The sequence below is a fragment of the Dipteris shenzhenensis genome, chromosome 25, assembly GCF_047967505.1.
Source record: "Dipteris shenzhenensis isolate YYH24624 ecotype China chromosome 25, Dip_SZ_1.0, whole genome shotgun sequence".
Lineage (NCBI taxonomy): Eukaryota > Viridiplantae > Streptophyta > Polypodiopsida > Gleicheniales > Dipteridaceae > Dipteris > Dipteris shenzhenensis.
Genome location: NC_141620.1, coordinates 8,723,356 through 8,866,504, shown reverse-complemented (window position 1 = coordinate 8,866,504; position 143,149 = coordinate 8,723,356). Strand labels below are relative to the sequence as shown.

The window sequence follows — 143,149 nt, the reverse complement described above, 5'->3', positions numbered from 1 at the left end:
TGTATCCCACATCTCCCATGCTATAATTGCATTCCATCTTGCACTATATTTATTAGAGTAATAGTATCCCACATCTAGGGGTGATGCCCACATATATTTCCATTGGGCATATATCAACATATATTTTGTAAAGTTAGAATTCCATACATACTTATACATATGCCATCCATGTATAAAAAAGCAAAATTCAGACATTGTCTTTTCTATAGTTCCCCTAGTTAGTCCAAGGTATAGATTACTCGAAATCATCCACTAAATTAGTCTTTCTTCTATGGTAACCAGGTTACAATGAACAGCTTGGTATCTAAATAAGTATTGTTTTTAAGGGGCTTCCCAATGGGCTTTAAAATGGTCAAAATGACATTGGGGGATCCCAACGAGTTGTTGCAGTGGTAGGTGCTCCTAAACTGAGGACCATTGTAAATGAGAGTGCTCTCAACGGAAGCAAGAACGGAAGAAGGAGAGAGAGAGACAGAGAGCCACAAGTTTTGGTGGGTGCAGAACCACCCTAATCTTCTTTTTCATTCATTTATATATGTGTTTGAATATTGTACATAACCAGGGTAAAGGCACAATGACCTTTAACCCCCACAACCTCCCACTTAAAGGACAATGTGCCTTTAAGGGAGAACAACCAGTGAGCATACTATCCAATGCCTATCAATAAATGACAATACTCTAACCGCTGACTAGGTAGACTCTTAGTCAGCATATCTGCAGGGTTATGATCTGTATGAACCTTGACAAGCTCTATGCGCTTGTCCTCAAGTATCTCCCTGATGAAATGGTACCTGACCTCAATGTGTTTGGTCTTTGCATGAAAGACCGGATTCCGTGCTAGCTGAATAGCACTCATGGAATCACTATGCAATATCGGTACACCTGTATGAATCCCGAAATCTCCCACTAGCCGATCAAGCCATATAGCCTCCTTGCAACCCTCTGTGGCTGCAACATACTCAGCCTCTGTGGAAGACAAAGCAACACACTTCTGTGCGCGAGACATCCACGACACAGCACCACCTACAAAGGTGAACACATAACCAGAAGTGGATCTCCTACTATCCACATGCCCTGCATAGTCTGAATCTGTGTACCCAAGTACATGCATATCACTATAAGCCTAGGTTCCAGGATCGCGTCTCAGACGACCAAGCCTTGCCACAAGAAGGAAGCAGTGGTGCAAGCGCATATCACTATAAGCCTAGGTTCCAGGATCGCGTCTCAGACGACCAAGCCTTGCCACAAGAAGGAAGCAGAGGGAAAAAGAATGGCATTATCACCTTGCTACAGGGTGGAAGGGAAGATATCCTTGTTCTTTCAACTCACTTGGTTGTCTCCCATCTTCTAAGTCCGCGTTGGGGGTGTGTCTATCGAGGGTCCTTCTTTGTTGCACCATTGTAGCGAGCCGTAATGCCAAGTCTCTTTGCTTCTTTTTGGTGCTGGGGGTGCCTCGAAGTCCTGAATGCTAGAGCAAATGCCTCGCCATTCACTGCTTCCCTTTGGCACTAGGCTCAAAGTGCCTCGGGTTCCTTTTGCCTCAGGTAAGGTGGGAGGGTGGGAAAATGAATTGCCAAGGGAGGTCAAGTACTTTGTGCCTCTCAAAGGCTCTATGGCATCCCACCCACTTAGGGGCCTTACCATTCACAATTCACTGGGTAAGGGTCTAGGGGGGTGCAGGGTTCGATTGAAGGTCTATTTGCGCCTCTCATTTTTGGACAAAAATTCCCTGTTTTTAGTCTTCCTTAATCCTTGAGAGATTATTGTGCTCACCTTGACCCCCTCTATGTGACTATTGGATCTCGGGGGTTGACTCATGCCATTCCTACTAATCGAATGGGTTATCCAAGGGGTTTGCATATGCCCCTAATCCTGAGCCTAATACCCCCATCAATCATGGGTATGCATACTAGCATTTTTTCTCTATGGGGGTGTTTTTCCTCTATGGGATCTGGGTTGGGATTTCTTCCTCTCCATTTTAAGGGGCAAGTGTGTGTGTGTGTGGGGGGGGGGGGGAAACATTACAACACCCCTTTCCATAGTGAAGAGAAAACAATTTAAAGTAGGAATGAGAAATGTTTAATGACAAACTTTAAAATAAATAGAAAATCCACTATGAATGAAGTAGCATCACTAGAGGGTGAACATTTTTTAATGAAAAAAGGAAATGTGAGAAATCGAGCTATGATAAGTCGTTGGCAGTATCATTTTCATTGAAGAGGCGAATCTGCCTACCTACCACCATCCAACAAGAAAAACGTGGTGAAAACCAGTTAAGCCTTAGTTGGGAAGACAGGTGTCATAAACACCCCTCCCTTGTTATGAGAAGACACAATAAAAATACACACTTAACCACCACTGACTTACAAAGCAAGTTGTAAAAATTATGAGTGCAAAGTTGTAGGGAGATATAAATTAGATATAAATTTTTTTGAAGAGAACAATATACATAAGTGTTTAAAAAATTAATAGAGTTAATCATTAAGACAAGAAGGATAAACAAGTTTTCTAAGGGATATTGACAAAAATTGACCATGGCGGTTGAAAATAGAGCATTATAGAGGGAAATCAAAGGTAATAAGGGGGGATCTGAAAGCGGTTGGTTTATTTTAAAAAAAGAAATAATAAATAATAAAATTTGAAAAAATATGGAATTGAAAAAGGGGGGTTGGGTTTGGAAAGAAATCATTAAATGAATGTTATAGAGAGGTGGGGATTTTTAATATGAAAATTGAAGGGGTAGTTTAATTAAAACAAGAGAATATTAAATGGGGGGTTTTAAGAGAGGTAGAAAAAATCAAGGGGGAAAGAGAGGAGGAGAGGGGGGAGGGGGTTGTTTAATTGAAAAGAAAGGATGGTTTGAAGGACGTGTACAGAGGCATGGAGGGCATTGACTGCCTGCATAGAGGCACTGACTGCCTGCACAGAGGCACGGAGGGCATAGACTGAGCTAGCTATTGCAGTGCCTACATAGAGGCATGGAGGGCGTTGACTAGAGACTATAAGGAAGGGTGCTGACTAGTAGAGACAGCCCAGGAAGGGAGGCAACGTGTCAAGGCTAGGCTACATTGAGGATAGTAGGGAACGACAGCCGAGGATGTGAGGGGATTAACAAAGGCTAGTGCATGTAGAAGTTGTAGTAGCAAAGCATAGTAGCTATAGGCGGAGTGTGGGAGAGAAGGGCACACAGCAGCAGCCGCAGTAGTGGACATCAAACTGTAGGTAGGTGCGCAACGTAGATGTATACAGAGTTGCAAGGGGAGTAATGAGTATAGGTGAAGGGTTTGGAGGTGGATAGAGGAGAAAGGTATTTAGGTTTAAATAGGCCTAGAAGGTGGGTAGTCAGGGAGTCGGGGAGAAGATAGGGAGACTAAGGGGTGGGAAAGCGTGAGCACCAAGAGAATAGAACATAGTTTTTGAGAAAGTGAGTAAGGAGGGGAGTTAGGGAGAGTTTGCGTAGTTGGGGACTCTAGTATGGGGAAAGGAGAGTACTTATAGTTTTAAGGGAGTGTAGTTAGGGTAGTGGAGTGTGAATGTAGAGAGCAAATTGGTATGATTAGATGGTTGGGAGATAGGGTAGAGAGAGATAAAGAGGGAGATAGCATAGAAAGAGATAAAGAGGGGTTAGAGAGAGGAATAGCAAGGGTAGAGAGAGAGGGGGTTAGAGAGAGGAAAAAGTAAAGATTTATAAGAAAAAAATTAAGAGAAATTAAGAAAAAATATCTGAGAAAAATAAAAACAAAATAGAGAATAAGAGAACAATTAGAAGAAAATTAGAAACTGGGAGGAAATTTAAGAACTTAGGAGAAAAATTTAAGAGGAAACTAGATACTTAGAACAAATTAGAGAAAGAGAGGAAAATTTAAGCAAAAGAAAACTAGGAAAAAAGGGGGGCAGCGGGGAGAATTTGGCAAAATATTAAAAATTTTAGGGGAGAACTTTAAGAAGAAAATTAGAAAAAGTGGGAAAAATAAAGGAGCGAGTTGGGCAGAAAATAGGAAAACATGGGGGAATTAGGAAAGAGTAGGGAAAATTAGGAGGAAGAAAATAAGGGAACTTAGGGGGAGGGAAAATAGAAACAATTAAGAGAAACCAGTGAAAACTATAGAGGTGGTACAGTGGGACAAATTGGGAGGTTTTAAGGGGGGAAATTTAGGAGAAAGAGAGGGGAGAGAACAATAAAGAGAGAGTGAGAAAAAAATTATAGAGAGAGAGAAAGGGGGAAAGGTAGTTTTAAAGGAATTTCAAACAATATAAAGGGTAGAAAGAATAATTAGTGTGGTCAAGAGGAAAAAATGAAATGTGTGTGTGTGTGTGTGTGTGTGTGTGTGTGTCCCATCCCCCCCTCTCTCTCTCTCTCTCTATCTCTCTCTCTCTCTCTATGTGTTCTCTCTCTCTCTCTACTTCTCTCCCTCTCTCTCTCTCTACTGACCGACAAACACACGCACACACTCTCTCTCTGTCTCTGTCTCTGTCTCTATCTCTCTCTCTCTGGGGGGGTGGTATAATAAGCATAATGAAATAATAATAATAATAATGGTTTTTAATCATGTTTAAGAGAGGGGTGGGAGAGGGGGTTTGAGTTAAAGCATGAGTATAAGGAAAAGGGTGGGGGGGAAAACCCACGTGAAAAGATGAGGAGAAAAGAAAGGACCTGTGAGTCCATTAGTGCAAGAGCAGTGGACACGAAGACCCATAGGTGGTAGGCACAACTCGCGTAGTGAAAAAGTCACCGGTCGTGGTGGAGATTCTGTTGGCGAAAGACGAGAACCAAAGCAAAGAGGCAGGATGCTACAGCAGGCACAGACAGAAAGGATGGCGTGGGTACAAAGCAATAGATCGATGCAAATGGGTCGGGGAGGGATTTTGCAAGATTTTGAAGTGGTAGAAAGTGATGGGAAGGGGGGTATTTAAGGCCAGTCGGTACAAATGGGAGGTGAATAGTCATAGTGTGAGGTCAAGGGTCGGGTAGTTAAAGAGTCCGGGAGAGTCAAGGGGGGGAGGTTTGGTTTCAGGGGTTGGGTTTAGAGAGAATTAAGTAAAAAAGATAGATTAGGAATAACTATTAGTAGAGGGGATGAATAGGTTAAAAAAAGGGGGGAAGGGTGGTCTTTTTGGAGAGGGGGATTTTGTGAGAGAGAAAAGCCGTAACATGGAAGGTGAGAGAGAGAGAGAGAGAGAGAGAGAGAGAGAGAGAGAGAGAGAGAGAAGCGAGAAATTAGGAAAAATAAGGGATATTGCAACAAAACTACAGAGAAAAATATGAAGAAGAAGTAAATCGAGAGCAAGAAAGGATGCAAGAAGAGATAAGGAAAAGAATTAAGAAGTGCTAGATTGTGAAAAATAAAGGGTAAAACAAGGGAGACTAAAAAAGAAAAAGGAGACTAAAAAATATAAAAAGAAGGGTAGAACAAGGTAAAAGAGAAGGGAGACTTAAGAAAGAAAAGTATATATATAAATTGGAATAAAATAGTGAAAAAAGAAAATAAGTGGGGAAAAAAGAAAATATTAAAAAGTAAATTAAAGAGGAAGTAAGGAAAATAAGGAAATAGGGAAAATTTTAAAAGGGGAAGAGGGAAATAAGGGGTGATTGAGGGATTTTTTTTTAAAAGAAATTTAGAAAAAATGAAAATAATAGGTAGGATTAGGAAATAATTAGCGAAATTATGAAATAAAAATTAAAGGAAGAACCAAGGAAAAATAGGGAAGAATAAAAGAAATTAGGAGAAAACTATGAAAATTAAAAAAATTTGCTAGAGTGGGGTGAACTTAGAGGTTTTAGGGGAATTTAGGATAAAGAGGGGGAAAAAGAGAAGAGAGAGAGTGAGGGGAAAAAACTAGAGAGAGGGAGAAAGGCAGTATAAAAGGGTTTTCAAGGGGTAATAAAGGGAAGAGAAGTAATTAGTATGGTCAAAAGGAAAAAGAGGATTGTGTGTGTGTGTGTGTGTGTGTGTGTGTGAGAGAGAGAGAGAGAGAGAGAGAGTGGGGAAAAATAGGCAAAATTTAAGAAAATTTTAGAGAACTATTTAGGGAAAAATTTAAAAGTAAAGAAATTTAGAAATAATGGAAATAATAGGGAGAATTAGGAAATAGTTAGCGGAATTAGGAAAAAATATAGGAAGAACTAGGGGAAAATAGGGGAGAATAGAAAAAATTAGGAGGAAATTATGAAAATTGAAAAAGGTGCTAAAGCGGGGTAAACTGAGAGGTTTTAGGGGAGTTTAGGAGAAAGAGAGGGGAGAAAAGAGTAGAGAGAGAGTGAGCAAAATAATCTAGAGAGAGGGAGAAGGGGGAAAGGTAGTATACAAGGATTTTCAAGGGATTATAAAGGGAAGAAAAGTAATTAGTATGTTCAAGAGGAAAAAAGAGGATAGTAAGTGTGTGTGTGTGTGTATATCCCCCCCCCCCCCTCTCTCTCTCTCTCTCTCTCTCTCTCTCTCTCTCTCTCTCTCTCTCTCTCTCCCTCTCTCTCTCTCTCTACCTTCCCACCACTCAACCTCCCCGCCTGCTCTCTCTTCGTCCTGCCTCTGCTAGCCTCTCCACCTGCTAGCTGCTAGCCTAGCCTTCCATCCGCTAGCCCCCTTCGCCTACTAGCCCCTCCACTGCTGCCTGCTTATAGCTCGCGGTACAGGGGGGTTTTCATCAGCTAACCTAGCCTCAGGCTAAGCTGAACCCCTGGCTCAGCCTGAGGTGTTAGCTCAAATAAAGGGGTCGCTGATTGCACAGGTCTTTTTCAATATGGAGTTCCCAAAAACGAAGCTTTTCCCATCAACTTTAGCCACAGAGAAGCCATCTTATGCTGCCATGGCATCAATGCCTTCCCCCTATGCTCTGACTTTGGCTGAGCAGCCTTCAATGCGAGTTCTCTCTCTCCTTGGCCACAAACTGCATTGCAACACATGGCGCTCCAAATGTGCTCCAAACTTCGAACCTCCACAAACTCCATTTGTGTACCACAATGGATTGGTCACCGGTGCTAGCCTCTCGTGAAGTTCACCCTCCTTAATATATAGTAAGAAGATGCAGAAAATTAGATTGAGGGCACTGGTGCACCCTCAGTGCCCCATTGGGTAGCCTAGAATTTGAGGGTGCTAATTCCGGCACCTAGGCATGCATTGGGTGTGACTGGCAATTGCCAATCAGTGACTCCATGCCAGTCAAATCTAGCTATGTGGCGACTACGTAGGGTGATTGGTGGATGGCTCCACCTGGCACCTACCCCTTACCATCCCCTCCAACATCTCCTCTCTCTCCCATGTCATCACTCTCATGGCCCCTCTCTCTCTCTCTGGTCCACACCTCTTTACTTCACCCCTCCCTTCCTCTCTCTACATCCCTCTGCCTCATCCCTCTCTGCAGAGCTTTGCCCCTCCCTCCCTTCCTCCCTCTTCTTGTCTCGCCCATCTCTCCCTCACCCCTCCCTCTCTCTGCCTTTGTTACCAGCTCATGGACTTGCCTCACTCGCCATGCCATTTGTGCTAGACATCTTCAGCCGTCTATTGTGCTACCTCACCAACAGTCCTCTTGCCATCGACCACCACTGACCTCTCCTTCTCCGTAGCTCTTATCCATAGTCCTTGGGCGTGGAGAGCTGCTGATTGCATTAAATGCACTTTTGTAACATTTTGTCATGGTTTGTGGGTTGCCTGCTATATCATGGGTCTATTGGTGCTTGGTTTCGACACTGGTGGGTCTATTGGTGTATGTTTTCTTGGCTCTTCTACCTACCATGTCTGGCTTTGAAGCTCTAGATCTCAACTCAGTTTTGGATGATGCTAAACTTGACATCACATTCTTCCCCTCATCTCAAATGGATGAAATAATCTTGTGGCATGCACGCACACATGTTGGAGTCCTACTCTCTTCCCCACCATCTCTTCCTAGCTGCCCTTGTGCCCTTGCCGAAATATGCTGAGTCCTCACCCCCGTTTGTCGACATCACCAATACCGCTGGAACTCTGATATGCTTTATTGCATGCACTGTGGATCGTTCTGTGGAGGAACCTATTGACAAAACTATGAATAACCTTTCGAAGGGCATTGGTGTGATGGTTGACTTAAAGGACATTGTGATGGGGTAAAGGTACCCGTGAAACAACCTGTGGGGAACCTTTCAAAGGACACTGCTATGATGATTGACTTGAAGGATGCTGTGAAAGTCGGAAAAAGGTGAAGATACCTATGAAAAACATGCCTGCAGAAACTCATAAAAAGGGCTTTAGTGTTTTCATTGACATGAATACTAGCTTTCTTTAAGCTAGGTCGTTCATATTTGTTAATCGTGGCTATGCAAAGCAAAAAACCCATGAATGGTGGCTATGTTTTTACACAAGATTATGTAAACATATCATTTTGGGGCTGTCCTTGAAGAAGGCATGTAGTTTCTACATTTTTCAAATGTACATCAGAACTTGGCTTATTTTCTGTAGTACCTTCAATTATTTTGTTTTAAAATCTTTTAATATCTTCATTTTGGGGAGAGGGGAGGGAGAGAGAGAGAGAGAGAGAGAGAGAGAGAGAGAGAGAGAGAGACATAGACATACAAAGAGAGAGAGAGAGAGAGATTTCAAAGTCCTTTCTTTAATTTCCAGCAAAAAAGAGAGACATTTATAATTTTGGGGTCTTTTAAAGTTTTTGGTATTTTATATTTTGTTAGCAAAATTTATTTCATAAGTCAAAGGAATGGAATGATAGTTTTTAATTTTATTTTAATAGTTGAGTTTATTGCAAGAACACGAATGGCCATTTATGAGAGTTTTATAGATTTCTTGATGTAGTAGGTTGTCGGATTAGTTAGGATGCTTTTACAAATGTGCCTTCCTCATTTGAATCTCTTTCCCTCACTCAATACAGGGTTAACAGGCTTTTGCAACACCTAATCTTGTAGGACTGCCTCCTAATACCCCCCCCTTGTACACCTTCAGCAAAATACAATAGAGGAAATTACTACAAATGAGGGCTTCAATGAGGATTCAAGAGATCCTGGTCTTACTGATTTAGTAACTAATGTCAACTAGAGTATGGAAGAAACCTTTTCTTTGATCAGAGCTAAAAAATCTCTTGATGTCCAAAATGGAAATACATATCCTAGCAATGCAAGAAAGAGGCACTCTTCAAGACCAACACCTAATGCCTCTATCAGTGGAATAGAATATGGGGTGCCTTCAAGGCCATTAATGATTATGAGTTGCAAATCCCTTTTGGTAAATGGGACAGAACGAGTGATGAGCTACGAGGTTACCTTGGAATGAGAATAGGCAGCTCTATTCCAAAATGGTTGCTATGTAGTCCCAGGTGATATCCTCATCGATATATCAACACAAGCTTTAGGTAGGTTTTTCTTTAATTTATTCTTTAGTTCTTTCTTGTTTCTATCCATCCCTTTACATAAAAGCTAGATTTGCATAAAGGACCGAAAGGCTTGAGAAAGGAGATCGGAGCTCTCCAAACCCCCCTCCCAAATGTGACCAAGATGATGATGACCTGTGCTTCACAAGTGGCCACAAAAGAAGCAACCAAGCAAAGTTTCCATTGTAAAAATAAAATTTGAGGAGACAACTAAGCTATTGATTGGTTTTTTCAGAAATGTGCAGGATTTCCAAACCAAACAGCAAAAGGATATGAGTGAGAAGGTGATATCAGCCTAGCAAGACCTCATTGAAATCACTCCTAAGGAATTTGAAGAAGGGGTACATGTGGCACAAGCACATCTAGAGGTAGAGCAAGAGAGTAATCAAGCATTGTTCCACATAAGTAGTGCAATAGAAAATCTCTCACATTTGCTTCATGTTAAAGATGATGTTTAGGTTTGAGTTTTAGTCTGGCAACCTCTTGTAATGGCCCAAGCTACCAACCAAATTAAGTAATTAGTTTGCAACTTTTTGCTAGCCTTGCCTATTTGGGGGTTGTGGCAATATATTCACTACAAAGCACTTTCAGTTTTTAACCCTTTTTGGTGTTGTAACCCCGTGACACCTTACTATTGCAAATAATATATTCAAAAGTTTTATGGTCAAACTTGTGCCATTGGGTTCTTTTTCTGAGCTATACAAGGGATTTCAATTGCTAAAGTTGCAATAAATTCTTTAAATCAATCTGAGTCACTTGCTGTTAAGGTGTTGTAAATGGGTTCTTAGTTTTGCATGTTAACGCATGATGCGGTTTTGCAATAAATTGTTTAAATCAATTTCATTAACTTGCTTTTTAAGGTGTTATATTTTTTAAATCAATCTCATTGACTCGCAAATAAGGTGCTATAAATTCTTTAAATCACTATCATTGACTTGGTTTTAGGGTGCTACAAATGGGTTCTCATCTTTGCTACTATGCATGAGGCAGTATGTGCATTATGCTTTCAATACTATGCATTATGCATAATCCTTTAGTCATAATGCATTATGCATTATGCATCATGCTTTAGCAACTAGCGTAATGCATAATGCATCATGCTTAGAGATTTATGCATTATGCATTATGCATTATGCTGAAGGCAGGCTGCTTATGCATTGCATAATGCATTATGCTTAGTGATTTAAGCATAATGCACAATGCACCATGCTTAGAGCACTATGCACCATGCATTATGCATTATGTATGGTGCTTCAATCATACTGCATAATGCATCATGCTTAGAGCACAATGCTCTATGCTTTATGCTCAAGGTCGAGCTGCTTATGCATTATGCTCCAAGCAGTTTGCATTATGCATTGTGCTTAAAGCACCGTGCATTATGTATATTGCATGATATCCATTATGCTAGACTAGAAGCTAAATGCAATGCATAGTGCTTTAAGCATAATGCATAATTCATCATGGTTAGAGGTGCATGAGCCTTCTTGACATAACTTACTGCTCCTAATGCATTGGGTTCCAATGCTTCATGCACACAATTTAAAAATATCTTCCAACTAAGCCTCTCCCCTTTCTTGAGCCATTTTATCAAGTCCATACTTGTTGTGTCCTCCAAGGATTGAATACCTTCATCTTGAGTTTCTTGTGGGATGTCCACTGATCTCTCCCTACTTAGATCATCACACAAGGACTATGCTTGAAGAAGGTTGAGCTTGGTGCTAACAGAGTTGGTAGCAGTATTTGTTTCATCCCCCCAAAGTACTTATAATGTATAGTCTTCATCTTCTTTAGCACAAGAATCAACCTTAGTATACTTGATCAAGGTTTCCAAATCCATTTGTGCAAGTAGCGTATATTGTCTAACATTGTCAAGCAACTGTTTTCTGGCTTCTACAACAAAGACATAGCTATCTTTGTTAGTCTTTGGCAAGAAATGAGTCTAAGCAGTCAAAATTCCTTAATGCTAGGCAGAAGGATAGCTGAAAGCTTGTCTTTAGTTACATTCAAGGGACTTGTCATGAACTAGAGAATCTTCCTCAAATGTTGCATTGAGAATTGACACAAGACTCGATTGACTCATCCATACATAGGGAGTCAAGCAAATTAGGAGGCTCTCCTTCAAGGATCATATCAACCCTTTCTTGTCTAAAAAATCTAGGAAGAAAAGGAGGCCTTTTGATGGTTTTTAAAGAAGTATCTTCTACAGAGACTTTGGAAACTACATATCTAAGTGGAGGTTAGTTATGCCCTTCAAAATTCCAACAAAACATCTAATTATCTAATGATGAGCTGGTGCTCAACTATCACATCATAAAGCTACAATATGCAACTTCATATAGATTTGAGAAAAGGAGAAAAGAAAGAATGCACTATGCATTACACTTTGGCAACCACTATTGAAGCAACCAACATAATACATAATACATAGTGCTCTAAGCGTAATGCATTATGCTTGAAGCGGGATGCTTATGCATAATGCAATATGCATTATGCTTTAAGCAGTCTGCATGATGCATTAAGCTTTACACTAAAACCACTCTGCATTTTGCATATTGCATAATGCATAGTACTTTAAGCATAATGCATTATGCTTAGAGCACTATGCATTATGCTCAAAGTGGGCTACTTATGCATCATGCATCGTGCATTAGGCATCAAGCAGTCTACATAATGCATTAAGCATTACACATCATGCTTATAGCACTATGCATTATGCATATTACATAATGCATAGTGCTTTAAGCATAATGCATAATGCATTATCCATTATGATCTAAAGTGGGCTGCTTATGCATTATGCATTATGCTTAAAGCACTCTGGATTATGCAAATTGCATAATGCATTATGCTAGAAGTCGAATGCATCGTGTATAATGCAAAGCACTATGCTTTATGCATAATGCATTATGCATTATGGCTAGGGCATGTAAATGACTATAGATATTGAGGTGAACCCATTTTGAGTGCATCCAATCTAAATGCACCACCATTAAGCCTATTTGCATGTTTTTGTTTCTATCCAACAATCAATGCACATCATGCCATTGGAATGATGCTAGTTGTGTTTTAGATAAGGCCGCTTGGCTAGATACCCTCGAACAACATGTCAGCTCTTGTCACATGGTTGAACACGTGTGTTAATGGTAGGACACATACATGTTTGTGCTTGTTACATGGTTGAATATGTGTGTTAATGCTCAGAGCATGCATGATATTGACTAGCATTCTCATGTTTCAAATGTAAGAGTTTGATGGCACTGTGTTGCCCATGCTCTATAAGTCCTCTTTTACGTCAAACTTTTCCATAGAATGTCATCTTAGTGCTTCTCTCTGTCTCTCCCTCTCTCTCTCTCTCTCTCTCTCTCTCTCTCTCTCTCTCTCTCTCTCTCTCTCTCTCTCTCTCTCTCTCTCTCTCTCTCTCTCTCTCTCTCTTTCTCTATCTCTCTCTCTATCTCTATCTCTCTCTCTCTCTTGCTTGCTTGCTCGCTCATTGCAATATGAGAGGATATGCCTTAAAGTTGGAGAACCTACTGATTTGAGAAAACACATAGACTGTCCAATAGTTAGCCTATTTTAGAAAAGTTATAGAAACAAATGCTCATTTTGGTAGCAAAATGCTATTTGACTCCTTTAAATCCCTTAAAATAAATTCTTCAACAAGGATTGGCCCCTTCAGAAGATATGGCCATAATAACAAATTATAGGGCTACTTATGGTTGTCGGAGAGGGCTGTTTAAAATAGATTCTTCAACAAGGTATAAATACCTTAAACTAGATTCTTCACCAAGGTATAATTCCCTTAAAATGGGTTCACCTCCATAATGCCTAATAGTGTGTCCATAGCTAGCATATTTTAAAAATATTTTAGAAACAAATGCTCATTTTTGTAGCAAAATGCTATTTGTATCGTTTAAATTCCTTTAAATTCATTCTTCAACAAGGAGTGGACCCTTGTGAAGATATGGCCATACAAGACAAATCCCCTTCTTTTACACCCAAAACATCTATTCTAACATATCTACCATACTATAAAAAAAATTTTGCAAGTTCTAGATTCATATATATAATAAAAGGAAATAAATGCGAGATCATGGTTCATATATGTAACATAAAACAAGGAGGAAAGATGGAGATTGATATATATGCCCTAAATCCAAAGTTGAAGATCATCATACAAAGATAGAGAACAAAACATCATTGAAAACATGTTGAAGAGGTGGCGAGAATGAATCTAATATTACAAGTCCATATCTCTTGCCTCATCATGCCCTAAACCATCCATATCTATGTCTTCTATGGTTGCTGCATGTGGGAGACCCCCCTCCCTGCCTTCATTACCACGCAAAGCATTTAAGTCCCCACTCAAGTAGTCCACAAGAGGTTCGTGTGGACTTTCCTGTCAACGTACGTGGGTATTTAACCTAGCGTTTGTAACCACACCTTGCACCATACATGGGTGAATCATTAGTGGCAAGGTCTCCATCCACACCAAATATCATGTTGTGCATGATGCAACATGCAACTATATTTCATGCTACATACTTTGGCGTTGGATGGGATATCTTCTTTAGGAGGTAGCGCCACTTCATTTTGAGACATACAAATGCTCGTACTACCACAATGTGAGATGAAAACATTGTAATCCTTATACTTCAAGGTGGATGGCAACTCATATGGCACTATGAGCCATGGCTTGAGGCCATATCCACCATCAACAATCATGTACTCACATATGTGAAATGTCCCATCGATGAACTACTATCCACCACCACATTTCACACAATGGAAGAGACTAGAACTGTGAAGCACATGGTTGCCTTTGGAGCTCCTTGGCCACCCTGCAAAGTTACCAAGGAATCGCATGTAAAAGTCAACGACTACTTGCAAGGACATGGAGATGTTCTTATCCTTGTTGTGCCACTTAGTACTACACTCATTTGTAGGCACCTCCATCTCAATGTGGGTCACATCCATGGTGCCACATATGTTGGGAAGGCCACGTTGGTGAAAGAAACTCCACTTCACTTGGGCAAGTTCAATTGGGGTTCTTGGCCAATGCAAGTACTAGTCTTGATGGGTCAAGAGGGTTTTGACAATCTTCAAAACCATGGACTTCCCTACCCCAAAGTGCTCACTTATGTCTATGACCCTACTACCTTGCTAGCAATGGCCACTTGCTTCTCAATGGGTAGGAGGCCTCCACTACGGTGACAAGAGACCAGGGAATGGGGCCTTCTTGGAGTTTGACAAAGTACATAGGTCCATGAAAAGGGTAACAGGGAGATGGAAGACCTCATGGAACCTAGCATCATCTACATGTGTAGCCATGACGTACTAATTCCTTCAAACCAATGGTCAAGGTTTGGCATAATATTCAGAGATGGTCTGGATTGCTCTAGCTTGCGTGGCAAGGTCCATGAGGGTGGTCTTTAGTTGGGACTGGATGAAATCATGAAGGAAGGGTGTGTGAAAGTTGGAGGTAGAGAGAGCAACTTGCGTGGACAAGAATAAAAATTGCACAAGGAGTGAGCTCCTAGAATGACATGGGGAGATGGAATATATATGGGAAGCACGAAGGCGGCCCAAATAGGCATATAGTGTGACTACAAGCATTAGTAGGGTGATAAAAAAGCCCTTCACAAGCTGGGTGGAAGGCATGGTGCCTTGGGTGAGCGGGAATGGAAAGAGGGAGTGAAGAGAGAGGAAGAGAGTGAGGGACGAGTGGCAAGAAGGAGTGAAAGAAGGGAGTGGAGGGGAGCAAGAGAGTGACGGAGTGGAGTGGAAGTAAATATTGGAGTAGAGTGGCAAGGAACAAAGGAAAAAGGGAGTGGAAGTGGTTGAAAGAAGGTGGGACTCGAGAGTGGAAGCAAGGAGATAGAGTGGAGTGGAGTGGAGCAGTGGAGGTGATGAAAAGGCCGAAATTCAAGGGCGGGATATAGAAATTCAACATGCTAGAAAATAGGGGGAGAATTGAAAATGGGGGGAGCACTATTAATGATGCTCATAGCGGTGTACAGCCAGTCACAACTTCCATTCCAACTTTGTAGGGTAGCCCCATCATCAAAAAGCTAGTGTGAACTAAAATCCTATTGTTTAAGGTGAACCTGAGCACGAATAGGTTGCCCATCAGCTGCACATAGGCTACACACCATAGTGTGTATGTGCACTAACTCTAGGAGATCGATGTGAATAGAAACACGAGCAAGAAAGCTAGCATGATCATGTCAGAAAGTTGCACCAGTAGTAGCAGTAATCAGCACGATTGACAAGGAAAATGTGGATAGCTCACAAATAAATTGGAAAGGATTAATTAAAAAGGGATAATATGGCCCTTTCAAAGGCCTCTCCCTCCTAATGTAAAAATCACACCATAAAATGTGATCTCAAGGAAAAATACTCCAACAAAAATTGAGCCACATTATTAAAAAAAAAGTGTCAGATGTGAAATCGACATGCTACGAGCAAAAACCTATGAGCAGGTTTATCCGAGCATGTTTTTCAAGAGATTTAAAAAATTGTATTTCTTTAGGAAACATGGTTTTTACACTTTTATTTTCACTAGAACTAGATCCCTTTATCATAAAAATATACAAACTAGTCACTCATTCATTTTTACACAACATAAATTTTCTTATTCATAGACATCCCTTTGTACCCCTGTTATTACCTTAAAAAACTGTTGAAAAATAATTCCTTTAAGAAACATCCCTCATAATCATTCTCAATGTAATAATACTATACATATATAATTACTTATTAACACATTTATATCATATGGCAATATCTTTCTAGTATTTTTATAGCATAAATAACAAGATATTTATGGACATGTTTCTAAAGAAGGTTAAATTACTATGAATAAGTATTAACTTGGGCTTATATATCACTCTCATAAAATACATGTAATATTTTAAACTATATATGCGATATTTCCAAAATATAACCCCATAGATGTGCTCAAATGGGGTGTTCCGATCAATTTGAGTGGCTGAATGACTATATTTGTACATTGGATGTGAAAGTTGTGTCACTTTTAAAAGTGTTGTCCAAGGTAGTTTCGCCTTCAAAGGGTACCTTGGAAGTCCTACTTCAAAGGGGTTTCACTAGCGAAACTACCTGGATGGCTTGCTTCAAAGAGTTTTCTTTGAAGAAACCCTATCATGAAGATAGGTTGAGGGAGGTTTTTCAATGTCACCCCCTATTAAGTAAAAGTTGTAAGAAGGATCATAAGGGAATTTTCATAGAGAAGCCTACTCTATGTGTGGGTTCTTCAAAAGACATCCCATAATGTTCCCATTCCTAAAGATTCACGTAAAGATTTGTGTATAAAATAGGCATTGCTACAATACTTTGCATATTTCTAAGTGAAACTATGTTTTCTTTTGATCTATTTTTGCCATATTTTTGCATAGTTTGAAGCTTTTTTTTTCCTTCGCTCAGATGCTCAGAAGATTTCGCTCAGAAAATGCTCGTCCCCTGAGAAAGTCAGGGGTTAGTGAAAACCCAACTCATGCTTGAGGGGGGCCATTGAAATATGTCAACATTCATAAGGATCTATGAGCTCTCTCTCTCTCTCTCTCTCTGCAACCATACGTGAAGTGGGGATTGTGCAGATTTAGATACCAGACCCAAAAATGGTAGAGGAGCACATGTATTGGCAAGGGAGGAGCCGATGCTATTGTTATCAATCAACTCACTGAATCAATCACACAATTCATGGATATCGAAACTACCAGTTATCCAATATGTACCTAATATACCCAATAATAATATGAAATCATTCCAGAAATCGGGTGGGGTTGTTATCTCTTATCCAAAACCAGCTTCTTAGAATTTCCTTATACCACCCTTTCTTCCCAGAAGTACTATGGTGGTTCTGTTGCTTCATCCCTTCCAACAATCCCAAGGTTTAATATGGATACACACGCACACACACACACACACACACACACACACACACACACACACACACATATATATATATGTATGTATGTAGAGAGAGAGAGAGAGAGAGAGAGACCACATGTGATGATGAGACTTTGATCTTTACAAAAGGTTAAGGCCAATTGTATTTCAGTCCATATAGATAAGACTCTCTTAGACCCTTTTAATAGAGGCCAAGAGTTCCACCCTTGAGGGTTACAATCCACACACTTGTGTACATTCTTCTCCACTCACTTATATGCCAAAATAAAATTTTGCTCCCGAGTAGGATTTACTCAAAATTCCCCCTAGCATTACCTTTGCTTGGCTTGTAGACCTAATTTATTTTGTATTGGATAAAATTTCCCTTGTTTATTTATTTTGTCCCTTTAAAATTAGCATATATAATTATATTGGATCTTTTTTAATTGTTTCTCTCTCTCTCTCTCTCTCTCAACCCATGAGAATGAAAGAACATTAAGGTTTTAAATAATTTTTAGCATTCTAGAAGGATAAATTTGAAGAGGTGCATGTGAGTATGAGTTGGATGGTGGTGGAAGTTAAGGCGCACCATGCCTTGCTTATCATTCCAACTCATCCTTGGCTTGGCTCTCCTTCAACCTTCTACTTATCACCTTCTCCTCGCCTGAGTGTCTTGTGCCATGCATTCTCCGTACTTCCTGCTTCTTTCGATTTCCTTCGACCTCCCTGTGAGCTTATCCATGGCACCTCTGCCTCATTGTTCCAAGCTCATCTCTTTGCTCTACCCTTTTCCTTATTGTGGATCTACCTCTACTTTCTCTCATAACCAACTCGTTGCCTATTTTGCCAAGCATCTCTTTCCCGTCCTGGCTTAAGATATCTGGGTAGTTGGCTCATACACAATTACTTACATGCTCGCATCGCTCCTACCCTGTACGTTGGACCATTCCTTTGGTTGTGTTCTTATGACTGTGGCTGCATCTTCTCACAGTTGCGCTCCTTGTTTGCTTACAACTCATTAATTCCTTCGTGCCCATAGCCCCGTGCACTTTAGTGTGATTGTCTTCCTGCTACTTCACTCCTTTCAGCTATTGGGCTGGCTCCTTCCAACCGTTTTGGTGGCTCTTGCTTTAACTTCTTCCTATGTTGCGCTGCTCTCAACTCCTCCAGTTTCTTCCTTACTCCTAGGCTACGGAGAATACTTTTTGTTAAAACCATTTGGTTTGCATAGATCAGCTAATCATGTGCCTTTGACCTTGATAAACACTGTTTGCTTTGCTTGGATCTGATAATCACGTGCCTCCGAGCCTCTTAACCACCTCATTTTTTCTCGGACTTTGCTGTGTATTCTCTTGTCAAGTGGCTGCGTCTCATTTTCTGCATCGCGATGGTTCTTGTAATCTGTCACTTGTGCTCCCACTTAAGCGATAGAATGATTTTTTAATGACCTTCTTTTGGTTTTTAAGGCCCTTCTTTTGCTTGGCAGTTAGGCTCTTCATGGAGTCGACGTTCTCCATGGCGTCTTCTTCATGCCTCTGACGCATTTTTTGTGGGTTTTACATTAGCTAGATTTGCTCTTGATTAGTCAACCTTAAGGTTGACTAGCTTTAGTTCTTTTACCTTGTTGAGTCAGGTTTATTTACTCTTGTTGCTTTTTTATTTTTAGTTAGTTATGTAATTTTCTAAACTATTTTTTTCCCCCAAATTTTTTTAATTCTCTTGTGAGTGTAACTTTTCCTTTGGTCTTACGTTTTCCTTTATATATATATATATTTTAAAAGCCTTTTTTTCACTTTGATTATTCTTGTATTTTCTTTCTATTAATTATTGTTCTCTTTTTATGTCCCCCTATGACTGGCCCCTTTATTCCCCTAAAAAAATATATATATATATCCCTATAGCCCTCTATAAAATTCTATTATCCCTACCTGGGTATATAATTGACCCAAGTTTAGTTCATTGCTTATATATATTTCTATGTTTATATGTTTATATATATATATTTATAGAAAGTTATTCATCGGTATACATAGTTATAAAACTTTTAGTGGTCTCTTGCTCTGGTTTCATGAGAATTTATTTTCCCTTAAAAATTTACTATGTATAAAATGTCTCTGTATGATTTTTAGGGAGGATGTGGATGACCCCCCTCTCTTTTGGTCTTTCCTTTAGCTTTTTGTAGTTATCTTCTAATTGTTGCTTCATAGCTCGTGAACCCTACCTACTTGGAACTCCCCTTAGTCACCTACTTGCAACTCCCCTTAGAGACCTTGGTTTGTTCCACTGGTTTATTTCTTCTTATTTCCTAAATTTATACGCTTAATTTCTTTATTTTTATTAGGCTCTCTTTATAATTCTCTCTTTTGTTTATGGCATTATAAAAGGCTCTCTTTATAAGACTCACGTGTATATATCTTTTCTTACCTTTGTCTTTAATTCTTTCTATTTTATTAAGATAAATCCTTATTTACATTCCAACTTCCACCTATTTCACACAATTAATTCTCCTTTTAAGCTTTCTTTAATGCTATTATTATTTACTAAATTTTATTGCTTACTTATTTTTTCTCAATCATTTTTTCTTAATTTTACTAATACTTTTTCTATAGTTGTTCCCTTCATTTGATTGTGGTTAATCTTTCAAGGATGGGGATTACCCTCCTTGTAAAATGTTGATAATTTAATTGATTCTCATTCCTAAATTTAAGGGTGTGGACTACCCCCCTCAATTATATTTTTTGTGTGGTGGTTCCCATGGCTGGTTTCAATTTTGCTCCTTTATCTCTATTAATTCGGGTAAATTTTCCTTAGGAGGTTATTCATTTATTTATGAGAATTTGAAAGGTCTATCAATTATGGATATGGAATACCCTTCATGTGACATGTGATGCTACTTTTGCATTATGCTCTTATGGTATTTTCAAAATTTTACTTGTGAATTTAGACGGTTGTCTACATTCCTTGGTAAAGCAATAACACGCCAGGGGATATAGGCATTACTGTCTACCCATTTGAAATGATGATATTCTAATACCTCATTTTTCTTGGATGGTGGCAGGTAAGTAGACCCCGACCTTGGAGCCTGGACTACCTTACGGATTCGATAATTTTTGTACCAATTGTACACATATTTTATGTGCACCCATAAAATGGAAGATTTATTATCCACCCTTATTTGAGCATCGTCTGCCGTGTTGTTAAAAGGTTTTATTTTTTTAAAAACACACACACACATGTATACTTCCCCAACTATGAATTATTCTTTCATTTTACCCCCGTGAAATCCCCCCTTACACTCTCTTTTTAACCACCCCACACCCCAAGCCCACTAAATCATCCCATACCTCCTCTAATTTTGTCTCAATCCATGCACTCATTCACTCCTTCTCCACTTGTGACTTAAACTTCATGTGTGGCTTAATTGTATTTAAATTATCTAAGAATCCATATGGTTGTCTCTATTCCTAGGTAAAGCGATAACAAACTGGGGAAAACATGCATTACTTGTCTACCCAAATGTAACAATGATGTTCTAACACCTAGTTTGTTTGGATGGTGGCATGTAAGTGGACCCCGACCTTGGAACCTAGACTGCCTAAGGATTCGACATCTTTTTTCAAATTATGTTTATCAAACTCAATATTATTAAAAATTCTTAATTTTGATCAAAATTTTTGCAAATACTAGTTGTTGCATTTTTCAACTTAGATGTCTCAAATGTTTTTTCCTTATATGTTTCCCTTTCTTTACTTTTTATCTAATTGATGGAATTAAATTATGGCTCAATTATTGATGGGACTTTTTAATCTAAACACACACACACTCACATACACACACACATAAGGGAGGGGGGGCAATTTTTTACAGGAATGCTTTGCCCCTCTATCAACATCACATAGCTGAATCCTTGAGTAAATTAATCATAGAGCGAAGCCAAGCTATGCCTACGGTGGAGGGAGTCCCATGACCCATCACCTTAGACCTCTATCCCACCGGTCAAACATGCATTGACCTGATGCCATAATGCTATCTCATCGAACTACACATGTTTATACCTAACCGGCTGCCCTAATTAATTACTGTCAGTCAGCTATCCCGTCTCTCGAACGGCCATTGACCATGTGCCACAACGCTATCTTGCCGAGTGGAAACTATTTAGGAAATTTTCAGCATGGCTTTGATTGGCTACTTTTTGGAGTTCTCTCTGCTATGGATGATCTAATCTACTCTGAACTAGATCTAGACCAACCATCAAGCAATGAAAAAGCAGCAAATAATTCATTTTCTTTATTCGTTTTAGGTACTGGGTCAGATGCATCGATGTAGAGGTTCATGTGCATGAAAGAGTGGATTTGTCATTGAGGCTCAAAAGTGTGTGATACTTGCATCGAAATGTGCGCGTGTTGTGATGAGTGTGCAAAGCACAAAAAATTGAGTGTTTTTGAAAGTTGAAGTTTTATTTAGTGAATTAAAGCCATTTAAAGATCTCACCTTTAGACCTAGTGGAGCGGGTCTCTAACTCGACATAGACATGTCATGCTACTCGTCCACTCTATAGCTTAGTGGTAGGGCTTACACGTCATTGTGGGTTTGAATCCTACCCTCTTGAATAATGTGCATTCCTCTTGAATAATGTGCATTCCTCTTAGACACAGCTTAAATAAAACGAGTATTGAATCCATGCTTTACATGGGCAAAGATGCATGACCATCCTCAACCACTCCCCATCTGAAGGTGGATCTTCCCTCAGCCAGCCAGTAGAATGATCGATTCTTAAATTGCTAATCAATTCACCTTGCATATTGGGGGGCTTTTGAAATTTTAGCTAAGTCTTAACCCACGGCTCTGAGACCTTCCATCTCCTCCTTTCATGCCATTAACCTTCCATCTCCTCCTTCCTTCCAAAGTTGAACTTTCATCTCCTCCATTCCATTGATCTTCTGTCTCCTCCTTCCCCCTAAAGCCGCCTCTTGTCTTTCCACCTCCTTTCCACTCAAAGCCTGCCTCTTGTCTTTCCACCTCCTTCCCACTCAAACCCTGCCTCTTGTCTTTCCACCTCCTCCCCTCTCGATGCCTCCATCCAAGAGCTCATTTTTTGTGACACATGGCAAGCTCTTCTCCTCCAAGCTACCACATGTCCTCTCTTTTGTTTTTCTTGTGTCCGTGGTTAATAGGTAAAGATTAAGTAACCCAAACAAATTAATTAATCCATGACAAACATAAGTTCATGAGCCTCCATGGTCCAAAACAAATAGAAACAAAACAAGCGAGTACAAGTAATCGTGAGCACTGCCCTTAGAGGGACGAGTGATTTGGGAAGAGAGAGAGAGAGAGAGAGAGAGAGAGAGAGAGAGAGAGAGAGAGATTGGGACGAGGTGATTTGGGAAGGGGGGAGGAAAGAGGGAGGGTGAGAGAGAGATATGTCTTTCAGAATAGAAAGTGTAAGAGGTGGCCTAAAATAACCGGAGGGACACTTTTTAAGAAGAGTGTAAGTAGAGCATTGCGTGCATGGGAGTGCTAAGAGCACCTTCTAGCGCGAAGTAGTAGGGCTATCCCAGCCTTGCTAGTAGCTTGTTTGTAGGTCTCCATGAGGTTGGATGCTGCTAGACTCAACATTTGATTGCTAGGCCAGCTTTCCCAAAATCTCCATCTCTAGCCCAGCCGTGAGTTGCTGGACTGGACGAACCGGTGTGAAGGTTGCATTGAAGGCACTTTTAAGCTTTGGAAGAAACTGGATATACCAGTTTCTTGGACAGTCCAAACTCTTGAGTAGGTGGAGCCGGTGGACTTCCAGTATTTTATTCAAGGCATCAAGTGCCATCGATAAGAGGGACGCTCAGACCTTAAAACTTAAGGTTGCTCACTCAGCAGCCCCCCTAGCGCCAGCGCTGGCGGGGGGAGGCTCTCTAATAAAGTTGGAGAATAGTATGTCCCCCCATCCCCAAAAGTGGTTTTGCCAGCCTTAAATGAACAAAGTGAATGATATTTAATCATTCATAAGGCCTGCCCAAGATCAAAAAAGTAAACAAAAAGGAATCCACCGAAAATGGTGTGAAGGAGGAGGAGATAAAGGGGGGAGAGAGAGAGAGAGAGAGAGAGAGAGAGAGAGAGAGAGAGAGGGGGGGGTGTGGGAGAAAAGGTGGAGATCATGTGTAAGAAGACTTGAGGAGATAAAGAAGGGAAGAGAGAGAGAGAGAGAGGTGTGAGAGAGAGAGAGAAAGTCAACCACTTTAAAGTGTACATTCAAGTCCAAGGAGCACTTCCAAAAATTCAAGAAATGAGTAATTTGTGCTTTGCCAAAATCTCATAGTTGCTAATAAGGCTACAGACCAAATATTTAAAAGCTTATACAGTATCCACTACATAGTGCAAGCTTAAAACAAAGAGATCTGGCCAGCTATGGCTATGGCGGATTGAGCTCTCAATGGCTGCTGCCCTTGTTGGTTCAAGGAAAGATGAGTCCTTCCACCTCATTATCTCTCGTCCCTTCAGCTTCCGCCGTGCTTTCCACTGCGTATGTGGTCGTTCCATTTCGCATTCAGATTGTTCCTCCGCGAATCCTGTACAGTTTTTCGCCTACTAATAAATGTTTTGTGCGTCAGGAATCGCTTTGGGCGTTACCAAACTCAACGGCAGCAGCCTTGTCCTTGCAAATTCCGCGCTAAAAAATCCTCGGTACATGTGGGTTGCAGACAAGGTGATGGCATCGTTCAAGAAACAACAGGCGAGCTCTATTTACTTTTGCGTCATCTTATTGCATCTTTTCTGCTTGGAAAGCTTTATTGCAGCGTGTCTATGAGAGCTTCTTGCGAATAATAGAAGAATGGAAACTTCAAGTTACCTTGCATGTTCTTCAGCCACTTTCTCTTTCCTCGCAAATTTTGGTTTTTGATTCAACACTTCCATGTGATGGTCTCACAGTTAACTTCAAATTTAATGTTATCTGAAGGAATCCTTCATGTGCCCGAACGACTTGGAGGTTCACACGCTTTGTTACTATCCAAAGTGCTTAGAAATAGAAACGTGGAAGACCACGACCAAACTTTTCTCACACATACGATGGAGCTTCTTCAAAACTTCTCAAGCATCGAATTTTATTTGCATGGGGATGCACCAGAAGTTTATGCTCGGTTATATAGACAATTGGTTCGCATTCTCATTTATATTACCAGGCTGTTTGAGCCAAATCAGTTTATGTGAGAGAAGGCTTATTTGCTGGAGTACCGATGACCATGTCCTTAACGTCTTCACCAAACCCTTAACTCTACATATGGCTAAAACCATTATGCTAATGCATTTATCCTTCACCTGTCCTATTGCTCCTGGCCACCTTGTATGGGGGCCTGCAGGTGAGTGGATATCCAAAAATGAACCATCAATCCCCATAAAATCCCATCTTTGGACTATTGCTTTGATCCGAACCAAGCAGCTTTTGAAGTCCATCAAGGTATGAACAAACAAGAGGGATTGGTTATCTTTAATTGTAATTTGGGGGGATCTCCGAGGAGCATCAAAACTAGTTTCAGGGTCATCAACCGATGTGCCAGACTCCTCCAAGGTATTATCTGGAAAATTTATGGCAGAGTAAACACGCTTGTTGGGTAATACAATTTCCCCAGCCCCTGTTAAACACTACTTCTATTTCCTACTGCAGATCACGGGAGCAGCACCAATTCTTTCCTCTCAGCCAACCTTGCTGAAGCACAAGAGCTGACAGAGAATTCCAATCAGAAAAACATACGTGAATACTTCATTCTCTTCTCTCTCTAGCTTCAACAAGCCCCATCTCCCTAGATGGATCTAGATGCCACATGTCATCATCATAGGGCCTTCCTAATGCAACATTTCACCCCTCTCTTGGGATGCTTTAATATCCTTTGCCCCTAGGCACCTTCCTTGCATTAGGCCCTTAGCCTTAGATCCACCTAGTCTGGTGCTATCAACCCTCACCTAGGACCTTGACATTAATTCCCTCCCGATCATTTACATGAAGCGCAAACAAATAATTACAAACATAGATCCTTTAAGGGAAATGTCGATTGATTCTTCTGAGGTCATGCTACCTCAGCTAGAGCGTAACATTCCTTCCCTCTTCAGACATTAGCGTCTTCAATGATAAAATTTGGGAACACTCTCCGCAACTGGTATACGGATTCCCAGGTAGCTTCAGATAGAGGCTGACCATGCCATGCAACCAACACCGTGGGTATCTTTCGATTTCAAATTTGCATTGTTCCTCGGTCTAGGATTCTTGTTGGTTTGCGTCTCGCATTATCCTCTATCTCCTGAAACAAAACCATAACTTCGATTAGTGAGTCACCTGTATGTAAAAATTTTTTTAAGCGCGAAACATGAAAAACCGGGTGCACCTTACACCCCTGTGGCAATTCTAATTTATAGGCTAGCTTGCCTATTCTCTTTAGAATTAACCACGGCCCACAGTATCGAGGTGATAACTTAGCACACTCTCCTGAAGTCAACGACTTCGAGTGCGAAGGAACTCTGAAAAAAACTTTTTCTTCTTTCTTAAATACTCTTATAGACCGGTTTTCATTTGCATACACCTTGGCTCTATCCATAGCCTGGCGGATATTAGCTCTCACAAGTGCTAGCATCTCCCGCATCTGAACTACAAAGTTCGTGGCACTAGGCACTTTCTGAGGTACTCCAACTATAGTTGGATTTGCTGGTCTATAACCATAGTTCAGCTCAAACGGACTGAACCCTGTAGAGCAATGTTTTCTATCATTGTAGGCAAACTCTAACAATGGCAACCACTTGTTCCATGTATGTTGCCTCAATGACACATATGCTCTCAGCATATCCTCTAAAGTCTGGTTGACTCACTCCGTCTGACCATCCGTCTCAGGATGATCCCCACTACTCATTCCCAACTCAGTCCTTAGTGTCTCAAATACCGCTGTCCAAAAATGACCGGTAAATCTAACATCTCTGTTTGACACTATGGATCTAGGCAATCCATGCAGACGAAATATATGTCTAATGAACAAATCCGCTACTTGCGGGGCACTAACAGACTCTTTAGTCGGAATGAAGTGAGCCATCTTGGTTAGACGATCAACCACCACAAGGATAGAATCATACCCTCCTTGTGTTGTAGGCAGCCCTACAATAAAGTCCATGGAGATACTCTCCCACTTACTTAGTGGTATTTCCAAGGGCTGCAAAAGTCCGGGTGGCTTCACCCACTCGGCCTTACTTACCTGACACGAGAAACACCGTGTCACATATTCATGAATATGTTTTGTGTGTACAATATACTTTATATAACCGCACATAGTGTGGGCAGGGAGGCGGCGCGCTTCTTTCCCCAAAGAGTTATAAACTGAGGGAACGGGCCCTTCCCCGTGTGCCAAGATTGGAATTGCCGAGATTGAGTATTGCGAATATATAAGAGACTAACATATTACCTAAACTCAATAGGCGTATTTGTATTTCAAGTCGAGCATCCAAATTCTTGTACGCACCAAGTATGTACACCTCCTTCACTTTTTGAAAAGGTGCAAAAAATATATCCGAAATAGAAACAATATTATTCAACAACAAATTATTGGTCTAGCCTTATGAATTACCACATGTAGTGTTGGAATGTAAAACGACATTTTCGAGAATACGTTTATAAATTACTACATGTAGTGTTTGAATGTAAAACACATTTTTGGAAATACGTTTATAATTTGATTTACAAAAGTAAAAATGCCTTAGCTCAAAATCTATTGTATTCAGTTCATCATTTGGAAGTTAATGGCCATTCATTAGAATTGTTATAGTTTGAATACTCATAGGGTCGACAGCCAGCCCCTTTCTAAGTCCATTCGCCTCCCTCCGAACTGTACTTGCAAGTTTCCCCGCAAACAACTCTCCGCGCCTATTAACACTTATTGCCATCCCAAATTGGTGGGAGGCTCCTACCTCACCATGTGTTTCATTAGGGAGGGTATAAAGCGTGGGGAACAATGCAGGAAGTGTATGATACAACATAGAACCTGCTAGGAGAAGCGAGACTACTCTTTTTTATCAACCACAGTGAACTGTGCGATGATGCTTCGTAAAAGCAGCGTAGCACCTAGGAGCTGTAATTGAGTAGGCCCCTGCAGGGATGTATAAAACCTGAGGTCCTGTAAGAGAAAGCCAAGCCACCGAGCCCCAAGTCATAAAAAGTGGGGAATGGGCAAAGTGACTGAAGATCCTGGCTATCCCCATCCAAATCAATCTCGCCTATCTGCAATCCCATAAGCAATGCTGAATAGACTCCGAAGCAGAAAGGCAACGAGGGCAAGTAGGGTCGGCTCCGAATCTGGACCTCCAAAGGTTCACTGCAATCCCTCCATGAATAGAAAGCCAAAAGAAGATAGTGATCTTTCTATTCCTGTGGGATTTCCAGAGCCTCCTCCAGAAGTACCTCTGCTGATCCGCAGTAATACCAAAAGTCTCCCAATGAGGAACTCTGGAGGGTCTCCAGCCTCTACTACTGAGCTGAAATCTCGTGGCATTACTGACCGTGTAACGAAAGAAGGGGATGGTCTTCTCTCGATGCCCCGCGTCAATCCACTCCCACTCTCCGGGGTCCCACTGTAAATACCTGATGGGAACTCCTCCATAGAGCCAGAGTCTCCAAGACCCGGTGGAGAGTAACTGGGGGTCAGGGTCTAAGAACCACTCTGAATCTGATCCCTGCATCAAAAGGCCTACGACCCTGATAGGCTGAAAAGCAGACTCAAGCAAGATATCATCTGTAGATTTGAGCAATCTGCCACCATCCTGGACACTGAAAACCAAAGCATCCTCCTGTGCATCTCGGAAGGCTAAGACCTAAAGTGGAACCCCGCCTCTCGAGAAAGTACCTGCCCAAGTGGAGGAAGTGAGGCATATCATCTGTGTCTATCCAAGCCTCTGGAAGGGCTGTCTCAATCTGCAAGATCCTCCCTGCACTCCCTCTGAGATGTCCTGTCAACCTTGACTTGGTTTCCTCTGGAAGCCTACGGAAAGCTTTCCAAGATCCCAAAGAAGAAGCAGGTCCCCTCTCCCACCTGGCCCACTGCATGTAGAGTGAGGCACCCAGTGGTCTACCACGATCATCTAAAATACTGTCGTTCCACATGATGGGCTGCCTATCAATCTCTTCCCGGAAGGTGATCTGAGGTGTGCTGTGGTGAAGATCCATCTAACACTGCTCATCCAGTCTCCTCCTGAGGAAGGTGTGCACCTCTGTATGCTGCTGATAAGAAAGTCCTTCCACGGTTCCTGTCCTCGCACAAGTCCTCGCACCACTATCTCGCAAAGTAAAGCTGTGCACTGTAAATCTGGATCAATAATATTGAGACCCCCATCCTGTGTAGGGAGGATGAGGGTCTCCCAAGCCACTCTGGCTAAGGCATCTGTTGTGCCATCAAGCCCACTCCAGAGAAAGTTCCTGATCGGTCTTCTGAGCTGAATGATGCAGTCCCTAGAACGGCACCAACATGAACAAATAAACCAGGCAGTGGCCAGGAGGACCTGGTTGACCACCACAACTCTAGAGGCAAGATCCAGCTTGGCTGAGCTCCAAAAGAGAAGCTTCCTTCTGATGCTCTCCAACACGGGAGCAAACTGCTGCGTGGTAGAAATACCCAAGCCGACCTGGCAGCCCAAATACCTGATAGGCACACCCCTCTGAACCCAAGTGAACCCTATGTCAAGCCCCCAAACTGGAGTGTCCTCATCACTGATCCAAAAGCCATTGGATTTATGCCAATTTATCTGCGCCCCTGCCGCCAAGCAAAATAAATCCAATGCTGTCCTGAAAGAAGTCAGTGTCTGTGGAGAGGCATCCAAATAAATCGCTGTGTCATCAGCCAACTCACTGTCAAGCAGCTCCTCTTCTCTTCTGATGGGAAGTCTCAGCCGAAAGATGTCAGCTTGAGATCTAACATAGATGCTCATAGCTTCGGCCACGAATAAAAAAAGGAAAGGAGCAAGGGGGCATCCCTGACGGACTGATCTCGAAATATGAAATCTCTCACCCCTTACCCCACCAATAAGTACCTGGCTATGGGCTGATCTGTACAAAGAGGAAACACCTCTGATCCAAGCATCAGTGAATCCAAAGCGTAGAAGGGTGCCCTCCAAAAAACTCCAATCTACTCTGTCATAAGCTTTTTCAAAATCCAACAGTAGAATGGCAAGATTTTGGCCACTCTGCATGGCCCACTCTGAAGCTTCCCAGAAAGAAAAAATGTTATAAAAAATACTTCTGCCATGCACAAATCCCGTCTGAGTGTCATGAATAAGATCGGGGAGAAGTGGCTGCAATCGGAGGCTGATAGCCTTGGCCAGAATCTTGTAACAAGTCCCCAGAAGTGTGATAGGCCTCCACTGGGACAATAAATTTCTGCTACCTCCTTTTGGGATAAGGTGGATGAGGCCCTCTGTAAGCGACTCAGGCATCTCGCCAGAGTCCCAAATGGCCTGCATGGCTGAAGTAATATAGTCTCCAATCATATCCCAAAATGCAATGAAAAAAGACGGGGTGAGGCCATCTAAACCTGGGCACTTGCCCTTGTGAAGGGCTGAAAGTGCAGTCCTGAACTCTGTGTTGGTGAAAGGTGCGTCAAGTAGAACATGCATATCCGGATTCACCAACACTGGGATACTCTGCCAAATAGCCTGTCTAGCATCCTCTATATCGTGTGTCTCAGGATCAGCAGTAAGGAGGGTGGCATAGAAATCTGAAGCTATGCGTAAGACGTCATCTGGCTCTGTCTGTAAACCCCATGTGAGTCAATAAGCTGAGATACACTCTCTCTACTATGTCTAGGGCCAAGAGTAGAGAAAAAAAGCTTATTGACTCTACCACCCATCTGAATCCAGAAGGACTCCCGTGCATGAAAGGCATACTCTGCTCTCTGATCAAGCAATAACTGCAGATGAGCCCTCGCTGCAGCAAGGCGCTCCTGAATCCAAGCATCTGAAGGCCGTTTCTGCTCTTCCCTCTGCAAAGCTGCTAACTGCTGGCGAACACCAATCTCACGTCTGAGAATATCTCGTCTCCTGGTAGAAGCAACTGAGCAGTAAAAGTCGCTAATACCAGAGAGGGCAGCGGCTAAATGTGATGGATGTGGCTGCCCACCCTGGACATGAGCAAACCATATCCGTAGGGCTGCCTCCGTAAGGTCCTCCTCTGTGTAAAAGGCATCTGGAATCCTGATGCTGGCAGATCGGCCTCTCAAGTGAGGCTCTGAGATAGCCAGAACAACAGGGAAGTGGTCTGAAGTGGAAACCCCCGCAGCAATGCATACCGATCCATCTCTGTCTAGTGCCCAGTCATCTACATAAAATCTGTCAATGCATGCATGAATAGGCATCTGTTGCCTCCTGTTCGACCAAGAGAACAGGAGGGACTATGGCTGAATAAGAAAGGCATCATCACACCAAGTATCTCTGCCACAGAAATGGAAAAGGAAGGCATCCCAAGCTGCTCTCTCCAAAGAGTGAAGTCCGCCTTCTCTACCCCCTTTTTTGTCTGAAGGTAACTCGACCATGTTAAAGTCACCTCCAATCACCCAAGAATCCACAATGGGGGCCCAGGAGAGCAAAGTCTTCCACATAAGGACACGTTCCCCTCTAATGTTGGAGGCATATAGGTTGAGGAAGCCAACCTTACGCCCTCCAATCAAAAGAATAATCCACTGAGCTCTAGAGGGGATAATGACTCCGTGCCCAACAACTAAGGGGAGAATCGAGGTCCACTCTTGCTTTAGGAGGAGGCTCGAGAGAAACTCTTTACGCAAACCGACGAGAAGGCATTAGTTGCCAAAGACAAGCTTGGAAAAGGCAAGCCAAAGGATTCCAAGAAATCAGAGGACGCTGAATGCAAGAAGAAAATGAAGTGCTTTTACTGTGAAAAGCTTGGCCACTCCGCCAAAGAATGCCAAAAGAAGAAGGCGGATCAAAAGCGGAAGAGAGAAGCCAAGAACAAAGAAGAGCCTAAGAATGATTCTGCCAATGTGACGACTGAACAGTTATTTTTACTCAGTGAACATTGTTAAGCATATGCAGTCAGTGAAGGTAAAGAGGGTTGGTATGTTGACAGCGGTGCTTCCAAGCACATGTCCAAGAGAAGGACTTGGTTCAAAACCATGGAAAGTACACACCCGGATTCCAAAGTTTCTGTCAGGGATAGCCGGACATGTTCTGTGAAGGGCATCGGTAGCATTCCTTTCATTACGACGACGGGTGAGGAGAAGGATATCTCTGGAGTACTTTATGTACCCAACCTTTGCAAGTATTTACTGTCTGTAAGTCAGATGGACAAAAACAACATGGCAGTTCTCTTTCAAGATGGCAAGGTCACCGTAACATCCAAAGGCAATGGGCAGCTGGTGGCTCAAGGCGTTGAAGAGAATGGACTGTACCGTCTTAGTGCAATGTTGGTTCATGAAGACAATGGAAAGTCCAAACTTTGGCATGAGCGCTTCGGTCATGTCAGCTATGGAATCTTGGCTGAAATGTCAAAGTCGAAGATGGTGGATGGACTTCCACCAATTACAGGCAAGGATGATGTCTGTAGGGCTTGTCTAGAAGGCAAGTAGCACAGGGATAAGTTCCCACAAGAGGCCTCGTTTCGGGCCAGCAAACCACTTGAGTTGGTTCACGCCGACATTGATGGTCCAATGTCTACAACATCGTGGGCAGGATCCAGGTACTCACTTCTCTTTGTGGATGATTTCAGTAGAATGACCTGGGTATATTGTTTGGCTAAAAAGTCTCAGGCTTTCGAGAAATTCAAAGACTAGAGGCCAGAGTTGAAAAGGAGACAGGGGAGGATGTCATGACATTCCGCACAGACAGGGGGGGAGAATTCACCTCAAGTGAGTTCAACACATTTTGTCGCAAGCATGGAATCAAGCGACAACTCACCACGGCACATACTTCTCAGCAAAACGGGGTAGCCGAGAGGAAGCATAGAACCACCACAGAGACAGGGCTTGCTATGCTCCGAGGGAGGAATCTTTCTAAAGCCTATTGGAGTGAAGCTATCAATACAACCGTACACATTCTCAACCGGACCAAGACGAAGGCCGTCAAGGACAAGAAGAAGCCCTCTGTCACTCATCTTTGCATTTTTGGTTCTAACGCATGGGTGCATGTGCACAAGGAAGACATGAAAAAGCTTGATTCCCGGAGCAGAAAATGTATCTTTGTTGGGTATAGTGAAGAATCCAAGGCCTACCGCCTCTTCGACCCAGTAAAGAAGCAAATCCTTATCAGTCGGGATGTTGTCTTTGTGAGGAGATGATGAGTGAGAGAGAGCAAGAGAGAGTGAGAGCTGGAAGCTGAAAGCTGAGTTGCAATAGAAGAGTGTGTGAGTACAACTCAATGAGAGAGAGATAAGGTTTTGTCATAGTGACAAAACTTTAGTAGTCACTAACCATAGTTAGTGAACTAACTGCGGTTAGGGGAAAAAACCTCTTAAAGAGGGAAAAGTGCCCCTAACTAGCTTATTATATTACATTGGTCGCTGCTGAATTATATCTATAATTCTAACACCCCCCTGCAGTGCCAATGTCATGTACAAGGCTGATCAATCACCAAACGGATATAAGTTCAGGGCACTGCGAAATGCCTCAAACTTTTCACGTGGTAGTGCTTTGGTGAAAATATCTGCAACGTTGTCATGTGTGGACACAAAGATCATACTGATCTCTCCTGCATGCAACTTCTCTCTGACGTAGTGATAGTGAACCTCAATGTGCTTCGTGCGAGCATGAAACACTGGATTCTTTGCCACTGCAATGGCACTGTGACTATCAGTGAGAATTGGAGAAGGACCCTCCAAAGACAAATGAAGATCAGCAAATAGACGTCGCAGCCAGACACATTCAACTATTGCTATGAAAGCTAGCCTGTACTCAGCTTCACATGATGAGGTAGCCACTGTAGATTGTTTCTTGCTCAGCCAGGAAATGCAAGATTTACCCAAAAAGAAACAATTACCACTAGTGGACTGCCTAGTATCATAATCACGAGCCCAATCTGAATCACTGTAGGCATGCATCTGCAAGTCACCCCCCTTGGGAAATAGCAAGCCAAAAGGCTTCGTGCCCTGCAAATAACGGAAGATGCGCTTAACTGCCTGCCAATGCATAGTTTTTGGGCTGTGCATGTACCTGCTCACCTGAGATACTGCAAACTGAATATCAGGTCTAGTGTTGTAGAGATATATGAGGCATCCAACAGCCTGACTGTAAAGTGTGGCATCAACTAATTCTCCTGCATCATGCATTGTGAGTTTCAGCCCCGGCTCCATAGGAGTGGCTATGGGCTTACACTCATGCATGTTAAATCTGTCCGAGCTGAATTTGAAGAAAATATCACATCTCTACTTACTTTGATCTTGCGTGTAGCAGGATTGTAGAGACGGTACCCCTTGCTTTTTGCATTGTATCCAACAAGTATGCATTTGATGGCTTTATCTGACAACTTGTGCCTAAATTCAACTGGCACATGAGCATAAGCAAGGCATCCAAAGACTCGGAAGTGATCCACTGAAGGCTTCCTATCATTCCAGACCTCATAAGGAGTTTTGTTTTTAAAGCTGTAGCCAGAATTTGTGAGGCATGTGTTTGCTTTTCAGCATACATCTGTCCATCTCCATGAGGGTTCTATTTTTCCTCTCAGCTTTGCTATTTTGCTGAGGGGTCAGCCTGACTGTGAGCTGATGCACAATACCCTTGCCTTTCAAAAGAGCATCAAATTCTGCAAACAAGTATTCCCCACCTCTATCTGTGCGCAATGTCTGTATCTTGAGTCCGGTCTCATTTTCAACCATGGCTGAAAAGTGTTTAATCACCGTGAACACTTCAGATTTGTGTTTCAGCCCATAAACCCAAGTAAAATTGGAGTAATCATCAATAAATGTAACGAAGTAGAGATGACCACCCAACGATGGAGTCCTCATGGGACCACAGACATCACTGTGTATAAGCTGCAATTTGCGGACAGCTTTAACTGAACCATCCTTCTTGAAGGGGAATCTATGCATCTTGCCTAAAATGCACCCTTCACAGGCATGTGGAGGAGGTATCTCAAGAGGTGGCAATGCATCAACCATGGAAAACTTCTGAGGTGTCATCAAGCTGTTGTAATGCATGTGGCCATATCGGGCATGCCATAATTCTGCATTCTGCATGGCAGGAGTAGGGGTAGAAACTGCAAGAGCATGGGCTGCTCTTTTCTAAAAAATATCAAGCTGAAAAAGCCCACGCAGCAGAGTACCAGATAACCTTAAGGCATAGTCATCTTCCCTGTCTTGGACAACACATTTGTCATCCTCAAAGATGACGTGAAATCCACCTCTGTTAAGAGTGGACACTGAAAGAAGATTTTTGGTTATGCCAGGCACATATAAGACATCTGAAATTCTGAAAATTGAGCCATCAATGGCAGTGAGCTCAACATCTCCTGTGCCACGTATTGAATATGATGAATTGTTGGCACAAGTGACTTTCTTACCAACGGGACGTGGATGCAAGGAAGTAAAAAGACACTTCCTAGAAGTGATGTGGTTGGATGCACCGCTGTCAAAATACCAAGTGTTCAGTGTTTCATTGACACTGAAAGCAGATGCATCCGTAGAAGAGTCATAACTGCAAGTCCAAAATGCATATGTATCATCACTGCAAGTGGTTGTACTATCCCGAGCATCTGGAACAGCCAACCTAGAATCTGAAATGCAAGATAAAAAGGCATAATCCTGTCCAACAAAGTTGGCTGCAGCATCCCCACTGTCAGATGCATGAGGAGCTGAATCTGAAACAGCCATACCTGAGCTGTTTTTCTTTTCTTTTGCAAGCCTTTTCCTGCATTCTGCTATGTGATGACTTGGCTTTTTGCAGTAGTGACAAAAACCCTTCTTCTTGGGCTTACTTGCATCATTTTTAGCCTTTTAGGAAGGCTGTCCTGACCCACTGGAAGGCTGATTTACTGATGTCTTTGCCTGTCCCTTTGTTTTCGATTTAAACTTTGAGAGCATGGCTTGTTCACCTGCACGTGAAGCCAAATTTTTTGTGGTCTGCTCTTCCTGAAGCAGAAGTCCTATCAACTCATGAAAAGTGAGAGGATTTGCACCCCCCCTCAATGATAAGTTCAGCGAGGTATGAAAGCTGAGATAAGACTTAGGAAGAGAATTTAGAGTGGTTGTAATCATCTCTGAATCAAGAATAATTTCATCTATGTTTAACAATTGCTCTCTGAGATCCTGTAGCTTTGTGAGGTGGACTGACATGGAGTCACCCTCTTCCATATGTGTATTACTCAACTCTCTTTTCAAGAAAGATACCCTTGCATCATTCCGAGCTGCATACATGCTTTCCAAAATATCCCACGCTGCCCTGGAGGTCTTACACGACCGGATATGCAGAATGATAAATCTTTTTACTGAAAGAGAGATGCATGACAAAGCTAAGGCATCCCATGAATCCCATCTCTTCTGCTCTAGAGTAGTGACTGTAGCTGCACCAACAACTTGTCCTGCAGCTGCACCCTGTGCACGACCTCTTCCACCTCTTTGCTGGGGAGGGGTAGCAGGTGCAATATTTGCTGGTCGGATCTCATCCCCATTGACATAATCCCCTAAATTGCGAGAAATCAGAATATTGCGTACCATGAAGCTCCAGAGGGAGTAGTTGGTACCATCCAACTTGTCTTCCTGTGAAAGACCACTGAACTGGAAGTCATTCTGATTTTGATGGGCCATATTTGAGAAAGAGATTGAAGCAAATACAAAACTGAATTCCCTTACTGTGAATGAAATGCACAACTCCCAAAAAAACACAGCTAAGCACGGGCTGTAAATGCAACCCAGATTTCTGTACTTGCACTGTCAGAAATCTGTCCAAGCATAAAAAACTCTCCAGAATTTGCCAAAAGTGCTGCAAAACACTCCAAGAAAGGCCGTATGAACTGAAAACTCTAGAAATTGCTCTCCCAACACAAAAGCCCCAATTTGTGGCTTGAAATTGCAACCAGAAAGGGACAAATTTACTAAAAGCCCCAAATCTGCAATTTCTGAACAAAAGCCCCAAATTTCAGACTAGATCTGCAGATCTGTCTGCAAAAGCCCCAAATCTGTAATGTGTCTGCCAAAGCTCCAAATGTATTTCCAAAAATACAGCCAAACAATGGCTATCTGCAAACAAAGCCTGCCCAAAAAACTAACTGCTCGAGTACCTGCAGAAGTAAAACTCTGCACAGAATGCCCGCAGCAGAAGTGTACGGACAGTGTGCTGACAGTGTGGAACTGTCAGTGTACGGAACTGTCAGGTATGGAATTCGTACGTTGTACGGATGACTGTACGAATGTACGGAGTACGGACGGCGGCGCTGTACGGAGTACGGACGGCGGGAGCTGTACAGAGTACGGACGACGGCGCTGTACGGAGTACGGACGGCGAGGTACGGCGAACGGTGCTGTACGGCGGAGTAGTACGTTGTACGGAAATATAACCTGTACGAAAACAGGTACGGATACTTGTTGTACAGTGTGTACGCGCAGGTACGGTAACAGCAGGTACGTGCGTGTAGTACTTGCTGTACGGAGCGTACGGCTATGAACAGACAGCTCGAGTTGTACGGACGCAACCTTTGACGCAGGTACGATTTGGTACGGCAGGATTCCGTACAGTCGTACGGACTATACGGAGGAGGTAAACTGATGGAGCTGGAGCTTACGGGCTAGGCTGGAGCTGGAGGCGAGAAGCAGAGAGCAGGGTCAACCTGGCTCTGATACCAAATGTGAGGAGATGATGAGTGAGAGAGAGCAAGAGAGAGTGAGAGCTGGAAGCTTGGAAGCTGAAAGTTGAGTTGCAATAGAAGAGTGTGTGAGTACAACTCAATGAGAGAGAGATAAGGTTTTGTCATAGTGACAAAACCTTAGTAGTCACTAACCATAGTTAGTGAACTAACTACGGTTAGGGAGAAAAACCTGCCCCTAACTAGCTTATTATATTACATTGGTCACTGCTGAATTATATCTATAATTCTCACAGTCTTTGCGGAAAAGGAACTTGAACCCCAGGAGGAGCCTCAGATTGAAGAGGAGGACATTGTTCAACCCCCAAACCCACCCCGTCCCAGGTTGACCATCCAAGAGGTGGCAAAATCAGAAGCTGATGTTTCACAAGATACTCAGCAAGAGCAGGATGTTCCAGAAGAAGTTCCCGTTCCTCCTCCCACAGAGAAGCAGAAAAGGTTGCCCCAATGGTACCTACGGACATTGGAAGAGTCTCGAGTCACCACATTACCTGAGAGTAGCAGTTCCGGCTTGCGACGGTCTCAACGTCTTCAAAAGGCCCCATCGGTGAATTTTGCTTTGGTGGCTCAGCTTGATGAGCCAAGGACCTTCGAGGAGCCGAAGGACAATCCAGAATGGCAGGCTGCCATGAAGGCAGAGATGGATAAGAACAATACATGGGACTTAGTGGCTAGGCCCCTGCGACGGAAAGTCATCGGCACTAAGTGGGTATACAAACTTAAATACAAATCAGACGGCAGCTTGGATAAGTATAAAGCAAGGTTAGTGGTGAAAGGTTTTGCTCAAACTGAAGGCATGGATTTTGATGAAACTTTTGCTCCCACAGCCCGCATGGTTACTATCCAGACAGTGATTGCCCTTGCTGCCCAATTCCAGTGGCCTTTTTTTCAAATGGATGTGAAGTCCGCATTCCTTAATGGAACCCTGGAGGAGGAGGTATACGTGGAGCAGCCACCGGGCTTTCAAGATCCAGGGTCCCCATTAAAGGTCTGCAGGTTGAAGAAGGCGTTATACGGGCTGAAACAGGCCCCCAGAGCTTGGTACCAAAGGATTGATATATTCTTTCAGAAGATAGGGCTCAATCGGAGTCCTTTTGAGGCAAACCTTTACTTGTTCATTGAGAAGGGATTGCGATTGGTACTCATCCTCTATGTTGATGTTCTTATCTTGACAAATGATCATGTCAAGAAGATTTCACAGGTTAAGGAGCTACTCATGTCTGAGTTTGAGATGACTGACCTTGGGTTATTACATTACTTCCTTGGGATTGAAGTAAAGCAGGCCAAAGACAGGATCTTCATTTCACAGGAGAAATATTGCAGAGAAATTCTGAAGAGATTTCTGATGGAGAATTGCAGAACAGCATTAACTCCCATGGAGGTCGGGCTCAAGCTAAGTGTTCACGACACATCTCAGCCGGTTGATACTCCCTTGTATCGACGATTGGTAGGAAGTTTGCTTTACCTTACCAATACTCGACCTGATATTTGTTATGCAGTTGGGCTATTATGCCAGTTCTTTGCTTCTCCCAGGAAGAGTCATTGGGATGCAGGTTTACGGGTGCTGAGGTATCTGAAGGGTACTTGCACCTATGGGATCACCTACACCAAAGGCATCGAACTAGGTGGGTTCTGTGAGAGTGATTAGGCAGGTGATGCTGACACGAGAAGATCGACAACAGGATATTGTTTCTTACTTGCATCTGGTGCCATCTCTTGGCTAAATAAGAAGCAACCCACAGTGGCCCTTTCATCTACAGAGGCAGAGTACAGAGCCGCGTGTACAGCAGCTTGTGAGATATTGTGGTTGAGGACCGAGGTGGATTCTGGAGGACATGGATGTGTGTCAGGAGGATGCGACAGTGCTGATGTGCGACAATTAGAGTTGCATAGCTATTGTCAAGAATCCAGTGTACCATGCGCGGACCAAGCACATCGAAGTTCATTACCACTTTGTTCGAGAGCTCATCATCGACGACGTGATCGAGCTTATCTACTGCCCGACCACCGACAACTTGTCCGACCTCTTCACGAAGGCACTCCCTCAAGAACAGATGGAGCACCTCATCAAATGCATGGGGATTGGCCCACAGTTGTGACATTGAGGGGGGATGTTAGAGACTCATTGTGCCCACCTGTGAGCCCCCGTTTTGAGGGGACAAGGGGCAGTGAGAGGTAGGAGGGCTGGGAAAGAGAGACCCAGGCAGACATCATAGGCAACCAGCACACGGGCTGGTTGCTGTCTGCAAACAGCAGAGAAATAGGGGGCCCCTGTGCCTCCCTGGAAGCATCAACAGTCCCATGGACTGGCTGCACAGGGCACCCTTTTATAGGGGCCTGTGGCAGGGCCACCGACCAGGGCCGACCTTGGTCGGATTTCCAGAACATTCTGGTCGGCCACCAGTCAGGGGACCGACCCTGCTGGTCGGCCAATCCAGAGGGCCTGGGCAGTGCCTATAAAAGGCCCACTGCTTCCTTCAATCCAGCATCCAGTGCAGGACAGAAAGCCTCCTTCATAGGCTGTGCTGTGCACTCAGAGCTGGTCCAGTCTGACAGAGAGAGTTCCATCAGTTCTCCTCAGCACTTGGCTGAGTTTTGTATTGCTCCCCTGGAGCCAGTTTTCTGCCCACCATCCGGTGGATGAATATATTCTCTCTCTCTGTTTAAGTTATCTCTGAGTGAGTGTTTATTGCATCTGTGATCAGTTATCTCAGTTGAGTGTCAAGAAGAGCGGGAGGGATCTTGGCTGGAGGTTTGAATGATTCATTCCCTCCTATTTTTCAACACCTTCCGTGTGCTGGTACTGGCAATTCTGTGTAGAGAAGGAGGTAGGGACAGATTTGGAGAAAGGGGGATAGAGGAGCAGAAGGGGGAGAGAGAGAGAGGGGAAGAGGGAGAGGAAGGGTAGGAGAGAGAGAATGAGGTAGGAAGAGAGGGAGAGATTGAGAGGGAGTAGGGAAGAGAGAGAGAGAGTGAGCGTAGGTAGGAAGGAGGAAGGGAGAGCAGATAGGATTAGATGTCACATCAAAAAGTGTATAGTAGTGGGTGGATGGAGACTTATATAGTCCCGCCACATTTTCCACCTAAAGGGCCTCTAACTTAGCCTCTTTTTCCCCTTCATTACAGCCATCCCTTCCCATAGAATTTTGCCCTCAAAATTTCATATGCGGGCTGTTAAATCAGTGCAGCAAACAGCAAATAATAATCAACCCGGTAGGAGATAGGGATTGTCCTGGACAATGCTCTCTGGCTGCCATGAGTTCTCATCCTCAGGGAGTCCCTGCCACTTGATAAGATACTCGGTGTAGACTTTGTTTTGGAGTACGTGATCCTTGAAACCCATGATGCGCTTCGGAACATAGAGAATGTGGCCCTCCTCATCCATAGGTGGTAGCTCAGGAAGGACTTGGACATGCTGTCCGACATGTGGCTTCAGCAAGGACACATGGAAAACATTATGAATCTTGGAGGTCTTGGGTAGCTCTAACTCATACGCCACATCGCCAACTTTGCGGATGATTTTGCAGGGACTGTAATACCTGTGAGCAAGCTTCGTGTTGGTGTTACCCTTCAGCGAGGCATAACGGTTCTTATGGAGGCGTAAGTGTACATAATCCTCTTCTTCAAAAGACAGATACCTCCTGTCTCTCCCACTCTTCCTCACACTCAACTCAGATAACTGATCACAAATGCAATAAACACTCACTCAGAGATAACTTAAACGGAGAGAGAGAAAGAGTATATTCATCATTTCTAACAAGATAAATGTTCGTGAAAATCACTGAGACTGAATCCGCCCATTCATTTTTGATCTATGAGTGAAGTTTCATCCAACGTTGCCTTATTCGCTTTTGAACAAGAATCTTCAAGTTCATGGCTTTATTATCAATAGGAACCTCCTCGCTTGCTTCTCAGATCGAGAAATTCTCTGGTACAAACTTATGCATTGGCAGACAAAGGTATGCCTCCAGCCACCTCCCAGCCATGTCACCAGTGCATTAAACCACTCTCAAAAAGTTCCCCCAAATCACACCCCAAGCATTAATTGCAGCACAATTCTAGGCTTAGGCTCACACATCATTGCGAACATTTAATGTCTGATTGCTCACAAACCAACCACATAATCCACCCATCCCTGACACACATGAAATTTACATAACACCTCGAATACAAGAAGGAAACTACTCCCGTCATCATAACATATGACTTGGGAACAAGCATGAAAAACACTTATCATCTTGAAACCACACATGCACATTGGATACTTGCTCTGGGTACCCCTGGTACATCCACATTGCATTTCTTCATCACTTCCCAGTGTTCCTGCAAAAATATTCACATTACTCACAAAATTTACATTAGTAGAGTTCCAACTTCTTTAAAAACATGGCTTTTCTGTGGTTAACCCCCCATCACAACCTTATGTGTATGTACAAGTATCTACCTTCCCTTATCTATAGAGTGCATCTTTCCACTGTTTTTTTGTCTTATCAACGTAGTGAGGCTATGGTTGGGAGGTAAGTTGCTAGCTCCAACCCTTTTGGGCTGTTTGCAATTGCGTACCGTGGTTTGTTTGGACTCTGGCTTGAAGTTATACCCTACCATGGTCTGATGTTTACTAGACTTGGTTTGGGGATGTGAAGGTAGATCTGTCCTGCTTGGGACAGCCATGGTGTTGGCCATTCATGGGGCACACATAGTCCCTGATATAGGTCAGGATAGCAGCCAATCTATGGATGCGTTAGACATACAATTAGTGGTGCTGATGGCCCATTATGAGGGTAGAAAAGGCTGGTTGGGAGTACAAGACATGACAAAGGCTTTCATTCATTCATCAAGTATGACAAGAGACAAGTGAAGAACAAGCCTTATGTAGGCTACTCACTCACACACTAGCACCTAGTGTATATGGGATAAGTGCTATGATGACACGTGGCACTCACACAAGACTCACACACATAGACTAGTACTAGATCACCTAGTACTACACACCAACACTTCACACCAACACACTCTTTGACTATGATATCTTCAACACCCCCCTTCAGAGCAAAGAGTGTGAAACCCAACACGCAAGAGTAGACTGATCCCCCCTCCACCGAATACTGCAAAGAGCAAGTCCAACTATCCAACACCTCCCTCGTGATAGTGACTTCTCAGTCAGTTGGTGACTGGCAAGGGCAAACCATCACTCGTCATCCCCCCTTACTCTGAACTGGGTGGTCTATACCATCAACCAAAGTAAAACACAATACAATCATTTTTGGAGGACAACCTAGGGCAGAGGATCTCTTATTGACTACAAAGACATTCAATTTAAAGTGACAACTCAAGGCCAAGAACCTTCAACTCAAACATATCAAAATAGAAGTATTCATTCATTTTGTGCATAGCAAGGGCAAAGATTCCATGATCCCAAAGTAGCTACCGCACAAGAGTGTGCACATCTTGATGCGAAGAGGTATATCGGTGCAGAAATAGGCGAGGATGCCCTTGAATGATGTGTCGATGAAGTCCATAGGAGCAGCTATCAAGGGACATCATGTCATGACTCTCAATGTGCCGATCGGAGAGTCACTGAATGCGAAGAAGAGCCTCAAATTTGAGCAATTATGTCCAAAGGAGCAAAATGCCCAAATGAATGTACAAGATAGCAATGAAATTACATGAATTTTGAGAAATCCCCAAATGTCTACATGCAAGAGACTTCAATAGAGCTCAAGGGATGCAAAAAACAGAAATGCCCTAAAATTTGAAAATTAAGGTTTAGAAGAAAATTAGGGTTTTGGGAATTTTAGGGCTTTTAAAATTTTCTTGCAGGAGAGTGTTCTTGCAACACTTAGGAGCCCTCAAATCATAAAAGCCCTAAAAATTTTGGAAGATTTGAGCAGATATTGCAAAAATCAACTTTTAGGGTTTCGAGGCAGTTAGAGTTCCGAAATCTGCATGGAGCAAGTCGTGGACTGGGGTAGAGATGAAGTCAGCACCTCCAAAACATCATGAGCAGCAACAACTCCAAAGCACGAACTGTATGGGCAAGTTGTACGACGGGGAAATCAGAGGGCTGGTCGTATAATCGTACGGCAGATCCTTACGGTGGTGCAGCAGTATTTCGTCCGTGCAGGGTACAATACGGAAGTACGGACAGTTGCGCAAGAGCGTATGGTGGGACATCGTGGCTGTATGGCTGATAGTACGTGGCAGTACAGCGTAGTACGGGCAGATGCAGTGACGACGATTGGTACATATCGTACGGCAGGTCGTACTGTCAATCATACGATTGTACGGCAGAGCGTATGATCAATCGTACATCAGTTCGTACGATTGTACGATTGATCATAAATCTATACGGTTGCTTATGGCGAGGCTTCCGGGCTGATGGAGAGGCTAAGCATATGAGTTGATGTACTTTGTCAGTTCCTGAGGTGAGGCTATGGAGGTTCTAGGTGGGCAGGTAGGAGTGCAAAGGATTGCAAGGGAAGGAGGCGGAACTGAGGCGGCTGTAAGAGAGAAAAGAGCTTGAGCTAGAGTGACGAATTAGGGTTAGGGCAAGGATGACGTGGCAGCTATTGAAGGTAGCTCTGCTACCATGTTAGAAACATGGTGAAGGGAGATAGAGAGAGAGTTAGGGTGTGAGGAAATAATGCTCAAATGAAGACATGACAAAGGCTTTCATTCATTCATCAAGTATGACAAGACAAGTGAAGTACAAGCTTGCCTTATGTAGGCTACTCACTCACACACTGGCACCTAGTGTATATGGGATAAGTCCCATGATGACACGTGGCACTCACACAAGACTCACACATAGACTAGTACTAGATCACCTAGTACTACACACTAACACACTCTTTGACTATGATATCTCCGACATAGATTTGGAGCCTGTGGAGACCTCAGATTTGGCACCAATGGAGCAGCACATGGCTGTCCATGAGGTGGGTTTTTATTGCACTATTTTTTTGTCTTGTTTGTGGACATATCTGTACATGATTCAGTTGCGATATCTTGCTGTCTATTATCCAGATCTGTGCGTTGCTTTCCTCTGCATATTTGCTTTTGGCTTGGCCTAAAAAGCAAGTCCCATTCAAAGTTAAGCATGAAAAAAGTCCATGGACTTGCCTTGTGTTCTTGTCCTCTTCCTCTTTATTTTTGTTTTTTTCAAGGGTGTTGTTCTTGTTCTTATCTTCGTACTTCTTTATGATTTAATATCTATGTACCATGGCTTTCGTTTGTGTACATACTTTCTCTATTGTATTGTGCTTTGAGTTGTTGTTTCCCTGTCTTCTATCCATACACTGTGTTGTAGTACTACACACACCTTCAAGGATGCTAAATCTTTGCTTGCAATGGTTTTATGCATGCCATTTCTCAAGTAGATGTAATCAGGAACACAGGTGTGGTGATTTTATGAGATGGTATTATTATCAGTCTTTCTTATGGAGATAGACACAACTTGATATTGGATGGGATTACCATTGGCATCCATAATTGAAGCTATGCATAGCAACGTTTTTCCTTTAGACATTGCAATCTCACTATGTTGTCAGATTTTATAGAACCAAAGTGGAAGCAAAAGCTTGCTGCAGCTGATGATCATGCAGAGAGGACTCGGCAACGAACTTTGGAGGCAAGTTGCCTATGGTTCTTTTTTGATGGGGATTTTTGGTCATTTTTGTAATTTTAATTGTATCCTTTTTGTCGCAAGGATTGCTGTGAATATTGCAATGTGTACAAAGCGATGCATAGTAATTGGCTGCTAAATGTTTTAGACTTAGTAGACAAGAATAGACAAACTCCATGTGAGAGGGATTTTGTTTCATCTCGATTGGAATTCAAAGATTTAATCACAATATCAACCTAAGGAAGTAAGAAAGGCAATAAGAAGTGCAATCTTCATGCAAGGAAGGCATGGGGTAACGTGTACCTAACATCATGAGCAGTACATAACGTACTATATGTATGGCACCTTTACGGTACTCGTACCAAAACCAAATATCCTACAATCCTAAAAATGTTAAGTTTCAAGACACGATGTATGTGACATGTTCTTGTCACATTCCTCTTTGCTTTAAAAGTTTGTACCTACTTTTTTTTCTTGGGAAAAAACCCGTACATTAGAAAAAACGATACATTCTAGCAATCTAGGTCAGCTATCCAGATCAGTTAAAAAAGACGGCTGGCTGTTATACAACGCGCTTCTTGATATCCCACCTAATTGTCCCAAAAATAGGTGCCAACAACCACGGTGGAGGGCTATACAACGAATGGCTCCTTGATCCATGAGTGTAGAAAGTGCCGGCAAGCCTTGTCTTGTAGAACAATTCCTGCCTTTAGATCCCTCCATTCCTTACTCCCAACTGGCTTGCAGGGTATAGATGACATTGTGCCATATGTTAATGAGGGTGGTTGCAGGTTGAGTCTGTGCCCCCTCATCACTAAATTGCAGTGCACCGCCTCTATCTGTCTTGTAGACCAAGGAGACCATCTTAAATGGGGAAAGCATGTCGTCCCTCTATCTAGGAGGTTGCCTTGTCTCTTGGGGCAGGAGCCCTACCAAATCCTTTGTGCCGTTGGAAAACTCCAAAAGCAATGAGTTATTGTCTCTGGGTCCTTGACATCACAACAATGACATGCCCCATCTACTCTCACATGCTCTAACCACGGCCCTATGGGTAGACCTCCATGAGATCTACCTCAAGCGGAGGCTAGTCTATAGGTGGGACGAAAACCTGGTATGGATCTTATGTGGCATGTGTTGCTCGAGCTAGTGCTGCTCCTGTAGAGAAGTCCAAGTTGACGAATCCAATCGAAGGCATCTACAAATGTTGGTGGTATAGCAGAAGAAAGGCACCTTTGCGACGTGATGTGGGTGTCCAACCCGAGATGGCTAGAGCCACTTGTATGAATTCCATTGCACCTCATGCAAGGTTCTCTTCCATAACTAAATGTGGCGTCGAGAGTGATTTTGCCCATACTTGTATGGTTTGTCAATGGTCTAGCTCCACCCCAAGCGACCAACATCTTGGATCCTCTCCCACTCCATTGACTCCAAGACCCCATCGTCTATCATATCTCTGTCCCCTTGCTCTGACTCCATCTGGATGTTAGAATTAGGGACTGCTGAATAATAGCCCTAATGCATTGGATGTTGGGTGCACGGAGCAATGGAATGGAGATGGAATGCAAGGGAGCAAACAATAAGTTGAGGAAACAAGCATACATGCAAATGGATAATGAGAAAGTACAAGTGGTGGCCAATATAGGCCCCAAGCCAACCACAAGTGTTAACCAATGAAGTCAACCCGAGGGTTGATTAATCCTAACTCACCTACAAGGACATACCAGGGCTTAGTGCTAACAAACCCCCCTCCATGGTATGGCTGAAGTATCCTAGATACATCTCAGGATTTTGGAGCAGTTTCGTGGGGCCTATCTTCACGATGACACACGCAGCTCGAGCGTGACTCACACGAGGGCAATGGGCTCTAGCTCGTCTAGAGAGAGACTGTTTCTAGGCACACTTCCAGGATCCCCCGACAAAGGGGTGGCTCTTTGATACACTAGTGAGAAGACCGATAGCCATGTATGCAGCACCCTTCTAGGGATGTGACTTACCGACAATTGTGTGGTGGAGATTCGAGAGGCTACAGTCTATTGTGGGGTCTAGGATGATATCATATCTACATAGGGTATGGGATGTACCCAGATGGAGATTGCCTAGGCTAGCATTAGAGTCATCTACACGGCTAGCTGAGAGTGTGGACATCAAAGCCTGGTATATGCGCGTGTCTCCAAATGGTTTCGGTCTCGGAGTATTCAAATGGATCGCCTCCCCCCTTTTTAGCATAGTTTGGACTCCCCATCCCTCTAGACCCCACGAGATGAGATCAACCGTATCATATGTTAGACCTACTCCAGTTATACTCATCACGGACTAGGGGAGGGGACTAGGAGTTCCGTACCTAGATTGAGTTCTACAGGGATCACTTCCTGAGGTGTTCGAGGAGGGACTGATCATTAGGCCCCAATATCTGGAGGACAGACAGGTTACCCATGCGTTGAGGATTGCCATAGGAGAGACTTGGGTCTTGTCTCATCATTTGAGGATCACGGCACATGCAACAGACTTGCAGGCTATGCACGCTGGCAGTAGTGGCGATGGAGGTGCACTTCCTATGTAGTTGTTCCCGTCTGATCCACTTCCATGACTAGGTTTGTCTTGGCCTCTTTCGGACGGAGATGTGGCGACACAGAGAGACTCTGCTTCACCAGATCAGACAACAGGAGGGGATAGCAAAACATGACACTGATCAGGCACAGAGACACGTCACTAATTTTTATGCCTTTGAGTCAGCCCTGAACACATTGAAGTAGAGGATGAGGAGATAGCAGACATGAGGGTAGCATGGATCAATGGGCAGAGACGATACAGAGCAACAGAGCAGGCGCCATAGAGGATGACTAGAGCACACACGATAGAGGTCCTAGCCCATCGCTGCTCTACTCAGAGGAGACTGACCGACCCGTGGTGCCACCCTGGATGTCACCCACGTATACAGAGATCTTGGAGACCACACCCCCCGCCACGGCGAGAGGCAGCTCGACAACTATAGATATGCGGCATCTTTGCGTCTTATTGGAGGGATACTACGACTCTTAGATATGTCCTCGGAGCTTTCACACCACGTATTGGAGTCTCTTGAGAGCCTGAGAGAGTGTGTTTTTCGAGTTTTGAGTTTATGAGATCATTAGCTCAGCTTAGCACTTAGCAAGGGACTTAGTGAGCCCTTTGCTTCAGGTCATGGCGGCTGGTATGAGTTATTTTGCCGATTGTACGTGAGGGCTCCGGAAGACGTTAATACAAGTTTTCTCTCTCTCTCTCTCTCTCTCTCTCTCTCTCTCTCTCATCTTTAGGCAATTAATAGTGAGCACATCAGCTTCAGAGGCACCACGGCAATGAATAGCGAGTGTATCGGCTCAGAGGCACGAATATATGAATAGCGAGTGCACCCATGATCACTTAGGGGAGTGGGTGACCTTAGCAGAAGCAAGTGGATGCACTATCATAGGTAGAACATCGTAGACCCAGCTCGGCATTGAAGAAATAGGCAGGAAATGCCTACCACGAGGTCAAGTTTGTTGAAGGCGAGGCCGTTATGGTTTTTTCAGCTCACGAGGAAGGCTTATCCTGCAAATTGCTATTTGTAGCTAGGAGACCATTGAAGCTCGCGATCAGCAAACTGGTGCGATTTTCTGGATATTCGGATTTACAATCTGGAGTGGATTTGATTTTTCTGGTAGCCAAGCTAAATTTAGCATTGAGTTCTGACTTGGAAGATTTTCTTCAAGAAGGTTGAAAGTTGGCATATCTAGCTCATTCCACCTCTTGTTCTAGTCACCTAGCCAGTTGCTTGCATCGAGTTGCGTCTCTTGCAGGTCTACGTTCTACTACACCATTATAAGCCCCTTTGCCAGGCACCTCTATGAGATAAAAGGAGTAGAACATGCCAAGCAACATTTCTCCATCAAATGTAGAGATGGTTTTATCACAGAAGATCTGGGGAGGGGTGAAGAAATTAGCAAATGGGAAGGCCCCAGATTCCCAAGGGCTATTAGCATAGATGCTGAAATGGGGAAGAGACAAGACAAAAAAGATGCCAACCCTGCTAATAAATAGGGCTTTGGAAGAGGGATTCTCCACTAAGTGGCAACCCTATAGAATCATGCAGATCCACGAAGAAGGAGACAATAGGACAGCAAGCGATTATCCTTCAATTATGGTAAGCAGCTTAATGGTAAAACTATATGGTACTATACTGGAGCAGAAAATCAGTAAATGGGCAGAAGAGCATGGGAAAAGAGCACCATCTCAAGCAGGTTTCAGGCCCCAGCTTCAACAATAGACCACCTAGTCACAATACGAGCTGCAATAGAGGGTAAGACAAGAGGAAAGTAAACTTACTGCTGTTTCATAGACTTCAAGAATGCCTTTGACATTGTACCCCGGGAAAAAACTATGGGAAAGGATTGAATAGCTGCAAATGCCAGGGAATCTACACTCAGATTGGATAAGAAGGCTCTTTGCAAGGGACAAAAGAGACATGCAAACACATGTGGATACATTAGACGAATTTTGCCAACAATAAGGGATGAGAGTCAATATTGCCAAGACAAAGGTCGTGGTAATTCGAACATGGAACTAAGCCGCTGTTAGAATTATAGATATCATTCAGCAGTGACCAATGTAATTTAATAAGCTAGTTAGGGGCACTTTTCCCTCTTTGAGAGGTTTTTCCCCCTAACCGCAGTTAGTTCACTAACTATGGTTAGTGACTACTAAGGTTTTGTCCTAGTTAGGGGCACTTTTCCCTCTTTGAGAGGTTTTTCCCCCTAACCGCAGTTAGTTCACTAACTATGGTTAGTGACTACTAAGGTTTTGTCACTAGGACAAAACCTTATCTCTCACTCATTGTGTTGTACTCTTCACACTCTTCTATTGCAACTCGGCTTTCAGCTCTCACTCTCTTGCTCTCTCTCACTCTCCATTCTCTCACATTTGGTATCAGAGCATTAGATCCAGCTCCCTACTTCTTCCCCGTTGAGCTCCAGCTACAACCCATGCTTCGCTGTTGCACCTCGTCCGTACAGTCCGTACCGTACCTGTCGTACCGTACCGTACTTGCGTTGCAGATTTGTGTCGTACGTCGCGTCCGTACAGATCGCCGTGGTTGTCCGTACATCGCGTGCATACAGCTCGCCATCAGACTGTACGGTTCACCGTACAGTTCTGTACCAGCCGTACAGCTCGTCGCCACCAGTCGTACAGCTCGCTGTCTTCGTCCGTACCAGCACGTACGTTCTCCGTACTGTCACCCGTACAGTACTTCCATACTGTCAGCCGTACAGCACTTCCGTACTGTTAGTCGTACAGTACTTTCGTACAGTACTTCAGTACTGGACTTGCTTCTGTACAGCAGGTAGTCCTTTGATTTCGCACAGGAGAAACTCGCAGGTGATCTTTGGCAGGCACATTTTGCAGACAGCCATTGTTTTGCTCAGTTTTTTGGGAGTACATTTGGGGCATTTTGTTTGTTGCAGACACTGCAATCATTTTGTAGTTTTGGAGCTACACTTGGAGCAAACATTGCAGACTTGGCCTGAAATTTGGGGCTTTCTGCTGAAATTGCAAAATTTGGGGCTTTCTGTACTTCTGCCCCTTTCTGGTTGCAATTTCAAGCTCGAAATTTGGGGCTTTCAGTTCTACAGTACAATTTCTTGAAGAAATTTGGGGATTTTGTAATTACACTACAATCTTGCAGTGAAATTTGGGGATTTTGCAGACAGAGCGCAATTCTTGCGACATTTGGGGCTTCTGATCTATTTGCCCCTTTCTGGTTGCAATTTCAGGCCTATTTTGGGGCTTTTGTGTTGGGAGAGCAATTTTTGGAGTTTTCAGTTCATACTGCCTTTCTTGGAGTGTTTTGCAGCACTTTTGGCAGATTCTCGAGAGTTTTTGATGCTTGGACAGATTTCTGACAGTGCAAGTACAGAAATCTGGGTTGCATTTACAGCCAGTGCTTGGCTGTGTTTTTTGGGAGTTGTGCATTTCATTCCCAGTAAGGGAATTCAGTTTTGTATCTGCTTAAATCTCTTTCTCAAATATGGCCCAGCAAAATCAGAATGACTTCCAGTTCGGTGGTCTTTCACAGGAAGACAAGTTGGATGGTACCAACTACTCCCTCTGAAGTTTTATGGTACACAATATTCTGATTTCTCGCAATTTATGGGATTATGTGAATGGGGGTGAGATCCGACCAGCAGGTATGGCACCTAATACCTCTCCTCAGCAAGGAGGTGGAAGAGGTCATGCACAAGGGGCAGCTGCAGAACAAGTTGTTGGTGCAGCTATAGCCACTACTCCAGATCAGAAGAGATGGGATTCACAGGATGCCTTAGCTTTGTCATGCATCTCTCTTTCAGTGAAAAGATTTATCATTCCGCATATCCGGTCGTGTAAGACCTCCAAGGCAGCGTGGGATATTTTAGAAAGCATGTATGCAGCCCGGAATGATGCAAGGGTATCTTTCTTGAAAAGAGAGTTAAAAGCCATTAAGTGCATATTTGTTGGGTACAGTGCAGAAAGCAAGGGGTACCATCTCTACAATCCTGCTACACGCAAGATCATAGTAAGTAGAGATGTGATATTTGCTGAAAATTCAGCTCACACTTAGGCTGAATTTCAAATGCCTTCTTCTTCAGAGGATGTCTTTGAGGGGTTGCTACCCATTGCCTTGGGTTCCCCTGCTGATTTTTCTGATGCAAATCAGAATTTACAGCCACCTCCAGATGCTTTAGTCCCGCCATAGGATGTCTTGCCCCCTCCACAAGCAGTGGAATAGGTGGTGCAGCAAGAAATTACAGACATACATGCAGCAAAAACAGTCCCAAACTGGCTGTTACAGAGTCTTAGGGAGAGTAAAATTGATGCTCTGTTGCCTGGCAGGACTCGCAGTGCAGCAAGGCACATGGAAGGTGCTAATTCAGTGGAATTAGCATATGCAGGTACTCTTCTTGATGAGGAGGAACCTGCCACATTCGAAGAGGCAAAGGACAATGTGCATTGGATGAATGCCATGCACGATGAGTTGCAGTCCATTGCAAAAAATCAGACTTGGGATGTTGTAGACTTGCCACCGGGTAAACATGCCATTGGCACACAATGGGTTTTCAAGGTCAAACGGAAGCTAGATGGCTCCATTGACAGATATAAGGCAAGGCTGGTTGCTAAAGGCTATGCTCAGAAAAAGGGCATAGATTATGAGGAGACATTCGCTCCTACATCCCGGATGACCACCATCCGATCAGTTATTGCAATGGCTGCACATTTTGAGTGGAATGTTCATCAGTTGGACATAAAAACAGCCTTCTTAAATGGGGACTTGCTGGAAGAGGTGTATGTCAAACAACCTCCGGGCTTTGAAATTACAGCAATTGCACTTCAAGTATGCAAGCTGAACAAAGCTTTATATGGGCTGAAACAGGCCCCTCGTGCATGGTATGCCAAGATCCATGCCTTTTTGACCAGCAAGGGGCTGCACAATAGTCCTATTGAGAGCACCCTCTACATCAAGATGGATGGGAGGGAAATTTTAGTCATACTTCTTTATGTCAATGACTTACTGCTCACAGGGTCCAATGAAGACAAAATTGCAGATTTCAAAGCTGATTTGCAGACCAACTTTGACATGTCAGATTTGGGGCTGCTTCACTTTTATTTGGGGATCCAGTTCTCTCATGAGAGACGTGGCACTGTTATGTCTGAGTCCAAGTATGTTTAGAAACTCTTGGACAGATTTAACATGCATGATTGTAAGCCCATAGCCACTCCCATGGAGCCGGGGCTGAAACTCACAATGCATGATGCAGGAGAATTAGTTGATGCCACACTTTACAGTCAGGCTGTTGGATGCCTCATATATCTCTGCAACACTAGACCTGATATTCAGTTTGCAGTATCTCAGGTGAGCAGGTATATGCACAGCCCAAAAACTATGCATTGGCAGGCAGTTAAGCGCATCTTCCGTTATTTGCAGGGCATGAAGTCTTTTGGCTTGCTATTTCCCGGGGGGGTGACTTGCAGATGCATGCCTACAGTGATTCAGATTGGGCTGGTGATTATGATACTAGGCAGTCCACTAGTGGCAATTGTTTCTTTTTGGGTAAATCTTGCATTTCATGGCTGAGCAAGAAACAATCTACAGTGGCTACCTCATCATGTGAAGCTGAGTACAGGGCAGCTTTCACAGCAACAGTTGAATGTGTCTGGCTGCGACGTCTATTTGCTGATCTTCATTTGTCTTTGGAGGGTCCTTCTCCAATTCTCACTGATAGTTAGAGTGCCATTGCAGTGGCAAAGAATCCAGTGTTTCATGCTCGCGCGAAGCACATTGAGGTTCACTATCACTACGTCAGAGAGAAGTTGCATGCAAGAGAGATCAATATGATCTTTGTGTCCACACATGACAACGTTGTAGATATTTTCACCAAAGTACTACCACGCGAAAAGTTTGAGGCATTTCGCAGTGCCCTGAACTTATATCCGTTTGGTGATTGATCAGCCTTGTACATGACATTGGCACTGCAGGGGGGTGTTAGAATTATAGATATAAGTCAGCAGCGACCAATGTAATTTAATAAGCTAGTTAGGGGCACTTTTCACTCTTTAAGAGGTTTTTCCCCCTAACCGCAGTTAGTTCACTAACTATGGTTAGTGACTACTAAGGTTTTGTCACTAGGACAAAACCTTATCTCTCACTCATTGTGTTGTACGCTTCACACTCTTCTATTGCAACTCAGCTTTCAGCTTTCAAGCTTTCAGCTCTCACTCTCTTGCTCTCTCTCACTCTCCATTCTCTCACAACCGCCATGTAGCCTGTTCATACAATTGTACTATTTTGCATCGTAGCCATCTGTATAGCCGTCACCACACAACGCATCCATACATTCGTTGCTTGTACGAACCCACCATACAAATGTGCCGTACACTCCAGCCGACAGTTCGTTCATTGTGCATGATGGGTGTTTGCTTTTGTATTTGCAAGCAAAATTCAATCCATACATTGGGGGCATTTGTATGTTGTGCCTTGCTGGCATTACGGATTCTGGGGCGTAAATAGATTTCAAATAGATATACAGATTTATAGATGTGGCCATTTTTGTACTTTAACTGACTCAGATTAAGTGTGACTTTTGGGGCTTAGATTGAACATTTCCTGAACTTTTGTTTACACAAGAATGGGTCAACAAGGAGGTGGTGCGTTGGTTTTGGCACAGGAGGAGAATTAGGGTGAACCAACTACTCCTTGTGGAGCTTAAATTTGAAGAATTTATGGAGATGTTAATGGGGATGAGCTTCGTCTTGTAGATATTGCACTTGCCACACGTATCAGAGGTGGACGACAAGCTGGTAGGCAACAAATTTTAGGACCTTCAACTTCTACGCAAGATCAGAGGAGGGGTGATTTATGTGATGCTCAGCTATGATTTTTATGCCAATTAAGAGATACATCATTCCTCACATCTATTGATGGACGCAGCGTGCATGGGATATTCTTGAGACCTTATATCAGGCCAATAATGGGGCAAGAGTTGCTTTTCTGTAGAAGGAGCTTGAGAATTTGGAGTTGCAAAGATCCAAGATATTAGGGACCAGCTCCTAAGTATTGATGAAGTCATTATTTAGAAGGAATTGATTTCTAGGACTTTGTCTTCATTGCTAGAGACCTACTTGACTTTTCACACTTCTCTTACTTTGTCGCCCAGAGTTTGAGGAGTCAGTGAGAAGGAGAAACAAATTTGTATCCTTCTGAAATGGTGATTTGCAAGAAGAAGTTTTGTGAGTTAGTGCGAGCACATTGCTTATGCGAAAGTGTGTTTTTGAGGATTTATTTAATTAAAACAATAAATTTACAACCATGTACTGAAAATTTATAACCCCCCCCCCCCCCCCCCCACACACACACACACACACACCATTCACCACACTGTCTTAAATAGAAAATAAATAAAAGAATGGAACACAAAAAAAGTGAGGCTGCATGGGGTGCGAATGAGGATCACCCCCTTCGAGAGCTGAAGACTTGGCATATTTTTGTATTTCAATAATGCTGAATCTTAATACAAAATTATTCCACAATTTAGGATGGAACCTCTATAAATCCTAGGAAAGTATAAAGCTGTAAACCACTTCTTTATGCTTCTTTCATCCTCCTACTAGAAGACAATCACAATCATCTTCCAGTTAGCTAGTCATAAACTTTAACCCAAACTCAAAAACTAGTGTAGAACATTGAGAAGTCTTCCTATATCCCAATAAAAATGTCCCAGCAGCTTCAATCAATGAACAGCAATGAATTCATCAACCATAATGATGCTCGATGGTGCCAAACTCCACAACCATCAACCCAAAGTGACCAGCAGTTGATCTCGCATGAAGTAGTCAATTCTAGAGCAAAAAAACTCCAATCAAAGTTTTGAATGATGATTGATTAGGGCTTGTTCCCGTCAATCGCAATATATCTGGAAGCCATCTTTCACTTTTTTTAAAACAAACTAAAAAAAATAAATTTAAGTATGAACAAAACCTGCAAGAGCAAGCTCAAAGTGGAAATACATCATGCAGTGGATGAGGAAAAACACTCCTCAGAAAGAGGTACAAAACCACCAAGGTTGAGGGTGAAAGTGTCATCTCGACCTTGTAGTAGTCTCAGAGAAGAAGGGAGAGCCCCTACATTCTCTAAAGAAAGCAGCACTCCTAGCGAAAGCTGCCCGATAGGACCCCTGCATGCTTGTCCAAATGGCCATCGGTGTATGTATAGTGTCTGTCCTTATACTGGCCAAAGTATGAGAAGGGTGACCTGGGATCAATCCAATGCCTCTGTGCATCTGGCTCTCCAAATATGCAACGCTACAATACTTGCCAGTGTCTCCCAAGAAGAGTCCATAGAGGCATGCACAACTCTAAAGGGTGAGGAAGGAACATAATCTAGAGAGCATGGCTCGACTAAATGGCGTTGAATTGTTTAAGCCCAAGAGGAGTCATGTCTCTCATAGAAGACATGAGGCCTAAGCAATTGAACCCCAAGTCGTGAAGAAGGGGCGACGAATATAAGTACTGAAAATCTTCCTCTTCTAAATAATACTGGGCTGTCTACAATGCCACAAGCAATGCTGAACAGGCTGCGTGGTCAAAAGAGAACAAGGACAAGTGGGGTCAACCTTGAACTTGAATCTCCACAGGTTAAGTGCAATCCCACCATGAATTTTCTAGAAAGCCAAAAGAATATAGTGATTTTTCTATTTTTAAGGGATTTTCGGAGTCTCTCCAGAAGTAAATCTTAAATCCCTCCCAATTGGGGTGCTGTGGAGGGCCTCCAACCTCTACAACTCAGATGAAATCTTTTGGCATTACTCACAGTGTAACGAAAGAAGGGGAGGCTCTTCTCTTGGTGCCCTTCATCAATCCACTCCCACTCACCGGGATCCCACTGCAAATGCTTTATGGGAACACTCCCATAAAGCCATAGTCTTCGAGCACCCATCGTAACAAGACGTGGTTGAGGGTGCATGAACCACGTTTGAGCCATGCTCCACAAAACCTACAATCCTGATAGGCTGATATTCAACCTCTAGTAAAACATCATCGGTTCATGTAGACAGCTTGCCTCCCACAAGGACATTAAAAACCAAGGCATCCTCATTAGGACCATAGAAAACAATAACCTGTAGAATAATGCCTTCTCTAGTGAAAGCTCCCTTCTAAGTGGAACATGAAATGGACATATTATCTACGTTCATCCAATCCATTGGAATGGCTGCTTCAATCTGCTGAATTCTACCGGCACTCCCTCTGAGATTGCTTCCAAACTGAGTTTTACGGTCCTTTGGAAGCTTTTTGAAAGATTTCCAGGATCCCACAATGGAGGAAGGGCCGCTCTCCCACTGCATGTAGTTAGAGGCACCAAGGGGTCTGTCATGATCATCAAGTATGTTGTCATTCTAGATGATAGGCCACACCTGGATAGTTCAAATCACTTCCCAAACTGCGCTGGCTCCATAGAATCAATGTAAAACTGATTAGCAACTACCTTGGTGTTCTCTGCTTTACACGAACAAAGGCGAATCAAATTTGTGGCACCCTGCCTATGTTTGGCTGCACTCTTCTAGGCTCTGATTGCTCTCATGCAAGATGTTCTCAGCCTGAACTTGTCATCACCAAGGAAAGTGGTGGTCTTGAGCTCTGATACCGTTGTAATAAGCTTTGAAACCCTAAAAACGAATCTTTGATCAGCCTCAAGACCCTTGCAACCAGCCTCGAAACCCTGAAAACGAATCGCTTCTGGTAAAATCGCAGCCACAATCCTCAATTCGCAGGAGGTGAAATCAAATCGCAGCAGCTCATGCCTCGGTAGACACATCTTGGGAGATTCTGGCTAGCATTGCAGCTTGGCATATTTGGAGGGCCAGATGTACGGAGGCGATGGAGGGTTCACAGGTTCACCCTTCCTAGTCTATGGCGAGTATATGGACTGATACTATACACACCCTGATGGCCATCTGTGTGAGCATGCATGGATCCTCTAGAGCAGTTTGGAGAGGATCTCTGTTCTTCTTTGAGTCTTCTTCAAGGTTGAGGTGGCATTTTCAGCCTCCACCTTGGATTTTTGTTAGCCCCTTTTGAGCTGTTTTTTCTCTCATGCATGACATGATGTACTCCCGCATTTGAGCTTGCTCTTGCGGCTTTCATTCATACTTAATGAAGTAATATTTTTGAAAAAAAATAAATAAATAATTGAAGCACAGCTGAAGGCAAATTGTAGTAACTCTAAACGATTTGTTGCAGTCTGGCACCAGAGAAGAATTCGAATTTCGAAAACCCACAGGAACACATGCATGTGATAGCTTCGTCCGATGAGAAATAGGAGAGAATTCTTTCTGGGGATCAAAACGGATTGACAACGGCGGAAGAGGGAGCATACAACAGACACACTAGGGCCAGAAATAAGGGCCGGCCATTCCTAAAGGTTTTTATTTCAGGAAATCAATTGTTTTGTTACAAGATCAAGCTCATGCAGAACACAACGAAGAAGCTAGTGCTTATTTGCAGATACAGTAGAAATTCGTTCTCCAGACTAGTAGAGGCATGAAGAATTCCAATCGTGGAAAATCTTGCTAAAAATAGCAATCTTGAACATGTGCTTCCCTTTGGCACTTTGGGCGTCCAGTTTGCATGCCTTTTTCCCTTAAATGTGGGCATTTTTAGCCTCTCGAATCACCTTCCACAATAAATTACACACCACCAAGCATAATAATGGCTAGCCAATGTATGCATTCTAATTCTTTGGACTAATCCTGGACCCTGGTCCTCTGTGGGCATCCCCACCATGGAAGTAAGCAAACCCACTCAAAAAGATAAAACCTTTGTAGTTGATAGACGTCAACTCACTTTGATTGAATTCAATTCTTTTTTACCAGAGTTAAAATAAAATATTCTCTCTTTATTTGTGGGGATGAATATGACTTTGTGACATGACAGGCACGGCTAGTGCTTGGTGGAGTACATATAGAGTAGATGGATCTGCTACTAAGAAGTGGTAGTATTTCAAGAAGTGATTTTATGAGCAGTTTCTTTTGAAGCAGTTTCATGATGAAGTTAATATTGCTTGGGAGAGTTTACACATGGAACCAAGGGAGACAATTGATGTACATAATCAGAAATTTAGGTGGTGCACCGTTTCCGAAAGGGAGAAAGCCATTTCTGAAACTCTATTTTTGTAGAAAATCCTTGAGCAGGGTTTTAGCCGCACCGTGCTTCATTGCGTCTCCTGAATCATCCCCCATTCCATTTTTGTTTTGGTTGCACGAAATGGCATTTCTGCAACTATGTTGATTTATCTGTTTCACATCAATTGGTATTCGATGACAATCTGTTAAAGAAACGAAATGTATTTTTTTAAAATTACCTATCACTTATGGCTACTAGGACCTAGACACTGATTCTTACAAATAGAACAATTACAAGTATATAATTTCAGGTTTGTGAAATTATGCTTTATGACTGCTTTCAAAGTGCTTGTGTTTTGCACACAAGTAAATAATTTGTGCTGTGCTTTGTGACAGTTTTTTTGATTGCTTTCTAACTGCTTTGTAAATGCTTGTGCTTGTGCTTTGTGACTTCAAGTAAATAAAGTATGCTTATGCTTTGTGATTGCTATCTAACTGCATTGTGACATAGTTATCAAGATAGTCATTTGTGTTTGTTATTTGGGACTTCTTTGTGACTGTAAGTTGTGCTTTATGAATGCTTTGTGATCGAGTAGTAAATGGATGTGGTAATGAACAGCATGCTGTATTTAATGAACCATCCAAAAGTATCGAACAGGACTACCACTCAAGGTACGAGCTTTTGTGAATATTCTACCCAATACAAAGATTCAAGATCTCATGTGCTCGGCATTGGTAGCGGTCCTCATGCATATGTAAGACCTGCCATCCTTTGAGATGGAAAAAGGAGGAGGATAAGAAAAGAGGAGGTTGTACTACCTTGGATTGAAAGAAGGGAATTCCAACCTAAGAAGCCAAGGGGAAAGCAAAAGCCCTACAAAGGTAAGATAAAATTCACTCAAGAGTAGGTTGAGGCCTTTTGTAACGAAAGTAAGTGTTTTAAATGTGGAAAAGAGGGGCATATGGCTGCCTAATGTCCCAACAAGCCCACGAACTTCAAGGAGCAGCAAAAGCCTCAGGAGTTGCCAAAGACTTTGGCGGGAGGAGTCGCTGATGTACTAGGGACCGTGGCCGATGCAGAGCTAGAGAACTTTGCTTATCTTAGGGCAAAGTAAGAGATCAGAATGTTGTGATACTGTTTGATGTAGGAGCTACAGATAATTTTATTTACGAGGACCTAGCCATGTGGCTAAGGATTTAAACATAAGAGTTGGGAAGAGCACTTGATACCAAGCAGATATTTCGAGGAAATTTTGTTCTAGTTATAGCATCAATGGGAAACTCAGGATTCATATCCAGGACTATGTGGATCAATAAGATTTCTATATCTCTCCATTAAAGCATCATGAGGTAGTCTTAGGAATTCCTTGGCTTCATAGAAAGAGATGCAGATGCCCGAGCGGACCCTTGTATTTACCCATAGAAACAAGGAGCACATGATTATTGCCAAAAGAAAAGGGGAGAATAATCCTTTTATTTTAAATGTTTCAGTTTCAAAGTCAACAAAGTCTTGTATTTTTGTGTATAGGATACTTTATTAGAGATAGGAAAAATGATGCAAAAGTTGAATTGAGTCCGTTGGACTTCAGTTTTTGGAATCTTTCTTTTTAGAGACCATTTTAGGAGAATCACCATCTAGAGGATTACACCATCACAATCTTGTACTAGGGAGTAAACCTCTAAACTGGCCTCCTTACAGGATGAGTGCAGCTCAGAGTGAAGAAATTTGACCGAGGTACAAGATTTACTTTCTAAAGGGCCCGTTAGATCCAGTTTGTCACCTTTTTGGTCGCGTGTGCTGCTAGTTTAGAAAAAGGATGGGTCATTTCAAATGTGTGTGGACTAATAGCTTTTAATAAAATGACCATAAAAAACCGTTTCCCCATTCCATCATAGATGATGTGCTGGATAAGTTGGAGGAAGGCTTGGTATTCAACAGAACAGATTTAAAAAGTGGGTATCATCAAATATGAACACATCCCGAGGACATAACTAAAACAGCCTTTTGGACTACCTTTGGATTGTATGAATATATGGTAATGCGCTTGTCAGAGAACAAGGTATGAATCACTCAAACCTCACACAACGGAATAATTCCAGATACCCTTCCCGATCACTCTAGATACCTCACAAAGAGATATAGTAGATAGAAGAGAAGAAAGAGATATAACTCTGTCTTTATTTATACACAGAAGTGGGAACAACAACTCTTAACAGGGCACAAAACTTCCAGCCAAGGTGAGGGGTACAAAACATTAATCCCGGGTGATTACAATGCTGAGGTCTTCTGTAGAACAGTCCACGCTGCCTTGCAAAAGGGCTTCAGTGAATGTTAATATGTGTGGAGAATAGGAGGGGTTTATATAGGTTGGGAACCAGCCCTGATCACCCGACTGGACCTGCTGCTGGAGTGACTGGTCTGTTGGATCCCACCTTCCAGATCTGCCTGCAAACTGACTGGTAAATCCCTGGATTACCCCAGGGTTAGATTGCGGGCATAGGCGGATGCTGCCAGGGCTATAAATAGGCCCTGACAGTCCATGTTCCAGGCTGTTGTGATGACATTTGCCACGCAGAACCTGTTCTGAACCCTTGTGGCAGATCCAGGGTGCTGTCTTGTTGCAGTCAATCCTCCGTACTAATGCAGGTTGCTGCTCAATCCTCCGGTTCAGGTACCCCCCAACCCCCTACAGTCTATTGATCCCTTGTCCTCCTATTTGGGGGCTTATAGGTGGGCCAGCAACTTCTAACAGGCCTTTGGTCTTAGAAATGCTCTAGTTACCTTCAATCGGATGATGGAACAGTTTTTTAGACCCCACCGGCTTTTAATGAGTATCTTTTTCCATGATATTATTCTATCCTGAAAGTTGGAAGAAGAGCATAAAGAACACTTAGCCATAGTGTTTCAGAAGTTACGGAAAAACAAGGACAATCCTCTCAAGGAAGGATATTGTATGAAAGATGATCATTTGTGTGTCACAAAGGATATGAGGATAAAGTTATGGAGAACTATCATGCACCTCCTTATGCGGGTCAAAGAGGAATCACTTCAGCCACTTAAGCATTGGAAATATATTTTTTCTGGCCAAGTATGTGAAAACATATCCATGAGTTTGTAATAGAATGCCTTTTTGTCAAAAGGTGAAATATGTAGACAAAAAACACCTGAACTTTTGATGCATCTTCCAGCGCACTAGGCACCATGGGAAAGCAGGGGAATGATGGTATATCTTTGATTTCCTACGTGTAGAAAAGGGGGTAGAGGCAGATTAGAGAAAGGGGGATAGAAGAGTGGAAGGGAGAGAGAATGAGGGGGAGAAGGAAGGAGAGGGGGTCGGAGAGAGAGAGAGAGAGAGAGAGAGATGTCTTAACGTCCACGGGAGGCCTTGCGGGCCTAATGGGACAACGTACAAAGTACACCAAAAAGGAAGAACTCATACAAGCCTCAATGGGCCGGAGCAAAGGGCACACTAGGGCCCTTGCTGAGTAAATTGATCTGCAAAGCTCAATAGCTCGAGCAAAATGAAATATAAATCAGAAACTTACTGAAGTAGGCTGAGAGCTGGGACTCAGAAACCGAAGCTTGCCACCGTGGTGGCTCGTCTGTGAGCGGCGAAGATATCTCAGATTTGTCGGACTGTCTCACGTTGTGGTGGCGGGGGCGGGCGTGGTCTCCTCAATCTCTGACTTCTTTCTCACCTACTACTACTAATAGAGGGTCAACGTCAAGCTCATCCGTGCCTCCACTTCGTGCTGCACCATTGAGATCTCTTGTCTTGTTTTTTTCCACTGTTTCCCTACATACGAGCTCAAAAATAAGAATAATACTAGCATTAGACTCAGGTATTTTATCTCCATCTTTGCACATTGACATTCACCTTTGCCAGTCTTCTTCTTCTTGGTGGTCTGCCCCAGTTTGTCTGGGGATGTGTTCTTCCTCTTCTTCCGAGCAATCTGTTCCAGTGTCTCATTATCGTCACCTACATTAATAAGGTTTTTTGCGGATTTCGACCTGGTTTGGACCAGCCACCACCTCCTACTGCAAATCTAAGGCTAGGCGCCTGTTGAGAAATTTGGGAGCTTCCTCTGAGCTGGATGACCTGATTTTGTACCTGTTTTCGACCAAAACGGCCAAGTGTACTTGTTTTTTTGTGGGTTGAATATTGATGAGGTCATTACAAACTCACATGTTGTTACCATTACTTTGAACTCCTTGCTGGAGTCTTATCTTTCTTTTCATACTTTTCTCAACCTTTCGATGCGAGGGAATCAGAATCGTCTCACTTTACAAGAGTTGGTAGCACTTTTGTTGCAGTAGCAGCAGCAGACGCGAAAGAATATGGCTTCACATTCTCATAAATGGGAGCATGCTTTTTCAACAAAGAATAAAGACAAAAAAGAAGGTTCAGCCAAGTCATGCCTCTAGGAGTGGTTCTGGACATGCACATGAAAGTGGATGAATATAAAAGGGATGCCTCAAAGCCTTCAAAGAAAGGCAAGTGCCGTTATTGCAAAGAGCCTGGTCATCACATCGGTGAATGCCCTAAGAGGCTTGCAAAAGAGAAGAAGAAAGAGTTTGGTCTGGCAGTCTTAGTCTCAACTCAACATGCATGTTCTGATGTTACATTTGCTGATTTTGTTGACCATGGTTGGCCACTCTTTGCTTGCAACTATGATGTTTCTTGGGAGTCACACAATTTCAGCTTGAATTAGACGGCTGAGACATGGTACTTTGATAACGGTGTTTCCTGCCATATCATCTCACATAAATCTTTCTTTGATAAGTTATTAAGTGCACCGGTTGGCAAGTGAGTTTCTTGTGCCAACGATTCTTCTATCCAATTGAAGGAATTGGAGAACTTGTAGCGTGGATGGTTCTTATGTTTGCCTCCAAGATGTTTTGTATGTCCTTGGGATTAAGAAGAATTTACTTTCTATCTCTTCTTTCTCTCAAAGAGGCTATCGGGTCATCTTTGAGGAGGACAGTTTGTCAAGTCTACAACTGATTCAAATTCATATACAACCGATTCATATTCTTATTAGGGCCTATGACAACGAGTTCGGTTGGACACCCCTGAAGGTTTTTATTATCATGAGAAATTCTGAGTACAACAGTTCTGCAGCACACAGGCTAAACATACCTTAATCATTTTACAAAAGAACTCTTAGGCTCATTCTTTTGGCAATATGCCACTTCTCATAATCCTAACTAGATCTTAGTTACATGCCTCAAAGGGAAAAAATCTGGAGCCTTTAAGTTTTCAGTCAAATCCTCTTGGTACCTGCACCAATTAACTAAAGCGCACAACCATGGCACCCATTATTCATTAGCCTTTGCATGCAAATAATTTTATGTGGACTAATCCTAGTCACTGTGGGCGTCCCCATCAAGCAAACATTTGCACATAACATAGAACAATTTCTCTGGTGGACCGAGGTCCGACCCTCTTGATGATAATTAAGAGGTTTGACGGACAGTTGAGGCGCCTTAATTATGGGCAAGTCTCTCCAACTAAATATGGTGCGTCTCTCCAACCAAAGTTGGCACATCTTGGTCTAAGCGAGTTGGTCTAAGCCAAGTCTTGTTGACCGAAGTTAACGCTCTTTGATCGAAATCAGCTCTGTGGTTCTTTGGTTAATTGTAGTCAACACTCTTGGCATGACCCAAGTCTCCCTAGCCAAGGTTAGGCTTACCTAACTGAGGTTAAGTATCTTTGACTGAAGTCAATAGTTGAGCAATGAAAATAACTCTTTGACATTAATTAAATAAATGGAGGGCTCTATAATTATGATCAAATAAATGGTCAATTGGAACTTTGACTTCGAGTATTTACAACTTGGTGACATCCCCTTGGCTTCTATTCACTTGACCTCAATTGAGAAGCTTCCTTGTAAATATCCAAGAGCTATGGATGATTAAACAACATGTCTTCATCCATCCACTTGGCATCCAATTATGAATAGTTGTCACGGGGGCGTGAAATTCTAGGTACTTTAATGTACTACAAGACCGTGACAACTTTGGTTTTAAAAGTCCAAGCGTGGGCTTAATAATGTGTAATTAAACGTGGCATGGTGCCTAGTACATAAGCGTAATTAATCCCTAGGCCCAAAGGCATTCCAAGGAATTATTTTTTTTTCCCGAAAAAACAGTGCTAATTATATTACTTCGAGAACAAGATACAAGAGGTCAGCTTATAGCTGACGGGCTGCGTTCACAAATCGGACACAGCCCTAAAAGGTAGCAAAATAAACCATCCTCTCACGGAGGTATAAGACGAGTATGAATGAACATCCATCGGGGTGGTGAGTAGTGCCACCGAAGGCCCTGCGTAGTCTGCTCGAAGAAGAGGCCCTGTGTGTCCCAAGCCCGGAGGAAGCGTCTCCGCTTCTCCTGACCGGCCCGGGAGTCTCCCTGAATCTGGTCCCACTGGCCTCTGAGGGTATGAATAATCTCACTCCAAATCTCCGCCATGATCTGGGCAGTCGATAAGGAGGTGCCACCGAGGATCTGCGCGTAGCGCGAGGTCCAGATGTGCCACCCTGTAATGCTGCTAATAATCTCCCAGACTGGCTGCCTCTCCCGAACTCCTGTATCAGCCTCTGCTAGGTGCTGTGGGATACCCTCGAGCGGTCCCCACGTCCCCTGTGTAATAAGGAAAGTGGGGTCCTGCTGGCATGCCTCGAATAAGTGATGAAGACCAGGTGCGGTGCTGCACCAACAGAACGCGCCCCAAGTGATCAATCCTAGCTCTGGTGCTGCGCGAGTAAGAATCCCAAAAGTCCACCTCCACACATCCTGGGCGCGAGTGCAGCTCCACAGGCAGTGTTTTGGTGTCTCCTCATCCGCATGGCAAATCTGGCAACATCCGTCCTGGCCTATCTGCCTCAACCAGCTCCCCACTGGAAGACCTTTGTGGGCAAGAAGCCACAGGAAGTATGAGATCTTCCGCGGCCGCCAGCTCTCCCACAAGGCCTTCCAGAATGCCTGCAAAAAGAACCTGGAAATACCCTGTGCGTACCAGCTGGGTCGCTGGGTGGGGGGGCGGCTCTGCATCCTCCCGAGAACTCGCCTGCCCAAAGTCGTACTGTAGGCGAAGAAGGAGGTCGGCCCCTGTCCTGTCACAATCTCTGGCCACCACCACTCTCCTGGGTCCCAATCAAGCTCTGACAAGGCCCGCCCCTCCCAGAGCCAGAGACGCCAAAGCTGCACCTGGTCCTGCTCGATGCTAGGGTCGGTACGCCAGACCTTCCCCAAGAGGCCTACGACCCGAACCCTCTGCCACAGGAGTAGGGGGTCGATGAGCGCACCCTCTCTCCTGAGTCGTCCATCCCCAGAAACCGCGAAGAAGGAGATAGAGGAGTCATCCATACGTCCTGCGATCACCAGTGGAATGCCACGGGGGGTGAACTGTCCTAGCCAGCGGGTGTCACCAGGCTTGAGGATCTGAGGCTCAGGTGGAACCAACCAAGCAGCTGGGATCGCACCGTCGATCTCCGTGCGTCTCGCCTGGGCTCCACGTGCACCTCCAGCTGCGTCTGCAAGATCAGTCATCTCCAGATGTCTGTACGTATCCCTCCAAACACGAAGGGATCGGGCTGGCCCCCTCATCCAGCCGTCCCACCTGATATGTGACCTCTCCCCCAACTGAAGGCCCTCGGCATCTCTGACCTGACCGTTCCAGATAAGCGGCTGGCGATCGATCTCCTCCTGACAGCTGGGAGGGGACTGAATGAGACTGAGGCGGAGCCGCCTCCAAACCATGAGGAGGCTACGAACGAGTGGGGAGCGGGGCTGAGTGAGCGGGGCGGAGGTGAAGATCCACCTGAGGGACGGTAGCCACTCTCCACCTCGGCGCGGGACACAAGAGCCGACTCCCTGCTGAAGTAACATCTTCCACGTCTCCCCCTGGGGTCAAACCGCGAATGACAAGCTTGCCTAACAAGGCCTGACTCTGAAGCTCTGGATCAATGACCCCCAGGCCACCCTCAGCCTGCGGAAGAATGATTGTCTGCCAAGCAACCCTGGCTCTCGTATCTCTATGACCATCCTCCCCAGACCAAAGGAAGTTCCGAACCAACCTCCTGAGCTGTGCCGCGCTGGATCTCGAGAAGCACCAGCAGGAAGCCACATACCAAGCCGTGGCTAGGAGGACTTGGTTAACTACCAAGGCACGACCTGCAAGAGAGAGCTTAGCAGTGCTCCAGAAAGCCAGCTTCCGTCGGATGGAGTCTAGCACCGGGAGAAACTGCTGAGCTGGCGTGATGTCTAGGCCAACCTGGAAGCCAAGGTATCTAGCTGTCTGTCCACGTGGAATCCATCTGAAACCCAGAAATCGCCCCGCCCCAGGGTCTGTGAGAAAACCAACTGATTTGTTCCAGTTGATTTTCGCACTAGCGGCCGAGCAGAAAACCTCCAGGGCCATCCGCACCCTCTCTAGCATCCTCTCATCGTCCTGGACATAAAGGGCTGTATCATCTGCGTACTCCGAGTCCAAAAGCTCCGTGTCCTCCCGGAGTGGAAGGCGAACACCCCTGAGCCCTGTGGACCTCGCCCGAAGGTAGTAAGTCATGGCCTCGGCGAAGAAGAGAAACAGGTAAGGAGCCAGGGGGCAGCCCTGACGTACTGATCTCTCCAAGCTAAAGCGCTCACCCATCCTGCCTCCAATGATGACTCTGCTAGACGCTGTCCTGTACAAAGCTGAGATACCCTGAATCCAACCTGCCGGGAAACCTAGCCGCTCCAGAGTCCCCTCCAAAAAGGACCAGTCCACGCGATCGTAGGCCTTCTCGAAGTCGAGAAGTAGAATAGCAAGGTGTGATCCGCTGTGCTGAGCCCACTCCGCCGCCTCTGAAAAGGTGAAGACATTATCCAGGATACTGCGATCCTGGACAAAGCCTGTCTGAGTGTCATGGACGAGGTCTGGGAGTAGAGGCCGAACTCTGGCACTGATCATCTTGGCGAGGATTTTGTAGGCAGTGGTAAGGAGAGTGATCGGACGCCACTGGCGAATCTCCTGTCTATCTCCTCCCTTCGGGATGAGGCAAATCAGTCCTGAGGAAAGGCTCTCTGGCATCTGACCGCTGCTGAAAATCCCCTGCAGAGCTGCAAGGAGGGGCTGATGGATCTGGTCCCAGAAGGAGGTGAAGAATGCTCGGGATAGCCCATCCTCACCTGGGCATTTCTGTCCGTCGATAGCCATCAAGGCCTCCAACATCTCATCCGAGGTGAACGGCGCCAACAACGTCGCCTGCATGCTAGGCTGGACCAGGGATGGAATGTGCCTCCACACCTCCTCACGAGCACGACTAGCACGAGGGGCAAGCGGCTCCTGCTGGAAGAGGGTCCTGTAGAAGTCAGTGGCCAACCCCAGGACCTCCCCCGGATCCGTAACGATGTGACCATCCGCTGTCCTGAGACTCCGAAGCTGATCACCTGCAGCTCTCTGGCCATGCGTCCTGAAGAACTCCCTGCACATCCGGTCACCCTTCCGGGCCCAGAAGGAGAGAGAGGCGTGATAGGAAAACTCGGAGCGACGCTGGAGTGTCTCCTCCAGGAGGGCTCTGGCTCGAAGGGCCTGGATCCGAAGCTCCTCCGAGCCCGGGGAAGCCTGCTGGAGTCGCTGAATGGAGGCGAGGTCCCTCCGAAGAGCTCTCTCTCTGCCCCACCAATCCTGTCGAACCTGTAGGGCTGCGAGCTGGCAGATCTGGCTGGACTCCTGCAGAGCCTGCGCGACCGAGTCTACCAGATCCACGCCCTCCCCCCAGTCTCTGTCCCAAAGACTGCAAATGCTGCTGCGCACGTCCACCCTCGAGAAGATGGAGTCGGAAATCCTGCATGATCGGGGGGGGAGGGTCTGGGCTGCCGAATCTAATGATAGGAGCACAGGCGCATGGTCGGAGAGTGTTGTCCCTGGAACTATACCCGCCTGGCCGTCTCTGCTGATGGCTCAATCACTGACATAAAATCTATCAAGCCTCTCCAGGAGTCTGCCTCCTTCCCTGCGGAAGCCCCAAGAGAAGTCCAGGCTCCCGTGCCAACGCCGGAAGGACGGGTCTCTCCAACTGTCCCTCCCTCCTGTCGCGAAGCTGTCGCGAAGATGAAAGAGTCCCAAGCTGACTGCTCTGCCTGAGCCATACCTGTGAACTCCGGACCTCTGCCCTGCTGGTCCTCCAAGGTCTCCAGGTTGTTGAAGTCTCCTCCAACAATCCAGGAATCCATGTCTGGAAGAATCCCTGTAAGTGTCCTCCAGAAGGTGGCTCTGCATCGGAGGTCTGTGGGAGCATAAATGTTGAGGATTCCTATTTTGGATCCCTCCAAATCCAGGCCTACCCAAAGGGCTCGGCCTGGGATCAACGTGCCGTGACCGAAAACTCCCTGGGCTAACTGCTCGCACACGGAGGTACAGACACCCCCACTCCTCCCCTGTGCGCCGATCGAGGGCTCCCAATAAGTGTAGGAACGTCCAGGGAGAACCTTCCCGCAGCTACAGGAATGAGCCGCAGAAAGCTTGTGCTCCTGGAGCAGAAGTACATCCAAACGACCAATCACTGCAGGCTGAAGTTCCTGTCGGAAAATGAGCTTCCTGGGACCACGGGTGCCAGAAGAGTGAAACCCGTTCACATTCCAGGATACGAGGTGTAGGCTCATGGAGAGGGATGGGGGGCTGCGAACAACTGTTTGCTCGCGGTCGAAGTCGAAGAAGAATTAGACAAATCGGAATGGAGGCGCTGCCGCTTATGAGAAGGTTTGGAGGGGGAGACGGGGTCGTCCTGCCCGTTCTTCAACACCTTCAGCAATGGCGAGAGGCCTTTGGTGCCATGAGCAAATGCTTTCTCGAGCCAGCTCGAGATCTCTGAAGTGGTCATCCCGTAGAAGGTTCGGAGTTTCTGATGGGACCAAGCTCTGACATCCTGGGGGAGAGGCCATGATAAGGGAGGTCTGAGGATCACAATCAGTCGGAAGCGTTTGGCGGCGCAACGCCACCGCAGGCGCACATCGCCCTCGGACCACTGAGTCTCGAGAAGCTGCCCACTGGACGGGCCTATCCAGGAGCAAACCTGGGCGTGTGTCTGCTCTCTGAGAGCCTCCCAAACTGAGTCGTCTGTCCAGGTCTCGGTGCCATCGCTGAGGAACGTGAAAGCGAAGCTAGGGCCATCCCTGGGAGCCAAGGCAACAATCTTCCCATCTGCCCCTTTGCGGAGCAGGAAGATACTGATGTCGAGACAAGCCGGGAAGGTCCCAAGGTCGGCCACATCCAGGTAGTCCTAGGGGCCAGATCTGTAAAAGTCTCGAGGAAGCTCTCTCTCCTGGAGCTGAGACCCATCTGAGTCTGCCACTGAGGGGCTAGCGGGAAGGGAAGCCTGCTCCAGTGGTGGTGTAGACTCCGGGTGTCCTGCCAGCGGGGGGGGAGGGGGAGGAGGCTGAGGGATAGGCGACTCGGACTCCACGGAGGCGACTGGCGGAGAAGGTGGAGGAGGTGGAGCGGGGGCTGCACTCGGCTGGGAAGCCGACGGTGCAGCTAACTCTGTAGGAGAGGCGAGGGGGACGGGGGGGGGGATGGGGATGCATCTGGAACTGGGGCTGAGAGGGAGGAGGAGGAGACTGAGGAAGAGGAGGCGGGGGCTGAAGCTGCGGGTCGGGCGAAGGGGGGGGAAACTGGGGAGGGGGCTGGGACGGAGAAGAAAGGGGCGGGGGAGCGGGAGAGAGGGGGATCTGAGGCTGTGGAGGGCGGGCTGCCGTCGAAGAAGAAGCTCTCCCAGGTCCCTGGGGCGGCTGCCTGTCAGGTCTCTGGGTGCTGCTGCAGGAAGGGTAACCTCTGCCTCCTTGCCTTTATCTGAAATCTTCTTGTTCTTTCCTCTTTTCCTTCTAACCTCGGTCCAATCGCCCACTACCTCTGGACCAGACTCCGACTGCCTCGGCTCCTCCTGACGTGGCTGTCCGGGGGGGGCGGGGGCGGGGGCGGAGGGGGCGGGGGCGGGGGGGGTCGAGACGAGCTGGCGAAGCATGGACAAGCAGCCGCCAAGTGCCCAAAGCCGTGGCACCGCAGGCACTGACCTGGCTGTCCGGTGACTATCATGCTCTGGGTGATGCTGCCGGCGCCTGTCACAATCTCGATCACTGCAGGGAGAGTCGCAGGATCCGCCACAGCCACACGGACTCGGGGGGCTCCTGCCGTGGTCACCGCGTCGGCAAAGGTGTCGTGCATAACCCAGCCAAAATGGGAGCCCAAGTCCCTGACAATCGGCCGCAACTCAGCAGCAAGCCCTGGAAAAACTAGTGTCACTGGGTGGCGAGGTATACGGAACCGAACATCGAAATCCGCTGCGCTGAATCCATGGTACCACGGGACTATCATGATAATCTTCCCATCCACCGATGTGGGGGAACCGGCAATCAGGTTGCTCGCAGCTTTCTCATTGGAGAGTTTGAGCCAGAAGATGCCCCTTCCCATAAGGGCCACCTCCTCAATATGGCCATCCTCTAGCAGGAGAGTGGACTGGAGCCAGTCCCTGATGGCTGACCTGGAGGGGGAGTGTCCAATGACTCTACCGTAAACAGAGGTACGAGCAAAGTCAATGGCAACCTCTTGAACACGAGATGATTGTTGCTCTGTCAGGATAACGCGGTAGGCATCTGGAGAGGGAGGGTCCGACTGGGCCTCCGGATCCGGGCGGGGGGCCGCCATACCGCTAAGACTAACTGCAAGCTTCCGATGAGGATCAGGCTGCCACCCGAAAAAGGGGGGACGAAGCGGGAGGTGGAGCCTGGGTGTGAGGCGGGCGAGGCGAAGTGAGGGGGCGGGGGGGTCGGAACGGAGGGCGGGGTGAAGGGTGCGGGGTGCAGGGAATACGGGGGGGCGCGGGAGGGCGGGGGGGCGGGGTTGGAGTGGCGGGGGCGGAGAGGTGAAGCGGGGGGCGGGGAGAGCGGAATGGAGGCGGGGGGCGGGTGAAGCGAGGGGGGGTCGGCGGGTGAGGCGGAGCGGCGAGAGGGGGGGGTGAGGTGAAGTGAGGGGGGGGGTTGGGTGAAGCGAGGTGAGGCGGAGGGGGCGGGGTGGAAGAGAGCGGAGGGGGGGTGAGGGCGGCTGAGACGAGGGAAAGGGGGGGGGAGTGGAGGCGAGGGGGGGAGGCGGCGATGGTGAGGTGAGATGGAGCGGAGGGGCGGGGCGAGAGAGCAGCGAGGGAGCGGGTTGGAGGGGAGCGGATGGCGAGAGAGCAGCGAGGGGGAGCGAGAGCGAGGCGAGGCGAGGGCGCAGCGAGGTGGGCGGCTGGTGAGGGGGCGGGGGGCGAGGGCGGAGGGGGAGAGGGCGGGGGTGGTCGCGGCAAGGGGAGGAGCTAGGGGGGAGGTAGAGCTAACGGCGGGGGGGGGGAGGGGAAGCTCGCAGGAGCGTTGCAAGTTTCTACACTCTGGCTATTCCAAGGAATTAAAAGAGTGGTTGTTGGGAAATGATGATGTGGCATTTTTAATGGGCCCCCTAGAGGGCCATGTACCTTCAGTGGCCCCCCTAGAGTTCCAGGTGGCTCTAGTGCCTTCTACATGCTCCTTTGCCATTCCTGGACCTTCCTGGGCCTTCTAAACTTCACATGTGTGGTTTTCTCTCTCATCTTCTCCCTTTGTTGAGATTTTGGACTGGTTTTTCAGCCTCCTTCAGCTGAATTCCGTTTTTCTTCATAACTCCTCATCCGTTTGGATTCCTCGACTTCCGTTTGGCCCGATGGCTTCCCCTCTGCCTCCCCTTCGTAGTGATATGCTTTTCCCTCCGTGCGTTTGGTAGAACGGGTAGAGCTGAGCACTTCTTTTGCTGGTCGAATTTGCAAAAGTGGCTTTTTCTGGACCTTTTTGCTTCTACCGCCTCTTGGGCCTCTCCTCTTGCAAAGCTACAGCTTTCTGTTGAATTTCGAGTGGTCCGACGCGCTGGTTGACTGGTTTTTCTCAGTTTCGGAGGACTTTCCGGCGATGAAACTTCTCCAAAACCTTCTCAATGCATTCCTCTCTGAAGCACGCTTCTTTTGAGCCCAAGAACTCCCACTTCTTCGCGACAGAAGTGCTTCTTTTCGCATTTTTCAGTGGAATTCTTGCTGGTCGGCTCTTGTAAATGCTCTTTCTTCATGCCTTTGCACTCCTCTTTGGCTGAGAATGCAATTGGGCATTGGCTACTATGTCCTCTTGGCGATTGAGGACTTGGTTCGAGTCTTCAGGGCTTGGTGAGTTGTGATTTTGCTACTGCAATTTCTTTTTGCCATAAGCTATTGGTTGGCCTCGTGTGCCGCCTCTTTCTTGGCTCATAGGTGCCCAGGCAGTGCTATACGAGTCATTCTTTGGTTGGGTACTTTGCTGATTTTATTTTGGAGCTTTGAAAAGCTTTGTGAATGCCATCTGGAAACCACTCAAAGAGAGTGCAGCTGGGGTGCAGTGTGATTGCATCTGGACAGCCAATGGAATTGCTCTCGGCAAAGAGAATGCCTTTGGGTTGAGCCTACGGGTTAAGTGCACTTATGTGATGGTGTTATATGCTTGAAAGCCTTGCGAAGGCTTAGTGAATTGGGGCTGCGTGCTCAGTTGCAGGGAAGGTCTCCCAGATGCAACTTGTAATCATTTCACTGTGAAATATAAAGAAATACCGAAAGGGGCGCCACGGTGTTTGGGGCCAATCGGGTGCACTTGTCTATGTCTGTTGAGCAGGGGCATTCTAGCCTCCATCCCTTTTTCAGTGGTTTTGTTTGTGAACAAATGGGTAAATGCCAAATGGTGATCATGCAATGGTTAATGGTTGTGATATATGCTTTGTGAGCTGTAAATAAGTGTTGAAGTGATTAAAGGTTTAGTTCCACTGCCCTCTGAGTGATTAGAGGCCAGTTTCATTGGTTCCATTGCCGGGATACCACACACTCTTTCTCAAGAGGTGGGCCTCAGTAGTTTGGTGGAAGGATATCTTTGCTGCACTTTTTGACAGCTGAATATTACAACCATAGACGCACAACAAATGCCTTTTGAGCAAGCCACACATGAAGCTACAACTGAGCTCAACGGTGATACTAGTTCTAGCAGAGAGTCAGATGATGCTACTATGTTGAATGCACAGCTTGCAAGTGCAGTGACTGCTTTGACTCAGCTGGCTCAAAATTTGGCTCAGATTGTGCAAACAAATGCCAAGAAGAAGAAGAAATCAAGAAATCACAAGCACGGAAAGAGTGAGTACACACATGCATCAGCTTCTCATAGCGGACCGCACACTCATGCATCAGTTTCCCATGAGGGACAGCCATCAAAAATGACTCAGAAAGTGACTTCCAAGAGAGAGGAATCGCCCAAAAGAGCACTTGAGAAAGAGGTACAAAAAATACATCAAGTACAACAGTATGAGCAGCCAGCACAAGGCCTTGGTTTGGGTATTTCTACTCCTCAAAATAATAATGTGCAGTCCATAAATGTGGCTCAACCACCTCAGCCATATTTGAGGCAGCAACCTGAATATTTTGGTACAGATTCTATCTTTGATGCTATGTTGATTTCACCGCCAATTGGGCATAGAAAACAAGCCATGTATGACAATGTGGGAATGCAGCCAGGCATGCAAGCCACAGCATATGCTCCCATGCCTAATGTTCAGCCAAGCATGGCTCTCCCTAGTGAAAGGAATGCTGCAAATATACAGCCATCTTTGGGACAGCCAATATCAAATGTATATAAAGAATATAAGGATGGTGGTTCTCATGTCAAGTTTGATACATATAATGGAGTACAGGACAGGTACAAAGCCCTCACATTCCTTCAACAGTTTGATGCTGCATTGGGGGTTTGTTTATAGAAGCATCCAAGATGAGGAAGGTTGCCACATTTTTGAAAGGCAATGCACTTAAGTGGTACACCAACCTTATGCTTCATGGAGATGCACCTACTACTTGGCTGGAATTTAAGCAAGTGTTCTCTTCTACTTGGCTTACTCCAACTTTTGAAGTTGAAGTACTTTCACACTGGCATGACTTGTCATACAAACTTTGCAAGAATCTTGATGATTACACCCAGAGGTTTTGGGATGTTTTGCTGCCATTGAGCTCTTACAGGCATGTTTCTTTGAAAGAGCAAATAGAGAGGTACTGTTGTGGATTGCCTAGTGAGCTACGTGATTATTGCATCAAAACCAAGGTGGGTTCTATGACTCAATTAATTGAGAATGCAAGGACAGCATATGCATGGATGCAGGAGAAGAATTTGGGCTTTATGGACAGCAAGAAAGAAGACAACAAACGGGCTGCCAAACACCAGGATAAGGACATCAAATCTGAAAATAAAAATTATGGCAAACGACCGTTTCAAAAGGGAGGAAAAGCCCAATTCAAAGCTGGTCAAAGGCGTGGACAGCCTAATAAACAGCCCCGTACCAAGTTATCTGATGAAGAGAAAAAGTCACTCATGGAGCAAAACAAATGTTTTATATGCAAAGGAGAGGGATACCGCTCTTATGATTGCCCATTCAAGAAAAGAGACAGGTCAGATGATGATAAGAATGGTGATAAACAGGCTGATCGGAAGGGCAAAAAGCCTAAACCTTCTGCAGGACTTCTTCCAGATGTGATTTGGAGTTTGCCACATGCACATGATGAAGAGGAAATGAAAAAGACTGAGATGTGCAGAGCATGGGGAAAAATCAGAAATCAGAATTGTTTGTTTTTCTTTGATTCTGGAGCAAAGGCAAATTTCATAACTCCTGATATGGCAGGAAGGCTTGGCATCGAGCCTGGGGAAATGGGGCCATCCGGCATGTGTGATATGGCCAACCCTGAACTCAACACACCTGTCACTCCTATCATTGGCAAGTTGAGGATGCATATCCAGGGATATCAGGATGCAGAGGACTTCTACATTATGCCTTTGCCAGAGTGTGATGCTTTGCTTGGGATGCCTTGGATGTACAGGGTGGGGGCTGATGTACAGATGAGAAACAAGAAGATTTCTTTAACTCATAGAGGCAAAAATCATGTACTTGATGTAAAGTTGAAAGGGGAGTCCATCCCTGTAGTTTCAGCTTCTTGTATTTCCAATGTAATAAAGCGTCATATTTCAGCGTACTTGATTTTTGTCAAAGAGGACAGCCAACCAGTTCAGGAAGGCTCTACTATTTCTGCTTTAGATAGAGAAAGGGCTGCTTTTATTTCAGATTTTCAGGATTGTTTCTCAGATGCACTTCCTCAAGAATTACCTCCCAAGAGGCCCGAGGATCATCAAATTGATATAATTCCAGGAAGCTCACCGCCTAATATACCTCCCTATCGTGTCAGTAAGGCACAACAGGAAGAGATAATGTCACAAGTGAAGGAACTCTTGGAAAAGGAATTAATACAGCCAAGTAATTCTCCTTACTGTTCCCCTGTGTTGCTTGTGCAAAAGAAGGATGGCAGTTGGAGAATGTGTATTGATTATAGGGCTTTGAATAAAGTCACAATTAAGAACCGTTTTCCAATTCCACGCATTGATGATATATTGGACCGGTTGGAAGGTTCCTCAATGTTCAGTCGTATTGACCTTAAAAGTGGATACCATCAGATAAGGATACGGCCTGAAGATGTCTACAAGACTGCCTTCCGCACTTCATTTGGCTTATATGAGTTCCTTGTGATGCCTTTTGGTTTGACTAATGCACCTGCCACTTTCAATAGAATGATGGACAGAATTTTTAGAGCACACAGAAAGTTTGTGGGCACTTTCTTCGATGACATCATTGTGCTCTCTAAAAATGAGCAGGAGCACAGGAAACACCTCACTATTGTGTTTCAAGAGTTGAAAAGACACAAGCTATTAATAAACACCAAGAAAAGTGAGTTCTTTATGCATGAGATTCATTTTCTCGGTCATATAGTGTCAAAGGATGGAGTCAAGATGGATCCTGCAAAAGTTGAGGCCATAAGGAGTTAGCCAATTTTGAAAAATCTGCATGAAGTCAGAAGCTTTCTTGGATTGTGTTCATACTATGGGAGGTTTATAAAGTACTTTGCAGAAATTGCTTCTCCCTTGCATGCTTTACAAAAGAAAGCTGTATCGTTTCGGTGGGGACCAAAGGAAAATGCAGCTTTTGAAGAGCTGAAGGCTGAAGCAAAAATTGTGTTCTGAACCCGTTATTATCTTGCCCGATCTTGCAAAACCCTTCGCTGTAACTTGTGATGCATGTGGAAACAGCATAGGAGGCACTTTGATGCAGGATGGCAGAGTGGTTGCATATGAGAGTAGAGTTCTCAAAGATGCTGAATTGTACTTGCAGATATACGAGAAGGAAATGTTAGCAGTGATACATGCTTTGACCACATGGAAACATTACCTTCTTGGAGCTGATTTTTATGTGCAGACAGATCATCAGTCACTTAGATATTTTCTCACGCAGAGAAAATTATCTGAAAAGCACATGAGATGGACTAACTTCCTCTCAATGTTTCATTTTCAAATTGTACATGTGCCGGGTAACAAAAATGTCGTGGTTGATGCACTTTCCAGGAAACCACAGCCTGAAGCAGTCTCCAAAAAACCCAGTGTTTCAGCAGTGAGCATTGCTTACAACAATGTGTTAGATGTGATGAAAGATCAGTATGTTAATGATGCTGATTTTTCAACTATTTATGATCAGCTTTCTGATGGTCAAAGGCATGATCACTATATGTTGTTGGCGTGAAATTCTAGGTACTTTAATGTACTACAAAACTTTGGTTTTAAAAGTCCAAGCGTGGGCTTAATAATGTGTAATTAAACGCGGCATGGTGCCTAGTACATAAGCGTAATTAATCCCTAGGCCCAAAGGCATTCCAAGCAATTAAAAGAGTGGTTGTTGGGAAATGATGATGTGGCATTTTTAATGGGCCCCCTAGAGGGCCATGTACCCAGTGGCCCCCCTAGAGTTCCAGGTGGCTCTAGTGCCTTCTACATGCTCCTTTGCCATTCCTGGACCTTCCTGGGCCTTCTAAACTTCACATGTGTGGTTTTCTCTCTCATCTTCTCCCTTTGTTGAGATTTTGGACTGGTTTTTCAGCCTCCTTCAGCTGAATTCCGTTTTTCTTCATAACTCCTCACCCGTTTGGATTCCTCGACTTCCGTTTGGCCCGATGGCTTCCCCTCTGCCTCCCCTTCGTAGTGATATGCTTTTCCCTCCGTGCGTTTGGTAGAACGGGCAGAGCTGAGCACTTCTTTTGCTGGTCGAATTTGCAAAAGTGGCTTTTTCTGGACCTTTTTGCTTCTACCGCCTCTTGGGCCTCTCCTCTTGCAAAGCTACAGCTTTCTGTTGAATTTCGAGTGGTCCGACGCGCTGGTTGACTGGTTTTTCTCAGTTTCGGAGGACTTTCCGGCGATGAAACTTCTCCAAAACCTTCTCAATGCATTCCTCTCTGAAGCACGCTTCTTTTGAGCCCAAGAACTCCCACTTCTTCGCGACAGAAGTGCTTCTTTTCGCATTTTTCAGTGGAATTCTTGCTGGTCGGCTCTTGTAAATGCTCTTTCTTCATGCCTTTGCACTCCTCTTTGGCTGAGAATGCAATTGGGCATTGGCTACTATGTCCTCTTGGCGATTGAGGACTTGGTTCGAGTCTTCAGGGCTTGGTGAGTTGTGATTTTGCTACTGCAATTTCTTTTTGCCATAAGCTATTGGTTGGCCTCGTGTGCCGCCTCTTTCTTGGCTCATAGGTGCCCAGGCAGTGCTATACGAGTCATTCTTTGGTTGGGTACTTTGCTGATTTTATTTTGGAGCTTTGAAAAGCTTTGTGAATGCCATCTGGAAACCACTCAAAGAGAGTGCAGCTGGGGTGCAGTGTGATTGCATCTGGACAGCCAATGGAATTGCTCTCGGCAAAGAGAATGCCTTTGGGTTGAGCCTACGGGTTAAGTGCACTTATGTGATGGTGTTATATGCTTGAAAGCCTTGCGAAGGCTTAGTGAATTGGGGCTGCGTGCTCAGTTGCAGGGAAGGTCTCCCAGATGCAACTTGTAATCATTTCACTGTGAAATATAAAGAAATACCGAAAGGGGCGCCACGGTGTTTGGGGCCAATCGGGTGCACTTGTCTATGTCTGTTGAGCAGGGGCATTCTAGCCTCCATCCCTTTTTCAGTGGTTTTGTTTGTGAACAAATGGGTAAATGCCAAATGGTGATCATGCAATGGTTAATGGTTGTGATATATGCTTTGTGAGCTGTAAATAAGTGTTGAAGTGATTAAAGGTTTAGTTCCACTGCCCTCTGAGTGATTAGAGGCCGGTTTCATTGGTTCCATTGCCGGGATACCACACACTCTTTCTCAAGAGGTGGGCCTCAGTAGTTTGGTGGAAGGATATCTTTGCTGCACTTTTTGACAGCTGAATATTACCATTTTTATAAAGAGATAGGGCACATTTAGCACAAGAAGGTCACTGTGCAAGTTTTGTGGTGATACATTCACAGGATCTGCCCCTCAAGTTTGAGCACATTTTTTATGGGAGGAAGGCCACGGTAAAGGTCCATGCCATGCCATTCCAGAGGGATCTTCTTGGCATATGGATGTACCTCTACTAAATTTGTTTCGATGTGACACCTCCTCTATCCTGTGGTCACAGATGAGATTCTTCAAGCGAAGGTGTCAATTGAGCAACAGAAGTTGGGCCTTGAGACAACCGCCAGATCATCCGAGCTAGATATCGGGGATGTGGGAGGCTTCGGGTATGTCTCTCTCACAGCAGGAGGGAGGCCCATCTTCATCAACATCACAGACGCATGGGATTGTCTCTGTTGAGCCTCTACATGGCACCACTCCATCGACATCCATGTTAGTTGGGCTGTCCACTATGCCATCAGCTCCTCCACAGCCTCTTGTCAAGAGGACACGTGGTCCAGCAGCTGTCACTCCGAGAGTGAAGCAAGAGGCTGAAATTGCAGAGGAGCAGTTGTTCTATGCTTGCAATATTCCCTTCCATGTTGCAAGGACTCCTGCCTACAAGAAGTTTTACCATGCACTTGTAGCCTGGTAGAGCAGGAGCATCATCCCTTACACTTGCTAGTTTTGTACATGATAGGCAGAATGCAGCTGGCCTACTTATGCCTCTTCCCGTGTCTCAGACACCATGGGAAAGTATGGACTTTATCTTTGATTTGCCATGATCAAAGACAGGGAATGATGGGATTTGGACTATCATTGATAGGTTCAATAAGCTGGCCCATTTTATTCCAGTACGCAAAACCATAAAGGCTTGGCCAAGGTTTTCATGGTTCAGATCTTTAATGGAATGCCAAAGTCCATTGTCAGTGGCCGAGACCCCAGAATGCCCAGCCTATTTTGGAGAGCCTTATTTGTTCCTTTTCCACCATAGAATTGTAATCTGCAGTTCTAAGGTCCTTGTATGTCATAGAGGAGCTTTTGGTATCGACTTCACAAATGGCCATAATCAAGTATGCCAGGGTCAAATATGCACTAGAAAACAAGAAGATAAACATTAAATTATTAGCAAACAAAAAAACGGGCCATCTAATGCAGCTAGTATTGATGCCCATGAGGCAAATCAGTACCAGAAAGTCGCATTGTGACTAGGAAGGCTGATCTGAATGCAGCATAAAGTTGAAGCCATATAATTCATGGTTAAAACAGAAACGGAAACAGCAACGGATCCTTGAAACTTTAGCTTTAATTCTTCAGTTTTTCCTTTGTTTTCTGTTATGTTATTTTCACTAGTCATGTTTTTGGTGACATTCAGTGATAATAGACTTCTGTCTCATAATTATAAAAGTGGACCTATCTGCCGCTGTCCTGAATCTCATAATCATAGGTCTCGATGGTGGTGCGTCATCCTTGTCTACTCTCCATGCTCCTTCCTTAGAAGGTGAGGTTCACACCCATCTTGGTGAATAATGCCTTGGCATCTGCCATCGGGGTGTCGCCCAACGGTAGCCCTCTAGTAACCAGGACATTGAATGCTTTATGCTGTCTTCCTTTTTCCTGTTCTAGAGCATCAGAGATAAACTTTTTTGGGGCTCATGTGACCTTCTTGACCACTTCGGTCCACTACTCCATTTTTGCCTTCCCCTCAGTCATTTGCTGAGAAATTTCTGCATGTTTCCCTTGCATGTTGGCTTGTGTGGCAGCTATATCTTTCTTGAGTTTTTAATTTTCTGCTTGAATTCCTCAAGAGCTTTGCATGTATTTGCCCTTCTACCTTCTAGTGCTTGTAAGGTTTTCATTGTTCTTTGAGCATGCTCAGCTCCTCATTCAAGAGGGGCTGGATCTCACCTTCTTACATTTGAGTACGTGGCTTTAGAGTTTCATTTTCTGCTTGTAGGCTGATAACCTTAGCTTCCAGATCCTTTATCTTGAAGGCATACTGGCTGGTCTTAGCATCCACCATCCAAGCCATTTCTTCCTGCATTTTACCTATTTAAATCCCCATATGTACTTGCATTTCAGTCTTCCATTTGCTCATTTCCTCTCCAGAGAGGCATGCAATCTATGCATAATTTCATCATTGTGTTCCCCAGTTTTCTTATGCAAACTCTCAATGTCAGTGTGCTGCATTGTCGAGATTTCTTTCACACAGCGAGAGAAAGAAAGAAAGACATACATATTAATGTCCACGGGAGGCCTCGCGGGCCTATTGGACAAAGTGACACCAAAGGGAAAAACTCATGCAAGCCACAAAGGGCTGAGGCAAAGGGTGTGCTAAGGCCCTTGCTGAGTACTGTGCTGTGAGAGAGAGAGAGAGAGAGAGAGAGAGAGAGAGGACCTAATTTTTTGCATTTTTAATGTTTTAATAGGCTCAAGAGGAGTATAGACAGAGGCAAGCTGCATTGCAAAGGCTAGACTCTAATGTTGCAAGGGAGGTAGTCGCTTTGAATAGTTTGGAGTTTCTTCCCTACTTGAATGAGGACGGCTTGATTACAAATTGTAGCAGAGCTGATGCAAAAGCTTGTGTCTATGCGATCTTTAATAAGGACAAAGTTTTGCAATATATTGGTATCTCAAGGCAGGTGGGTAACTATGTTGTGAAGCATACGAAAGATTAGTACTACACTACCTATTTGGGTTCATTTGCTGTACTTGATTATGGCTTTCAACAAGAGTGTGAGCTGGATCCTAAAGTCGAATATGGGGTAGATGCCCTACGTTAAACAAAAAGTAATTGATGTTTTTGCTCCCTCATATAGGTTTCTTGCTTGCATGTATATACGACGTTTGAAATTATTGTGCATTTGTCTCACATTTCTTCTTAAATCTCTACCTGCTATGATTGAGACTGCTTGCCATGCTTTTTTTCACAGTAGATTTGCGCCACAACATGTCACAAGCTATAATAGTATTCCCTTTGTCAGAGTGAGTCCATGATTAGCATTTCAATGTTCTTTGTTTTGTAACACCACCTTAGTCTTTTACTTGCTCGAGCGTTCTTTATTTCCGGGGACGGAATTGAATCACAAAGCATGCTTAGCACTCCTAATTAACCATGAAAACAGCCAAAATTGCATTGTCTCCTCCTACTTCCTCCTTGGCAAGCATCCTTAAAAATTGTTGTATATGTGCAATACTTTATTTGGGTATTCTTATTTTTGCTTCCACCAAATATTCCTTCATGTGCTTCTTGGTTTTTTTTGTCTTTGACCACCAACATGCTATGACTATTTTCTACGTGGGTAGCTCTGAAGGCAGTTCATTGTTTGGGACCCATTGTTTTTTCATACAATTAGTATACAACATGATGTTATCCATCATCTTTGTCCTGCGTTTTGGCTCATAGCATAGCATACTACTATAAATCTCCTATGACCATGCCTCTTCACATCCAATACTTTGGCAACCCAAAATTTCACATTCTCATATCCATCATTTGATTGTTGAATTGCAGCAAAACAATCGACGTCTATATCTATTTTGGGCATGAACTCTCTCTTTTCTTTGGATGGTTCACAAAATGGATGTGGAAGCAACGATTCGAATCCATGACAAGATAAAGATGTGCGAACAACATCAATATGACCTTCCCCATCATCACTAGCATCATGTGCCATCAAAGTACAAAGCAAAAAACCGGCCCAATGTCATGGGTGACAAGTGACCGGTAAGACATGTGAGAGTTTGGGGAGAGAGAGAGAGCATGAGAGTGTGAGCTTGAGAGCTGAGTTGCAATAGAAGAGTGTAAAGAATACAACTGAAAGAGTGAGAGATAAGGTTTTGTCCTAGTGACAAAACCTTAGTAGTCACTAACCTTAGTTAGTGAACTAACTGCAGTTAGGGGGAAAAACCTCTTAAAGAGGGAAAAGTGCCCCTAACTAGCTTATTAAATTACATTGGTCACTGCTGAATTATATCTATAATTCTAACACCCCCCTGCAGTGCCAATGTCATGTACAAGGCTGATCAATCACCAAACGGATATAAGTTCAGGGCACTGCGAAATGCCTCAAACTTTTCACGTGGTAGTGCTTTGGTGAAAATATCTGCAACGTTGTCATGTGTGGACACAAAGATCATACTGATCTCTCCTGCATGCAACTTCTCTCTGACGTAGTGATAGTGAACCTCAATGTGCTTTGTGCGAGCATGAAACACTGGATTCTTTGCCACTGCAATGGCACTCTGACTATCAGTGAGAATTGGAGAAGGACCCTCCAAAGACAGATGAAGATCAGCAAATAAACGTCGCAGCCAGACACATTCAACTGTTGCTTTGTAAGCTGCCCTGTACTCAGCTTCACATGATGAGGTAGCCACTGTAGATTGTTTCTTGCTCAGCCATGAAATGCAAGATTTACCCAAAAAGAAACAATTGCCACTAGTGGACTGCCTAGTGTCGTAATCACCAGCCCAATCTGAATCACTGTAGGCATGCATCTGCAAGTCACCCCCCCGGGAAATAACAAGCCAAAAGACTTCGTGCCCTGCAAATAACGGAAGATGCGCTTAACTACCTGCCAATGCATAGTTTTTGGGCTATGCATGTACCTGCTCACCTGAGATACTGCAAACTGAATATCAAGTCTAGTGTTGCAGAGATATATGAGGCATCCAACAGCCTGATTGTAAGATGTGGCATCAGCTGATTCTCCTGCATCATGCATTGTGAGTTTCAGCCCCGGCTCCATGGGAGTGGCTATGGGCTTACAATCATGCATGTTAAATCTGTCCAAGAGTTTCTGCACATACTTGGACAAAGACATAACAGTGCCACGTCTCTCTTGAGAGAATGGGATCCCCAAATAAAAGTGAAGCAGCCCCAAATCTGACATGTCAAAGGTGGTCTGCAAATCAGCTTTGAAATCTGCAATTTTATCTTCATTGGGCTCTGTGAGCAGTAAGTCATCAACATAAAGAAGGATGACTAAAATTTCCCCCCCATCCATCTTGATGTAGAGGGTGCTCTCAGTAGGACTATTGTGCAGCCCCTTGCTGGTCAAAAAGGCATGAATCTTGGCATACCATGCACGAGGGGCCTGTTTCAGCCCATACAAAGCTTAGTTTAGCTTGCATACTTGAAGTGCATTTGCTGTAATTTCAAAGCCTGGAGGTTGTTTGACATACACCTCTTCCAGCAAGTCTCCATTTAAGAAGGCTGTTTTTATGTCCAACTGATGAACATTCCACTCAAAATGTGTAGCCATTGCAATAACTGATCGGATGGTGGTCATCCGGGATGTAGGAGCAAATGTCTCCTCATAATCTATGCCCTTTTTCTGAGCATAGCCTTTAGCAACCAGCCTTGCCTTGTATCTGTCAATGGAGCCATCTGGCTTCCGTTTGACCTTGAAAACCCATCGTGTGCCAATGGCATGTTTACCTGGTGGCAAGTCTACAACATCCCAAGTCTGATTTTTTTCAATGGACTGCAACTCATCGTGCAAGGCATTCATCCAATGCACATTGTCCTTTGCTTCTTTGAATGTGGCAGGCTCCTCATCAAGAAGAGTACCTGCATATGCTGATTCCACTGAGTTAGCACCTTCCATGTGCTTTGATGCACTGCGAGTCCTGCCAGGTAATGGAGCATCAATTTTACTCTCCCTGAGAGTCTGTAACAGCCAGTTTGGGACTGTTTTTGCTGCATGTATGTCTGCAATTTCTTGCTGCACCACCTGTTCCATTGCCTGTGGAGGTGGCAAGACATCCCGTGGCTGAACTGAAGCATCGGGAGGTGGCTGTAAATTCTGATTTGCATCAGAAATATCAGCAGGGGAACCCAAGGCGATGGGTAGCAACCCCTCAAAGACATCCTCTGAAGAAGAAGGCATTTGAAATTCAGCCTGAGTGTGAGCAGAATTTTCTGCAAATATCACATCTCTACTGACAATGATCTTGCGTGTAGCAGGATTGTAGAGACGGTACCCCTTGCTTTCTGCACTCCACCCAACAAATATGCACTTAATTGCCTTATCTGACAACTTGTGCCTAAATTCAACTGGCACATGAGCATATGCAAGGCATCCAAAGACTCGGAAATGATCCACTGAAGGCTTTCTCCCATTCCAGACCTCACAGGGAGTTTTTGTTTTTAAAGCCTTAGTGGGAGCCCGATTTAAACTGTAATTGGCACACATCAGACCTTCAAGCCAGAATTTGTGAGGCATGTGTTTGCTTTTCAGCATACATCTGTCCATCTCCATAAGAGTTCTATTTTTCCTCTCAGCTTTGCCATTTTGCTGAGGGGTCAGCCTCAATGTGAGCTGATGCACAATACCCTTGCCTTTCAGAAAAGCATCAAAATCTGCAGACAAGTATTCCCCACCTCTATCTGTGCGCAATGTCTGTATCTTGAGTCCGGTTTCATTTTCAACCATGGCTGAAAAGTGTTTAAACACCATGAACACTTCTGATTTGCGCTTCAGCCCAAAGACCCAAGTGAAATTGGAGTAATCATCAATAAAGGTAACAAAGTAGAGATGACCACCCAATGATGGAATCCTCATGGGACCACAGACATCACTGTGTATAAGCTGTAATTTGCGGACAGCTTTAACTGAACCATTCTTTTTGAAGGGGAATCTATGCATCTTGCCTAAAATGCACCCTTCACAGGCATGTGGAGGAGGTATCTCAAGAGGTGGCAATGCGTCAACCATAGAGTGCTTCTGAAGTGTCATCAAGCTGTTGTAATGCATGTGGCCATATCGGGCATGCCATAATTCTGCATTCTGCATGGCAGCAGTAGGGGTAGAAACTGCAAGAGCATGGGCTGCTCTTTTCTCAAAAAGATCAAGCTGAAAAAGCCCAAGCAGCAGAGTACCAAATAATCTTAAGGCATAATCATCTTCCCTGTCTCGACAGCACATTTGTCATCCTCAAAGATGACCTGAAATCCAGCTCTGTTAAGAGTGGACACTGAAAGAAGATTCTTGGTGATACCAGGCACATATAAGACATCTGAAAGTCTGAAAACTGAGCCATCAATGGCAGTAAGCTCAACATCTCCTGTGCCACGTACTGATTATGATGAGTTATTGGCACAACTGACTTTCTTACCAACGGGAGGTGGATGCAAGGAAGTAAAAAGACACTTCCTAGAAGTGATATGCTTGGATGCACCGCTGTCAAAATACCAAGTGTTCAGTGTTTCATTGACACTGAAAGCAGATGCATCCATAGAAGAGTCATAACTGCAAGTCAAAAATGCATATGTATCATCATTACAAGTGGCTGTACTATCTCGAGCATCTGGAGCAGCCAGCCTAGAATCTGAAATGCAAGATAAAAAGGCATAATCCTGTCCAACAAAGTTGGCTGCAGCAGTCCCACTGTCAGATGCATGAGGAGCTGAATCTGAAACAGCCATACCGGAGCTGTTTTTCTTCTCTTTTGCAAGCCTTTTCCTGCATTCTGCAATGTGATGACCTGGCTTTTTGCAGTAATGACAAAAACCCTTCTTCTTGGGCTTACTTGCATCATTTTTAGCCTTTTGTGAAGGCTGTCCTGACCCACTAGAAGGCTGATTTACTGATGTCTTTGCCTGTCCGTTTGTTTTTTACTTAAACTTTGAGAGCATAGCTTGTTCACCTGCACGTGAAGCCAAGTTTTTCCTGGTCTGCTCTTCCTGAAGCAGAAGTCCTATCAACTCATGAAAAGTGAGAGGATTTGCACCCCCCCTCAATGATAAGTTCAGCGAGGTATGAAAGCTGAGATAAGACTCAGGAAGAGAATTCAGAGTGGTAGTAATCATCTCTGAATCAGGAATAATCTCATCTATGTTCAATAATTCCTCTCTGAGATCGTGTAGCTTTGTGAGGTGGACTGACATGGAGTCACCCTCTTCCATATGTATATTACTTAACTCTCTTTTCAAGAAAGATACCCTTGCATCATTCCGGGCTGCATACATGCTTTCTAAAATATGCCACGCTGACTTCGAGGTCTTACGCGACCGGATATGCGGAATGATAAATCTTTTCACTGAAAGAGAGATGCATGACAAAGCTAAGGCATCCCGTGAATCCCATCTCTTCTGCTCTGGAGTAGTGGCTATAGCTGCACCAACAACTTGTTCTGCAGTTGCACCCTGTGCACGACCTCTTCCACCTCCTTGCTGAGGAGGGGTATTAGGTGCCATACCTGCTGGTCGGATCTCACCCCCATTAACATAATCCCATAAATTGCGAGAAATCAGAATATTGCGTACCATAAAACTCCAGAGGGAGTTGTTGGTACCATCCAACTTGTCTTCCTGTGAAAGACCACTGAACTGGAAGTCATTCTGATTTTGCTAGGCCATATCTTAGAAAGAGATTTAAGCAGATACAAAACTGAATTCCCTTACTGGGAATGAAATGCACAACTCCCAAAAAACAGTGGCTGCAAATGCAACTCAGATTTCTGTACTTGCACTGTCAGAAATCTGTCCAAGCATCAAAAACTCTCCAGAATTTTCCAAAAGTGCTGCAAAACACTTGAAGAAAGGCAGTATGAACTGAAAACTCCAAAATTGCTCTCCCAACACGAAAGCCCCAAAATAGGCCCGAAATCGCAACCAGAAATCAAAAGCCCCAAATGTTGCAAGAATTGCGCTCTGTTTGCAAAAGCCCCAAATTTCACTGCGAAATTGCAGTGTAATTACAAAATCCCCAAATTTCTTCAAGAAATTGTACTGCAGAATCAAAAGCCTCAAATTTCGAGCTTGAAATTGCAACCAGAAAGGGGCAAAAGCTCAGAAAGCCCCAAATTTTGCAATTTCAGCAGAAAGCCCCAAATTTCAAAACAAATCTGCAATGTTTGCTCCAAGTGCAGCCCCAAATTTCTTCAAAAGCTGCAGATTGATTGCAATGTCTGCAACAAACAGGATGCCCCAAATTCTTTCAAAAAATTGAGCCAAACAATGGTTGTCTGCAAGATGTGCCTGCCTAAGATCACCTGCAAGGTACAGCTTGTGCGCAGATACAACCTGTACGGCCAGGTACAATCAAAGTACGGATTGTAGGTACAATACCTGTACGGATGGGCTGCACGCAGGTTGTATGGAACAGTACGGAATGTTCTACGGAACAGTACGGAAGGTTATAGGGAACAGTACGGACGCCTGATGGATTGACGATGCGGGTGTACGGATGGCGACAACAAATCGTACGGAATTGTACGACGAACCCTACAGTCAGGCGACAGGTTGTACGGCAGAAGATGGGCGGCACGGAATGGAGCTGCATATTGTTGTCGCTTATACGGATGTACGACGCAGTTGTACAGCGCTGATGCAGGACGGTACGATAGGTACGAATTCCGTACAGTCGTATGGACTGTACGGACAGTCTGTTGACTGCTTCGAGCAGGTACGGACGGGATGTAGCAGCAAGAGCGGCAGCAGGAGCGTGGGCTGTACGGGCACAAGGAGCTTGGACTGAAGGCAAGAGCTCAACGAGGAAGGAGTAGGGAGCAGGATCAGCCTGCTCTGATACCAAATGTGAGAGTTTGGGGAGAGAGAGAGCATGAGAGTGTGAGCTTGAGAGCTGAGTTGCAATAGAAGAGTGTAAAGAATACAACTGAAAGAGTGAGAGATAAGGTTTTGTCCTAGTGACAAAACCTTAGTAGTCACTAACCATAGTCAGTGAACTAACTGCGGTTAGGGGGAAAAACCTGTTAAAGAGGGAAAACTGCCCCTAACTAGCTTATTAAATTACATTGGCCACTGCTGAATTATATCTATAATTCTAACAAGACATCGGTAGTGTAAAGTAGAAATAGCGTGCTGTGTCGACTATAGAAAAGGCCTCGTTAGCCTATGAGACAAAGTACAATCAATAGTGTAACTACTATGGGCTGAAGCAATGGACTCGCTAAGGCCTTGTTGAGTGGTACGCTAAGCTAATAATAATAATCTCAAATTCTCAAAACTCAGACATGCAAAGCTAGTGCTCCGAATACATATAAGAGGGCCATTGTGGCTCTACGATGGGACACGAAGATGTCATGTAGTTGCGTTGGGGTAGAGGAGGAGTAGATAGCTAACATGAGGGCAGCATGGATCAACGGAAGAGACGGCGTGAAATGGTCAAACGAGCAACACAAAGGATGACCAAAGCACACACCATAGAGGTCATTTTGGATATGGCCCACCGGATACAGAGATCATGGAGACCACCTCCCACCATAGAGTGAGAGACGGATTGACATGTGTCCTAGTGCTGACTCGAAGGCATAGAAGTTGGTGACATGTCGTTGTGCTCTATCTATTATTTGGTTTGATCTCTGTAGTAGGGTCTCTCTACGTTGCCGAATCTCCATAAAAAAGAGCCCAACACAAACCTGGTCATGGAATTGGACCAGCCGAGAGAGTGGCCGAAACTCGTGTCCCTCCAGAAAGAAACAATGGTACCGTCCTCGGACCTCATAGTAGGCAAGCCAAGTACATAGGAGGCGCTCCTCTATCTCCACTTTTGCCAATGTGCATAGCCTGTAAGTCTGTTACTCTGTGGGTGTGCCTGTGGCTCTCCCTGCCTCGATCCCCAACTGATGGGGTGAGACGCGCATCTATCCAATGGCAATCCTCAGTGCGTTTCGATTTGCGACTCTCGTACTTTGTGTGCCTTGGGCCTCTGGGGCATGGAATCTGGCCACGTGTGGCAGGATTTGGGGAATGAAAAGTCCTAGTGGGCCCTTGGAGATTGTGAATGTGCAGGCCAATTACTTGGCAATTAATTCCTATGACCAGTGGGTGCAATAGAGGGGCGAAAGAGTGGTGCAATTATAATTTGCTATTGTTACCACGAGACTCCAAAATTAGCACAGGACACGCGTTTGGCATGTAGGAGCCCAAAATCAAGCTAGGAAGAGAGAAAATGCATCGTAATTTTCCGTGGAGCCTACTTGGAGCTGGGCGACCTGTTTTCAGGCTAGATATTGGACTTCTGCTGCTGTTGGTGACCTCAAGGCTGGTGGCCAACCTGTTTGGATGCTGTTTTTGCTGCTGGAAGCTTAGCAGGAAGAATTGCAATTTCTCCACAGGCGGGTTTTTGCTGTTTTTGGGCCCCAAAAGTATGGCGATTTCTTCTACAGGCTGTTTTCACTAATTTTTGGGCTCCAGAAGGAGCGGCGATTCATCTTGCTGCTTCCCGGGCTGCAGACACGCTACAGAAAGTGGGGCGAAATGCTTTGTGGCTGATTCCTATCAGTTGATGTTGGTTTCGGAACCTCCTCCAGGTGGGACGACCTGTTTTGGAGCTACCTTTGGGTTGCGCCAGGGCCGAATCATGTGTTCTTTGCTGGATTCAGGGTTTTCCAGTTCAAACGACCTGATTACGTCCACTGGAGACCAAAAGGTCTATGGGACAGCAAGAAACCCTCTAGTACATCTGCTTTAGGGAGGGCAAATGGCGGCTCCCAAGGAGTGCAAAAAGCCACCCACATTATTTAGAATACCTACATGATAGTCTGGAAGAGTAAATAGCCATACATCAGTTTAAGAGTGAGAGTCTTTTGGTTTTGATTTGAACTCTCTGATTAGTGCTATGCCTTCACGGTAAACTGTCCATTTTCCATCCTTTCTGGCAGCCCTGACTTTAGCTAATTCAGTTGCCTTAATCTTAAGTTGAGCTTGTTTAAGCTCCTCTGCTATCCATACTTTGGTGCCCTTCAACTTGTAAGATTGTCGAAGAAGTTTAATCCGCATATCTTTTGACTTTAGTGTAAGGATTGCATGACCTTTATAGTGCAAAATAGAAGCTGGCTTAGAGTCGTCATCATCTTGCTTATCATCATCCACCCATTCAATGTTGGGCAAGCTTGCTTTGATCTTTGTCAATATTTCACTATAAGTGTCCTCCTCTTTGTACCATCATTTGGAAGTCCCCCTATTCTAATCTTCAGCGCATTATCACATCTAGCTTCGTGTTCTTTAATCTTTGCTTGAATATCTGACTTACATGCTTTGGTGTCCACTTCCACAATCACTTCCTTCTTAGCTGTTTGTACTTCAGTGTGAACAAGATCTTTGACTGTAGAGACTAGCTGCGGGGTAGGGGGGGAATCCTTACAAGATTTTACAGCCTCATCAATTACTACCTACTTACCAGGCCGGCCCTTCCAGAATGTGAAGTCGAGCCTTTACTTTTGCCAGCTCCAATCATAGCTCTCTCATTGCTTGCTGCAAATAAAAGATCTGATCCTCTTGCCCAAGGATGGGTCGTTTGAGCCTTCTTGTTGGTAATTCCGTGCATATGGAGAGGGTGTCATGGCTGCAACTGTAGAGTACCGAGTCTTGATGGATGTTGAAGGAGTTGAGGGGGACTTGGAGGAGAGGGTAGGCCAGTAGTCCATAGTTGGCTATCTGTTTGAACCCCCTAGCTTAACCTAACCTCTGGGTTGGGTTGGGTATTTAGCCCAACTCAAGGTTAGGGTTAGTTAGCTGCTTCTAACGGGTACGGAGGGAGAGGTACGAATGGAGAGATACGGCTTCTGCTGACGGGCGGTACGGTACTGGTTGCCTGTTGACGAGCTGTACGGATGGGGGGAGAGGTACGGATGATGGGACTGTACGGTACTGGTTGCCTGTTGACGGGCTGTACGGACCTTTAATCTCTACTTGAACATCAGACTTACTTGCTTTGGTGTCCACTTCCACAATCACTTCCTTCTTAGCAGTTTGTACTTCAATGTGAACAAGATCTTTCGACTGTAGTGGCTCGCTCCTGCGGGGTAGGGGGGGAATCCTTACAAGATTTTACAGCCTCATCAATTACTGCCTGCTTACCAGGCCCTTTTAGAATGTGTGTCATGACAAGCGAAATCACTAATGTGTGATTAGTAGACATTAAAACATTATTATTATGTTATACGCCAATGGTGTAACATGTATTTGTATTTATGATGGACACTGACCGATTTGTTATGGCGGTGGATCATCTGAGTAGATAGGACTAGTCGAGCTGGAGCCATTTCTTCAGACGGCATCGAATTTGGACATGTGATACTTATTCTATTAATAAAAATGTGCACACACGTGTCTAGGTCCTAGGGGCAATAGGAAGGGAAGGGTGCATTAAGGTGCATTGAATGGTAGATGCATGGGTCATAGGATAAGGGTAACGTGTAAATGGGAAGATGGAACTTGAGTGATCTCAAGGGACATTAATGAAAGGGTATCACCCTTTCATTGGGAAACTCACGGAGCATTCTCTCTACCACATTGCATTCATCTGTCATCTCTCTCCCACCTTGCATGTAGGTCGAAATAGAAACAAGTACTCTCACGAGGGCGTTCTTCCCCATTGGAGGGCCAATCGGCATTCAAATTCTGCATGCATTGCACACATTTGCATTTTCGAAAAGTGTGGATTTTCACATTTGGTATAAGAGCCGTGACGATCCACGAGCGGGACGAGAAGAGGGCGACAGTTGCGGAGGACGAAAGTCGCAAGAGAAGTTGCGGAAGAGGATCATGAACAACCGATCTCCGAGGTTCTGAGACTAGTGATTTTTCTGAAAATTTCTGGTCTTGATCGGTGAACGGGGTGTCCTCATCCCCCCCCCACCACCCCACCCCATGTGAATGTACCCTTAAAAGCCTTAAACCGTGAGGAAAAGATATCCCCCGTTCTCCCCAACGGAAAGTCGGATTGGAATAAGATTTTAAGGGGGTGATCCACCCATCAAGTACCCCCTATAACGGTATCTAGAGCTCCAATCCGCTCAAAACAAGTAGCCCAAACGGAGCGTACCAGTTTACAGCATAAATACAAGAAGAAAAGCTTGAAAGAGAAGGGAAAGGAGGTCATTTTAAGTGTCTTCTCAGCACAAACGAAGCGGGAGTCGGATAAGTACCACCAACTCTACAACACTTGACTTTTGCTGTAAAATAAACCTCTTTTTTTTTGAAATTACAGCAAGACATTTTCTCTCTTGTATTACTAAAAGGAAAGAATGGAAGGGGAAGGGACATATAACAATGAACTTATTCCTTTTCCTCCATTACCCCAAGGAGAGAGAGAAAGAACACCTTCACTCCCTCTTGAAGAGGATGGATTAGGTGAGAGTTATACACATCTTGAGTATGATAACCCACAAATAGATTTACAGCAGTCTTTCTTTCAAGAACCTCTTGATAGGGAGTTCTCCTTTCGTAATGAAAGAAGAAATGAGACCAGCCAAGAACAAGGTGATGAGTTTACGCCTTCAACTCAAAGCCCAGTACACATGGATTATAATCCAAGTGCAAGAGGAAGAGAGGAGACTCTTGTTGATAAGCTGATTTTCCAGCTTAGCAATATGATTGAGCAGTCCATTATGACAAGATTAGGGACTAAGAGGACTTTAAACTTCGGGGATGAAGAGTTGAGTACCCCTTCTAAGAGGTCCAAATTCCATTGCGAGAGAGAATTGAGTTCCCCAAATATGATGGGGCAAGGGAGGCTGACAAAATCCTCAATTGGATTCGTCATTTTGAGCTATATTTTGCCCATCAAGACAAGACCAAGCAAGAGAAGCTTGCTCTTGCCACATTGCATCTGCAGAAGGATGCTCTAATGTGGTGGTCCTTGTCACAAACAGGAAAAGAGCCTATTCATGAATGGGCTAAGTTCGTGGAGCAACTGAAAGCCACTTTCATGCCACCGAGGCATGAAGAGAACCTAAACTTTCGTTGGGAGACGTTTAGGCAGTTCGATAATGAGAGTAATGCAGATTTTACAGCCAGATTTTGGAAACTCTCTCTAGAGTTACCCGAAAAGAGTGAGGAAGATAGGAGAAAGAAGTATTTAGCAGCCTTAAGCCCAAAAGTAAGGTACGACGTTAAAATGTTTAAACCAAGTTCTTTCTCAACCATCTTCTTGTATTGGCAAAACACCTTGAATGCATCACTCTTTGCCTTCAAAAAATATAAGGAGCCGAGGGGTTCACTTTTTAGCGCGTGGGTAAGCGTAGCTCTTCCTTACTGGTCTGGATCGTGTTGCAGACGTGCACAATTTCCAAAAAGTGTCTACTCACTCTTCCCCTCTTTGGAACTTGCAAACGAGATGCTTGGTATATTGACATGCTGGACCCACATAACTGAAATCCAAATAAACAAAAATAGGCAACGCTCTCACAAGTTCCTTTGTTTGCATCTCTTTCAGTCTTCTATAATCGATATGGCCAAGCCTTTTATGCCTTTATTCAGCCTCTTCATCTTGTTTGTGACCACTTTTTGCTAACATACCTTGCTGTAAACAAGGTGTTCCTGCATCAAAGGTAAATAGTCTCCCTTTCTTATGGCCTTTGGCAACCACTTTTCCAACTCTACCATTGTGAAACAATTCCACTAAGCTTCCAAATTTATTAAATCTCACTTGATAGTCTTGGTCAACTATTTGACCCATTGATGCATACAATACATATGAGCTACCATGGTGCATGGTTCACTCATAGAGATGTAGATGTTGGATGGTGAGTTTGTGACTACAGGGGATGATACAATGCATAGAATAACTCACATTGGAAACATTACATTGATTGATAAGAATGGTGTAGAGAACACTGTTTGTGACTACAGGGGATGATACAATGCATAGAATAACTCACATTGGAAACATTACATTGATTGATAAGAATGGTGTAGAGAACACTTTGGGTGATGATTGGTGGCACTCGAGTCAATAAACCAATCATCACTTAGTGATGGCGTTGACATGCTGCCCATAATATGCTCCATGCTAAATAAATGAGTTCCATGCCTATGCTCATAATCATACTCCCTTTGGCCAACATAATTGTTGTAATGCCTTCCACCTCGGCCTCTATGGATGGAGTTTTGTTTTGGCATAACAGTCCCTCTCGTAATGGCCATACTTGCCACAAAATGGCAATTTTCAGCTCCTTGTGCATTGGTGGCCCTGCCTCCCCCTTCCTCTTCTCATATAACCACGACCTCGAGGCACATATTCATTTTTGTACATAGGGTGTTCATGAGCATTTGAGGCTCTACCGCGGCCTCTAGAGAGCTCACTCCTTCTTTTAAAATCACCTCTACCTCTCCTATGATAGAACAACTTATCTCTTCCACTACTACTTAATGCTTTTAGTCCAAGTTTCACTTCTTCCGTCATGCATAAAGAAATCAGCTCTTCAAAATCGAGCATAAAACCTCTCATAGTGATACATGTGTCCAAGGATTTATATTGTGGCCCTAGTCCATTGGAAACTAGGTCATCATCCTCCGTATTGCAATTAATGGTGGCCAACTCCGTTATTTGCCTAATTTCTGCAACAATACTTTGATTGCTTCTCCACATTCCATGGAGTCTCTGCTCAAGCTCAATTTTTCTTGCTTTGGTACTTGTACCTACATTTTTCAAATTATGTCCCAAACTTCTTTTGGAGTGTTGGCCTTCTTGATATGTGAAATGGGAGTTCTGGACTTCTTAATTCCAAATTTTGCTTTATTGGGTCATCCCACAGCAATTTGGGGCAGTCATCTTCTCCCGTAATCAACCCCCATACTCATTTATCCATGAGGAAATTTTCCATGCAGTAGGAGCAAACACTATAGTTATCTTTTGTGAGTTTCTCACCCAAATTTGCGTAATCTGAGAATTTTCTCCCATCTTTTCAAATTACAGCAAATGCATAAAACACTTCGAATTTACCACTTGCAAGTGTATGCAAATCTGAAAATTACCCTCTCTTTTAAGGGATCAATGGGCTCCAATTTCGGGGCATAAATGATATCTACTATAACACTTTTCAGACAAAATTTTTCTGTCCCCAAATCCACCTCAACTCATGTGAGGGATAAGGCATTCATCCACCAAATGCACCATAAACTGAGATTTTCTGATCTGGAAATTATCCTCACTTCATGTGAGATATATGCATCAACTATTCACCAACTAGGCATCCCAATACTTCGGGTGATAAGGTATATGTTTGCCCAACTTCTACGTTTTCTGCAATTTAGTGCTTTAGTGTTTTTAGTTCTTTTGTACTAGCTGTTCTTTTCTGGAGCAGCTTTTACTGCTTTTACTTGTCAATATTTTGTTATGAGTAGTAGCTGTCCCACTCTAGGACAGCTATGGATGTAAATGCTTTCTTAATGCGAAATTTCTCTTACAAAAAAAAGTGTGTGTATGCACACACACAACCCCCTTGTGGGTGTGGGTTGCGCGTGCATGTTAAGTCAGTAGATGTGCAAAAATCAAAGTTATATAATGTCAATTTCTAATCCGTAAGAATCCTTTTTTGGGCAAGTTTACCCCCTCCTCTTTTGTGCTCTCTCGGGCATCAAATTACATTTTACTTATCATTAGTGTGATTCTAGAGTGATTTGCTGAAAGGCAAGGCATGTCTTTTGATGATAATGTGTTTTCTTTATTTGCAGGTTTACCTGAGTATGCGGCTTCATTTTGCTCGTATGCCATCCAAGTGCTACCATGTGAAAGTTCAGAACATTACCAAACCCAGTCGTTCCTTGCTTGAATTAATCAAAGCGAAGTGGATAGATGAAAATGGTTCTTCTCCTGAAGGCAATGATAATGGGCCACAACAAAATATGTGGGAGAATCCTCTTGATTGCAAGCCTTTAATGAGAGGTAAATAATTTTGTTATTCCAGAGCATTGCAGTATTTTGAAAATTTTGTGCGCTCCAGAAGATCTCTCACTTTGAAAGCCTGGTTTGTCTTATTATAATAAGAACACTTTAATTTATTCCCAAAGATAGTATTTATTTCAACTTCATCCCCATATACGTTTTTGGAAAGCAAAAATGGCAACAAAGGGTATCTTGTGACTGGGAAAGTATTAAAGAATTGCATAAAGTGTCCTCCTCTTTCTCCCTCTCTCCCTCCGTTTAGGTCGCTCGCTCCCCGTTTAGTTCTACTTCAATCATCCCTGTTCAACCTCAGCTTCAGGTTGCAGTTTAAAATCCTATTCTAATCGCCGTAAAGGTCCACTTTCACAGTGCCAGTTCAGTGTTCTTCCTTAACGTCCCAAATGCCTTCACGCATAAGGAGCAGCTGCATCTTTGTTTGCCAGGTAGGAAAGCCTTCCCCTTGAACCTGTCCACGAGCAAGGAACTAGTAGACAAGGAAGTCATGATGGAAAATAACTTCATGAAGGCGGGCAGCAAGCTGAAATGAATAACCAGCAAGTAAGTGGGCTGGTCTAGGGCTCTGAAATGGATCAGCAACCTTCACGTGTGCAAGCTGGTTGGAGAAATGCACCGATAGGCATTTCCAGCAACTGGTCGATGGGCTTAAAGGCTCCAAGATGCAAAGGCAGGTCCGAAACATGCAAGGTGGCTCACTAGGACAGCTCTGAAATGCTGTAGCAGGACACCAATCTGAAACTTGGCTGATATAGGTGTTCTAGAGGCCTAGAGACTGGTCAGAGATGACTTTCTTGTAGGCGGCTATGCAGTAGCAATACATAACACTTGGATTTTGGTGATGGAGTGCTTCACACGTGCAGGCGCCTCTTGGAAAATGTGCCGACCAACAAGCAAGGACAAGGATGCCTAGAGCTCCAAGAGATCCCGAATGGAGGCAGCAGGTTGTGTGGCTTTCATCTTGAGTTGAATTGGGGTGAGCTCCTTTAATTTCCATATCTTGGTACCTCTTCATTTGTTGGTTTGCTTAAGAACTTTGCTTCTTGCTATCTTGTCCTTCAGAATTTATTTGGCTTGTGTCCCTTGTTGGAGGACACAAACCAATGCTCAAGCTTTTCTGCCGTGCTCCCATCCTGCCAACCCTCGGGTAATCCTCCTATTCGTAATATTTGGGTATTATTAGCTCTTCTTTTCCATTCTCGTACTTCTTCATAGACATCACATGTATCGATTTTGGTGTCCATCTATGCTTTATTGCCTTTGATAGTTCAAATCATAAGGAGAGGGAGTCGGGGCAAAACCAGTAATGGCAGCAAAAGACAATTTCTTCGTTGTAGGGGTCGAGGTTGGGGTCGAGATAACATGCTTCTTCTCCATGAAGGCCTTCGAGCACACATGATGGCCTGTGAATAGTTGGCAGGGCCCTTTGCTGTCTCTAACTCCCTAGACTGAGCCCGGCGGGGCTCAGCTCAGCCTGGGCTGGAGAGTGGGCTACTGTTTGCGCCCCCCCTACGCTACGCTGGAGACCTAGGCGCCGCGACCTTCTTTCGGGTCCGTGCCTTGTGTGTGTGCGTGCGCCTTGCCTGTTGGCTCTGCTGCTCTATGTGTGTGTGCCTTGCTAGGGCTAGGTGACGGGAGTGAGAGGTGATGGGATAGAGAGAGAGAGAGAGAGAGAGAGAGAGAGAGAGAGAGAGAGAGAGAGAGAGAGGAAATGATACTCAAATGAAGACATCATGAAAGGCTTTGTTCATCAAGTATGATGTGACAAGTGAAGTACAAGCCTTTATAGAATAGGCACACTCACACATGTACCACGTGCATTTGGGATAACCTCCAAGATGTGACATGGCACTCACACATAAAACCTCTACTGGAACTCTTAGTACAACACACCACACACACTCTTTAACTAAGATTTCTCCAACACAAACTCACCTATGATGCCATCACCTCAGTCGCAATACCCATCCCCTATGATTTGATCTAGCACAAACAAATGAAGCAAGCTCACAGCTGCTTTAGAAAGTCTTTTACATGGAAAACACGAAGTAATCCAAAAGGTGATGCATAAAATGCAGCAGCACGTGCACATAGCTTGTAACCAAGGTCCAAGACAGGTTACCAACCAGCTTAGGTCTATGAAACATGAAATTACAGCAATAGTGGACAACCACGGTACATGGGACTTTTATGGAAGCTAGAGACCAAGAAACCAGGGCTGCCAATACCCGTGTTATACACATAGGAGTGTTGGAGATAAGTGCACACTAAGTGTACTATTTCCTAGTCTACATTTGTCTAAGTCTAGTCTAGTCTTTGTGTCTTGAGTGTGTGCCATGTGGCACCTCTACAATTATCCCATAAGCACTCTTGCTTTATGTCTTGTACTTTGGCCCATATATTCATGGGTCACATCATTGCAATCTATCTGTCTAGCTTGTGTCTTGTCTACACTCTTCTCAAGGTATTTCTTGTCTTTCAATCTTGTTATTATTTCATTTCTAGTTTCTAGTTCTTGCTTCCATATTCCAACATGGTATCAGAGCCATGTAGATTCCTCTTCTCTCTCCTCAGTCTGCTGTAGCCATAGCCGCCTCTTCTCAGACTTTTGCTACGCTCAGCTGGTCGCCATCTCCATTTTTTGCTCGTCTTCTTCACGCTGCTATCGTTCCTGCTCAGATCTGCCCGCCTCTTTCTGCCCCGCCATCACAGCACGCCATTGCACGCCAGATCTGTGTAGTTCCGCTCCAGATCTGCGCACCATCTCTGCCAGATCTGAGTGCCAGATCTACGCAGTTCAGCTCCAGATCTGCGCCCATCAGCTCCTGCTCCTGCTGTCGCTCCTGCACCCGCTCCTGCTATCGCTCCTGCACCTGCATCAACGTACGAAAGTGCCCGTACATTCCGTACGACTGTACGGAATCCGTACCTACTGTCTGTACAGTCCGTACGACTGTACGGAATCCGTACCTGCACAGGCCGCACTTCTCAAGTTGCTGTTCGAGATTTGCGCCATCTTTACGGAGATCTGCGCCATCTGTTCGACCTCCTGGACTGTGCCCCTTTTTGCACCTCTGCCTCTGCCTGGAATTAAGGTATTGTGCTTTGCCTTTTTCAGTTTGTTGAGCAGTCTCTCTTTTTTGCTGGTTTCTCCTGCTTCGATGGGCTGGCATATGCTATGGCCTTGACAAAGTGGTGAGAGAACCGGCTTCTTGGATCTCTCCTTTCATTTATTTCTGCAATATTGTAAGGGAATAGACACTGCCCCAAGAGGTAAGACCTTCCCACATGGCATCTTCCTCTCATTCTCTCATATCTATCAACAAATTCAATGGGTCCAACTTTCATACCTGGCAAATCAAAATCAAGTGCCATCTCATGAAAGAAGGTCTTTGGGACATTGTTCACCGTGCTGCTCCCGAAGAGTCCGACATTGAGCAAGTTGTCACTTATGTTCCCAATGCCAAAAACGACAAAGCCTATGCTATCATCTTGCTCGGTCTTGGAGATGATTACATTCATCACATCTCCGACATACAGTCTGCTTCTCAAGCATGGATCACTTTGGATACCCTTTTTGGACCCAGATCTAAAAACTCTAAGATTGCACTTATGATCTCATTCTTTGATCTACATATGCAGGAGGGAGCTACTATAGCCTCTCATGTCAATTATCTTCGCAGTCTTATGGTTCAGCTTGCATCAGTAAAGTCTCCCATCTCCGAAGATATTGCTATTGCTGTGCTTCTCAAAAGCTTACCTGACACCTATGCTACTCTTATCACTACCTTCAAGTATCACAATAATCCTTCTCTTGAAGGCATCATCAATGCTCTCCAAGAGGAAGAAAGAACTCAACAACGAAAGGTAACTGACACTGCATTTTTAGCAAAGAAAGGAAAATCTAAGGTAAGAAAGCCTTGCACCCATTGTGGCAAAACTAATCATATGGAGGACTGTTTCAAGGCTCATCCATGCACCATTTGTGGCTGTGATAATCACCGGGAGAGGGACTGCTACTCCAAACCCTCTACATCAGCCCCTGCATCTACCTCAGCCCATGTTGCTGCAGCATCTCCATCAGCAGATGCTGCTGTTCCTTCCTCATATGATGAGAAGTGGGCTTTCTAATTACTTCTATTTCTTGTCTACCACCTTGACCACCGATGATGTAGGTCAAGGGGTTCTAGTGTCTTGGTCTTTCTGTTTGACTACAGTCAGTCTTCTGTTTATCTAGTCTTGTCTGTCTGTCTATTTGTCTATCAATCTGACTGTGTTTTGTTTTAGATCCATCTTGTCCCTACCCTTGTGGACCCATATGAGGATATCACTTGAGGAGGGTTGTCTCAGGATCTTTGTCTGTCATGTCTTCTGTCTTGTCTCTCAGTCTATCGGTCTTTATGTCTGTCTTCTAGTCTTGTCTTTCTGTCTTACTCTTAGTGTCCACTTAAGGAGGGTGTTGGAGATAAGTGCACACTAAGTGTACTATTTCCTAGTCTACATTTGTCTAAGTCTAGTCTAGTCTTTGTGTCTTGAGTGTGTGCCATGTGGCACCTCTACAATTATCCCATAAGCACTCTTGCTTTATGTCTTGTACTTTGGCCCATATATTCATGGGTCACATCATTGCAATCTATCTGTCTAGCTTGTGTCTTGTCTACACTCTTCTCAAGGTATTTCTTGTCTTTCAATCTTGTTATTATTTCATTTCTAGTTTCTAGTTCTTGCTTCCATATTCCAACAAGGAGCCCACCTGAGGATTGGTCTGTAGAGATTGGTCTAAGGATGGGAGCATGAAAGAAAAGATTGATCTTATCAAGGATATAATCCCCCAGATTGAGTGGAATTCAGAAGACATATCTTATGTCCTCCAAAAGGGTGCACAAGCACAAGTAATTTTCAACGACAAGCTGGCGAGGAGCAAGGCTCTCAAACAGACTAACAATCTGAGATACACAAGAACATGAATCTTGGAGGAGCTCACCCCAACTCAGCTCAAAGCAAGAGCTCCAAAACTGGCTAAGGTGAAGGAGGGGCTGCCTATAGAGAGGCAAAGTGGTAATCAGAGACTCCAAATCTAGACCCAAAGACTCTTACTCGTAAACTGATTTAAATTGAGGTCATTTATCTTTACGGAAGATCATAGCTTGTCTAAAATAATTTTGGAGATGCTATATGCACCTTGGAGTTGCCGTGTGCACTCCTTCGATCCTTTGATTATTCAGATTTAGTGGCTACTCTTTTTGGATTGATGAGCCCTCTGAAGACGTCACACGTGGTTAAGGTGAGAGTGCATAGACATAGAGTCACATTGGAAGGATCTCTCTCTCTCTCTCTCTCTCTCTCTGTGTGTGTAGCAACTGCAGCCGCCTCAACACCTGCAAAAACAAAAACCCAAAAATCAAGAAAATCAAGAAGCCAAGAACCTTACCTGCTGGTGCAAATTGACCTTTTAGCTGCAAAGAGCCTTACAAGACTCAGAAAGATATCAGGGCACCTCAAGAAACTGCCAAAACCTCTAAGAACTTCAAGATATTCTCAAGGTAAAGGAGTTTTCATTTGATTTCTTTGTGCAAGATGCCTACACGAGGATGTGTAGAGGATACATGGGGGAAGCAACCTCTGGAACATGCTGTGACAGCATATCTAGCAGGGACACCACCTAAAACCAGTTCAAGTGTCATCGCCCACTTCAATACAATCTGCTTGGTCTTGATTGAGAAGATAGAGAATCTGGAAGCCATGAAAGTTGGTGATACACCCATGGAAGATGCTGCAGCCCTTTTTACCAAGATGGGGGTCAACCTCACATGTGAAGCAGCGTTGAGAGTAAGGACGAGGCACCTACGACACCCATGGTAGTGAAACTACGGACAGCCACAGATATCTACATGTGGCCACCCTCACATTGAAGGGCACCAGGATTTTCTTGGATGATGATCTCATGCTCTTGCAGCCAGAGCATAGGAGGGAGGGAATAATGCGGGTAATGGCAGCAAGGGAAATGGGCCGCCTATAGGGACGGTAAGGTGATTATCCGAGAGAGAGCAGACAGAGATGAGAAGGAAGAGGGGAAATTATGACGGTGTTGGAGCCTTGGGATGAGTTCACATAGGGGGGCTGAAAATGGCAGTATAGAATTGCAATGGCTCCCTTTGATCCAGTCCAGGGGGGTTTCCGAAGACATACACTGACATAAATATGATCTTTTATACTGAGACACATGAGAGAGGCCTGCCCACAATGACAAGATACACATGGGAGTCAGCTTATGGGAGGGAATTGAGGAGAGATATTGGGGTATGATGCTCTGAGGGCGTGGTTGTCCTTTTCAAATCACACCTAAGGCCACTCGTATCTACGGTACAAAGAGAGGAGCATGCACGACATATGTGGATATGAGTCCAACTACTAGATGCCTGACCAATCTTCAATGCAGTGTGCTACGTCTCCCCAAACACATCATCCTATGCACATGAGGTCACTATAGAGGGACACATCCCATATGAGACGATACATGATTACATCAGAGAGTTCTTCAGCCAGGGAGACACCCTCGTTCTAGGGGACTTAATTGCACGGACATGAGATAGACAAGTGGGCCTACTAGACTTTGCATATAAGAGAGATCCCCACATAGTGCCGCGGAGCTAGATGCAGCAGAGCTCGGGATATTGAGACGCTCCGCAGCCCCACATGTGATAGGGTATGGGTGACATCTACTTGAGTTGGGGGCAGTCCATGACCTGATCATCTATAATGGTCTTCAGAGATGGCCATCATTTGGTTTGGACTCACTTGTTTTCCACATGGTGGTGAGACGAGTACAGATGACTACCTACTAGGCCCATTTTAGCCTTTGCCTCGCGGATACACGACCTCACTGTACGCCCTCCCCCGCTTGGTAGAGTTGACCATGGATACCTGGCCTTCTATATCTCTGCTATTATGCCACCCACACGGAGAGATTTTCCCACTCTTGCTCATGTCTAGATCCACTTTGACCATGCCCTCAAGCTAGTATATGGGAGTCACTTAGCTAGGGAGCTTCTGGCCCTACTTAGAGATGATATAGACCTCGCGTGCGCCTTGGACACCCTTGTCTCATTGGTACAAGACGCCGCCCTAATCCACACCGGCCCGAGATGGGAAGATGCCTTAAAACCCTTGGTTCGATGACGAGTGCCCTTGTCTCATTGGTACACGACGCCGCTCCAATCCACACAGACCCGAGATGGGAAGATGCCTCAAAACCCTTGGCTCGACGACAACGAGTGCAAAGAGGCGAGAGACCACCTTACACGGAAGCGAGCCCTGGGCTATTTGATGCCATCTGAGGCACAACGGATCCTTCCACGATCAACACGTCGTAAGAGGTTGGCCTTCCTCATACACAGGATTGATGAGATTATTCTATCATTTCAAGGAGGAGATTTGACCACTATGTGGGGGCTTCTATCGGAGGGGAAGCCACCTATTCCCATCAGTGATCCAAGTGTGTGGCACACTTATGCATCTCTCTCTATGATGCCTGGATGCAAGCACCACCACGTAATATCTATACTAGAAACCACAAATATGTATCCGCATCAGACTACAGCTTCGAGGAGAACAAGTCCATTGTCTATGCCTAGGCCCACTACCTGTCACTTGTTCACTACACAAAATGTGGGCTGCACTCCGTCAGCTACACATGATCATGAGGGCCTACGGATTGAGCATTTTGTACATGGGCAGGAGGTCTTAGCTCTAGCATAGATGTTTAACCATGCTGTATGCCACGGCTTCCCACCTGCTTGGAGCACTATCACTATTGTACCGATATACGAAGTAGGGGACCCCATGGATACTGGGAAAATATCGCACCCTCATGAATTGCCACACATTCACCAAGATTTATGCATCGGTACTAGAGAGGGAGATCAACGGTCATATAGAGGCTCGAGAGCAGCGGGCACTGGGACAGGCAGGTTCCGGAGGTAGCATTCCACTCTAGATCACATCTTCACTCTGAGGACTATTATTGAGGAGGTGAAGTCTAGACGCTAGAAAGTCTTCACTTGCTTTGTAGACTTTCAGAAGGCCTTCGACACTGTCACCACATTCTCGCATGATCAGGAGACTAGAGAGATGCAGATTCCAGAGACTTTGATTTAAGGTGTGTTGAGCCTATATGAGTCCAACAGAGATAGAGTTCGTGCCCCAGGTGGATTGGGACGAGAGCACAATAGGGGTGAAGCAGGGTTACCCCCTCTCACTGACTCTTTTCGGCATAGTTACCAGGGAACGGCGTTCCGTCTTCCTGGAACGTGGGAACGCCGTTCCCAGGTGGAGCGCCTACCCTTCCCGAAACGTTCCCGTTTCGACCCCCCCTGCCCGAAACGTTCCCGTTCCCTGGTAACTATGCTTTTCGAGCACATCCTCCATAGACCACCTAGGAGGCGAGGGATCACTACTAGCTGACCTCATGATACAGATTTTGCTATATGCTGATGACATAGTCCTCATATCATTCTCAGTGGAGGGGCTGCAGAGACATCTTGATGCCCTTGAGGTGTTTTGCAGAGAGAGAGATTTGACAGTCAACCTTGGGAAGACCAAGGTTATGATCGTTAACACCTCACGCACAGTGCTTCACTGCCATAGCTTCACTTATTGAGGTGAGCCCGTGGAGACGTTGCAATCCTACACATACTTCCAGTCTTCACAAGACTTGTCTTAACGATGACTCATGGAGGCATGGCACGGCTCACATGGGGCAGAGTGCTTTGCCCGACTAGAGAGACTGTGCTTCCAAGTACACTTTTAGGATCCACCAAGGAAGGGCTGGCTTTTTGACACTTTAGTGCGGCTGACTGCCATGTATGCAACAACTTTCTGGGGGAGTGATCTCCCGATGATAGGGTGGAGGAGATTTGAGCAGCTACAGGTAACTATGGGGTCGAGATGATTTGAAGTAAGTCCTCAATTGCACAGGAGATAGTAAATACAAAGTTCGCCATGACATAGGTCGATGCCATCTTTCAGACAGTGACATTTATCCACAGAGTTTGTGACTTACCTCACTATAGCATCTAGGCGACTAGCAAAGAGTGGACAGACACATGGTATGCACGCATATCCACACGGTTTGCTTGTTATGGTTTTTAGATGGACAGGTTTTCCCCTTTTCATATAGCATGGAAATGCCACTTGAGTCAATCCCATGAGATGAGATTAACGGTATCATGTTAAATCTCCTCAAGCTCCATGCATCTCGAACTGGGGAGGGGGGACTAGGAGCTCCCCACCAAGATCGAGTTTTATCGCGACCACTGCCAGTTAGTATCGGAGGAGGGATTCATCATTAGACTCCAGTATCTCGAGGACAAAGGAGTCTCACATGCACTGAGGATTGCCATTGGACAGATGCAGTTTTCATCCCATTAGCTTAGGATTGAGACATGGAGAGCAGCAGGTATACCCAAAGAGTAATGGATTTGTATGCTATGAACATTTTGGGTGGTGGAGACAGAGGAACATTTTCTTTGTGCATGCCCAGCCTAGTATGAGATCTGGGGATGATTCCTTTGTCTCTACCACAGTATCAGAGTAGGTTAGCCCTGCCATAGCCATAGCTGCCACGTCATTCTATACCTAACCCTAATCCTATTTCGAAACCCTAAATCTGCTTCAGTCTCTTATACAGCCTGCTGCTTCCTAGGGTTTCTGCACCACAACTCTCCATTTCTACAGCCGCCACAGCTTCTCCTCAGTTCCGCCTCTCTCAACCCACCTAGAACCTCCACAGCCAGCCGTACAGTCTGTACTGGATGTACGGACTGTTCCGTACTGTTTTCCCCTACTGCGTCGTACCAATCCGGCAGCTCCTACAAAGTGCGCCTGCGCGTGAGGGTTTCCAGGGTTGTTTTGAGGCCATTTCAGAGCTTTTCGACGCTCAAGACAGCCTTAACTTGCTGCTGCTCTGTATTCGACCACCTGTGAGTGCTTTGTGCAGCACTTCAAGGCCTTTGGAGGCATTTTTGACGTGTTTTGAGCTTGCTGCTGCATAACCGCCTTCAGTAGAGGCATTTTCGAGCTGTTTTGAGGCCTTCACCATGTCTACATCAGCTGTCTTTTGCATCAGATAGCTGTTACAGCATTTCGAAGTGCTCTTGTGAGCCGTTTTGAGGGGAGATTGCTGGTCCTTCATCTTAGCTTGCTGCCTGCCTTCAGAAAGTCCTCTTTCATTATGACTTCTTTGACTTCAAGCTCTATCCTCATGGAGAAGTTTAAGGGGAAGGTTTTCCCACATGGCAAACAAAAATGCAGCTGCTCTTTATGCGTGAAGGAGTTTGGGATGATGTTGAGGATGACCAAGTTGAGCTACTTGATCAACAACACCAAAAGATTTGGAAGCAGCAGAATTCTAAGGCCATTGTCCTCATTGGTCTTTGCTTAGCTGACTCTCTCATCCATCATGTGGATTTCAAGTCTACAGCTAAGCAGATTTGGAGTCGCCTCCTCGAGACCTTAAAATCACCAACTCTAAAGTCTTTCTGAAGCTCAAATTTTATGATCTGAAAATGGAAGACAGTGATGAGTTGAGTGATCATCTAGCTCGGTTTCAATCTCTTGTTCAACAACTCTCAAGGTTGAAGAGTGTCCCTGATAATGAAGATAAGATGGCAGTCCTTATGAAGATTATCATGGAATTTCTCGCTTTGAGCACACTCTTGAGATTCTTCGTCTTGCCACTACCACGATTGATGATATGGTGGCCCTTCTCATTGAGAAGCATCGTCGCAATAAGGAAGCCGTTCTTGCCTCTCCTATTAATCATGCATTTGCTTCCACAAGCAAATGGAAGACCAACAAGAACGTCATTTGCAGGTTTTGCAAGAGGAAAGGACATATTGAAGCCCATTGCTTCAAGAAGAAAGCACAGGAACAAGAGACGCATCATGCCAATCTTTTGGTTGAAGACGAAGCTGAACCTGAAGAGCCCCCGGAGGAGATACATGCAGCTACAGCAGAGGTTCATGGCCTCTCTCTTGATGACGAGGATCCATTTGACTGGGATTGAGCTTTCTAGGCCCCTTATGCTATGTGTGTTTGTGTTGAGTCACATAAAGGTTCTCAGCCTTGAGTTGTTCCTCTAAATTGAATGTCTTTGGAGTCAATAAGAGGTCCTCTGCCTTGGGTTGTCCCCCAAAAATGATTGTATTGTGTTTTACTTTGGTTGATGGTATTGACGACCCAGTTCATAGTAAGGGGGGATGACGAGTGATGGTTTGCCCTTGCCGGTCGCAAGTTTACTGAGAAGTCACTATCACACGGGAGGTGTTGGATAGTTGGACCTGCTCTTTGCAGTATTGCGGTGGAGGGGGGATCAGTCTACTCTTGCGTGTTGAGTCTCACACCTCTTTGCTCTGAAAGGGGGTGTTGGAGATATCATAGTCAAAGAGTGTGTTAGTGTGTAGTACTAGGTGATCTAGTACTAGTTTATGTGTGTGAGTGCCACGTGTCATCATGGGACTTATCCCCTATGCAGTAGGTGCTAGAGTGTGTGTGAGTAGCCTACATAAGGCTTGTACTTCACTTGTCTTGTCATACTTGATGGATGAATGAAAGCCTTCATGGCTTCTACATTGTGTACCACTTCTTCTCTCCCTAGCTCCCTAGCCTCTCTCTCTCTCTCTCTCTCTCTCTCTCTCTCTCTCTCTCTCTCTCTCCCCCCCCTTTCACCATGTTTCTAACACAGAGCCCATTTGCGTAAGGTGACGACCAGCCTATCCATTTGCATCCGTACAAGGGCATTAAGATGCACCAGTTCTCCGTACATCTCCCAGGGTGTAGTCCATACAACTAGTCCTGACCTTCCGTAGAGTTGTATTCGTTCTTCCGTACCCCCTGCACTAAGCAATCCGTACAATGGGCATTAGCTCCTCGTACCATCCGTACTCAATCTCCACGCAGGCCTTCCGTACATCTGTATGATGTCATCCGCCCACACATGCGAGCATCTTCACAAGGAAGCAGGCTCTCACTGTGCATTTCCGTACGTGAACCCGTGCATAGCCTTGGTCGACTCGCCAACCATTCACGTGAAGTCTCCTCTCACACCTAAGTGCTCCCGTAAGGAATTTCTTAGCCCCAGACTTCCTACCACCCCGTACGCACGTCGTCCTCTCTCCTTTTCCACCTGACCAGCTAGGTGGTTCCAGGCTCCTTCTTGCTTAATCCATCCATGCAAGGAGGTTGGCTTGCTGGATGCCACGTGGCATGCCCACGTTTTGGATTCGCCCTTTGCTCTTTTATTTGTCCCTAGGGCCCCCTCTAGTGGGACCTTTTTAAATACCTAACCAATGACCAACTTTGGCCTAGACCTCTCATTTACCCCCAAGGCACAATTCCCTAGGGGGAAAACTTGCACATCCACACCCCGTGGCCTTGCAAACTAGATTTCCAGGGTTGTGCCCACATGCAAGTAAGGACTCCCGCCCTCGTGACATACCCCTCTACCGACAGCAAGCAGTACCTCGGGTGAAACATAAAATGTCACCAAGCGACGTCTAGATATCTGAGTCTGTCTATAACAAAGAGACAGAGGTACTACCCCTCTCTTGAGCATCAGGCAATGCTCCAGAGCTACGCTTTGCTGAGCCTAAAGGAGCCACAACCAAAGTCGGCTAAAGGTGAAAAGCTTCTAGTTAGAGGTATAATACCTTGGGTGAAACATAAAATGTCACCAAGCGACGTCTAGATATCTTAGCCTGTCTATAACAAAGAGACAAAGGTACTACCCCTCTCTTGAGCATCGGACAATGCTCCAGACCTACACTTTGCTGAGCCTGGGCCCTGAAGGAGCCACAACCGAAGTTGGCTAAAGGTGAAAAGCTTCTAGATAGAGGTGTAATAACTGAGCTGTATCTACCAAATCATCCTCTTCCAGCCACTTTGCATGTACTAAAGAATAATTTCTGAATTTAACCTAGGAATGGCGGGAAACTCTACCTCTGATCTTCCTTTCCTTATGTGCCAAAATCTGCTCTAGAACTAGGATCTCATCCATCTCCTCAACCTCTGGTTGCATCTCCACAGGCATATCCTCTGGCACATCACCCTTGAAAGGCTTAAAGAGACTCACATGAAAAGCATTGTGAATCCTTCAATGATCTAGTAACTTCAACCTGTAAGCTAAATCACTTAACTTCTCTGAAACTTTTAAAGGCCCATAATATCTCATGCTGAGCTTGGGAAACAACTGGTCTTTGCCCTCCTCCTTCTTTAGTCTTGCCTTTTCAAAGCGCAAAAGAATCCAATCACCTTCATTAAAGATTAAATCGCGTCAGTGACGATCAACTGCCTTCTTTTGCTTTGCCCGAGTCTCCTGGGGAGCCTGTTCCACCTTCTTATCTGCCACATCCATACCTTCAACATAGTTATCAGCCTCGAAAATCTTATCCTTAGTATGCAAGATAGGCGGAACTTTACTGCCCCCTTCCACTATTTTAAAAGGAGCTTTCCTAGTGGAAGTATGCACAATATTGTTGTAAGCAAACTCCACTAAGGGCAAATACTGCTCCCATTGTGACTTATGCTCAGACACATAACATTTCAGTAGAGCAAGAGGAGTGGAATTTTCCTCTTCGGACTGCCCATTTGACGGAGGATGAAATGAACATGAAAATCTCAATGTAATGCCCATATTTTCAAAGAGACCTCTCCAAACAAGACTCGTCATGCACGGATCTCTGTCACTCATGATAGACTACGGCATCCCATGATATTTGAAAATGTTTTGCATGAACAACCTTGCCATCTGATCCAGTGTAATTTTCTTCCTTACCGCAATGAAGTGTGCCTACTTGCTGAATCGGCATATAATAGTCCAAATACCTTCATTTCCCATAGGGCTCCTAGGAAGATTAAATATGAAATCCATGTCAATGCTCTCCCACGGTCTATCTAGGAGTGGCAATGGCTGCAACCATCCAGGTGTCTTCTGCGTGTCAAACTTGACCTTCTGGCAGGTGATGCATGTTTTGACAAAGGCATCCACATCTCATCTCAAAGCTTGGCAATAAAAAAGTGCTCCACTGCTTTCACCGTGGCATTTGCTATGCTAGATCTTGCTTGGACCAATCCCTGGTGGAAGGCATTATTGTCTGTCAAACACATGGCACTCGGCCCAATATTGTTTCTAGTAGCCTTACCAGGCCACACAAGCTACAATAACTATTACCGAGGCCCACATGGCCATTTATCTGCTGTGAGTTGAGAAATAAAGCATACAAATACTGCCAACAGTGGAAGCGTGAACAAAGCATTGACCTACCCTCTGTGGGATTCCTTGCACAACATAGGTCTTCCAAAAGTAGATTGCAAGGAAAGCATGCTCTTTGTGACCAGCAGCCCCTCCTGGACAGCTCACATCCAATTGACGAAGCACAATGCAAGCAGCCAGCCCAAGCCCTCCTAGTGATGACGCCTAGAGCCCATCGGTGTAAGATGATGACCAGCCTATCCATTTGCATCCGTACAAGGGCATTAAGCTGCACAAGTTCTCCATACAGCTCCCAGGGTGCAGCCCGCACAATTGTACCCGACCTTCCGTACAACTGTACTCATTCTTCCATACCCTTGCACTAAGCAATCTGTACAATGGGCATTAGCATCCTGTACCGTCCATACATCCGTACTCAATCTCCACGCAAGACTTCCGTACATCCGAATGACGTTAGCCGCCCACACATGCGAGCATCTTTACAAGGAAGCAGGCTCTCGCCGTACATTTTTGTACGTGATCCCATGCATAGCCTCGATTGACTCGCCAGCCATTCGTGTGAAGTCTCCTCTCACATTTGAGTGCTCTCGTACGGAATTTCTTAGCCCCAGAGCTCCTACCACCCCGTACACACATCAACCTCTTTCCCTTTCCACCTGACCAGCCTAGGTGGTTCTAGGCTCCTCCTTGCCTAATCCATCCATGCAAGGAGACTAGCTTGGGTGGCTGCCACATGTTATGCCCATGTTTTGGATTTGCCCCTTGCTCTTTTATTTGCCCCTAGGCCACCTTTTTCAAAACCCAACCAATGACCAACTTAGATTTATAAGGTTCTTTGTCCCTCTTGAGGCTAGGCGTCTCATTTATCCCCAAGGCACAATTCCCTAGGGGGAAAACTTGCACATCCACACCTCGTGGCATCGCCAACTAGATTTCCAGGGTTGTGCCCTTTACTACGGTCGTGCTCACATGCAAGGACAGAACTCGCGCCCTCCTGACATGGGTGGATGCCCTAAAAGAACTAACATGGGTGGATGCCCTAAAAGAACTAGTTGCACCACTATCCATTGTGCCTACCCAATGTGCGTCCCTGCCCCACCATGAGCCTTGTTGATCTCGAACATCTGGATGCCACAGGAGAGGTTGATGCTTAAACTCTTCGCAGCATTGTGGATTGACCCTAAAAATGTTGCAAGACTTCTCATCAAGGGGAGCCCTTCTGTGTGAGAGGAGCCTCTGAAAATACCCACGTGTGGGATTGTTGCCACTGACCTCCATTGCGAGGTGTGTTTTGAGACACCCTTGTTGATGTAAGAGCTTCCAAGGCTTCGAGCTTGGAATAAGATCTCAACTTGCCCTAAAAGGCTCTACTTTACACCTTCGGGTCGATGATGCCAAGTCCTCACTCCACCTGGGGCAGAATTACCGCCTACCAAGCAGCCCTAATGTTCCTCGTGCCATCCGATTGCACCCATAGAAAATTGCACACTAGGTGACTGAGCTTTCCTACGCATCCTCTGTGAAAACACCAACACAAGGCTATATACCATGTTGTAGCCAGGAGAATTTGGTTGGCCATGAGGGCCCTTACTGCAAGGGAGAGTTTGGTCGAGCTCCAATATAAATGCTTGCGCCGCACACTCTCAAGCACGAGGGCAATTTGTTGCTCTGCCAAAATGTCAATGCCCTCCTGGTAGCCTAGGTATGTTGTCATCTTCCCTTGCAAAATCTAGTGGGAGCCCAATGCGGTCCCCTAATCATCCTAAGTTACCCTGAGGAAACCAACTGACTTGGTCCCGTTGATCCTAGCCGCAAAGGCCAAGTCATGTTGATCCTAGCCGCAGAGGCCAAGTCATGTTGATCCTAGCCGCAGAGGCCAAGCAATATCTATGTAGGGCTCCCTTGACTCCCTCAAGGCTCTCAGTCGTGCCCTTCACAAAGAGTGTCGTGTCATTTGCAAACTCTGAGTCCATTAGCTCCTTGTCTTGACGGATGGGAGCTGCAACAACCCAATGAGGCCTATTGCCTGGGATCACAGAAAATAGCTCAGTGCCTCTACCACAAAGAGAAAGACTAAAGGAGCAAGGTAGCATCCATGCCTTACTTGGTGGAAAGGTGTAAATCCCTCTCCCGTGTCACCTCTGACGAGCGTTTGACTAGCGCTCCTTGCATACAAGGCCTAGACCCACGGAATCCTCCTAAGAATGCTAACCTCTGCATCGTGCCCTCCGGAAAAGACCACTCCACCCTATCATAAGCCTTCTCGAGATCCAAGGAAGGCTTGCGATAAGCTAAGACTCCTCCGGAGCCCAATCCACTGCCTCCCAAACGATGAAGTTGTTGTCCAAGATACTAAGTTCCTGAACAAAACCGTTTGTGTCATGGATGATGTCAATGAGGTGGGGCTGGAAACCACAAGCTCAAGATCTTGGTTGAGATCTTGTAAGCGGTATCCAACATGCTGATGGTTTGCAATGTCGAATGTCAGACCTATCCCCCCTTTGGGATCAACAAATCCACCCTCGACTGAGTGACTAGGGGATCGAGCTAGGGTTGAAAATCTTCTAAAGAGACGTAGGGATGTGTGAATGAACTCGCAAAACCACCTAAAGAAGGATGGTGTCAATGCATCCTTCCCAGGGCACTTGTGTGGAGAGAGGGCCTTGAGGGTCTCCATTTCCATGCATGATCCATAGCTCCTTCCCTTGGGGCCTAACAACTCCTCCATTATCTTGCCCGATCCCTCATTATCGGATCAAAGAGAAGGATGGTCCACCACTCTTTCCCTGTAGTAGCAAAGTTGTAGTCCCTAAAAGGACGAGACGGGGTTCCAACTGCGGTAATGGAACCACCCTTTGGGGGTTGCAAAATCAAGACTGACGCCTCTAGTGCAAGCGGGTAGCTGTCTAGAATGTCCATATAGTTTTAGGGTCCTAGCCGCGAGAACTCTTATGGAAGGGTCTGTCCTAGGTGAGGCTTCGGCCCTGTAGTCTGGGGAAAACGGGGGAACTCTTGTGCCAACTCAGGGGAGGCATGCTTTGTCCATTGGGAGGAAGAAGGCTAAGATTGACACAATGAAGCTTTCATTGTATCTTTTTTTCCCTGGGTCTAGTAGACACGAATAAACTTTCTTTCTCTTCCTTGTTATATCGGTGTGTACATGGAATCAAGCGACACTAGCTCATGGTTTAGCTTAGTACCTTGAGAGGCCATGGTTTTCCTTCAATCCCATCTCATGTTTTGGCTTTCTCTTCCTTGTTATATCGGTGTGTATATGGAATCAAGCGGGTGTGATTTTTTGGTGAGCTTTTTGTCATGAGCTTTTTTTCAATTTTCATGAATATTGCGAGCTTTTCATAATGAGAGAGAGAGAGAGAGAGAGAGAGAGAGAGAGAGAGAGGGGGGGGGGGTTTCATGGAGTAGGGTGGGTTGAAAATTTGGGTTGTGGTTGTAGTTAAGACGAGAGAGGGGGGGGAGGGGAGATAAAGGAAAGAGGGAGGGATGGGCACATGGGTAAGGTGGCATGGAGAAGGGAGGGGAGGGGAGTTGGAACATATATTTGTTATCATAGTGGAGAACATAGAGGGGGAACTTATAAGGTATGCAAAGAGGAGTGTAAAGAGGAGAGAGAGGATGAGGAATGTGAAAGTTATGTTCATCTACTAAATGCAAAGGGGAAGGGAGGAACTATGGGAGATATGTTCATTTTAAAAGTGTATAATTTTACAGGTTTGACCTCATATTTGGATTCCTCGTCGAATTCCGGTCATTTTGAGTACCAACATGACCATATTCCGATAAAAATTGAAAAAATGATGTTTTTGTCATGAATTCAGTTTTGGCCTGTTTTGGGCCTACTTTGAGTCTGCGCTAGTCTGACATGTTTGACCTTCTCATCCATCCTCTCAAGCATTTGTTTTGAAATCTCAACTACTGTTAGCAAGTAGAGCCTGCTACCTCTATGAAGAAGAACATTGTTTGCAAACCTGAAATGAGGACTGGTGAGGAGAGAGGGGGAGAGAGATTAAGAGAGAGAAGAGGGTCTTTTGGCGGCCGTGGTTGCTTGAGGGAGGGAGAGAGACTCAGGGGGTAGGTAGTCTTTTATAGGCCTGACCCAGGTAGTCGGCCAGCTGGTCGGTCAGTTCCTAGGTCGGTGGGCTGCCCAGTTGGTCGGCCAATTCTCATCGGCCAGTTCTAGTCAGCCATTTTTGGCCTTTTTGGCCACTTGTTTGGCCCTATTGGCTGACCTTTTGGCTGGTCTGTTTGGTTCCTTTTGTGCCTTTGGCTGGCCTTAATGCCCCTAAAATAAGGAGCGCTGCAAGCTGGTATATTTGTCCCTAAAATTGGAGATTGTAGTTGCTTAACATAGGCATGAATCAAAGACACAAATATCATTGACTCTAGCATTGTTACCTCCGATGTATGAGCATGAATCTCGGATGTATATTTATTGGGAAGTTTACAACCTCTACACACTAGCATTTATGCAAAAATATTGTAATATTTAAGGCTGTTGCCAATGTATTGATTAGTTAGGAGGGTTAGGGATACTTTTTCCTTCTAAGGTTTTCCCCTCTAACCATAGTTAGTGCTTGACTTTAGTTTGTTGCAACTTCATGTCAAGTTTGCCTGCTCCAGCATCTCCATCTCTCACATTTCGTATTAGAACTTGTCTGTGTTGCCCTCCACTCCCCAACTCCATTCCAAGTTCGGGAGAGGACTTCTGTCATGGGGAAACTCCACCTACAGCCATAGTTGTCTTGTTTTCCTATAGCCACTACCCTGAGCTAGCAGCTTGAAGTAAGGTGCCCGCAGGTTTTGAAGCTTTGGTGCAGATTTTGAAGCTCTTCTACTGTTTTCAAGGCAGACAGTACTTGTTTCAGTGCTGAAATTCCTGCACATCCTGATCTATAGCCACTGTTTTGATTTTGACCTGTTCTACTATAGGTTTTGACCTGTTATGCACCTGCTCCTATGGTTTTCTGTTTTCTACAGCAGCTAGGGTTTGCACAGGCTAAAGTGCATGCACCATCTAGGTGCTGCTTGTAAGAGACATTGTCTACAGTCTTTTGCAGACCTCAGGGCCCGTGTTGCATTTTGGAGCTGACCAAGGCAGCTGCAACCTGCTGCAGGCTCATTTTGGAGCAGTCTACTCATATTGCTAGGTCCCACTCACAGAGGATTGGGTACCCCTTTCGGTCACAGACATTTGGATGCCATACAAGCTGTTTATGTGCAAGGAGTTTGAAGTAAATATTGCATTTTTTAGGAGTCTGCTCCAAATGTGTTAGAAAACTTAAAAGCCCCCGTTAATGTGTTGGAATGGTCACTTCCCCATCTGTGAGCCCCCAAATGAGGAGTGCATCGGGGGGGGTGGACCATAGGTGGAATGGCCTGCCACATGGACAGCATCTTGGCTGTCATGAGGGCAGGGGACTCATGGTGGAGAGGGGGCTGGCACATGGGCAGCACACAGGCTGCCATGTGGATAGCTGTCAAGACAGAGCCAGTGGGCTGACAGAGGCCCATCATGGCATGAATGTATAAGCTGGAACAGGCCCCTGACAGAGGCGCACAGGAGGTGGAACATAGCTGGCACATGGCAGGCCAAAAGGGCGCCTGCAGGGGGCAACAGGACCAGCCAACCAAGTCGGCCAGCAAGCCAGTCGGCCATTAGGACTGACTGGTCGATTTTTGACAGCCAGCTCCCAAGGGGGCCTATAAAAGGAGGGGCCCTCATATATCATCTATGCTTAACACCTGCAGCAGATAGAGTGCTGAAGTAAGGCATTTTGGGGATCCTCCCTAAACCCCTGAAACCTTGTTGAGAGCAATGCAGTAGCAGAGGCATTTTGGGGCTCCTCCTTAAGCCACTGAAGACCTTGTCGAGAGCAATGCAGCAGCAGGATAGAGCGTGGGGCATGCGCCTACTGTACAGGCTGCTTTGGGGGGTGCAATACAGGCTGGAGCACTCCGTGGAACTGTGTGCTGGTCTGGAACATTGCAAGGTTAGTGTAAGACCTGCAGCCGGTTTTGCAGCAGTGACAGGCCTAGGATGGAACAGGTTGGGTACAAGCAGGTCAGCAGACCTGCAGAGGAGGTGATTTTTACAGACCAGGCCAAAATGACAAAAACACCATTTTTTCAATTTTTATCGGAATATGGTCATGTTGGTACTCAAAATGACCGGAATTCAACGAGGAATCCAAATCTAAGGTCAAAAGTTTCAAATTATACACTTTTAAAATGAACATATCTCCCATAGTTCCTCCCTTCTACTTTGAATATGGACATATCTTCCATAATTTTTTGCCTCCTACTGCCACTCATATTCGCCCCCCCTTGTGCATAGTATACACTCTTCCACCCCTCCCACATGCTATGAAAATGAACATATCCTATATCCTCTCCCTCTCTTTCTAACCTCCCCATCTTTCTTATAACAAAAACACGTATGGATTTCTAAGAAAAGCTCGCAAAAACAAAGGAAATGGTAGAAAAGCTCACATTAAAAAGCTCACCAAAAGATTTTCCCCGAATCAAGCCACACTAGCTCATGGTTTAGCTTAGTACCTTGAGAGGCCAAGGTTTGCCTTCAATCCCATCTCATGTTTTGGCTATATGTCTTGGTGCTTGAAAACCTCTTGGGGGTGTGTATTTACAACAAAGGCTACTCAGCTCTCCTCTTCTTTTTGTTGAAGCCCCATCACATTAGTTTAAATGACTGTCTATCAAAGAAAAAGACTCACTTCATGGCTTCTAGGGTGTTTCTTTTGCTCTGTGATTGTCTTCCTGTATGGGGCTCCTCCCTATTCTCAATGTTACTTTTGTCTGCCTTGCAACTGCTCCAAGGGGTTCGAATTCATATTTGTCAATTGGTTTGGACAAGTTGCTTTTGCAAGATTCACATGATGACTAACAAAACCCTATCGTATGAAACTGAAATTTCAAAAGACCAAGGACCTTAATTTTTTTTGTGGGCAATTTGCTGCCACAACTCAGGCTTTTTGTATGATCTGTAGAGTATATGGTTATAACCATTGTTTTGAAGAAAATGATGCCCCTTGAAATCACCGATTCTCAATTGTGTTCACAAATCATTAATAGTTTAAATGTCTAGAAGTTCAAAGGAGAAATGCCTATGGTGTACATTGCGTGTGAAATAAAGGGGATTGACTCGTGAACGCAGCCCATTTTTTGGTTGCCTTGATGCACAGCATGCAATTAGGCTGTGATGGCAAGGGCAATTGCAATTGTGGATGACCTTGCATTGAATTCGGAATGGACAACTTGAGGGGTAGTTCCAATTTTATGAGCCTAATCTTCGTCTTGCAAATCAGTGAGGCACTGAGAAATTCAAGGATGCCACAAATTTGTGCTAGTCCATCTTAGTAACGACAGTCTCTCTCTTGTAGCCTTGCAGGCAAGGCTGTAGTTGTATTTCATGACCACGTGTCTGAAAGGTGGATCCCATATTATTTAAATCAGCTTTTCTCCTGTTTCAAAATATCAGCTGACATAAATGGGAGTTTGGAAGAAAATTTTTGTGAGGTGGCCTGTCTGTCTTGGATCTGATCAACGATCTGTCTGTCTTGAATCTGAGGTGCCCTGTCTCTCTTGCTGATCAATGATCCTGTCAAGACACGCCTTTAAATCTTCCTGTTATCAAATCATGGCATAGAATTCAACTTTCATTATTGTCAAATGAAATGACAAGATCCTGTTATGTTTCATGCACATTTGGGATGAAGTTACCTTAGCTAACAAACTAAGTGATTCTGCAGCAACGTTGAGTGATCTCAATACTAGCTTAGGAAATCACTCCTAGATCCCACTGACGCTCTCTTACATCCTTACAAGAGAGCGCATCAACATCCATATAGTGGACCGTTTTGGTAAAGCCATGGCAAGCCCTCCTCTTGCACACTTGTAAGAAAGTCCTCATGTCTTACTAAGCAAACAACATGCCAGGAAAGTTTTTTAAGACGTGCTATATTTTGAAGTATTCCTTGTGCACCTCCTCGGTATGTATGTTTGGATGGTTTGTTTAAATTTGTGATTGTGCTCATAAAGTCAGGTCTATGCTGTTAAGTTTGTGATGCTATATCAGGATGAACATGAGCTGTCTAATTAGATATTTGGAAGTCGATCCACGTCAAAATTTATCTTCCCTAGGTGTGCATGTGCACATTTGGTAATGTAATTTGGTTTTTTATTGCAGATGATGAGGTTCAAAAATTTGAGGAAGCAGGTCCTGGTCCACCGAAGGCAAAGGTCTTGAAGAATGTAGCTCGAAGGGTGGAGGCTAATCTGGAGGAGTGTTTTGAAGAACGGAACTGCAAGGAAAGGCTGAGGTTTGATCCAAAGTTAAAAGAAAAGGGATTGCTTGACCTTAAGAATACCTAAGTAGGATTATACAACGGCACACAGATGCAACCCAAATTGTGCTGGAAAGGTGCATACTGGTACATCTATAGGGATGGGTGTATATACTAGGTTGCACAATTGAAGGCATCATTTTCAATAGGAGGGTTTTGGTTAAAAATGTCCTTTGATCATTAATTGCCAACTTCATATGAAGGAATCTGGTAAAAGTCCTTTGATTATCTTTGAGCAATGATTGTTCACAATTCTATAGCTATGCTAATGCTTCTTGGCTGGAGAAATAGGATAGAATTTGTATTTCTTTGAAGGGTCCTGTGCATTAGCATTTGTGATGACTTCACCCTCTTTGTTTCAGGACACTACATATTTTTTGTGATCTTGCTTTGTCTCTACACTTAAATTGCAACCTATTTACATGTAACAGTTCAACTCAGAGGACAATGCAGGTGCATGAGGGAGACACAACACAGGTACTTAAACACCTCCATGTAGACAGCACTAGAATCATCAAGAGACAAAGACATACTTCTCCCTGGTACTTGCTGCTCAATGGGCCCCTTTTTATAGAGCCAAAGTTCTCCCAAGTAGCCTAGTAAGTGGCCAACAGGTCGCCGGGATTGTCAAAATAAATAGAGCTTCGAAAGAGGGATTCCCCACAGAGTGGTAAGTCAACAGAATCACATTGATCCACAACAGAATCACACGGAGTTCAAAAAATTATACGAAGTGGCAACTCAAAGATTCATACCGATCCACAAAGGAGACAATAGGACAGCAAGCAATTATCAAATGATCATGGTAAGCAGTTTAATGGCAAAGCTATATGGTACTATATTCGAGCAGAAAATTAGCAAATGGCTAGAAGAGCAAGGGAAAAGCGTGCCATGCAAGTAGGTTTTAAGTCCAAGCACTCAAGAATAGACTATCTAGTCAGTTTGCAATTTGCAACAACAGAGGGTGTTAGGAACAAGAGGAAAACAATTTACTGCTGTTTTATAGACGTCAAGTAAGCCTTCGACATGCTACACCACAAAACCCTATGGGAAAGATGGGAAAGGATCGAACTGTTGCAAATACTTGCAGAATTCAGGGAAGCCATGCTCAAATTGTATGAGGTCATCACAAAATTGGTCAAAACCCTACTAGATGGATTGACCTCTAAGGAGAAGATAATCATAAGCAGTGACATAGGGGTCAAACAAGGCTGCCCCTTCTCACTAACACTCTTCGACTTTGTTCATAGATGAATTAGAACATTGGATGAGAGCATGCAATGGAGAGAGAGAGAGAGTAAAGCTTGCCAACATGCCACATTATGCAAACGATGTGCTACTTTGCAAAGGACAAAAAGGACGCAAACACACTTAATTGCATCAGGCAAGTTTTGTCAACAATTAGGGATGAGAGTCAATCGTCATTGGTCATACCAAGATTTCTATAGCTTCCTTGAGGGTGGTCAAATGGACCTTGTAATAGTCATACAAAGTGTGTCATAGTTGCCAAGAATAGGCTTTGTTGACAGAGCATTCATCTTGAACATCCCCTCCATGGCAACACTCATCAGAATGATTATTAATTAGTTGAGGGGGTGGAGAGTAAACCTTGTCAAATGATATCCTATCCTAGTGTTTTTTAAAGTCCCTTTTAGGTTACAGATTCAAATCACCTACAAACTGATACCTCCCCACTCCTGGTACATTGTTAATGCATTCATCCTGAACTTCTTCAATTCTGATGCTTTTCCCTTTATATGTAGTAGTACATCTCCTTCATAGTAGGTCTTTTATGTAGTGGCTTGACTTGCTTCTCGTTTTTATTCACGTTCGTGCGTGTGTGTGTGTGTTGTGTCCATGGAGCCTACATTACAAAAAAGCAAAAGTCTGTGGAGCCCCTTTTACTAGTAGTACTTGAATTGACACAAGATAATTCATTGTGGAGTTGTCACCCATTTTTATCTATGTTTGGCTCCACATAATTCCACTAGAACTTTCGTCATGGTTAGATTGAATAACTTGTATGCCTTCACATATGTGTATTCAACAAGCATGCAATCTTCACCTTTTGATGCAACCATGCTCCTTTTGTCCCTTTGTATATGAGCATATGATGTCGAATAAAATATTAGAGATCCTCTAGTGCCATATGTTGAGTGCATGCATTGATTAGAATGGGAATGAAAACTTTGTAATAAGAGGAGACTGTAAAGAGGCAAAAGAGGTCTACTTAAGACCATTGTGATGACTTATACATAGAAAATTCTTAGTTTCCTAGATAGGGCACCTCATTCTTCAATTGATGAGCTTCTTTGTGAACACCACATCTCATCTTATCATTACCATTGTTTTTGCACGATCATAGAGACAATAACCATTTACCATGTTGGGTTCTTTAGAAAATTCCAAGAAGTGTATCTTTATTGGACATGGAGGTAGTGAGTTTGATTATTGTTTGTGGGATTATGAAAGTAACAAAATCGTTAGGAGTAAAGATGATGTATTCAATGAGATTGTTATATATAAAGATCACTTGTAGAAAATGAAAGAAGAAAATGTAGATGCACAATACACAACTCTTGATACAAACACGAGATGAAATTGCAAAGATTGTAAAAAATGAATGTGCAAAAAGTGACATGCTTATCGCAGGCTCTAACATGTAGGATATAAATGTGCTCAAGAGAAAGTTGGCAAATATATTTAGTACTTATAATACAAGGCTTTGTTGTGTAGTGCTCATAATACAAGGGAAAGTATCAAGGCAAAAGACTTCAAGAAAGGAAAATCAGCTTTGTTGTGTCGTGTTAATAATAAAATGAAATACAAAGGGCTAGGACTTGTTTGCATCAATTGTCACACATTAGGGAGCCATCGAAGTAGAAACACTATATGTAATGTAGTTCATTGAATTCATATATGGTATCCATTTAAAAAGATACTATCTACCTCTGAGTATGGTTTTTTTGTGTGTCGAAAACATTCAAATTTGAAGGCCATTTGGCACTAAAAATTTTATAGATCCCATTAAGGTAAGGTCTAAGAATTTATTTTTGCCTAGAATTCCAATTTTGAAGGGCATTTGGGCACACAAGGCCCTCTAGAAAGCATTCAAAGTACATAAAAGAGGAAAAGTTTTTGGAGGCAATACCTCTACGCCTAAAAAGTAACATTCATATTCATTTTAATTAGAGAGCACATCTCATGTGACACAATCGACTACTCCAAACTTTTCATACTTTTTATTGTTAGTTTTCAAGCATTATCAAGTGCATTGGTTGTCTAGAGATGATGTTTGTTGCAAAATTCAAGGTGCCAAATATCATATCTTTGTTGGGAATATTTTTCACATATGAAAATTCTAAATTAATAACTAGATTATGGGAAAGCATTTGTGGGCGTGTATTAATGGCAAGGTGCCTAAGCCAACATATGGTACAAGGCACGTAAAAAATGATGCCTATGATGAGATATTGACATTATCTCAGAGTGAGTACATTGAAAGGGTGGTTTGATAGTCTTAGCATGGAAAAGGACGGTTATTCTCATTGCTAAGAAGACCTTGGTTAAAGGAATCCATCTTGTACATGATGATTGGGGTATTGAAATAATGATCATCCTCACCACGCTCCTTCCAACAATGGTCATCCTAGCAAGTTTTTAGTCCTTGTGACTATGACTAGGCAAGTTAAATGTGAAAATTGCACTAGAACCCATTCTCTATTCTCTTTATTGGTGGATTAAGTAGCAGGTCATGAGTGATATTTCTTCATCAATGTGTTTCTTAATTGATGAATGACATAGCAGAAGATTTTATTTATTCATCAAGTGGAGCATATGCAGGCATTGTTATTCCATAGGTGTTAAGAAATGTCCTAACAACATTTCAAAAGATTCATACTCGAGACTCTAGAGAGAATGTGCATGAGTTCATGCCAATATTCTTAGATAAATTCTATATCTACGTGACTAACAAAATTCATCTCAATTCATCTCTCATGCCGTGTGACGAAGCGTTTCAATGATATCTCGAGATGGTCATGAGAGTGCTCTCAACGGAAGCAAGAACGGAAGAGGGAGAGAGAGAAACAGAGAGCCACACAAGTTTTGGTGGGTGCAAAACACCCTAATCTTCTTTTTCATTCATTTATATATGTGTTTGAGTATTGTACATAACCGGGGTAAAGACACAGTGACCTTTAATCCCCACAACCTTCCACTTAAAGGACAATGTGCCTTTGAGGGAGAACAACCAGTGAGCATACTATCCAATGCCCATCAATACACGACAATACTCAAGCCGCTGACTAGGTAGACTCTTCGTCAGCATATCTGCAGGGTTATCATCTGTATGAACCTTGACAAGCTCTATGCGCTTGTCCTCAAGTACCTCCCTGATGAAATGATACCTGACCTCAATGTGTTTGGTCTTTGCATGAAAGACCGGATTCCGTGTTAGTTGAATAGCACTCATGGAATCACTATGCAATGTCGGTACACCTATATGAATCCCCAAATCTCCCACTAGCAGATCAAGCCATATAGCGTCCTTACAACCCTCTGTGGCTGCAACATACTCAGCCTTTGTGGTAGACAAAGCAATGCACTTCTGTGTGTGAGACATCCACGACACTGCACCACCTGCAAAGGTGAACACATAACCAGAAGTGGATCTCCTACTATTCACATGCCCTGCATAGTCTGAATCTGTGTACCCAAGTACACGCATGTCTCCTCTACCAAAGCAAATGCACATCTCCTTGGTACCCTTCATGTACCTCATGATGCACTTAACTGCCTCCCAATGCCTCTTTCTTGGATTAGCCATATACCGGCTAACAACTCCCACTGCAAATGCAATGTCTGGTCTAGTAGCTATCATAGCATACATAAGACTCCCAACTGCTGATGCATAAGGAACCTTGGCCATCATGGCCCTTTCCTCATCTGATTTGGGACTATCTGTATGACTCAGTCTCACATATGGAGGCAATGGAGTACTCACTGCCTTCCCCCCCTCCATATTGAAATGCTGCAATACTTTGGTAACATACTCTTTTTGTGAAAGCCAAAGGAGTTTCCTACTTCGATCACGCGTGATACGCATACCAAGAATATGACCTGCAAGTCCCAAATCCTTCATATCAAAGGCCTCATGCAACTTGGCCTTTAATGCATCTAGCTCATAAGTATTCTTGCTAGCCAATAGCATATCATCCACATATAGTGCGAAGATTATCAAGCTATTATCCTTAGCCCTTTTAGTGTAGAGGCAGTGATCAATTTCACTCCTTCTAAAACCCTGGGACTGAATGAAAGCATCAAACTTCTGATACCATTCTCTAGGCGCTTGCTTAAGACCATAGAGACTCTTCTTCAGCTTGCAAACTAAATGCTCTTTGCTTTTTTCTTCAAAGCCTTCCGGCTGCACCATGTAAATTTCCTCATGCAAATCCCCATGCAAGAAAGCTGTCTTGATATCCATCTGCATAAGCTCCATATCCTCTGATGCCACTAGTCCAAACATGCATCTAAGTGTGGTCATCTTCACAACTGGAGAGAATATCTCATCAAAGTCCACACCCTTCTCTTGCTTGAACCCTTTAGCGACCAAACGGGCCTTGTACCTAGGCACATCATCACCTGTGACCTTCATTTTGTAGACCCATTTACATGGCAATGCTTTCTTTCCATGTAGCAAAGAAACCAAGTCCCAAGTCTTATTCTTCATAAGTGAACTCATCTCTGATTGCATAGCATACTCCCACTTGCGTTGATCCTTGCGCATCATAGCTTCTCTGTAATAAGAAGGCTCCCCACAATCAGTAAGCATCACATAATCTACCCCTGGAACAAACCTATCATGCAATCTAGACAATCTAGATGATCTTCTCAAGGGCATTTCAGCTTGCTGTCCCACCTGCATATCAGCCACATTTGGCTCATCATTTCCACTAATAGATGATCCATCATCTACCCTTGATTGTATACCTGTGGGAGTACTTGGTGGTACCATTTCTTGCACATTCGGTGCATGGACAGCTTGCTGTCTATCAACATATGCAGGTGGATTCACATCCTGGAAAGTGATTCTCCTCATTTCCACATCCCTCATGGGTGCCTTATGCATCTTCTTCTCATTGAAGGCTACATCATGGCTGCGTATGATCTTCTTTGCTTTTGGATCCCAGAGACGATAGCCCCTCTCTCTACTTTTACCATAACCCAGAAAGATGCATTTCCTAGACTTAGGATCTAGCTTCTTTCGAAGCTCTTTTGGCACATGTGCATATGCTTCACACCCAAATATATGCAAATGAGAGTAAGAGGGCTTCTTGCCACTCCATGCCTCTTCAGGAATACCACCATCCAAACTCTTACTAGGTGATCTATTGATCACATGCACTGCAGTCTTCATTGCTTCAGTCCAAAAACCACCAAAAAGATTTGCATTGGAAAGCATGCATTGCAACCTTTCTTGAATGGTACGGTTCATCTTTTCTGCAACTGGATTTTGGTCTAGAGTACGAGGGGATGTGAGCTCCCTCTTAATCCCACGTGTATCACAAAAATGCTGAAAGTCATGAGAGAGATACTCTCCACCATTGTCAGTCTGTAGGCATTTAAGTGTTCAACCTGACTGATTCTCAACCAAGGCCAGCCATTTCTGAAATACCTGGCACACCACTCTTCCGAGCTATAGCATAAGCCCACACTTTCCTAGTTGCATCATCAATGAATGTCACATAGTATTCAGCCCCGCCTAATGGACCACATACGTCTGAATGCACCAAATCAAGCTTTTCAAACTCTTTCTTTCCCCTTCTTTTATGGGCTGATTTAATCTGCTTCCCATAGAGACAGTGCTCACAAAATTCAAAATCAGAGAAACTCAAATGCGGTACATAACCCAAACGGCATAAGAGTTTCATTCCATTCTGACTCATGTGCCCCAACCTGTAATGCCACAAAGAAGTGCTTGGCTGCTCGGTTATTGCAACAACATGATCAAATACCCCTGATACATATAAGGGATACAAAGTCCCAAACTTGTCACCCCTGGCTAAAAGCATAGAGCCCTTCTAAATTTTCCAACTCTGAAAGCCAAAAGTGGTGTGAAAACCAGCATCATCTAGCTGACCCACTGAAATAAGACTCTTGGTCAACTTAGGCACATGTCTCACATGTTTCAAAATAAATGCAGACCCATTTGCAAAAGAAAACTTTATGTCACCTACTCCCACTATGTCACATGCTAGTCATTTCCAAGATGCACACAACCTGTCTTTCCACTGTCATAAGTGGAGAACCATTCCCTATGGGGAGTAACATGGAATGAAGCACCAGAATCCAAAATCCAATCCTGGGAATATGCATCATTTGAAGTGGTAAGCAACTCTGCAGATAAACTAGACATGAAGAGAACGTCATTGTCACTATCATGTGTGACTGCATTGATCTCCTCGATCTTCACTTTTCCTTTGTCCTCCCTTGGACTCTCTTCCTTTTGATTTGCACCCCAATTTGCATTCTTTTTCTTATTCTTTTGCTCTCTTTTCAGCTTGTAGCAATCCTTTTTCATATGGCCCTTCTTGCCACAGTGGTAACACTCAATGTTCCGTGCCTTGGATTTGCTACGAGACTTCCCTCTTTCTTGGGACTTCCCCCTGAACTGTGATCTGTCCCTTTGCACATTTAAGGCTGCATCCTGCTTGTTGCCATCCATGGACTTTCGTCTAATCTCCTCGGCCAACAAGCTACCCACAACATCATCAAACTTTAGTACTCCACCAGGTGCAGAGTTACTGACAGCTATACGGAAGGTATCCCATGAGGATGGCAATGAACATAAGAGAAATATTGCCTTAGTTTCCGCATCAAAATTCATCTTATGAGCCTAAAGCTGGCTGAAAATAATATTGAATTCATTCAAGTGAGAAGCAATGGAGACCCCTTCCTTCATCTGCAGCTCAAACAACCTCTTCATGAGGTAAACTTTATAAGAGGTAGTTTCCTTTTCATAAGTGGCACACAGTTTCTTCCACAAATCTTCCGTATTCTGCTCATTTATTACTGTGAAATAAACTGACTCTGCAAGATGAAGTCTAATAGTAGACTTTGCTAATGCATCCAACTCATTCCAATCATCCTCAAACATATTTGCAGGCTTAGCTTCAATCCCTGCCAAGGGTTTAATCTGCTTCTTTTGAATAAACACATCCCTTATTTGTTCTTTCCACAAAGAAAAATTTGTCCCATCAAACTTTTTAATGTTGAAAAACTCTTTTTCAGACATGGAAGAGGATGCCATAATGCAAATAAAGCAAAATCCCAAATGCTAGTGCCTACAAGAGAGAATCACACCAAATACCAGGTGCACCCAAATGTGTATGCCACAATAGAGTGAAATATCACCAAAACTCATGTCTCAAAGCATCTAACTCATATGCATATACTATGCATCCATATGAGCAAATCTGGCCCAAAAGAAAATGCCAATTGCAATGGCAATCCAAAATGCCAATAAGTGCCAAATGACTCAAGCATAAAACTGGCATATGCATTAATAATATCTCATCCAAGAGAGCATAGCACTATCAGTGCATCACCTGCAATGTGTCAAAGCTATGCCTCAGCATAAAATAGCATCCATGTGCAAATCATCCATAAAAATAGCATCCCATAAGGCAATTTGGGCCTATCAGCGTATCCAATAAGGACCGCAATGCATCCAAATATCCTATAAATCATCCACACTGCAACCCAATGCACACCACGAGTGAGCGCACAAACTGCAACCAGAGTGATCTGCATAAGGTATGCTCAAGAAATCATAGTCCCACGGTAATGACCACTATTGAAAATAAAACCTGAGATGCCTAAAAACATGGGCGCCATTGCATAATCGGACTCAGCAAGAAAATCTGCAAATATCTCTCTTCTGTTAGAACTCCAAAATCCCAACCGATGAGTGAGAAATGGGAGTCAACATTTATCTACTGCCATGTGGCATAAATCTAAGGTTTCAAAACCCTAGAATGAAAAATGCATAACAGAGAGATGAAATCGAATACACAGAGGTCTATAACTCTGAAAATCCTCCACCGAATCGCATAAGAACTAACAGGTAGGGGCTTTTGGGCATCCGGAATGCAATGGGACAGACGGTTTTGGAAACCGTAGTCTCAATCACTGGGTCCGACACACGGACTGAAAAACGTTTTTGGAAACAGAGCTGTTTGTAAACTCCACTGGAGTGCGAATGATGAGTAACATAGAAGTTTTAAGACCTCTTGAGTCCACCGGAACTGACAGATCTGCAAATGGTTGCTCTAGGGGGTAGCTCCCCAGGCAAAGCGTCAGAAAAGCAATCTTTAAAATTTTCAACAAACTGAAATTTAATGTGATCTGCCTCACTTATTTCAGCATGCATTTCCACATCTCTCTCTTTTACAAAAATCATGTAAGCTGAAACTGCAGACTTTATTTCTTTTCCAACAGAACTATTTAATACAATGGGAATAGTTTCCCCTCTATTCTTAGCAACCACACGATGTACTTTGCCCTTATGTACAAACTCCAGCACTCTTTCAGGAAGAGTTAACTTCATTGCCTTGTGAAACTTGAGTTCCAACACCCGGGCAGAAAAACGCAGAAACTGACACAGTGAGTTAGAAATCCGATGAAATGATCCCAGATTCAAGAATGAAGGTGTTTCCAAGCTCCTGAAGTGAAGTGGATACCAAAAGCAAGCAATAGTTGCCTCTACAAGTCAATACGGAGTCTCTGTCATCGAACGGAACAGGGAAAAGCTCAAAAAACGACTTTTTCTTTGAAAACACTTAATAGGCTCTCAAAACCACTTCGCAAAACCAAAGTGACTTTTCCAAAGGTTCCTCCAAGGTCTCTACACACTCGGATGGAAGTAAAGTCACCCACAAAGCTTCCCACAGAGCTTCTCCTTCCTCCCACAGAGCTGCCGAGCTTCAAGCATTCACGCACGCTCAGCTAGATCACCCGGGTTCTGATACCAGTTGAGAGTGCTCTCAACGAAAGCAAGAACGGAAGAGGGAGAGAGAGAAACAGAGAGCCACACAAGTTTTGGTGGGTGCAGAACACCCTAATCTTCTTTTTCATTCATTTATATATGTGTTTATTGTACATAACCTGGGTAAAGGCACAGTGACCTTTAACCCCCACAGGTCATATTCTTAGACTTGACAAAATGTGTCATTTGTGTAAAGTCATGCAAACTGCGTGTCCAGACCATCTCTAAACGACGTATAATGATTGAGAATTCTAAGATTGAAGCCATCATGTAGATGCGTGAAGCTATTTATTATGCCAACTCAAACAAATCATTGCATTTACTATCTTCTATTGGCAGCTCATTTAGAATGTTGCCTAGGTTCTTAAGCCAATTTACATGTAAATGTGGTAAGAGACTTGACTCCTATGATTGAGAAGTGCGAATAAGCATTCTAAGGGTGCGAGGATCAAGTGATGGAGTCATCAATTTTGTAGCAACCAAGATGGAATGTAAAGTTTCATGCTTATGTGGATGCCTTTTGACTTGCCATTAAACTATCCCATCTATGATACAAATAAAGCGCAAATGCCACTAAGTGCGACCATAGTACAATTGAACATGAAGCACTTAAGTATGTATTATAGTGAGGCATTATTTGCTTGAGAACCATTTTTTTTCTTTCTATGGAACACCAAGCTCCACTTCTAAGAGTCTGAAATTTATCAGCAATGATCCCAATGCCATAACACACATGGTCAAATGGTAGACCATTCAAAGATGAGATTCTCCACTACATTTCTCAACGTTATACCCATAGGGAAGTCAGTGAAGGCCAAGTTTGCAACCCATGAAGTGGATTTCCCCTACCACATCCAATCCTTTGATCTAAAGATATTATATTAGGAATATTTTTATAAGAATCATTTCTCTAAGATCCATGCCCATGTGATAAAAATCAACAACCAAGCACCACCATCATATTTGTTGAAGAGAAGCTAATGCAATGAAGCTCACATGAGGGGTCTTAGAACGTTTACAATATAAATAGACTCCTTATTTGTTTTCTTATCCAAGCTCAATTTTCCATTACTACACCTCCAAAATTATTCATAGAAACACATAGAGAATGAATCCTAAGATGTTTAGAAAGTATGCATAGATAAGGCAGCACACACTTCACATGGCAAAGTGGACATGGATTTTGCAAAGCATCTTGAAAAGATTGTTTGAAGGGTCTTCCACATCTATTTATACTAATAAGAACAATTGCAACATATTTTCATACCATTAAAGAGTGAAATCATGCCATGAGTTTACATTTTGTAGAAGAAAACAAACTAGTCTTACATGTACCTATGATTATGTGGCCAGTCCAACAATGGTCTCTCCTCCCCCTATTTTGAAGAGAAGGATACTCAATTAGAGAAGAGCCTCAATTGGAAAATCATCAGCTCCACCTACATATGAGCATGCATTCTATGGTGATTTTCTCAATTTAATTTTAGCTTCTCTTGTTGGTGCAAGCATGGAAGCATGATGACAAGGTAGAAGAGGTAGAGACAATGACACAAGTATGAAGGCAATGGCAACCGATTCATTCATAGAATGGAGTACATATAGGCAACTACCCACGAGTAGGTGGAATCTAGATCCACAATCATCTCAATTAGGAAGACCACCAATGTCTCCTAGAATCTCTTAATCACACACCACACTACTATATTCACTCAATCACACCTACTGACTGACACATCATCAGTCACACCTAATTAGGCACACCTACACACACACATGTGTTCACACACTCACTCATGTGATCACACTCACAACCATAGACCTTATGACCCTTGGTATGATCCCATTACATCGATTTGTTCTTCATACCCCCCCACAAATTGATGACCTCAACCCTAGTAGTAGTTGATGAGAAACTTCATGTCTTGCCCAACTCTAGTGACAACACTCATGATCCCAACCTGGTACTCACTCTAGTTGCATCAGCAATGGACTCATTTGGGCATCCACACCCCAACATGATCTCACTCTGACTTTGGTCTCTTGGTTTACAATTGTGAGACTGGACAATGACTATGCATGGGAAATCCCATGGGTCTAACAAGGTAAAACTCACATAAGACTAACAATCATTTGAGGGGGACATCCCAAGGTAGAGAACCCTTATTGACCACACACAAAAATTTTAAGTTGTGATTAACTTGCTTGTCCAGTCCATTATACTTGGTGTGTCTGATAGATGAAGCAAAGCTTTCCTTCTTTGTGTATCTTCGTGGTATACCAAAGCATAATCTTTTTGTCCATCCAAAGTAAAGTATCCAATTCTAGGCAAGGTCTTACCACATGGGTAGTGTCTAATGCCTTACAAGGTTTGTCAAATAGACTCAAGCAAGTGGAACTTGAGAACTTATTCTTCAAGAGCACAATCGTCATGTCATCCCCATATAGATGCAAAGAAGTCGCATACATCATAAGATATATTGCATAGACCACTAAATCATCTCTATAAATGCAAAGTACAATGACACCCATGAGTTTCATAACTAAGTTCTAATGCTCAAGAAGAGTCAATATACTGAAAACTTTTAGTCAAGGTCAAAAGCCTCAATTTTTTGTTGACTTGGTTAACCCTTTCAAATCTAAAACTCTCCAAAATAGCGACAGAGATAGCACCAACTTGGAGGATGAAATTCAACCAGCAGTAAGTAGCTTTGATAGGGCTTTCTAGTAGAAAGAAAGAACTTGTACCAGAGATCATCCACTAGCAAAGAAATGCACAATGCCGCCTTAGTGCGTCATTCTCGACTGGTTTTTCATCGATTTCTCCTTGAATACTAAAGAATTTGAGCTCAATTTTGAAACTAGAGCTAGCTCATAGGGTTGCCCAGATGTTGCTAGGAGGAATTGACAAAATATCACTCTAGCACATGGAATTATGTAAAAGTTCGCTAAGTGAAGAAGCTGTCGGCACGGGCAACTGGAGCAATATTTCATTAATTTCTTGGATGTGGAAATTTGCCCTACTAAGAGTATTCTACAACTCAAAGTATTCTAGAAATGGTTGCCTACAGAGGGAGAACAAGCCCTTGGAAATTTTGCTCAAAAGAGTTAAAAATGGAGAAGAAGAGAGTGTGAGGAAGAAGATGATGACGTGGCTAGAAATGGTTCAAGGAGGCTCATGGAGCTTTGATACCACATGTTGGTGCACGCATGGAAGCATGATGACAAGTTAGAAGAGGTAGAGACAATGGCACAAATACAAAGGCAATGGCAACTGATTCATTCATAGAATGGAGTACATATAGGCAACTGCCCATGAGTAGGTGGATTCTAGATCCACAATCATCTCAATTAAGAAGACCACCAATGTCTCCTAGAATCTCTCAATCAACGCCACACTCCTATATTCACTCAATCACACCTACTGACTGACACATCATCAGTCACACCTACACACATACATGTGTTCACACACTCACTCGTGTGATCACACTCACAACCATAGACCTTATGACCCTTGGTATGATCCCATTACATCGATTTGTTCTTCATCTCTTTATCAATTGCCTTTTATTTCCTTGATTTTGGATAATTACTCTAGATAATTCCTCTCAAATACATGTCATATACCTAGGAAATCCTAGATCATACTCGTATTCTTCAAGTAGAGGATGGAATCTAAAGGAATACATAATACGTTTAAGGTAATGGATACAAAAGACTTGTTGAAAGTATAGTTGGCTTCTTGAGATAAATTCAAGTAGTTCCTATAAATAAGACACTACAATGTCAACTCTATGAAAGTGCTTCTCGCTTTGTTGAGTCAAATGTTAAAGGGATTGTTGTAAAGATATTTTGTGGTAAGTTTTCAAGAAACTAATTCTAGATAGACAATAATTTCTCTTGAATGTAAGATGGAAGATTTGCATCTAGGATGATTATTCTATAATTGCTTCTTGTTGATGCTATTGCAATAGCATACGCAATATCTATAAATACTTCTCCATAAGCAATCCCTTGGAGTAACAATTGTGCTATATTGTTTGCACTAAGTGAACAATGACATCCATCCATCATCCCAAGGATACGCCTTAAAAGAATGCATCAAACACATCTAGTGTAAGAAAAATTAATTACATGATGAAGGTATATTACTTACAAAAGATGTTTATCTAAATGAATTGATAAAAATCCTAGGCAAAATACATGCAGAGCACATATATAATAATAGAAATGTTGAGTGCAAGGCAAAAAAGAAGAGGGGAACATTGTAGTTCATTGGGAAAATCTTTTAGGAGCATAGATATAGAGGCGCAAGTCATTAGGAAAAGCTTTCCTCAATACTATAGAGTTACAAATACTATCCCATGCTACCATTTTCAAGGATTCAATGGGTTTATGTATACTTAAACTTTGTATATAGGTTTTTTAAAAGCTACAATTTAAAAATTCTAACCGTATATATGAGTATGATTGTGCCAACTGATTTGAGTACTTAGAGGGCTAAATTTAGATCTTTCATGAGAAAGTTATGCAAGCACACGTAGTCTAGGACTGAGGGGAGCTTCCAAAATCCATAGTCTTCATTCGCAAGGAAAGAAACATGATTTGGCCTTTTTCCTCTTGCAATTGCCCTTCCTTTTCCTCTCTTGCACTCTTGCCCTCCCAACGAGAGAGAGAGAGAGAGAGAGAGAGAGAGAGAGAGAGAGAGAGAGAGAGAGAGAGAGAGAGAGAAGGGGGGAGAGAGAGGGGGAGAGAGAGGGGGGGGAGAGAGAGAGAGAGAGAGAGAGAGAGAGAGAGAGAGGGAGGGGGGGGAGAGAGAGAGAGAGAGAGAGAGAGAGAGAGAGAGAGAGAGAGAGAGAGAGATGCATGTTTGTGTATCAGTCAAGCCAAGAGATGACCTGCTTCAGCCAGTCAGAATCGCCTTTCCTCGACTAAAGTTTGTAATAGCATAATAAAGATCAAAGCTGAGTGATGGGTTGCATATTCTAGTCGATTCTCCCCGCTTCGATCTTCTTATATATTATATCTATTTATGTATTATTTATATACATAGGTGTCAGTAGAGCCAGGTTTTATCTAGACGATGGCTCGCTTTTGTCGGTCGGTTCATCTTGATAAACAACCCTTCCCAACCGGATGTGTGATTGGCAAAGCTAATCTAGATCATCTTGGTTATGTGATGCTATTACATGTTTCCTATTCTAGCCTCCACCAGCTGATAGGTTGACACTCGATAGTAACTTTACAAAATTCTTCATACATTTTAAAAAATACTTTGCATTATGTGGTGAGCTACAAATTACTTGTTGACATAATATTCAATGGTTTTAGAAAGCAAAACGCATTTAGTACTTTATTATTATATGGATCGGAACTTTTGTGAAAGTTATTTTGGAGCATGATAGTCAACTGTGTTGCATGTCACTTGTGAGTGACTTAATTTACATTAGCATTGCATGTGTAATTCATGTGTTCTTTATTTTGAAGTAGTTTTAGTGGTTACAAAATGATTGTTGCATGCATTAGATCTACACACCCATCCTTGATGGCAACACTAGAGCACGAGGCAACCCAATTGAAAATTGAGGTTCTAATTCTTGTTTGTAAGTTAGCGATCAAACACTTGGTAGGATTGAGTGACGAAGAAATTTAGGCCAATGCAACCTCAAAATATTTAAAAGATCAAATGCAAACCCAAGTATTTGACCTTCTATACATGATCTAGCAAGGATGTGGCCGAATGTCACAGTCGGGTGTTAATTGATAGTTGAGAAATATTTCACTCAAGTGTTGGGAGGCCCTATAGGTCAATGGGGAATAGATGCGAGGATAAACAATGTCACAATGCTTGTCAATGGAGAGAAGAAGCTTGCATGCTGGACATTTGAATGGAAGGCATTGCACGTCTCTACTCGAAGAAAAAGCATAAAGGAGAAAGGGGCTATCAGAAAGGTAGCATCCTGTGCCTTGGTCCATATGAACAAGATGGCTAGTGGGCGAGATGCAAATGTTGATCCAACCCAAAGCTAAAGGGAGAACAAAGATAGAACTATATACAAAATTTTTCGACATGTGCTCTCACATAGTGCACTTTCCATTGCATAAGCGCTAACCTTTCATGAATGGTGGGCAAGGGAGGACAAGGAAAGGTATTTTGGATACAAGTTATGAGTGTCCCAGGTCTTAGACCAACATTGTGGTACACTAGCAAGAGGTCTTTAAATAGAGACAATGCCCATGCTCATGCAGCACTAAAGAATGAGATAGAGATGACAATGGTCCATAGAGCTATCTGTAGGGTATGAGGGTACTCACACACCTAAGAGCTTTGGGTCATCACTTTGTTTTCAATGGAAGAAGTGTGCACGATATGTTGATGTGTCTCCCGCAGTGTTGTGTAACATATGTGAGATGGGTTAAGACCACACATCCAAGAGAAGAACCTCACTTTGATTGGAAATCTCCACTCACTAGGTTGCGAGCAAGGTTATTTTGTCACCATGCATTGTCCATTACTTACTATTGCCAGTGCTTTGAGAGGAGTCCATGAATAGATATATGTGCACCCCAATCTACAGGCAACCAATTGCAACTTCACAGGGGATGATGAGTCTATTCGAGTAGGGATTAATGTTTGGGGAAGAAGCCTCCCCTGAACCAAAAGTGGTATCTGCAAGACTCGGTTTATGCTCCTCCAAAGGAATTTCCATGGTTAGCACAAGAATTGTATGCCATTACGAATACACATGCAGATTCCAGGGGCACATGGGCATCGGAGTCAAATTATTTTGCTATTGGTCAGATATTTAGAGAAATTGCCAACTTTCTCATAGATGCTACAGAAGCTCTCGGCAACAACTCAGTGAAGGGTATGTTGCAATCAAACTCTTGGTTGATTGCGGGAACTCGCTATGTAGGAGTGATCCAAAGGAGCGAGCTACCATGAAAGAAGTTTTGATAATTGCTAAAATGCATAGTTTTAATGTAAACAAGGATGTCGCAATGCAACCCATTGAGGAAATGAAGACATGTTATTGAACATAGGTTGCATCTTTTTTGAGCTTGACTCATATGACTACAATTTTGATTGTAAAATTTGTAGTGTCCTTAGATTTGTACATATGGATTATTGATGTTCCTATAACATGTATCTTTAACTCGATTGTAACAATTTACAAGAGTTTGTTTGTTTTATTTGCATCCTTCAACTTGCACAAGGATCTCACTTTGTGCACTCTACAACAGTTAAAAATTCAAGCAATGGATCTTGTTCAATTTAACCAATCATGCTCAATCCACAATTAAAATAGTTAGATAAATTCTCACACCTTGTAATTTGAATAAGTATGTTATAATTAAATGTTTCAACACCATATCTCTCATTCATTATTGGCATGGTTATTAGATCTTCACTCACTCTTACTCTCTCACCATGGCATCCTCATTGCAATAGCTAATGCAAGCTACATACCAGTCACAAGACCAAAACGTGAGGGCGAAGCTAGCCATGAAACATATAATGGATGTGGCTGATGCTACCCTCCTACCAACAAGGAAATATGAGGCTCGTGCAATTGCTAATGTGAGCCTCTTTCATGATACGAATGGTTGGAAGTATGACCACATCAACACCGTGGTCTCAAATGATGACATAGCAGCAGTTTGGGACTACAGCGATGCCTCACATGGATGGTGGCCCATCAAAAACTATTGCCACCAAGCTATAAGGGAGAATGCATATTATATTCATTACATGATCAAATCAGAGAAGCCTCATAGTAGGGCCATGCCACTATACTTTGCAACGATGTTATATGCAAAGTTCTTGCTTGATGTGCCTATAGACTTTGCCTCTTTTCCTTGGACACGCATGCAATGGCCATTGCAGCCAAGGAAAACCACACCACAATAGCTATCCTTGTGGTTGCATCACCACCCACTAATGTGGGAAGCCCCGTTTCAAGTGAGTAAAGTGATATCTCTAGACAAGCATGCCAATTTGTTCCATTTGTGCTCATAGTTGTTATATCGATGATCATGTACTCATTAGCCATGTTTTGCATCGTGTAGTTTCTATGGCAAGTAGTGAACTATATATGAATGTGCATGAAGCTACAGAGGGAGATGAACGTATAGAGCGGGGCAACAGTGCAGAGGGGGTCATGGTGCAGAGGGCTCACAATTAGCACCAAAAAATGTGGCAAGGGAAGATCTCACGTTTCCCAACATCATAGTGTGTGATGCTATGTTTGAATATCAATGGGTAATGAGTGAGACAAACGGCTCCTTGCTAAAATGAATCACTTGAATGCATTGCTCCAATAGTCTAGACACAGGAAAGACATCGAAAATGCCTACGAGGTGCAATAAATGTTGCATCTCTATTGCATATTGTCAACAAGCATGAGATGCACAGGTCGCGGGAGGCCGTGTTTGTAACTTGATCCCAATTTTGTGTGCCTAGCTGTCAAAAGCCCTCTTCCATTTTGACGCATATCACTTATGTGGATGATGTATCTTTATGTCTTATATGCCAAGACTGTTTTGATATGACAACTGGTTACTATGCGCTATCATGTCATGATCGATTTCACCTAGCATGCCTGGTAAATACTTTAAAGTTTAGGAGTGCATGTCCAACCTACAATGCTCCTCAAGCCTGTCAATTATATGAAGTTCTTGGCATCGGAGCAACATTTTCAATGGATCCTCGGTTGTGAATATTTAATTCCCATATAAGTTGAATGACTTATATTGTAATGACATATATCAATTTTGTTAATGGATTTTTGGAGATGATGCGAGAAATTATAATATGGTCCGATGTTGTATTTGTATCTGCAAATTACTATCTTTTCCTACATTAATCTTTTTAAAAGAGTTTTGAGTGTTGTATTTTAAATGTTATGATACTTGGCCACATCCTATGTAAAAGTAATTTTTGCAAAATGGGCATCCCTTGTACTTTTTTGGCCACATCCAATTTATCTAAAAATTTTGTAAAATGAGCACTCCCTGTACTTTGCTCATATCGAATATGGCAAACAATTTATAGTTTGCCCAAATTCTATGTGGATAACCATGTATAATTTGAACCATGTGGATAACCATGTATAATTTGAACTTATATAACATGGTGACAAGCTATTGCCATGTTCGGTGCAACGTTGGTTAATGTAAAATTTTAGCATGATTACTTAACCTATACTTTAAAAAAATACTCTGATTTTGTTTTACAAATTGTTTGAGAATCTGCAAGGTTGCCTTTAGAAATTAGCCTTTCATGAAATTATAAATGTATTCCACACACTTTCATGAGGTAGAAGTTTCCTGAATAAAGTGTGATGGGAAAGATTTATAACTTCATCAATGGCTAGCACATAATGCTCCACCACATGCTATTTGCAATGTCATGATGTGCACGTTAAGAAAATTTAAATGAATGGCATCTTAGATGGAAAGAATCGTTAAACAATGATGTAGAATAATTTCATTTTGAATGACTTCCATTTTAGGAGAATTGCATTTTAAATAGGGCATCCACCTGCATGCTAATGCATGGGGTGACCACTGGAGGAGTGTGCATGTACACTACCTCCCAAGCTGCAAGAACCTGAGGGGACTCCTCAAGATGAAGAGTTATCGATAGAAGGAGGTGGTCATTTTAAAAACTCCTTGGGGGTCCAAGCAGATCTAGCCACTCTCATCTCACAAAGCCATATCTAGAATTCATGCTAAGCATGGTCCAGGCGTCTAGAAAGACTGCCTGATCATCGTATCCCCAAGCTAGACCTAGTGCACCCTATAGGAGCAATAAGGAAACTTTGCCCCGTAGATCTCTGTGGCCTAGATGTCAAGCCACCTACTCTTGTATTTGCATACAAGCCATTGAGAGTTACGATCTAGTCCCATCTTAGTGCTCTCTCACACACCTAAAAAGAATGCCATCTCTGAAGTGCCTATGATTGTTGATCAACACTACTCTGCTAGATGGCATATGTTGTCATGCAGGGGATCATCTATTTGCTACCAAATGTCCGCTATGACTTATTGGAATTCCTCCTCATGAAGCAATGCATTGGAAATCAGCACCCCTTCTAAGGAGTCCATGATGGCACTGTCTTAATTGAAGTACAATTGGAGAGTGATTTGACATCATTGTTCCTACCAAGATGACCGTGGCTTTGCCTTGGTGCATAGCTCATCCCTTCGCATAGAATATGTCTAGTCTCTAGATTAGTCTATCATGTCACCATCGTTAGCTCAAGGAGTGGCAAAGGATACTCCGAAGTATAGAGACCTCTGCCTCTCACCAAGGATCATGCCACTAACTGCAAAGATGAGTTGCTCCCAATTGCAAACATGAGTTGCACTTTGTTAATGGCATCATTGAGAAAGAGGCTCCCAATTGCAAAGATGAGTTGCACTTTGTTAATGGCATCATTGAGAAGGAGTCTCCTCACACTTTAGATTGTTGAAGTCTCCTCCAACAATCCAAGGGTCTGCATCTTGGAGGCTCTTGGTGAGCTACCTCTAGAAAAATGTTCACTTTACTGCCAACAAGGGGATGCATATATGTTAAGGATCCCGATCCTAGTGTCTCCCATCCTCAAGCCAATCCAAACCACTCATCCTCCAATGAGTTTTTCCTAATATAATACATATGGAGCTGAAGTTTGGGCTATTGAAATGCAAATGCCTCCACTCATGCTCATTACTAGAGACTAAATCTCTAAACCTCTCCTAGGAGGAGACTATGTCATCATCCCATATTTGAAGCTGAAAACATATGCTCCTGAATCATGAGGATGTCAACTGACTATCCCACAAAGCATGCTGCAATTGCTGATGTAGTATCAACTTCTATGGCTCTGGCGAACCCGATCATGTAGACCATGTAGATTCCAACTCACCATGGTTTAACTCATGAGGAGGGGAGGGGGGGTTAAACAAAGGCCTTCTTGTGAGTGAAAGTACGTATGAGAATCATGGATTTCTAGGGCTTTGGTGGGGGTTTGGATGGGGAGACATCATGTGAAATATTTAATCGTGAAGAAACTAGTTTGTTGTAAAGGTTGTGCCTTTTGAATAAATAAGAGGAAAAGTAATCATAGATAATCTCTATTGGTGCTTTACCCACTTCAACTTTCACAATCCTTTTGTCTCACTCTCCATCTATCCTTACTATCATTAAACTCTTAGATCAGACTTGTCAACCCTTATCCCTCATTGATTTGTGAAGAAGATTAGCTCTCCACTTTCTCAACCATTGACTAGCTCTCCACTTTCACAAACCTTTGTCCTATCTGTTTCTAAGTCCTATAACATTTTTACAAATCCCACAATTTCTTCTCACCCTAAAAAATCCTGATGAAGATGAAAACCTCTACGAATGCTAACTACAATATGACCCAAGGGCCCTATGCTAGAGTTGTGATACTTTGCTACAATGAACAACCAAACATATTTGTAGGTGGCTAAATCCTCATAAATTAGAAGTGCAAAGTAGTGGCAATAGTAACATTGGGCATATTGCAATGTATATTCTTAGCACACATCTTATTTTGGTTCCTATGTGATCCATTTCCCTCTTATGGCAACCACAAAGCTTTGTTGTGATGAACTCCCAAGTGCTGAGATACAGAGCTATTATTGGACATATGAGTGCAAACATCGATGATAGAACCAAATAAATTGATGTTGGTGGGAACGAATAGGGTGGGTTAGGTAATGGATCACTTGGATTGGTGGAGTTCAATCTCCTTAAAGATAGTGTTAGTCTATAACTACACTACACATCAATGCATAAAGTGCAATAAAAGATGTTATCTTCAGTCATTTTATGTGCTATGTTGAAAATGTTACAATGGATTAGGAGGTAGTTCCAATGAAGAGGCTTATTGATTCTGAACTGTGGAAAATGTAGAAGATGTGCTCAATGTGTGTAGGGCATGATATGTTGATCATTTTTGCTTTTTACACCACAGTAAATTTGCTTGGGATAATAAGGTTTCCGGATTATATTTCACCTTTGTGCCTTTGTTGGCTTTTTTTTAGACAGACTGTGAAGGCTTTCTTGGGGCGCTATATTTTGTGGAAACCCCCTCCCCCTCTCTTTCCCTTGTTTCAACCCCTTATTCCATCCTTTTCCATCACCCCTTCATCCCTTCCTCCTTTTTTCCTTTTTTGATAGTAGGAGTAGGTTTTGCTTTGTTTTTAATCTTTGTGGTGACCTTTTCTAGTCTAGCTAGAGGGGCTATTATGATAGCTTCTGTAACTCCCATAGCCGTTTAGATTTCCCTCTCAAGAGAGGACAAGTAGCAAGTATAGATATAGCACAATCCTTGCAAAAGGATAGAGTAGTGGTGGGCCACGTTGTAGGCCTCATGCCCACGTGGAGCCAAGCTAGAGCTTGGATCAATGCAAGTTTGCTAGCAGAGGTTGATCATGTCCAAGAGGTTATCATGTATGGGAAAAGAGTCCCCTTGACACTATCAAGGCCTTTGTGGATAGAGTCCTATTTTCCTTGGCTTTCATCTAGTTTTCATCATACCATGGTATCATGCTTTCATAGCTAATGAAATGGAGATGACACATTTTGTGCCATGGTCTTACTGATGCTTGGCTCCTCGAGCTGAATATTGTCCCATTTTGTCTTCCATTGGAACTTGCTTCAATTCATGCTCGAGTCTTTGCTTATACCAACCTCGGTCCTTGCATATGATGGGGTTCAATGCCAAGGTGATCGTGAAGTTACCAGAGTCCTGGTTGAGGAGATCCTTCTAGAGATCTTCGACGGGGGTAAATTTAGATTAATGGTTGAGGGTGTAGGCCTCCTAGGGAACTGCATTAGGTACAAATAGATAGGTTGAATGGTGAGAGCATGCCCTCGTAGTGCAGATTGCACGTCCACCCACTCGTCGTCGCCTTGCCCAAGTTGGTGGTAGCAAGGTTGAGAGGATATTACTTTGGGGCTAGAAGTAGGAGAGGTGTCCCCTCTTTGTGCTCTTGTTACGATCATCCATACCATTGCTCCTTCATCACCTCTAGACCCTCCTTTTTCTTTGCCTCCACCCTCAGTCACCCCGCCATCTTCTGCCTTCTCCTCTTCTCCACCTGCTCACCCATCCCCTCCTCCCCCATTGCCTCCTGCTCTTCGATCAGTCTCACCACCTGCCCCCTTGTTATCTCTTCCTCCTCCCCTAGCCCCCCAACTTTCCCCTTGCCCCTCCCTGCTTCTCCCACCTCACAACATCCACCCTTGCCTAGGCACTCTGGCTAGAGTGTGGCTTCCTCATCATAGTCCTAGCTTACTCCTTCATCGGTTCAAGGCACGGCTCCCATGATGCCAGCAAGAGACTCCTATTTCAATGCATGGGTAAAGTTGCTTTATATATTTAAAAAAAAAAAGATTACAAAATGAGTAATGTCATTTGTTTAAACTCCAATCACTCCAATCCTAGGAGTGGCAGGAATAGTCTGGGGTCCTCAAGATGCTCAAACATTGCACTGATTCAATGGTAAAATGCTACTGCAATGCACCTACTTAGTGCAATGAGAAAGAAGATAGCAAGAAGGTAGGTAGAAAGTACTACAACTCAATGAGAAAGTGATAATGCATGAATCAAAACTTTTAGAGTTATATAATGCATGAATCATTTTAAATGTTCTTCGGGACTAAAGCCTCACTAGGGTATCCCTCTCAAGAGAATCTTGGTGGTTGGGGACTTCAAACTATCTACTCCATTGCATCGGAGATGTCAGTCTCAATCATGCATCCTCACAAAGGGGGATCTATTGGAGCAGTTCCAAGCCCTTCTAGCCCTTTTTGCGGCTTGGAGAGAAGCAATGGAACCCTCTTCTCTTTGACTTTATGCTTAGCCCTAGTTGGATACTTTAACTATCGATAAGTGAACCATACCACACCCCCAAAAAATTTGGGAGGAGGGGGTTATTGAAAATTTAGTTAGATTGCACCCTTGTTTCAAAGGCCATATATTGGTCATTTGGGCACCAAGTTGACACTCATTTGAACCCAAATTTCACACACACAAAATAAAATTTTGGGTATTTTCCCTATCCATCAACCATACTTGTGACATCATCATTTGTTTACCTAATCAATG

General features: G+C 44.0%; 1 protein-coding gene across 3 annotated transcripts; it reads left to right on the top strand.

Moving 5' to 3' along the window:
- Positions 1-23,581: 23,581 nt before the first annotated feature.
- Positions 23,582-119,205, top strand: LOC147885409 (uncharacterized). 3 transcript variants are annotated; one of them, XM_087396643.1, is made up of 6 exons: positions 23,582-23,770; positions 23,859-23,980; positions 44,628-44,698; positions 81,104-81,316; positions 96,103-96,313; positions 118,819-119,205. In XM_087396643.1, exons 1-6 carry the CDS (start codon positions 23,712-23,714, stop codon positions 119,001-119,003), a joined length of 861 nt encoding a protein of 286 aa, XP_087252769.1. In that variant the 5' UTR covers positions 23,582-23,711; the 3' UTR covers positions 119,004-119,205. The 3 variants fall into 3 exon arrangements, with proteins under 3 accessions (XP_087252769.1, XP_087252768.1, XP_087252770.1); XM_087396642.1 differs by having other exon boundaries at positions 44,619-44,698; XM_087396644.1 differs by lacking the exon at positions 81,104-81,316 and having other exon boundaries at positions 44,619-44,698.
- The last annotated feature ends 23,944 nt before the right edge of the window (positions 119,206-143,149 follow it).

What these genes read in the sequence shown, in the direction of transcription:
- LOC147885409 (XM_087396642.1), top strand. Translation starts at nt 23,712, where the DNA reads ATGAGTCCTTCCACCTCATTATCTCTCGTCCCTTCAGCTTCCGCCGTG. An exon ending in CATCGTTCAAGAAACAACAG is followed by an intron (nt 23,981 to 44,618) that starts GCGAGCTCTATT and finishes CTATGTTGTCAG; the next exon opens with ATTTTATAGAACCAAAGTGG. An exon ending in ATATTGGTATCTCAAGGCAG is followed by an intron (nt 81,317 to 96,102) that starts GTGGGTAACTAT and finishes CTTTATTTGCAG; the next exon opens with GTTTACCTGAGTATGCGGCT.